The sequence below is a fragment of the Patagioenas fasciata genome, chromosome 4 (genome assembly GCF_037038585.1).
Source record: "Patagioenas fasciata isolate bPatFas1 chromosome 4, bPatFas1.hap1, whole genome shotgun sequence".
NCBI classification, from domain to species: Eukaryota; Metazoa; Chordata; class Aves; order Columbiformes; family Columbidae; genus Patagioenas; species Patagioenas fasciata.
In genome coordinates, this window is record NC_092523.1 from 73525631 (window position 1) to 73669809 (window position 144179).

At 42.8% G+C, this 144179-nt stretch overlaps 1 protein-coding gene across 6 annotated transcripts; it reads left to right on the top strand.

The window, feature by feature from the left end:
- Positions 1–19356: 19356 nt before the first annotated feature.
- On the top strand, positions 19357–113432 carry ELOVL6 (ELOVL fatty acid elongase 6). Of its 6 annotated transcripts, none has more exons than XM_065837222.2 (5): positions 36741–36844; positions 37007–37068; positions 87825–87956; positions 108643–108794; positions 110749–113432. In XM_065837222.2, the coding sequence occupies exons 2-5, from the start codon at positions 37055–37057 to the stop codon at positions 111171–111173; spliced, it is 723 nt and encodes a 240-aa protein (XP_065693294.1). In that variant the 5' UTR covers positions 36741–36844; positions 37007–37054; the 3' UTR covers positions 111174–113432. The 6 variants fall into 6 exon arrangements, with proteins under 6 accessions (XP_071664297.1, XP_065693294.1, XP_071664298.1 ...); XM_071808197.1 differs by adding an exon at positions 53722–53984 and having other exon boundaries at positions 36752–37068; XM_071808196.1 differs by lacking the exons at positions 36741–36844; positions 37007–37068 and adding an exon at positions 19357–19457.
- The last annotated feature ends 30747 nt before the right edge of the window (positions 113433–144179 follow it).

A 144179-nucleotide genomic window follows, 5' to 3' on the forward strand; every position in this document is an offset into this window, starting at 1 on the left:
GGTATCTGTGTTGTTAATTGTCAATAGACAGCATACCAGATCCAGCTTCTCTGCAGTGCTAGGGTTAAGCAACTCCTCCCTGCTGTCAGGGAGGAGAGGACACTTTCTTTTCCCTGTTTGCTTCAGTGATCTTAATCAGTACAGGCACTGCCAAAGAACAGAGCTGTCAGTCAGTGCCAAATCTGGGCTGTGAGAACCGGCCTCTGTCCGCTTGGAGAACACCGCAGCCCGACACCTCCTGGCTGCAGACTCCCCGGGCAAGTGACCAGGGCTGGCAGTGCCTCCTCGCTTTCTTCTGGTGGTGTGTGCTCAGCTCTCCCCTGCCTGAAGGAGCCCTCGCAGCAGCTGGTCCCGGGAGGGTGTTGCTTTTTCTGGGCTGCTGGAGCCTCCTGGGCTGCAGGGGATCTCCCTCCACAGCCACAGCCGCTGGGCAATGAATTAGACCTCCTGACCAAATTTAAAAATGAGTAGTGTCTAAAAAGAGTCTCACTCTCCAAGCTCTGACCCTTTCGACCAAGGGCATGGAACAAACAAAAAAAATCCTATTGATGTGTTTTTTGTTTCTTTCCCTCTGCTGTGCAAGCGCACATCATATTGCTAAAATCTGGGCTGTGCTGAAGCAGGTGGTAAAGTGCCTATTGACTTCAACATAGCCTGGGTTTTACTTCAGAAATAAACCGCAGAGCTATGCAATAAATGAATTCAACATCCCAGATGCAAACTCGTACACTTTACCGGCTGAAACGGCATTATTCTGGGTTTATAGTAGTGCTGTGGGAACGTAAATTATTCCGGTGTTTCCTATATATTATTGAAAATCAGACACCAAACTTAATCTGCCTAAACTCCAGAACTAGTGGCACACAATTCAATTATAAATTGTGTGCAAAATGTGCAAGCTGTCAAAAGTAACTTCAGTCAAATATGTGCCCAGGGGCTCAGTAATGGATATGATGTTATGCTTGCTAGTTTGTTGTTGTCTTTACCTTCCTCCTGCATACATCCTTGACTTATATTTTTACCTAACTGTAGGCTCATTTCTTTCTTCCTAAAATACTTAGAAGGGAATAGAAATGAAAATTTTAAATCATCGTCTAATTTTGTATGAGCAGAAGGTTCTTTGGCAGAGATCTACAGTGAAACAGGCATTATTGACAACTTTGTCAAGTTTCCCATATGGACAGTTTATGCTGATTTCCAGGCAGTTACAAATAATTGAAGATAAAGATCTCTGTAGCTTGTCTGACAAGGCTGAAACAAGAAACATTATATGACTGACTTGGGAGAGCTTATTGGTTGTGGTGCTCTTGTTTTGCATCTCCAAGGAACTGGCAGGTTGCCTTCCAGCACAAACCAGTGGAGGCGAATTTGGGACCACCACAAATAATTGTAAAATGCTTTTCATAAATGGTCACGTTATGCAGACTGAGAAAAGCTGGTAATATCAGAAAGATGGAGCAAACCTCTATGTTCAGTATGTGTTCAGCAGGAGCCTGTTTCACTTGATTTTGCTGTCCTACAATCTCATTTTCAGTATGCAATAAAAAGAGTTATATGGGAAAGGAAGCTTGCCAGCCTGACTAGACATCTTTTATATGCTGAAGATGGCTGTGGCAGTAAAAATCTGTTTATTAAAATCTCTGAATACGTATAATTATAGGGTACGGTGTGATGAATAAAGATGAAGTTGGGCATGAAATAAGTGGTCTTTTAGACACTTTGGGATTGCAGTAACTGTCAAATACCTTGCAAGTTTCCTACCTCACATTGATAATGAACAATATGGACTTCCCTTGATGACAAAAATTTGCCAAATTATACACGATCAAATCTAACAAGCAGGTTTGTGTGACAAGGTTTGCATCATGTGTATTTTATATGTTTGCACTTCTAAGAAAGTCAATAAGGGCAGGACCAAGAATCTACTGATAACTGATCTGTGTTGTAATTGTGTTTGGTCTGGTTTATGTCTAATGATAAGATTCCTGTGTTTACATAATTTAGACACCTGAAAAGAAAAATGGGAATTTGGAGCCTGAAGAACTGAGATTTGTACAAGAAGGGAGTTTCTCTTTCTGCTGATTCATAGAAAATAATAGGGCTGAGGGCTGAGAGGTTATCTAGTCCATCCTCCTAAATCAGTGTAAACCCAGTGCATTTTGTGCAGCTGCTGTGGAACTGGGAGCAGATGAAGAGCATTTCCATACTCAGATTCTGCTATCACACCCATTCTTCAGTGCTCTTTTTTCAGCCTGCTGCAATAGTCTCTTCTATACCAGTGCTCCTAACCTTTTCTTCTTCCTCTATAAGGTTTATTAGGGGAGAAAAAAAAAGTCCAGAGGCACCTACTGTTCTTGAAAAATTAAAAAGAACCCACGGTTGATTTTTTTTTCTGTGAAAATGGGTGCAAAATCTTGGATTTCTGCACCTTCAGTCAATAGGTTTACTGGTGAGTTTATAGAATGTCACAACTGGCTGCCTTTGTTAGAGGCCTTTAAGTTTAGCTCATTTTCTACAAGAAATAGGTATTTTTTATCTTCACTGACATAAAATTACTCAGTGAAGCTCAGGCTCATACCTCACTGGTAAGTTTTAATGGGAGACCATGCTATAAAACTCCACCTCCTAGTGATGCCAGTTCGGTGCATCTGCTGATTTTTGGGAATGTTGTCTGGAAGAAAAGTTCTGGAGTATCAATGTTTGCTGCTTAACTTTAGAAAAATGTAAGATACTATATAGGTGAGGTATAGACAAATATGATGAGAGATTCTCCTGCATTTCTGGCTGGCTGGGGATAATTTGTCTTCGGTTTGTTGTGATAGAAATGTTGAAAATCATAAAACTGAGAAAAATGTTATCTCATTTGCCAGGTTGCTGTTTCCTTTATAGACCCATTACAATCATATTGACTCAATGGAATTGATGTAATTAAGAATCCAAAATTACCTCCAAGCAGTGATACCGCTCAGGTCTTTGCTCCATCTGGCAAATATTCTCATGTTGGAGTTATATGTCTTACAAATATATGACACCTTCAGTAGCAATTGCTTCAACCTGCACTATGTACAATTTATTTTAATGGGAAATTCTAGGAGATTCTACAAAATCTAAGAGTAGCTGTAGTAAATAATGGTAGTATTTCCTTTTATACCCACAGTCAAGGTCTCTTATCACTCCTTACAAACCTTGTCCTGGAGTGTTTCTTCCAGTAAATTTTGATCACAACCCACTGAAACTGGTGAGACTTTTTTCACTGAGACATGGACAATGTGGTACAGTTATCTTTGGACTACTCTGGTTTTATAGCTCCTTGTTGTTGTGCTTGACCTTCTCAGTGTCACCTCCTAAGGCTTAGCTGGAGTTCTCTGCAGGCAATAAAAGTGCTGGCTTCTGCTGGGCCTCCCAGGGATGAATTTGGCCCATAACCTCAGAGTGCTCTCCGAAGCATGTGGATTTTTTCTGAGGTCACTTTGATTGTCATAAAAATCTCTTTAAAATATCTAAAAGTCTACTTGCCAGATTTTTAAAAGGCAAGCAGTGATGTAGATCTCCAGAGTTCATCCACTGGTTGCTGGCAGAGTTCAACACCCAAATATCCTGGTGAGCTGTGCCAAATTGGTGTTTGTACATAGAACTAGTGAACCTTTATAGAAATCACACTGTATCTTTTCCTCATCCTCACAAGTACAAATGTTTTAGAAGTGTAAACTGTGTTTTAAAAGTCTAAAAATACCAATCTTAATTTTAAAAATAATGTTATTTTTAAAAAAGCCCCTTTGCAAATGTGTTGGAGCAAATCCATCAGTTTCATGCTTCTGCACTGCAACATTTCACCTTAGTGTCTTATCATTTTCCACATCAATAGCAACCACCAAGTGTGTAATCCTTAATGGTTATGAGGAATTTCTCCCTTTCTGAGTCCAAACTTTACTTGCAAGGAGCTGGGATGAAATTCTCATCCACTAAGTGTTCTGTCTTTTGAAATAACTAAGTTTTCATTTAATCTAAGATTAACTTCTCAAGTGTATCATCTTCAGGACAGATAAGGCTTTGATGTCAAAGCAATAAGTCATGAATCTCTTGCAAGAGAACTCACTGGGTTTTCCTTAATTTCTGTCAATTAATGTGTGCATTCTACATTCAACATGTGCTCTTTTTTTGTCTTCCCTAAAACTTTGTACATCTTTGTCTGCTGATGGTAATTTCTTTCTTGTCTTTTCTTCACTTTTTTCTTCTTTGAGGAAATCAATTCTCAAGTTTTTAATTAATTCTCCCAGCATTGTCATTATAATTGGCATGACCTTTGAGATTTTGCAGTTTTGGCTGATCTAATTGGCCAAGTGACACCTTCCTCATGTTTACTGAGTTTCTCTCCTGACTGTAAAACCCCATTTGTTCTGTGTGACAGAGTTCTCTTAGCTGCAATCCTTGAAATTGTTTCAGAAGAGCTTTTTGATTCTTATCACTCTCTCCTTTCTTTCAAAATAAATTGTATTAATTAGTTTTTAAAACAGAACTTTAAGGATCTCTGTGTAGTCTCATTCTTATCTTTCAGTTCTTTACATTGAAGCTGTCCTCAGTTAGGTTACGATGGCTATTTATATCACTCCTGAATGTTCATCTCCAATTATAAATCTGTACAAAAGGCCAAGTCTGAATTTACATGAAACATACTTCAGCAGTTCTCATAATATAAATGACTGAAACGTGATTAAAGAAACTGAGAGAGACTTGCGAAGGCAATTTAAGGTTATGTTGAAGTCATTTAAGTTACTGAAGCTCTATTAAAATGACAAAATCAGAATTTGATGCCAGAATGGGGATTTTATATTACATATGGAAAATAAATAAGAACATCTTAACATCATTGCACCTAGTTTAAAAAATTCGTTATATTCATACAAGCAAATATAAATGTTAAGATTTGGCTTGACAATGGATTTTCTTGAGGCACCTAAGCTGGAAAAAAACCCCCACCTGTTCATTTTCTCCCAGCTGAGTATCTGTTAACCTCAGGTGACCTTCATACGGTCAGTGTTTTTTGTCATAAAACATATATTTTTAATTGAAATCTTCTTTTTAAAATAGAATATGAATGAATGGCATGACACATTTAATGTGATAACCCTCTAGGTATAAGGTATATGCAATCAATAGATTGAACACAAGTGAAATCAAGGTAAATAGGCAAATGTGAATGGAGGGCAGTAAATTGATCATTGGATGTCATTCTTGTTTTATATAAAGTGTTTATATAGTACCCATTATTTGGATTCTATAGATAACACATATTTACATGTTGGTGTGACTCCCAAGAATGGCTCTACAAAACAGTATTTTCCGTCATCCATAAGAGATCTGAAGATTGTTCAAACCCTATCACACATCTACATGATTAATCTGCTTTTGTCTTTCTGATTTAATGGTATAGAATATATATGTATTCTTCAGTCAGATTCTATTGTGGAGGCTGATTTCAGGATTTCTATAGTGGTCTAGAAATATCTGCTGCACTGAGGTCTGCAGAGAATTTTAGCCAGAAAACTGCTTATTTCTGGACCCTGATTTCATGTGTGCCCTGACTAGAACTGTGTTGCTCAGCTGTGTCAAGACTGGGGAAACAGTGAAACACCTACAGACAGAATGTGCCTTGTAACTAACTACAAATTCAGGGCTTTCATTTTGGGTGTAGGCATCTAAATGACACTCTTCCCTCATCTTAATCTGATTTTTTTCCCTCTTTGAGACCCAGGTCTGTGTGATTCCTTGATTAGGCTCAGGGTGAGGAAATTGATGTAACTGAAGTTGTAGTAACTGGATGTCCCCAACCAACGGCCGCATTCCCAAGCCTGATGTCACTGGAATTACACCAGATGATTAATTTAATGCAAGTTTAACAAACATAGCCTGGCTATAAAAATGTCTTGTATACACGTGAAAATCCTTTCACTCAGTTCATTAAGAAATATTCCATATTGAAGAGTAGTCCAGTGACACTTTTTTTTTTCCCATTTGTAAACATTCGCTTCTTGCTTTAAAAATTCCTATTTATAATGTTTCTAATTGCAGATCTAATCTATGGTCTAAGGTGAACTGTACAATAACACTGTTTAAACACTGCAGCGTCTTTCAGAACCATTGCTCTGGTTTGTTTCTCTTGTTTAAACTTCTGCAAGGGCTGGGGCTGTTTTCTCTGATATGTTTCATCAGCTCTCCTGCTTTCCTGCTGAACACGACCATGTCCATGTTAGCATTGGTACTGAAGATAATTGTTGTCTGCTAATGAAGCGCCACAAATTCTCACAGAATTCTTCAAACAGCAGAACAATCTGAGAGTTCAGGTTTGTTTATAGCACTCCCAGAAATATTTGACTTTCTGGAGGGTTATAGTTATGATTGATATCTTCTTCATCACTATCTTGAAATGATGGAGTTCATGTGGACAATATTATTCTATGAACGGCAGAAAAAAAACCCAGCAACTGCACTGATAACCCTCTTATTTCTTATACTCCAAGTCACTGTGTCTCAGACAGTGGGTTGTGATCACAGGGATCTAAGAGGAGGAGTCCAGGGTCTTTACAATTGAGTCTAATACCCACCTTGGTGTGACTGATGTCCTGTCAGCAGTTAAAAGGAGCTTTTCTCCTGGCTTGTGTAAACACTTACAGAGGAAGGCATTGCAGAAGAGATGCATTTGCAAAAGGTTTAGGGAATACCGCTTTAGAGTTTGTGTGGAAAATGACACTCAGTTTCCTGAAAACTGATGAAGTGTTCGCAGTCTAAACTTGAAGTCTCAGAATAGACTCATACAGACAAAGAATCTAATGTTAACTGTGAATTTATTGAAGTAGGCTAAAAAATAAATCCTCTGGATTCACCTGAAATATCCTGATTGTAAATGTCTATTTTGAAGGCACTACTCATACTTTCCTGTGTGAAGACCTACACTTGTTTTGATTTAGTACGGCTGACTAGACAAACGCACTCTGGGTTCTCTTGCAAGATTTTCATGAACCTTCATCCTTTTCCTAGTTTACAAATCAATCAGGAGACTTTCATTAATAGTTGCCAGCATTTTTCTTCTGATTTCCACATGAAAACTAATCAATCTCCTTTATCAGTCTGCCATCCACCCTTTTCCTGCAGTCGAGCAGCACAACAGCGCTGAGGGAAAAAAAAATCAGTACAGGCAAATATGTCTTTCTTTCCGTTACCCTTGTTTCTGTCCTTAGCATGAAAAAGGAAAAGGATTGTGAGACTGAGAGGAACTGAGAAGGAAGGTGTCCCTTTTTGCTTGGTTAAGGAAGGAGAAGTGAGTGAGAAGCAACGTGCATCCATCCCGCTGTCAGCAATTCCCATTTTGCAGAACCCTTTAGCTTGGAAGCCACTGTTTTCATTTTGTACTTATACCTACATTAATGCACAACTCCTATAGACTGTTGTCTTGAGAAAATAAATCCTCTTCTATTCCTCTAATGGTGCCTTCAATTTCTCTTCCGTACTTCGGGCTGTTTATTTAAAGCTTTCTGAGCATTGAATCTCTAGTATGTGGATAGCTTCAGGCAGTCCAATCTATCAGGAGGAACACTTCCAGTTATATGTTTTGTTTCTAAAATTACATATATGCAAAAACAGGCTGCGAAAAATATCACTGAATAGTAATGTTATATAATTGTGTTTATCATAAAGAGGGCAACGTGCTATCTACTGTTAATTGCCACTTCCACTATAGCGTCTTGGGGCACAGATCTCTTTCTTTCAGCAATACTACTTGTTTGCTAAAACAGTAACTTCCAGCCAGACAAATGGTGCTGTCACTGTTATTACGACCTCATAGTCATTTTCTATGTGCAGTATTGGGGCAGGAGTTCAAACTACTTCATTTAGCCACATATGTTTCCCTGGTTGGGAATAGCTGCTTCTTAATAGAGTCAAGTTGCGCTATCCCAAAGGCAACAAACTTCAAGCACATCCAGAGCTTCAAGGAGTTCCAGGGAGCAGCTCTTGTGCTTATTCAGTTGACTCCCTTTCCTACAACTTCCTTGAGATTTATTCTTTTGTTGGCACCATGGAGTGGGAAAGCCTGAGATCTTTTATTGTGTTTTTAACATGATAGTAGGTAGAAAAGGATTATTTTAGCATGTGATCATTTTAACCCATTTCTTCAATTTCTAACTTTTAATGTATGTCTTTTTTTTTTTCAAGAAAAAGAAAAAAAATCCATTCCACACAGTCTTGAATCTTAATTTATTCAGCTGGGACTAGATCTCATTAAAGTACCCCAAAGATATTGATTGTGCTTTTGTCCATAAAGAACAGTTCTCTTCCTCTTAAAATATGGTGATATAATGTACATTAGCAAAAGGAACTTAAGCTGCATTCTAACTGTATTCTTCTGGACAAACATAGAGAGATTTAAGACTTCTGCAAATAGAATAAAACTGTGCCTGAAAATATATTTTAGTGCAAGAGCAGAAGCTGAGTTATAAAAATAATATTTTTTACTACTAGTGGGAATTAAACTTTAAATAAAACAGAGAAGGAATTACTAACTGTAATATACAACATTAAATTAGGAATGCATCTGACGAGGATACATAGTATCTGGAGTATCTTTGCAATTTACAACCATCTGAAGTGTCATTTTATTATTGAGAGGGCTCAGCAAGGTAAAGAGGAGTGATGTAGAAGCAGAAAGCTGAAGGAAAAAAGAGTAGAGGTGAAAGGAGAGAGGAGAGGGAAGCGAGTTAGGCAGTAGCAGAGCCGAGACGGAGGAAAGGAGGCCACCACCAACCCAGCTGACTCTACAGTAGCTTGAAAGCAAATGTTCAAGCTGCAAAACGCAGCCGGTTATTGGCATCACCAGTGGCCTTTAATGACACGTGGGAGAAAGCAGAAGAGCTGGCGCGCACATCACCCCTTGCCGCAGGGACTGACACCTGCTGCTGGGGACAGCCCAGCTGGCAGGGGCACAGCAGCAGCTGCCTGACTGGCAGGGAGGTGCTGCCGTGTGTTTGGGGCTGTTTCCGCTCTGGGCTGGAGAAGGAGCTGTGTTGCCACAAGGGCTGTGCAGCCCGGGCTGCGCTGGACCGAGGCGCTTCCCTTTCCTGCAGTGCAAAGTTACTTTCTCCTAAGGTTCACTTGGCTCATGTAGGGTTTGCTGCTTCATTTATATATTTATTTATTTATTCGTTCATTCATTTATTTATTTATTTATTTATTTATTTTACAGCTTAGGATGAAAATAGGTCATTACAGTAAACAGCTATTATGTCAACTCCCGAGATGTTATTTCTGGATACCAAAACTCTCTGAGTTTTCAAAAAGCAGCTGAGAGAAGAGCTGGTGCTGCAGTATGTGATCAGCTTTGTCATCGTCAGAGCTTTCTTCTTATCCGCATCTTTGATAAACTTCTTTACAAAGCAGTAGTAGAAGCTAATGTTCAGCGTATGGTTTGAATTTCAGCACTGTCAAAACGTTACTTTTTTTAGCAGACTTGCAGCTATTTTTTAAGTGTTAGCATGAAAGATTTAAGGCAAGCGCCAGAAAGCAGATAATCAAAACACATATCAGGGTCTTTTGTAGGCTTTGCAAAGGCATGCGAAGCAGTGACAGACACCAGTGGATGTGGAGTTGACCAGAGCAGCCTTCGTTGAGCAGGTCAGGCAGCTCCTCCTCCCATCCACCCCTATCCTGCCCGCTTTGGGGCACTGGCTGTCCCTGGTTGTCCCTCACTGCATACTCCCTGTGTCCCACACCACAGGACTGTTAGAGATGCATCTCTGCTACATCTGGATTTTTGGAGGGAGTCAGGGCAGGTAAGCAAACTTCAGCTACAGCACTTTCATTTAGGTGCATTATCACCTCTTATCTCTAAGCTATATTAAATCTAAGGGCCTCTCTGCCTTATCTGCTGCCAAATAAAAAGGGAGTCCAGATATTCTGGCAAGGTTTATAGGCAGGCTGTAGGATAAAATCTGAAGAAATACAGGCAAAAAAAAAGCTAGAGACAGTCTATTACTAGACACTTTTTTATTAAGTTGCTTTACTGGAGAAAAGGGTTTATTTAGGTCATTCCATCTTTTCTCTGTCTCTTGGATGACAGAACTGCAGGCAGACAGTGGCGGTTGTAAATGCCATCCTCCTCCTTCCACTGAATTAGCAGAAAGGCAGCATGTCTCTCAGGCAGGAACAATAGAAGAAATTGCTAAGACGGTTTTGAAATGTTCAGCAAGATTGCAGAACCTGGAATGGCAACACTTCCACACATCCCTTCCTGCTTCTCTCAAATAAATTTGTGCATTTTAGTCTGCTCCTGCTTATTGTGCCCAGTGATTGTACAGAATGTCTTTGCTACCTGTCTACGTCCATTTTTAGCAGCTGAGTTGGGTTTTTAAGTGGGAAACAATCTTGGGAGAAGCTTCAGCAAGCTGAAATAGCAGTAAGTTGGTTAGTAGTCATGAGATGCTGCTCTATAGAAATGTAATCCCCACAATTTAAATATTCAAAACACAGCCCTGCAGTTTTGATCAGAAAACAATCTTCCAATTTAGATTGTGCTTCCATCCAGAGAGCAGCACAATTTTGGTCGCAAGGGAGGGCCGTGGGTTTGTGGTAGCAGAGATGCAAGCAAGGCAGAAGGAAGCAAAGCCAAATATTTTACCATGCTATTTCCCATTGCCTTTTTATTAGGACTCCACAGATTTGATATAGTACAGGTGCTGGAATCACCCATGCATTTAGCCAGTGCTATAAACCTGTTCAAGGAAACAGAATAGACCAGATGTAACTCTTCATACCTTGTGCACTTAGTTGTCTGATAGTAAATAGAATTTGCCACCTATTGTTATCTGATTATATAAAACAAGCTTGGTAGTACTGCTAGACACTGATTTAAAGCTGAGATATTCAAGGTCACAAATCTACCATTTACTTATGCGTTCTGTCAAGTGTTGAGGCATATTTATGGGAAAGTGTGGGAGTAAGTTTGTGCATTTCCAGTGATTCTCTCAGACTGTTGGTCAAGTAGCTTTGAACACAAAATTAATTTGACTTTATTTTTAACCCCATTCATTTCTACCACTGCAGAAATATTTGTTTCTCAGATAAGTTTTTGAAACAAGCAGCCATACCAAGAAGAAAACATGAGGAGCTTGCATTAGTTTGAGGCCATTGACCTCTCAGGCTCCCCATCATTCACAGCGATGGAAGTGTGCAAGGAATTAACCCTGGTTCAACTTTCCATCATGCTTTGTGGGCTTTTTTTTTTTTTAATGAAACCTGGAAGTTGCTTAGCCACAAATATCTTTATAGAAAAAGTAAATGCACCTTCTTACTGATTATGGATGAAATGTTATGATAAGCATCTCTGGAGTTTTGTGGGTTTTCTCTTTTTTGAGGAATAAGATTGATAGCCAACTTTTAAATGGAAAGAGCTTGCTGAGTCAGACCAGCTTTGATGCCAAGTTCTGTAATGGAAGCAGGAGATCCTATCATTTCTGAAGTATTACTACTTTATTCCTTAATTGACATTACCATGCACATTGGCTAAATCCACCTTTCCCGCTGGGACTATATAATAAGAGTTGGGATGTGGTTTTGCCAGGACAGTAGAGTTAATGGCAGCAAAAGGGCTCCTTGCATACTTAAAGCAAGATGTAAATATCCAGCTACCTAAAGCAGAGAAGATACTTGCTCATTCTGCAGAGAACGTTCACTCCGTAAAAGGAAGTAAATTGAGATTTCATTTCAAATAAAATATCTAACTAACCAATAGTTAATGGTTAATTACATTCCACTTAAAACACTGAAGGAGGCATTGGAGAATAACTGCATTTAGCTGCATGCAGTGATCTAATATACTATCCTTCCGCCATATACAATATCCAGCTGTATGTTGGAATATTTTAAATTTCACAGTGCAATTTGGGAGAAGAAAAGTGGGCAACACTTCCAGTAATATAATTTCCCTTTCATTGCTCAATCTTTTAATACATTTTTTTCTTCAGTTAGCATTCTGTTCTGTCTTAAGCACACAAGCAAGTATTTGGATCAGCTCCAAAATGCCTATCTGTAATTAGCAGCAATGTTGAGCACCAGCCACCATTTATTTGGGATCACTCAGGGATAATCAGTCCTAGCGCTCTCAGGGACAGCTATGGGCAATGTCCTGCAAGAGCAGCTAATTCAGTCCCAGTTCTGACTTTGTTAAATTCAGCTGTCTGCTTTAACTGTGAAATCCCTTCTTTTCGAGTATAATTTGGAGCAGAATATCCGCCCAGTGATACTCACTTTACTTTTTTTTTTTCTGGAAATGAAAGTGGAGCTGGGCCAACAACAGTAAAAATCAGCTTTTTGCTTAAGAAGTTGCTGTAAACAGAGGTGTAAAGTGCTCGGCATATACATTTATAAATAGCTAATGAAGTGTGCCTGTAAGATACTATCTCTAGAGGAGTAAAGAAGAATCTGGGATCTCCCTTGGCTTGCTGCTCTTGGTGAGGAACAGACTCCATGACTCAGCTTCCTTGTTCTGCTGGAAAAACAGGACAAATCCTTGGTAGATCCAAAGCATTATTCTCCCTATGCCTAGATGGCTCCAAAGACCACTTCAGTGTGGTGGGACATGAAAGCTGCTGCCCAGACCATGGTCCTCTCTCTCTACCTGCACACACAGAAGTTGGAGTGCTGTCAGTGTTATGTTGTATAACCAGCACCACACTTTCCCTGTACAGCTACTGCCAAGGCAAAATTGCTACTTATCCATAGACTAAAACTGTAACTCAGGGGTCTTTGTGCCTCTTCAGCTGGTAAAACTGCTTGCCGAAAATGAAATACGTAGTCTGGATGGACACAGGCATTTGTGACTGACTGGTCTTCAGAAACAGTATGCAAGCAGATGGTAGCTGCTTTCAGTTGCCTTTAACCAGGAGATGAAGGGACCAGCTGGAATATTACTAGTGCTCAAAAAGCAAAGGCATCAACATTTCTCTGAGCCACCCTCTTTACAGCAAAATTATTTTTAATGTCTGTTCTTCCGTGCAAAATTCCAGCCAGGAGCTACAGCCCAAGTGTACAGAACAGGAAGATGTTTTTTTGACAGGGACTGATACGGATGTTGTCACTGGCCATGAACAGAGAGCTGATTGCCATGTAGTCATATGGAAGAGAGCAATCTAATTCAGGAATTAATTCTTACTTAGCCATCCCATTGACAACTATAAAGTGCTGATGGGACTTCTTCACTGAAATGTGTGTAGTTCAAAAGTAGCCAGCACATACGTGTCTCATCCAATCCAAATTTCTCTAGTGTAGGGTGGCTTGCTGTTTTTTTCAGACTGAAAACTGAACAGCAGCCTAATGTTTTTTATACATTACTCAGGAGTCTCAAAACTTACCTGATAGCTTAGTGCCATTTGCAAATCGTTATGCTACCTATGAATAGCTAGTTGCAATAGGAGAAAAATTGCTTGGAATTTAAGCACACAGGTTATTTCAATTATATTCTTAAAAAAACCCAAGTTTTTCTTCTTTTAATTTGGACTTAATTTAAAAGCCCTCTCTCTTCATCAAGCAACATATATACCCAGACAGACTAGGAGCAAACCACAGTCCCTTCCCTTTCTGCTTGCAGTCCTTCTAGTGACTGCTGGCAGTATTTTGGCCTCCATTGAAGTACAGATTTTTAAAGTAATAGAATGGATAATTTTAGAAAAAGGCTGGCAGAAGATCCCATGTATGTGTGTGAGGGCACTGAGCAGATATTGCCAATTCGGAAATAGTGCCAATGTCCACTTGAATGGTGTCTGGAGCACAGACCTCTTCTCTGCTCTTTTGGAAGCTGTGAAGCAGGGGCTGGAGGAGCTCTGCTGCAGGACTGTGCTCTTCCGTAAAGCCTCTCTGTAATGTGTGCACATCATCACTTGCATAACCAATGCCCAATTGACCACCAGATGGCCTTTGCAGGAGCCAGAAGATAAGGTCAAGATCTTTATTTCTGATTTGTGAGTAGACACTGTTTCACTGTTTTCGGTCCTGCATAATCAGATTCTGTGTACACCAGCTGATTTCCTGAGGCCTAATGTAATTGATGAGTGGAAAATTGCTTACGTTATTATCCTCAGAGCACTACAAAGGTAAGCAGCAATCCTCAGTATCCTTCTTGTACAGAGGCAGAATAGAGACATGAATGGTTAATCACAGAGGTTCTCCATTCACTCCCAGCAGGCACTGCAGGGTAGGGATGTCTCCAGCTGGCTCAGGAGGGCTCAGTTTGCAGCAGAGTGGATAACATCTGTGTGTTGTACCCACAATATCATGGAGTGCAGAATGTGCTGCAAAACAGGTTGGAGAAGCTGAATGAGCAGCAGAGTGGTTACTTCAACAAGATTGAGTTTAGTGCTGCAGTGGTAAAACTGCTGCAGCAGTAGCTAACCTAAAAAGTTTCTAACTTTTAGGTACATCTGCACTATGCATTTGTTGTGGCGGTGGTGCTTCCCAAATGTCAGGGGCAGGTATATAACTCAGCTCATCTAAGTCACTGGCAGGAAACTAATCACTGAGCAACCTTCAGCAGGGTAATGATAATGATGCTACACTTCAACATTTACTCCTGCTGTATGTGGAAAATAAGAGCACTGGAAGGAATTGTATCTGGTTTTGGGGAATTGGATGTTGAAAAGCATCTCCAGGTGGTTCCAGCCCAGGTTAGAAGTTGCCCTTCCTGTGACAGGCTGGCCCAAGGTTCCCACTTCTCCCAGCGATGCCTTTAGGTCTGGGGAATCCCAAAGCCTTCTCCACTTCCATGTCACCTTTGTCACCACTGCAGCTCAAGGCCATCAGTCTGGACGCGCATGTGTATGTGAGCAGTGCTGCCTCCCACAGCAGTGCCACCTCTGTCAGGTACTCTGGCTGAACAGGTGTGCTATTTCATCTTTCACTTTGCTCAAAGGTAATTTATTTCTTCCTCACCTCAGGTGAGGAAAAAGACACTTGTGACTGTGTTTATGTCTGACCATGCTGCTGGGAGAGAGATGTGGGTATTTCTGGTTATGCTCTTTCAGCAGACATGGTGAAAAGAGGAGGATGCTTGGGAGACCTGGAATTATCTTTGTCTGTCTTTTCCCTCAGTGCCAATGGGTTAGCAGCTACCTTAAAGCCTTCAGAAATTCACAGCAAAGGGTGAACTTGAAAACACATTACTGAACTTGTACCCAATTGTCACTTCAAGTTAGATGACAGGAATAGTCTTCAACATCTCTTCTAGGTTCAAGGAAAAGTTGGATCAAAATACGGATGCATTTTGCCTTTCACCACCAATAGAGACTTGAGAAATGCTCGTGAATATCCTATAACCATGGTCATATCTTTCACTGAAGTAAATCACCACCAGTTTCTTGCCATTGCCAGAAACATGCTGCTTTACACAGAGCATGAATGAGTAGCACTACTTTGAATATATACATATGCATATATTCACATCAATACTTACTGTACTTACATCAATGGTTACTGTATTGCTATACACTTCTGTGCCTTTTCAGTCCTCTATTTTCAGTCTTTATAGACTGTAAAAATGTTGTTTTCCAAATTAAATATTGCTTTACTCAATCCCTTAATACATTTTAGAAAATAAATAACAAAAGCACTAAGTGGTTCATTCAGAATTAGTTGGCAGTTTGATAGCTGTGGAAACTACTCAAGATTCAGAAAAAGTATCAAGCCGTATGGAACAAGCTGAGGCAGAGCTGCTTCTAAGAGCATCCTGTCTGGGGAAGGTTTGCTCTTCCATGTGAGGGAGGAGTTTGTCACAGGACCCCAGAGACTTGTAGACCCAGTGAGCAGTGGAGTTTATGTGCACGCAGAAAGCTACAGGTCAGGCTCTAGCAAGGCCGTCATGGGTTGTTGTCTTATTGAATATACCCCCCAAAGCAAGTGGGGGCAGAGGGCTATGGGAGAGCAGCCAGTGGTCCCCTGCATAACCTGGAAGAGAGTAAGAAATCTGTGCATTCTACTTCCAGAATACCACCATCACAGCAAAAGAGAGGGTTGTGGTGTATCTCATGAGGAGGTGTTTTTACAGTAGACCTTATCACACAGGTTGAGACGTCAAACCCAAATCATGACTATTAAATCAACGAGAGTGGGAGTCCTGAAAAGGAGCTATTGCAATGGCTGGATTCACCAGTCAAATCTGTTAATTCTGTGCCATCACTAATTGTTGCCTTGTAGGGTGCAATCAAACTTTGGGTGAATAAAGTCAAGAACAGGGTCTTTACTTTTATAAAATAACCATGCTTTTTGCTAGGTGACAAATCAAAACCATGGGAGGTGTTTATGGTTTTTCAGCTCAACTCGTAATCCTGTTTTGGCACAAAACCAGGACATACCTCATTCAGATCTTCGGCCAGCCAAGAAATTACACTTTTGGTTTCTGACCTAGCCACAGTTTTCCTCATTTATTTTCCTTGTCCAGGCCAAGTTTCAGAGACTTGGGCCCACATGACAGCATTTAGCTCAGTGTGGAAACCACGGCACATCGCTGGATGACCAGGACTACTAAATCCTTTTGAACTAATGCAGAAAGAAGAAATGGGGAGAAAATGAGGAGTTTGTGTGGCTCGTTTCATACAGATTTACACAAGGCTGTTCTCAGTCGCAATAGTTAACAAGTCTCAGCTGAAAGTGTCTGGTTTATACAGTTAACAAAGGCTGTTTGTGCAACGTCAAATAGTTGAATCATAACATGTTTATGTAATTTTTTCATCATTTTTATTGTATTATACATTTTGTGAAAGCAATCCCTTACAAATCTTCATTATGTAAGGCTGTTTTAAAAGATTCTTAAGACCCATGAAAAAAAATCTCTTTTAATTACATGATGAATTTCTTCCTTTAGTGTGTGCTTTTTTTCTCACGCTACATACTTTTCTTTCTATCCCATTACCTTCATGAGAGGGTAAAAAATAGCACTATTTGCTGTTCTAGGATTACAGTTTCATTAAATATATGTATGTGTATATATATATATATATATATAGTGAGAATTATCACGTCTAAATAGGATTAGCATTATTTTTCTACTTATTTTTTTAGGTGGATTATTTTTATATAATCTAGTCTCATCCAGCCTTTCTGTAGCAACAAAACAACTTTAAGTTCCTCACCCTCTTTTCTCCATCCCCTGCCTGCTGAACGTTTTCTTAACACAGAAGTCTCTGGATAAGGTCAGAGGCCAGGTCATATATGAAATGGGATCTGAATCAGTTTTAGGTTTTTTTATCTGGAATTGTAGACTTAAAAGACTGTAACTCTCTTACATCCTTTGTTTGTGCTTCCCACCAGGAAACATGCAGTAAATGGGGCAGTTCAGGTGGGGAAACGTGCCCTCCCCAAGGCTGAACTCCCAGGAGGGTTTTATGGGCTGTGCTGGAGCACACTGACACTGGGGTCCTGTGCATCCTTGGCCATGTAGAGAGCTGGGCTATAAGGAGTGGAAAGAGGGTTCTTGCTACGTTTTGGCCCCAGCTGTGGGGACAGATGCTTTAGGGATCGTGGCTTGAAGTCATCATCTTATTTTAAATCCAGGCCGGTGGGAAATCACTTAGAATATTTCAAGCAGGAATGTCCCCTGGAGATAGGGACAACAACTAGGTCTTGTCCCACCGAACCAAACTGAAGAGCCCCAAGGAGCGGGTGCCTTTGCCTTTCCCACAGCAGGTCACCTCCCTGCAAAGGGAGTATGGGAGGCTCAGAGCCCCACTGAGCTCTGTGCAAGGCCCCAGAATAAAGGGGTTATTGGGAGATGTCTGACGTGTTTGTTCAGAGGACACCTGTGAGACCTGGTTTTGCAAGCATGAAACACCAGCAAAAGTGCCAGTTTGGTTGTTCAGAGGGAATTCGTCCCCAAAATACTGATGCAATAGGAATACTACTGCTTCCAGGAGTAGGTGGCAGCCAAGCGATCTCTTGAGGGTACCTACCTGGAGCACAGACCCATCATTGACAGCTTTGTTAGATGGTCTCACTCTGTTCCCAGACAAGTCTGAGACATCTTTGACAAAAGCTTTGTTAAAAATCTCTATTAAAATGAGGGAGAGAAATAATTTTGCTTTCTCAACACCCAGGAGCTTTAAATGAGCTGGTTGTGGACCTCAATATTTCTAGGATGCATGTTAAATAACTCTTTATACAAAGAGGAATCTCCAGTGCTATGCCTGTGTTTACAATCAGATGTCATGTGCTTTCAACTGCTATTTCTCATTCTGATATTCTTTCTGGGTAAAATATTTTAAATGCAATACAATAGATATAATGGTTGGGAGAATTAATGGGTTTATAATTACTACTTATTGCTATTTTTAAAAGAGCTTAAATTGATACTTTCATAGTTGAAATGGATTTCTAGATAAAGTCAGGATAAATATCCATAATATTTGGGATATAATGTACTTAAAAATTTTGTAAGAATTTGACTAGATCTTACATAATATTTTGAATAATGAATAAGAATGCCACCAAATTGCCATAGCATGTCTTAAAAGTAAGATGGAAGGCAGGTCTTCAATTGTGGCTGTAAGCGGGTAACCATGAGCAATCAGATGTGCTTCTGGTCAGCTGGTAACTGCTTCTTGGCCATTGGCTAACTGGCAGAAACCAATAAGGTTTACAACAACAGCAATGTTGGGCTTAAATGCCATAGAGAACAATCTGGTTCTCTGGATAAACTGAGAATAAGCTAAACAATGTAGGTCTTCACCTGAAGTTTATCACACGAAAATGTGATCTGGGTGCAATTTAGAATAAAAACGAGGGGAGGAAAGCTTCCTGTGTCCCAGAAAGCAGCAACTCTGTAAAAGACTGGAAAAGTAATTTGAGCTGCTTGGGTAAATAAGCTTCTCCTTGACAGGGTGGTGTTAATGCAGTCCTTGGATGTATAAACAGAGGTGGCTCAAATAGCAATGGAGTGATGATATTTGTGTTTGGCACTGGAGAGAGCACTAATGGAATACTGTGTCCCGTGCTGTCCTCCGCAATTCAAGAAGCGTATTGGCAAACTAAAATAGGTTCAGAAAAGAGCTATGAGAACAATTAAGAAGCTGAAAAATATTTATTATGGGCAGAAAATCCTGGATCTAGGAGCTGACATCTATTTTAGAAGAAGAAAGTGAAAGGGTGACTTATTTGCAGTCCATAAGAGTTACAGGGGAGGAAAGCTTTGGTGACGGCTCAGACTTGAAGCCGGAAAAATCGGACTAGAATTAGGACACGGGATCTAACAGTGAGGCTCTCATTAGAATTTATGGTAGCAATTTGTAAAACTTTTTTGTTTTATTTTGTTTTTCTTACAGCTACACTTAAATGAGAGTTAACATGGGGGAGTGCTGCTCACGGGTCATCCCTGTGGGCCTCAGGAGCTGTGAATCTGAGAAAACTACTGAGACTACCTGGAACAATACGTGAGTTAAAATCGCATGATCATGCACACTACTCAAATACCTGCGTGGGGTTAGGGTCTCACCTAAAATTAATTCTTTACACTGCTTTGGATGTTGAGAAAATTGTTCTAGACTGCTCACATACACATAGAGAACAGGCACCTTGCAGCACACCTGCTGACATGAGAGGTACAAGAAGTTTCCAGTATTTGGGACCAAAATGAAAAAGGAATCCAATGTTGGAAGTGAAAAGGGTTGGTTGGGCAAATAACATGGGAAAGCATGGAGCAAAGAGAGTAGAAGATAAGCCAAATAACTTCCTGCCATGAAAGGAGGTCTGAGAAGAGTGGGGGTTTGCAGAAACACATGAAGGTGAAATGATTCCTAAAAGGAAAATGGATGAGGTAGGGGGTTGTCTTAGGCTCACTTTTAATGCAGGTGTCCTCATTTGTGTGAGAGTAAGGGAAACTGCAGATGATGTGAAAGCATAAGTAACTGCCCTGGAGGAAACAGAAGAGACAAGCTAGAGACAACGCTAACAAGATGGGTATAGAATAACAGTATGAGATTTGCGGTGAAAATATGTAAATTAACTCATTGAGGCATAGGAAAAGATGAAAATAATCCAAAAGAAGGAAAAATCATTCACAGTAGCTATGCTGAAAGATAAATATGCAAAAATGGGAGCACAGAGCCAGTGAAACGAGTCTGCCATGTGACATGGTGGCATAAAAGATGGCATTAGTTCTGGGTTTCAGATGTAAAAACACAAGTTCAGAGTCTAGGCTTTACCTGTAGGCAGATCTGCTGCCATTTCCCAGCCACAGCATCAGGTGAAGTTGTCCTGATAATGTTCTGCTTTCCCGGGAACAAAAATACCCTGCTGAAAGTTGAAATATCAGTAACACAAGGAAATTTTGGAGTTTTTGAAATGAGTTTGAGCAGGGCTTGGGTCAAAATATGTTTGGCATATTTTGGTACTTGACTGGCTTTAGCCTGACTCCCCTTTGCACGTTGAAAAGTGATGCGGATTTGATTGAGGCACATTGCTGGAAGTTATGGGCTGAAACTGGGGGAAAATGAGACTGAAAACGATCTGAAAATCTGAGCCTTCCTTGTTTGTCAGGTAAGGATTTCCCTATAAATATTCTAATGACATTTTTGCCATCTTAGGAACAGCACTAGCAAAATTGTACAATAAAGAACTTTTCAGAGGCAGGGAGATGGATTAGATGACCCACTAGGCTTTTTCCTTCTTTAACTTGTGATGATTTTATGAAAGCACTTTGTCAGCTCTTCACTAACTACTGTGTGCTTAGCTCTGATCAGTCCTGTCAGACTATGGTTTGGGAAGTTAGATTTAGCTATAAATTCCTGAGTCTCTCTGAAATCCAAAAATAGAATAGTTGAGAATGTATGGGTTGAATTATGGATCAAATGTGTCACTGCAGGAACCAAGGACGAAATGTGTGACATTAAACTGATGTCAAAGAAAAATCCTCTACTTGACTATTTCTCTCCTCGTGGAGTTCATTTTTCATGCACAGAGCTCTGTCAAGACATTAGCTAATTAATTCTCATAGGATGTCAGTGGATCATGACTTACACCTCCATTTTTCAGACAGAAAAGAAAGTGTAGAGAATCTTTTTGTGTTGCAACTGGAATCAGGAATATGAATATCTTTCCCATTGCCCCATGCTGAAGTCTCCAGTCCATACTGCCGCCTAATGCCTGTCTAATATATGTGAGAAAATGCAGCAGATGCTCTGAAAAACAAATGAAGTAGATATTTTCAAGCTACCCACAATGTTTAATAGTTAAAAAAAAATGATATGATACATCGACTGATTTCAGGGAGGGAAAAGCCAGAGAACATGTGATATGAGGTTGATGGTAATTGCACGGAGAAGCATTGTTTCCTCTGGTACAAGGCTACAGACAGCCTTCTTTGGCTGGTTTGGTACAAATGTGACCCCTAGCAGCACAGTGCATGGCTCAGGCTCTTCCTCACCTTGTTGACCATCACTGATGTATCTCCCTGAAATCTCCTGGTTGGGGTGAGCAGTGATTGGGAGGAGTTTCCTCATCACTTCAGGGGCTTCAGGATTGAGATTCCCCCCCATTGCTGAGGCAAGCATTGGATTATGAGCTCCACCTTGCTGGTAGATTGGGAAACTAGGCCAGCCTGTGAATTCCAAGTCTTCTCAGAGACCTCAGGAGCCCAGCAGCCCCAAGCCGTCATTTGTGATTACAGCAGCTGCTTTGCCCTACATACTGATAAGGCCACAAGTCTGTCATGGGACCACAATGCTGAATTGCTGCTCCCTCCATAGCAGTAACTTCTACCACATCATCACTCACAATTGCATCAGTTTTCAGATCTGCCACAGACGGTTATGATATCCATTATTCACAGATTCCGCTGTAGCACAGTCATGTTCACAGCTCCACGGGCCACTGTGCTGGTTGGTTTGCAGCTGCTGAAGCAGACGGACGCACCTGCACTGGTGCAGGACCAGCGGCAGCTTACGCAGCTGTTGCCTGCACACCTGCAAGACGCAAGTGTCCTTGGAACCAAAAGATGTGGCAGACCTGTTGCACTGAGTTAACATTCCAGTTCACTCTCACTACGTACCTACCCTCCAGATTAGCTAAGGAAACACGCTTCTAACTACAGCGTGCAATTAGCAGTTGCCCAGCAGCAGGATAAAGTCGTCATACCTCTTTCTTTCTCAAATTCTGTACCAGCTAGAATATTCCATGAGCTTCCATTCATTCAGCAACTTCCCTGTAACTATTGGGTCTTGTTAGTATTAATTTAATAAATCCTGGTATGTTATTGTCCAGGCAGTGCTAACAGCTTTGCAACTAGAAGAAAAGAAAAAAACACAAGAGAAAATAAAATTATTTTGTCATCTTGTTGTCATTGTTATGGAGGTGAAATCTGTTTTGCTATGATTTATTAACCTCTAAATGATAGAAAAATCAGGCCCACACAAGCACTTTATGTTTTTAAATACAGTATGCTGAATGTAAGGGTTTGTTCACAAGCTTTTCATAGTGAAAGCCAAGCTTTTACCACTGGAGAATATTTCTAACTGCCTTTCTGACCACCATTCAGAAATCTCTTATTAATGTAATTAGTGACTTGTCCGAAACTAGAAATCTATGCAGAGAAATGCAATTCTGTGCCTTGGGCATTTGGAGATTTCACAGCGTGGTGGAAAACCAAAACATTTTGAGTCCCCTATATCAGCACTGAAGGCATCCTCCCCCTTGACTAACATTGCCTGCATAGCAGACTCTGTGAGAGCCTTCAATCCTGGAAATCCCCAAAATTTTGCCTGCCAGGGATCTGTGTGCCAGGCAGACCAGCTTCCCTGGCACCTTCTCCCCAGGGAAGAGAGCTGCCAAGTGACTGGGAAGTGGGACAGGCAAGAAACCTGCTGAAGAGATGAAGAGATCTTGCTTGTTTGCTTTCTAAATTTCACTGGCATGGATACTAATTTGCAAAGCATTTCAGGTTCGGTTAATTCAGCAACTTGTAGTGGAAAAAGAGAGTTTTCTCTGCTCTGCCCTCCCCTCAGTGGTTCTAATCTTAACAGAAGATGGCTAAAATTACTGATTATGAACTTTCATTAAAAAATGTCAAAGAGAAAAATTCATAGCCTAATTTTTAAAAGGTAATGACTGCAAACTTTCCCACTGGAATGCTCATACCCCAAGAAATTAGGTTATTTTCCTGTTTCAGTATCTTTCAAAATAGGCCAAATTCAGCTCTGGAGGAAGTAGCTGTATTTGTTGCAGGAGAATTCAGGTGCATGGGAAATCAGTGTTTTTTTTTCTAGGACAGCATCATGTCATTATTATTGTTGTTGTTATTTCTCTTAGTTCTGTATGGCAGTCCCACTATGCTGGGTAATATAAGAGTACCTAAGAAAAAATATCCCCTATCTCAAAGAAGGCAGATCCCAAGCAGACAAGAGCAGAGAAATGGGAGGAAGATAAATTGAAGTTCTTGCACAGGATCATGCGTATGAACCTTATCAGTCCTTACGAGTCCTCTTCCAACTTTCCCTCACTACCACTAGAATTCAAAAAGCAAATGATTTTGATGGCATCCACCACCACAGTGAAGGAGACGGTATGTTAGTGCTCTACCACTGGGTTTCCAAGTGCATTCCCAAGCAGTCAAATAAAGCAGACAAGATAGGTACCAAAGGAAAAAGAATATTCGTCAGCCTCTGCCTCATTATGGAATGCAAGTGCCTGTCTCCTGTCAGAGTCACTGAAAGGTTTTTGCAAATGCATAAGTGCATAAATTGTGTCTGCACGGTTACAGCTCCCATTGCTCCTGGAGAAGCACTGTGCATTTTGCTAGCTTGTTTTTGAAGTGTAATAATTAAAGGCATATGTGAGAATTGTGCAAGATTCAGAGATACTGAAACTAGAGCATGGACTTTTACTATCTCAGCAGTGCTGCCATCCTTCACATTTCTTGGCAAATATCCTCCTTCGCCAATCATTTCCATTCAGTAAACATTTTCATGTTTACTAGGACCTGGGACAGACTGAAATTAGGAAGAAGCAAAATCCTGGTTTTGCCTAAGAGCGCAAACCCAGTTTCTTGGTTGCACAGTCAGGTAGACGAAGTAGTCACTCCAATGTTGAGACTTAGATATGTTAAAAAATACAAAATTCTCCCTTGGAAGAATAATATCCTACACCTATGAGGCAGCAGGTTTCAACTTTGATTATTTATCATGGATCAGTTGTAGTTACCATGCTAGTTAGTACATGTTAGGCTTGATCACCTTATCACTGAAGGTATGTGGATACTGTATTTGTATAATAAGAATACTATGCTTTTTGTTTTGTTGCTGTTGCTAAAACCAGTATGTAATAGTGTGATTTGTACTAAAATAGCAGCTGTGGTGTGTAGACCTCCCATCTCCACATTGAGCAGAAAGTGGAACAGAGGATATTTTGGACTGTGATTTCTACCAAGGCCTTTAATTGCTACCATTTGTGCTTGGAGGTAGGATAGCAAGAAAACAATAAAAGAAACTGAGATGTTTTTCTTCTTCGTGACATTGCTGTAACTAACTATATTACCTGGGAATGCAAAGATAACAGATACAGAAAATGAATTGGAAATGTTCCCAGAATACCATAATTAAATTATAAACAAAACAAGCATTTCAGTAACACACTGATTGTCCCTTACAAAGTCACGCACAGCAGTTAGTGCACAGTGCAATGTGTAGGAAGCAGGAGTACTTAAAACAGTGACCAGCTTCCATTACAGGAATATAAAAATAACAACTGAAGGTATTTACCTCAGCTTTACCATTGATCAGCCTTGATAATGTCAGTGAAGTAACTCATGAAACTTCAGGTTCCTCAGGTCATTTTAGGGGGTGGTAGAAGGGAAGATCTTTCCATTATAGGTTGTTGGTTAAAATATAATTCTGGCGTCTGGTGAGATGAACATCCAGTTCCTGGAGATCACCATGACTGGCTTTACTTGTGCTTTCAAGGAAGGGTTGTAGCTGAAAACTGGTTTGCCTTTCCACTTCTGGAGGCCAGTATTGTCATGCACACTGCTTTTGGGGTGTCTTTTCTGGAAACAAATGATTTGTCTTTGGTCCTGAAGTCTGAGGCTCTCAAGGACACCTTGCTGTCTCACCAAAGGGGAATTGCTGGTGCAAAGGGAGTGAGAGGAAGGAGTCCATTTCACTTGCAAGTGTGCAAGAAGCCTGATATAAAAAATAATAACCACAAACCTTTGCAGAATGAATAAAACCACACTTTTTATGTCAAAATTCAAATGGCAGCGAGCATTTTGTCTTAAAAGATGACATGTAGGAAATACTGACCAATTCCAACAGGGTCCAACTATCACTAAATGAAATGGAAAATGTATTTTCTTCCCTCGGCACTTAAGAGGAATTTATGTGCCCGTTAAAGCTATTGCTTGCTTCAGCTCCTACATTCAGTGGAGAAAAACATGGTTTCCTCCATGACCTCTTAACTCTGCAGCTCCTTATGACCCTCCCAGACTGAGTACCCCATAATAATGCAGTAGGAATGTATCGGTACCTCAGTTCTGCCAGTTCCCAGGTGCTTTCATGTAGCTCTTAAAAGCCCAGCACCTTCAGCAGCAAAACCCTCCTTTGTAAAATCTGGGTTGCTGTTTTTCCAGCAGAGCCGAGGAAGTTAGCAGCGGCCGAGCCGCACAGGAGAGCACCTCATTGTTCTGCTTGTCAGATCCGATGCCGGGATCATTGCCTGCACGCTTCAGCGCACACCTCGCAAATTATAGCTGTACCTGAGCGTGGGTTTAATCAGGTACATTCGCGTACAGGGGAGCTGAAACATTTCAGTGCTGGCTCTGCCAGTACATATTCCCAGCACTCTGACGTGGAAAGAAAGAGTAAAAGGATTCATTTACACAAGAGAGAGCAGAGGAGCCAGAAAGGAAATCTATGATTAAAGCTGGTCAGTGCTTCCCAATATAATATCTACAATGCAGGATGGAGGATCCAGGGTAGTACCAGGGGCCTGGGACATGCACAGGTGATGGGGGAGGTAAGAGAGGGGTGCTGGTGGCACCATCAGGAACCCACGGCCAGAGAGGGGTCAGGAACAGAAGCAATGAACCGGAAGTGGGTCTGCAATGTCATTTGAGGGTTTTTTGTTGTTTTTTTTGGTTTGTGGTGTTTGTTTTTTTTTCAAAATAAAAGAATGGAATGATGAATATTTCTCTGGTTTTCTGGTAGCTGGCATGTTAAATTTTACTCTTGAGCTGAAGGGCAAAAAGGAAAATCTTTTCAGAATGAAAAGATGAACCTCTAGGTTTCAAAGGTGTTGAGATTAAACTTTGGATTGTCCTAAAGTGCATTATTGGAGGCAAAGGGGAGCACACGATCCAACCTAATTCAGCTGAACTCATGTGTGATCACCCGGATTCATGAATGGTCACCTGAGACCAAATTCGCTCTTACACTTAACTGCATTTGCTCAAAAAAAAACAACCCAAAATCCACCTTAGCTTTTTTGTTTGTTTGTTTGTTTAATAATTCAAGTTAATCGTACAACTCTGCTCATGCTGTAGTCTAGGTAGATCTCACTTGTCTATACCAGGCTACTTCTCATAAATTTGCACTCCTTTTTATTTTTTATTTCTTTCTATTTAAATGAAAATTATTTCTGATCTGAAATAGTTTTAGATGTTGAAGAAAAGGTGCTATAAAAATGACATATTGCATGTTTGAAGATCTGATTTTGGTGAAGACAGATGGGTATAAAAAGTGTTAGCATTTACTTTTGTGAAATTAGACAAATCTTAGCAGAAGAGCCATGAAATATTTCTACCTAAGTGGTGAGAGTTGCTTAAAGTTGGTAAAGCAGGGTTTGCTCTTAAGTATCTTCTGCAGTTAAGGTCCTTATGTCACTTCTATTTATGAATTATATGAATAAATGAGATATCAATCAGCAGATGATGGCTTCAGTTCCTTAACATCTGACTGAGGTCACCATTTGTCAGTCAGGTTCTGAAAATGCAAAGAGAGTGAGAAGACAGATGCTGGAGCAAGGCAATGGTTATTATGGTCAGCAGGATGACCGGGGCTACAGATACACCACAAAAGTCTAAAACCTGCATTTTTGTCATCATACTGTACTTTGACTCAGTCTTCTCTACAGCTTGAGCTACTGCACAGCTTTTTGTAGAGAGGGTTTGTTTTGTTAGAAAAAGAGGGTGGTGACTTTCCAGGAGTTATTTTATATTAAAGGTAAATTTTGTTTACCTTTAGTGAGGTGTGTGGTAAAGTAAGGGGCATGGTTGTTTAAAACGCAGGCATAGAAGAGAAAATTATTCTTTCATTAAGTGTTTCTATACCCAAAATTAATGGTAACAAAGTTGAATGTATATAGTCGTTCAACGGTCTCCCAAGAACAATTCCTCTTTTCCTTTGGTTTCCTTTCTCTCCTCTCTTCATGGATCTTTGCCTTCTAGTTCAGAGCACATGGTCCCATGTAGAGAAAACACAGATGAGAAGAGTTTTGCCATTGATTTCAAAAGCAGCTTGATTTGACTCCAGATTGTCTCCCTGGCCATCATAAGAGTAAGGGCCAACAGATACAGTCTAGGAGCTTTTATGGAAATTCAGACCTTTATTCTAAATGCACTTGGGTGCAGCGTTTCACATGAAATTTCCAAGTGCCCAGCCAGGCGATACAAACCGAAAGTACAGCCTCACAGCCAGCCTGACCGCCCTGCCCGAGATTTGAAAATTATAAGGATTTCCTTCAAGCGGTGCTGATCCCAACAAGTGCATTTTAATTTTGTGGACAGCATATGTAGCAGATAAGCAAAACAATAATTATGCTTTTTATGTGAAATAAAATTTTATTCTAAGGCTCTCCAAACTTTTAGCTCTCAATAATGAGTTTAGTCGTGCTGTATCTGCTGTGATGGAAGAGTTGTTAGTTTTGCTCTTCAGAGAAAAACTGAAGCAGAGAAGTGACTTGTCACCAGCATCTTGGAAACTCTGTCAGTGACCTGTTTAGGCTCAATGAATAAAAATCTTTTAAGTTCACAGTGCTATAACCATAAGCTATGTTTGTGTGTATCTGCTTCTGGGGCCTGACTGAAGTCCAACAAATATTCTGTTGATTCCTGTAATTAAAATAAGCAATTTGACCTGTGGAGCCCGAGCCATGAGTTTCTGGTGACACAAGTTATACACATATGAAGCAAGTGATTAAATATCCTGTCTTCCGGATGATGGTTTGAACAGATGAGTTGCTCAGATAAGAAATGCATTGATTCACTGTTCTTGCTATGGAAGATAAATGAAAAGCCCTGGATGGAAATGCAAAGAATCTTCCTTTGGTCAGGTCCTCATGGTGATCAGTGGTCAAATTTGATCTCTGCGTATTCAAACATTCATTCAATAATTATATAAGCATGCAGGAAAACTCACCTCTCTTCTTTGGGTTGTCCTGAAAATAGAGAGGGAAATGACTGAGAAAAGGAGTATAGGATCAGAGACAGTGGTATATTTCTGTATCTTCCTATGGGAAGGCAATTCTTACCTCTTTCCCAACATCTACACAATTTAAAATGCTGAAAAAAAAATCATAGTTCCAGATTTCATAATCTTTTTTTTTCATATTAAATAATACTTAAACAGATATATTCACACCCTGCCATACATCCAAGTGATAACTTATGGCTTAACCTCTAGTACCAGAACTCCGAAATGTCTTATTTCCAAACCAGGATCACGTACAAGGGAGTCCTTTCCCACATTGCGTGCAAGTCAACCAAGCCAAGCAAACTTAAACTTGCCTCTTTCTGGCCAGAATAGCTGTCCCAGGGCTAATCTGCTTCAAGCACTCTGGTCCTGTTAGTGAGAAGTTGTTTCTGCTATGAGCTTGCACTGCTGCAGGCTTATCCTTGGACAACACCTGGTTGTAGCAATATGCATTTCTCAGCTTACAGATTGGTAGATAGATCACCACTGAAGCAGTAAAACAAGTAAGAAAGCCCAAGCAGATAGCTGAAACTGAGAAACAACCTGTCTGTTCAGGAATATATAAAACCCAAAGAGAATTAACACTTCAGATTTTAGCACCCTTGCCATACTTAGCACGTGGTCTTTCTTCCCCTGCCCATCCTGCAGCCCCTGGGCCAAGGACACTGTGGCAAGAGCCGCCCAGTGCAACCCCCTGGCTGGCTTGGCCCCTTTGAGAGAGCACAAGGGGCAGCCCAGTGCCAGCTCCACCAGCAGCCACGTTACTCACCCCCTCCGGCAGCCAGACCTGACCCTTCAGGGAGCTGGTGCAACTCACTATCACCACACAAGCTATTTACTTTGTTTGTTTTTTAGATAACTTACCCACTCACTGTAGTGAGCTGAATTAGCTGATGGAAGGGTCAGGGGAGTGCCAGGGGTGGGTAAGCAGGGGGAGTGCGTGACCAGTAGGAGTGCAGAAACTCCCCTTCCCTTCTGTGGCAACCAGACTGGCTCAGCCCTTCCACCCAGGCAGCCTCTGCCTGCTGGTGTGGCAATCAGTTGGAGCACAGGGAGCAGGATGACCTGTTATTCTGGAACACTCCCTAAATAGCATTCATCCTCCAAAAGACTGGCAGTCTCCAGAGGAGTCATTCCTCTGGCTCCTCTGTTGGAACACAAACAGCTCCTGGCACGCAGGCATGATCGTGTCCCCGACTGCAGGTGTTTGCTTCCATGGGTAGGTGGGCTAGAGTACCCAGCACATCCCTGGGGCCAGCAGGTAGGACATAGGATTTAGGGGAAGAGCTGCTGCAGAAAACTGGAGGACATCTCAAATGGCAGTACCAGGCACCCATCTCTCTGAAAATGGGTTGAAACTGAGGTGACTAAGGTTGATATAAAATCGCCTGGGAGTTTGGCTACTCCTCGGCTTGAGTAGCAGTGGCAGAGCCTACCCACCCACTTCCCCATACCTCTGAGACAGTAACAGCAGATTGGATGTACAGCTGAGCACAAAAGCTTCTCCTTGACCCTACTGTCTTCCTACAAAAATCCTGGAAGTTTTATTATCATCTTAATTGGTTATTTCTTCGTATATTCAGTCTAATGCTAACCCACACTTCTAAGGACAAAAACTACCTGTGTGGTCCGGGAGATGTTCAAAAATGTGTTTAAAAATTAAAGACAGCCCTTGAAAAACAGATTCTCTGTGCAACTGTGCAGCTATTCTGTACGACTTGTCTTCCTTGTACTCTAAAGTGCATGCAACTCTAAACTGCAAAGTAAAGTTCTTTTATAGACTATTTTTGTACAGATTCCAGATGGCACAGAGGAAGTGACTTCGCTATGTAAAGCCAAAGATTTCAGAAGAGGTGACTATAAAAATTTATTCAGCTATTGTACCCCCTTCATCACTGACTGCAGCACTAGTCCAACTGATGAAGGGAAAGAATAAGAGGAAAGCTCAGTAATCTTTTCCCATTTTCAGTTTTGAAGAAGAAGCCTAGGCATCATTTGGGGTTTTTTTCTTGGTAAATCCCTAAAATAGAATACAATCAATATTTTTCTGGTTAAATGACACATTGCTACCTGGAACAGTGAGACCTTCTTTTTCGCTGTTCTAATCAGTGAGCCTTTGTGCACACCTGTATGAACTCGTCAGCACCAGGGAGATTACGCAGCATAACTGATGACTGAGTCCCATCCTTCATTTTAATAGCCTCTGCATGGGATTTGAGTAGCACATTCACTTTTGATTTAATGACAGTTGTAAGTAATCGTAATCTTGACCATAATAGTTAAGCAACAATTAACAGGAATTAATCCTGTTATTGCCTTCCTGCTGAAGGAGCCCAAATGATGGCTGCCATCCTCAAAGAGGTCGTGAGTGGCAGAGAGTGGGCTGAGCACCATTTCTAAATCCCACCGCTGCTTCCTTTGCTTCACACAGCAACTGTGCCACCAAATCTGGTCTCTGCTGAGGTCAGCAGGACTTTCCAGAGCCACTGCAAGATACAGGACAAAACCCTGCAGCAGAATCACGGTCTGTATGTACTGCAAGCTGTGACAGTTGGGGTAGAGGCTGTGAGCCATTTGGCAATAGCACTGTTGCAGTACCAAGTTTATTTTAAAGAAGGAAGTGAACTAATTTGTTCAGGAGAGATAGCAACATCAGTTGTGCTGGCTCTGAAAGCAGCTAAACCTGCACAGAGCAGAAGCAGGAGAAGAGTCCAGGCAGACCTGCTTGATGACACTTTCCTAATCACAGTTGGCAGGCAAGCTCTGTGCTGGAGGCTGAAACTGTGAAGAGTAAAATCCAACCACAAGATTTTCAGGGTGCCCAGTATTTGCTCTGCGGACACTTCAACAAAGCGCCTGTCAGCTTTTCACTTGCTTTCCAACATAATGAAATACGCAGAAACAGGCTTTCAAGAAATTCCAAGCAAAAAAAGTACAGAAACTTAAGCTTGAAATATACACACTTGTTATCTCTGTATCTCTCCACTCATCACCCCAAATATACACGTACCTACACATAGACACCTGTAATAACATCACTAATCACTTGAAGCAAGTGCTTTCTGCTTCTGTGGCTCTTTTGTGCTGCAATGTAAAATTAAATTAGTCTTTAGAACGGGATTGCACAGACCCCATTATTTCAATCACCTTTTTCATTTTTAACTTAATTCAATTAAAAAGTAATATGTAATAATGTCAAGCAAATAAACGCATTGACAACAAGCATCATAGGAGTTGATTCTTATTCCAACCTCTGCCATAGAGCTTTATTTAGCCTGACCTCAGCATGCAAACTTAGACGGTTCAGTGTAGGTCTCGCACTACAAACTGAAGTGCCCATGTTTGAGCACTTTGCCTTTCACTTCTCCATCTCACCTCCTTCCCTTAAAAACCAGATTATTTTGTAAGCCTCTTAGCAACGAAAGTCAATTTATTTTCTCTCAGATTTACTGATATCATCCAACCCAAGGTAGTAGGGAAGGAAGTGTGCTGTTGGTGTCGTGCTCTCCCCGGCTTGTAAGGATGAAGCACTCCACAGGTCTGCAGAGGTACTGGCAGATAATGTAAAAAAACCCACATGTCTTTTGCCTGTGAACGAACACCAGCTGGGATATGCTCAGAACTGCTACTAGTGTATGCGAAGATGGGAAATTCAAATTCTGTGATTTATATGGAAATGGCTATAATGAGAGAGGTCTTGCTGGTGGATTGCCTTTCATGCACAAGACTTCGTGTGCTTCAAAACCACAGAGATTTTCCATTTCTTGCCACAAACCATGGCCTAGATCTTCAGCACGAATTGAAAAATACTTCTGCTGCTTATGGCTGTGAAGAAAATCCTGAGAGGGGCTGAGAAAAGGAACCATGTGAAGACAAAGAAATAATTACAACACTTACAACCACAGGGAGCTTTTATCAAGCCAATCTAAGCCATGGTCCTGACAATGCAGAGGGGCAGATTTACCCCAAGCTCCCCACAAGGGCTGCAGCCGGGACCTGGCCCCTGCTGTGCACTCTGCACCTTGCTCCTGCCCATCATCATTTCCATGGCAACTGGCATGAGCTGCATTAAAAACATGGCAGAAGAGCTTGGATCTAGGTGGTTTCAGAGCACATGGGCGATTTGTAACTGCACGATCAAGCTGGAGTCACTGAGGACTGTAGCACTACAATGGATGTACATTTGAAACATGGTTTATTTTATAGACCTGAAAGATTATACAATATTTCTGCTTTAAATTCCCTTATAATATTTTAATTCCGATTGGTGTTTACCATTGATTTACTATGAGCTGACGCTTCCTGACTACAACAACGTGTTCGTAGTGTTTGCTTAGGCTTCCCATGGTATTCATCCAAGAATCTTCCCAGCTGTCTGTGCTGGACTGCAGGCATCACACAGCGGCACAGGCTAACCTGATTTGCAGGCCTGACTTGCAAGGTAGACTTAGGCTGCCCATAAACATCCCTTGGCCATTTTTGTTTATTCCCTGGCACTTGATGAAACCTTTATTTTTGTTAGGACCAGTCAGGACCAGCTAGTAGTCCTAGGGAGGTCCTTTATTCATTCTTGATACTAACTCCCATTATCTTACCCGAGGGCACCACCTACTTATTTCGAGATTATGGAGTATATAGGAGAACCCAGTTTCTCATTACTTCAATTGTTTGTATCTTGCTTTGCTCTCAGGTATGGCAAAATCACAGACAGAAAGATTAAATCCTTTAATGCACTAATTGATACAGCTGGAAAAAAGCTTTCAAGCACACAGGCCTCCTTCAAGATTTTGTTTGTTTTAGTAATTGATGCTGTGTTTAAATCACAATGTCAACTCTCATTGCCACTTACTATACCTTATGTTGACTTGTCAGCAATATAGCGTCTGATTTCCCAGCAGCTGCTAAGAGTTTAGATGAGACTTAGCTATACATCAGTACGACAAACTATTGAAAATTACTCCTTACAGCAATAGAAGCCTAATAGTTTTTGCAATAAATTCACACTGTGACAGGGAGGAAAAAGTATTTGCTTAGTAACAGGAATGATAATGGTAAGGTGCTCAACCTGATTAGACAGTTCTTTGTAAATCCTGAATGAATACGCTTGCATTATTCAACCAAAGGGTCTTAGTTAAAATGGAAATGGTATTAACATCTATCTGGTGTAAAATGCAGCATTTAGCTGCTATGCCTTCTATACACCTTTAGGAGATGTGCTAAATAAGGGGAACAAAAAGTAATGCTCAATAACTATCCGCTTACTGAAAGCGATGGGTATCCCATAGAAAAAAAATACAAAGGTGCGCACATGAATGTGCACAGAGGGACTAAGGTTGTATTCCCTGTCTCCTGAGACTACATCATTCTCCTACATCCTTCCTCCTGAAAGGTATTTACAACTTTGACTTCAAGTTCCTGCTTTTATGTGAGAATTAATTAAATTACTTTGAAAACGGTTACATAAAAGTTATGTCCCCTTAAAACAGACTGTATATTTTTGTTTACTGTTCTTGACTGCAATTGATATAAGCAAATAGAAGCAGGGTTTACAACCTCCTCAAGGCCAAGAAGATTTTATATGTTCTTCCGTTGTTGACGTGGATTTTCTAAGTGACCCTGAGCTTTGGGATTAACTTGCAGATAGTCACATACTAGGGAGAATTTTCAGGCAGCCCCCATGAGACTGGGACAGGAAGGAAAGAAAAGATTCATTGCAGATTGTTTAACCTATGCAGAAGTCCTGTGAGCTATAGAAAACCTGCAGAAATCCCTGGTGAGCTTTTAGGACTCATGCAAATCCCACTAGGATTTAGTGTTTTGAGGCTGTTACTGTGTTTTCTGAAACAGTTACAGCTGTTTTTCAGGCATTGCTGGGACTTAAATTCTACACGATGCCTTGCACGGCCAGCACTCCTGAACAAGTGCCCAACACCACATGGATGCTTTGTGGGTTGGGAGAGCAGCTGAGCTCTCAAGGTACATATTTCCAGACAGAAACCCTGGCAGAAACTCAACCTCATCTGAAGCCCTGTGGCTGTCTTAACCCCAGATAAACCTTTGCCATAGCATTTTATAACCTTCAGCTTCATCCTGTGCACCCCACCAGCTCTGGCACTGACTTTAGGAAGCTGCCAGTGTAAGGGAGCAGGTCTCAGACCTTCTGGCTAATCTGCCACTTCAGGGTTCCAAAAAAATCAAATTTCTGGTAGGTTCCTCTCTGTAACAACACCACTTTTAAGACAGAAAAAATATTTTGTCATTCTGGGGAGGAAATGTACAAGATACACAAATACTCTCTCAAAATTGGGGCCCCGATTTTTGTTTATTTCCTAGCCATTTTCAGCCAAAGAGATTTGACATACACCAGCATTTGTTGTGTCCCAAATGAATTTCTCCACATCTGTATGTGTTGAAGATATTGTTCAGATGGATGAGCAGCATCACCTGAAGCAAGTGGAGCAATGGACCAAGGATGGACACACACTGTGGTGAGGGCAACACCAGGAGAGATTTCAGCTGGAGGTGGCACATCCCTATATAATCCTACAGGAGGTGTCTGGCAGAGGAGCAGGGGCCACAGGCCGGTATCTACCGTGGGGCAGCATTATTCTCTTGCATGATGGCAAGGAGCAGCCTCCTGGCTCAAAGCCCAAGCATTGCAGCTGCAAGGAGCCCTTCACCCCATGCCACACAATGTCATCTGTGGCTGTGCAAGGGATTTCTCCATCCATCATCCCCCATCTACCTTCAGGTCCCCATCCACTGAAACTGCCTGCCGGTGGAGGTTTGGTAAACTAACATGCACCTTTAGGGGCAGATCTTTGGAGCGGGAGCGCAAATGCCATCAGCTTTGCCCAAACATCACCCCACCGGCCCGCTCAGTGGCCATGGAAAGTTGACGCGAAGCAGTTTTGAAAACCCCTGCAGCTCTGTGTGCTTCTCCATCTGGAAAACAAGGCTACGACTGTTTCTCTTCCCCTTTGTCTTATCTATATAAACAGTAATCTCTTTGAGAAAAGGACTATGGAACCTTGATCTGTTGAGGGCCTCTGGGTATAATAGTAATATAAATAATAATTTAGCACTGCCTTGCAGCTTCAGTGTGAGCAGTGTGATGTTCAGTGTTTTGCTTAAAGCCCTCAGTCAGATGACAGTGTGAGAAATTCAGGCCTCATTACAAAAAAAGAAAAGTTCTCATTGTCAGGAAAAAAAAAAAAAAGATAAAAGCTGAAAAACATTACTCTAAAGAGCATGATACTCAAAATGCAGGCAGGTGCATCAGACTGGTTAGCTCTTGATGTTTCACAACTCTTTTTTTTTTCCCTCAGTGCTTGAGTTTAATGACATTATAAACTTCCATGTCAAAGAGAACTGAAGTCCATGAGAGTCAAGAGCACGCTGACCTGAGCTGCACCTTCTCACTTACGACTTGCCTTCTTGACACGATGGCTGTTCTCCTGTCTTCAGACTGCAAGCTTAGTGGGGGCTGGGACCGCTATTTTAGCCCAGCTTGTACTGTAAAGCACCTCCAGGGTGCTGTCGGAATCACGGGAGCTCAGCTGGAGGCATCAGCATGTGGCAGATGACACGGGAAGACAAAATTAAGGATAGATAAACACTGTCTGCCCCAGCTGTGTGAGGAACTGAGCAGGTGATGGTCACACTCTGGGTCTCTGCCCCATACTCCACCAGCCCCATCCATGTGATAACACACAAGTGTTTTTGTGCACAGTGAGGAGTCTGGGTCTGCCTGTCTGCAGGACAGTGTGTCCCCCGTGGGGACACCGAGCTGCAGCCCTGTGGCCCTGCAGCACGCCGGGCACGGCCGGGCACAGCTGGGCACTGGGGACGCGGGGTCCACACGCCGCGGGGTGCGCGGTGTGAAATGGGAGTGGGGTGTCAGTCACAGCAGGTGCATATCGACTTTAAATGCAAAAAGCACGAGGGGAGGTAGAGATTTGGGGGGGATAAGGTGTACGCGTTTGCTTTTCTGGCCAAACCTCAGCTTTTGCTCCTTCATTTCCCAGGTGGCCACGGAGGGCGCGCAGGGCGCTGCGGTAGCAACTCAGCACAGGGGTGGGGGCTTCCTATTTTTGTAGCTATTTTAGGCAGCCTTGGCGGGGGCGGAGGGGGGTTTCCTCCGTGCCAGGCCGGAGCGCAGCCCCGGTGCGGAGCGGCGGGGGGTGTGCGAGGGGCGGCGGCGGCGGCGAGGGGGCGGGTGTCCCGGGTGGCGGCGCGGCGGCGGCGGGCGGGCACTAAGACCGCGCCGCCCCCGGGCGCTGCGCGGCGGCCGCAGAAGAGGAGGAGACCGGCGGGCCCGGGAGGAGAGGCGCGGAGGGGAGCGGAGCTATGCTAAACCCGGGGTACCGCTGAGGCGGGGCGGGCCAGGCCAGGCCAAAAGCGGGGGCTCTCCGGCGGCGGGCACGCAGGGGCCCGGCTCCCGACGCGGCGGCAGGCAGCATTTCGGCGCGCGGAGCGGCTCCGCAGCCACCGCGCCAATGAACATGTCAGTGTTGACTTTGCAGGAATACGAATTCGAGAAGCAGTTCAACGAGCATGCGGCCATCCAGTGGATGCAGGAGAACTGGTGAGTGCCGTCCCCGGGCCCCGCCGCCCGCATCGGCGGGGAGGCGCAGAGCCCATCCGGGTGCGCGCTGTGTGCGCCCGGCCGGCACGGTGCGGCGCGGCTCTACGCTGCCGTGCGCGGGCACACGGGCGCTGCCGCCGGCGCTACCTGCGCGCCCGGGCGGGGGCCGCCCCGCCGCCCGACGGGTTATGCAAGGCCGGGGCATCCCACCGGCGGCGCGGTGCGGGCCCCGAGCCCCGCTGCCGCCCCCTCCCGCCGTGCCCCGGCCCTCCGGCCGGCCCGGCGGCGCGGAGCCGCACACGTGCCCCGGCTCTCCCCGCAGCCTCCCCTACCTCCATCCCTGCCCGTCCTTCCCGCTCCCCGCGCAGCACGCCCGGCAAAACAAGTTGCGCTTGTGCCCGCGTTCCCCGCGGATTTCCTTTTCCTTCCCCCTTCCCCTCCCCCAGCTCCTAATAAAACTTCATTTGCAGCCATGCGGCTATTAACTTTCCCGGCGTGTGCGTGCGGCCGGGGAGCCGGGGCGAGCCGAGGTGCGGCGGAAGCCGCTGTGCCGAGGGGCTGTGCAGAGACCCGGCGGGGCTTCCCGGGCCGTGGCGAGACGGAGCCTCACGGACACGCACACGGACACACGCACGCACGAAGGAGGGTGCTGTGCCAGGAGCCTGCTCGATGCCCCGCACTTCCCTTGGGGGCATCACCGGTCCTGGGTCCTGGGCACGGTCCATAATGCTTCCCGGGCCTTGGCCAGCAGTGTGGAGGCAGGGGTGGAGGGAACACCCCAGTTGCCCCTGTCCCCTCCTGAGGGGTGTTCCTGGCCACCCTCAGGGTGGGAATCCCCCTCTCCATCACTCCCACCCACACCTTCCTCTCAGGCCTCATCCTCTCCATCACTTCCACCCACACCTTCCTCCCAGCCCTCATCCTGGCTTCATCCACCTGCACTGGTCTTCTGTTCACACCTTGCCTGTCCTCACCCACGCCTTGCTGCTGCACTGTCCCTGGTCACCCTCGCCTGCTGCCCAGTCTTGCCCTTTCTGCTGCACCCATGGTCCCTCTCTCCACCTGCCCTCAACTTTCCCATTGCCCACACCCCCTCCCTTGGTGGTGCTGCCTGCCCTCTCAGGTTCTGTCATCCCGGTATCTCCAAAGTGAGGACTTCTGCATACCACCTTCATGTGACGATGGCAGGATAGGACTGTCTCTGGGTCCAGGCTTTGGTGCCTATGTTTGCAAGGCAGAATGTTCCCAGATCCTAGGTGGCTCTCAGCCAGGGACTTGCTTATGATCCTCCAGTGACCAGTCTGTGGGCTTTTAAGGGCAATATAATTAAAATGACTATTTAAGTGTGTGTATGTCTACCTCTGTTCTTCTGCAGGTGAGCTCCTTAGCTCTTGAGGGGTGCCTAGTGTCACTCATGTTTCAGGAGAAAGACTACATAGATATCCTTGGGCAGAGAGCATTGGATACTTCCCATTTTGTCCATGTTCCAGAAGAAAATTGGCATCAGAATAGGACAAACTGGTAAAAGAGAATGGAGGAGGTGTTACCTGAGTGTATATAATACCCGAATAACCTGGGTGAAATGCAGTTTAGATTAAGGAATGTGACTAGGAACCAGGACTCCTGCATCTTCTTGGCTTTCTTGTGCTTCATGACATGACCTTGGGAACATTACATAACCTTTCCTAGGCCTCAGTTTCCCCAGCAGGGAAAGACCAGGCGAGTGGGGAGGTAATAATGCTGAAATGCCATCATGAGATGCTTTGATGACTTAGCTAATGTTTGCCGGGTGCATTGAGGATGTCAGGTACTATATAAATGCTAAGCAGTTTTATTAAAATCTCGCTGGCAATCTAATGTGCTGCAGAGGTTGCCAGCTGGGACTCCTGTAAGGCCAGGCTCCCACTTCCCGGGTTCAGAGGAGGAGACCGTCAGTTTTACGCTGCTGCCGTACAGCTAAAGAGACATCATGATCTGTGTGCACATGCTTTTTGGTCTGGTTTTACCTTCTCTAAGGAAACTGATGACTTAATACCTTTGATTCACATGAAAGTAAAAGAGGAGAGCGATCTGCCTGTGGCCGGGGAACATTTCTGGAAATGAAACAGAGCTGTGCCTGCCGAGGTCTGTGCCATGTCAGGCTTTTCCTGAAAACGCTGCTGAAGACTCTTCCAAGATTCAGGTTAAATTATGTGGTTTTGTCTTCAGGAAATTCACTTGCTTAATTCACTTGAATTTTGCAGGGGACCTTTGCCGATAAAACACGGCAGCTAAGGGCCATACAAGAAGGCTTTTTGGCTTCATATCAAGATGACACGATAGGTTTGCTTATGCAGACATCAATGGCAGTATATGGCTTCTTGACTTAGCCTTAATGTACACATCATTAACATAAGACCATCCTAAGATGAGGTTGTTAAGTAGTAGTTTGGAGGGATAAACACAGTTGTTCTTTCGGAAGTGGACTTGCTTCAGGAAAGACTGTGACAGGATTTTATACTGTAATCGCTATTTAAATTAGGATGCTATACTATTATGATGCCTAACATGGAGGTAAACAAACTCTACAGATGAGACATTTGTTTTTTACTTCCATCTTAGAAGTATTTCTTGATACCTTACAAGGTGGAAAACGAAAAGCCTGTAGGGTGTTAGGGAGGTGCACTGGCTCTAAGGAGCTGACCCTGTCTTTTGAATTTTGAGAAGCATCCTTGGAGCCTGACTAGGTCGTATATGAAGACAAAATCCAATCTGAGGCAGGACATGAATCCCTTTACATACCTTCTGGGTTCTGAGCTGGTTAAAGCACTGGCAAGCCCTTTTAATTGTAACTGCGTAAGGCTAAAGCTGGAAAAGCTTGAACAGAAAGCCTAGGGTAGCAGTATGGTTGGTCTGGATGGGTCACAGTGCAAAGGAATGAAGCAGCTGGTTCTGTTTGCCAAGGCTCACCCTTCCTTTGCCTCTGTGCTCCAAGGTCCATCACTCCCTGGGGTAAGTGCATGTCTTTTGCACTCACCCATCGCCAACACTTAGACGTTTCTTCAGCAAACCCCATCCTAGGGTTTGTTTCCTCTCTCCTGTCTTCCCCTGGAAAGCATCTCTCTGAGGCTGGCATGAATGGAGCAGATCTGCTGGTGAATTACTCTAATGGCAGTGAACAAGGTCCTCCTTGCTTCAGTCCAGATGTTCCTTCTTCACTGTAGAGAGGCCTTCATCCTGCAGTGTGTATTGTGCTGGGACCTCTTTAGAGCCTGGGCCTAGATTAGCAGTGCTGTAAAGAGGTTACTGCTTTTTCACAAGAAAAATGAATGATCTGGTTCCTGATACTCACAAACTGGTGGGTTTCACGCCTCCCTGAATGCTTGGCTTTATGTGTATGCACACCCTTATGGTATAGCCCCCAGACTGCCTGCTTCTCCTGCAGTGAGGCAGGAACAGCAGAGAGAGTCGCAGGCTGCAAAGGAGACCTGCAGCCTTCTGGTCTCTGAGGGCAAGAGCCAACAATTAGTTGTCTTTCCTAAACAAGTGATGACAGGTTTTGAGGAGGTTAAAGAACTAACAGGTCCGTTTACTCTCATGAAACTCCTTACACTTCATGGTGCGGGAAAGCTGTTGTTGATGTACATTTACATATAGTGCCATCAAGTAGGTAGCTTTTGATATAAGATACAGTATCACTTTGATCTTATCATGCTCAGGCCATGGGAGGTTTGATTTCAGTAAGATCAGGATTAAGTCAAATGTAAAAAAAAAAAAAAATGCTTAAAATAATTTCTCAAATAAAACTCTCCCTGCACCTCCTCCCAAACTTCTTCGTAGAAGGATAAAGTAAATAATCTGCAGAGGATTATTTTTTCCCTTAAACTGCTGCATGAGAGTTAATGCAGCTCTAGTCTTTTATTTCCTGTGAATAAACACATTACTGTCTTTTCAGAAAATTTACGGTTCAGTCAGACACACAGCAGAAAGGGTTGCAGCGCTGAGATCCCAGTTCCCAGCTGCAGCCAGTGAGGCAGCAAAAACCAGCCGGTGCTTAGGAAAGCAAAAGTGCCAGCAAGGCATGGACCGAGCAGTGACCACCGGGGTCCTTCTCCATCGCGCTGCAGAGCGCCAGGTTCGGGCATCAGCACAAAGTGACAGTTGTTCCTGTTATAATTGTCTGGCCAATAATAATTATCTTCAGATGTCTGCTGACGAGGGGCTCGCCAATGGGGAGGCAGGAGGCCTGTGCTGACTGCGCTGAGATTATCTGGGCGAGATGACGTCACGCGAGGGCTTGCCTAAAATCACAGAAACTTTTCCTCTGCTGCAGAGCTGCCGCCATCCCTGCCCCGAGCACTGTGCCCTCTGGCCGGCTGCTGCCCTCGGGCAGCCTCCCCTCTCCTACCTCTCCTGGCTTTTCCCTCTCCCAAAAAGCCCAGGGTTAACCCATGGCAACCAGCAGCGTGCTCGCAGGTAATAGCGGGAACCGAGTCGGAGCACAGAAGGATGAGCAGGAGGAAAGTGGAGCTAGTTATTCCCCAAAGAGGCTGTGGGGCTCTGCTGCAGGAAGTGGCTGTTTTAATTAATGAGCTTTCAGTAAATAGTGAGACACTGCATAAGGGCAGCTGGGCATGTTTTGGCTTTAAAGGACACTGTCAACACAAATTGGACTCTGAAATTAACTTTTTGAACCTTAGATGAGTATAAATATTTCCGTATTTGAGAAAAAAAAAACATCCTGGTGTAGAATGTTTCTTTTTAACCTTTAGTTATCAAAACTTTCATGTGGCAAGAGACAGAAAGTGTAGCCAGTGCTGAGAGAAATTTATCCTTTGGCGTGATTCTCTTTCCTGGAGATAGATGTGGAAGAGCAGAGGGTCAGCTAATTTGGATTTGAAAATGCGCTTCCCTTTTAATAATTCACACAAGCACCGTCATCCTAGACAGGTTTGTTTCTTAAATGCAGAACAAGCTTCCCTCATCCACTTAAGCTACTTTTACATCATGCAGAAATCAGGAATGAGAGGCTGTGCACGTATCTCTCCAGGCATCCGTGCGTGGCAGCCAAAAACTGATGTAAATTACTTGGCTTTTTTTTTTCCCCTGAGCTCTTGCTAAATGCCAATGAAGGATGTGGAGTCACCCTGTCCTTCTCTCTGTGCCGCGGCAAGGACTCCGAGGGAAGATGTACAAGTTGTTCTTTACCGCAGGGAGACTGTTTTACTTGAGCAAAATTCAGGCAGCCCAAGAACTTAGCTTACCTTCACATTTCATCCCCTAGAGGGGCTTTTTGCTGCTCTCTTGTGCAAATTGGCCATAAAGCTGACAGTGGCACCGGTGCCCAGAAGCTTTGGTGCTACAGAGATTAGAGGACACCTGCTCCTTTGCCTTTTCTCCATCCCACAGGCCTTTCTGAGCAAAAGCCAGTGTATTGGAGTATCACAGAGCTTTGGCTCCTTGAAACTCTAAGGCTGGGGTCTATGGGAAATAACAGTTCACAGCCTTTCAGGGTTCAGGTATTTTCTGTCTCTTTGTGTACTTGGAAAAAAAAAAAACCCAAACCCGATGGTGGCACAAATATGTCATCCTGAAGATAAATATATTGGTGTCTTCTGGATTCAGCCTACCACTGAAACATAGGCATTGGCCTTTTGCTCACCCTATCCTGAGAGCATGAACACATCTCTTATCATGTTGCTTCATTAATTTTTAAGCCTCTGAGAGTGAAGACATCTCTCCTGCTTTGTGAAACACCATTTGCTTGTGGGAATAATAAACTTGTAAAAATGTAGCAAGAAGTAAGTTAGGAGCTTGCTGTCATTTTTGAAAGTGAAGATGGGCATTCAAGAGCATTTTGGTTTGGGATGAGATGTTAGACACCAAATCATTTTGGCACTTTTGAAAAAGTAGCTTGTATCCTCAAGTAGGTATACGCTGTGAAAGCAGACGGGTGTTTGTGCAAGCACAGACTGAGTAGCAAGTGGTGGCCTGAACCCTTGGAGTCAGAGTGCTTTTGGTGGGTGCGCAAAGGAGCGATGGGAAGAAGCCAATTTCCCCTGGGGCTGGGGTGCAGAGTGCCCAGCTATCTCCTTCCTTCTCTAAACACCTCGGCCATGTTGAACTGCAGGAAACCTTTCTGCTGGAAGATGGTATATTCACCTCTGTGGCTATTTCTGCTAGCTTGTGGATACAGGCACCTATGCAGGGACAGACAGATCTTTATCCATCACTGGTTAAATTAATGCGGGGTCAGTGAAGGAGGCACCATGCGTGCTGGTCCAACTGTCCCGTCTGCCAAGCCGTAGCTTCCCAAGGACGTCGTGTGTGGGCTGTTGGGGCGGCACGAGCGGATATCCTTTTGATTACGTGGTAGCATCTCTACTTGATCAATCCTGGCAAAAGCACAACCTGTAATCAACTTCCACGGGCTCTTCTGCACCCCAGGCGAAGGCAGCTGGAGCGCAAAGCGCATCTTCGGCCAAGGTCATTGCTGCACATTGAGAAGACAGCGGTTTGTGTGATGGCACTTGAATTGCTGTTGGCTGTTTTGCTGTCAGGTTGCCTGCGCTTCTGGGCTCTTTCTAAGCACTGCAGCGGCATTCCTTTCCTGATTGCCAATTTTTGATCATACCTTGATGATGAGCCACTGTTATTTAGGTTGGTGCATTTTTTCCTTCTGTTTTTTTTGAAGAGGACACTAAGTGTGTGTGTCCCTTGCAGCCTAGAAATCTTAAGAAAAGTCTTCTTTAAAAGTAATTTATGTGGGGACAGCTTCCATATTCTTCTCCTCCCTCAAATGGTTGCAGTTTGGTTGTCTGTGATCTGGTAAGAGAAGCACTGTAGGCAGGCTACAAAAATTTGTTAGATCCCAGTCTTTTAATGAACTCCGTGCTGGTAGCTGTTGCCTTTTAATGGGGCTCAGGGTTAGCAGGAGATCTCTCCATCTATCCCATTGCATGATTAGCAGTCTCGATTACTTCATTTTCTGCAACCCCTAACATAACTGTCCTTCTCCCTGACCCCCATGCTGAAAACACAGTGAACGTTCATGACCAGTACATCTGCTCCTTAAAATGTCAAATGAGATCACATTCTCATTGGTCTCAGCAGAAAAAGGTCTGGCTGAGTATTTAACTCTCAAATTTATGCACTACGTTTGCCATCGGTCTCTTCTGTGCAGCCATCTAGAGTGGTACTGGGAATAAAAGGATGTTTTGTACTTTTTTTTTCCTTTATGTCATTGTGCACTCTTTGCCCCTTGCTCAGGAGTATATCCCAAGCTCTTTTCAGCTGACTTTGATCTGCTGACTCTTAATGATAAATATAGAGATAAAAAGGGGGAAGATTTGTAAGGGAAAGGTTATAGTGTTTCTGTCTTCGTGACTGTGTTAGCACTGGTAGGCTGGTACCCCTGGTGTGTTGAGGGTCTGGAGAGAGGGGACAGACTGATGGGGAATGCAGAGACCCTTCTCTGCAAAGCTATTGTTGGTACAGAGCTGGGGTTTCTGGTTTTTGTTTCGAGTGTAAACTTTTAGAAGTGTTTATGGAGCTTTCTGCAGCTCTAAGCTGAATGATTTTTGTAGTACAGGGTCCACTGAGCCTGCACAAGGCAAGGTAACGTAAAACACATTTTGGAAAGCTTAATCAGTAGATAGTTACATGCTTTTTCTTTTAATGGAAATGGGCAGAGGTTAAGACATATTATTATTTTTAAATGTAAATTAGCATTGGATAGAATATAAAACAAACTTCTCACTAACTCAGACTGTGTCAACATGTGAGCTATTTGCGTAACCACTTTACCCGCATACTACTGCCTAATAACTTTTTTCTTGCCAACCATTTTATCAGCCCACTTGAGCCTTATCCTGGGTTGGAGAAGAAGGGTTTTGTCTTACTCTGTGTCTACACAGCAGCTGGCACAGTGGTGCCCTGTGCTTGACATCCCAGAGCTGCTGCTACTACAAGCTGTGCTGTTCCTGTTTGTGTCACAGCATCGTGTCCCCTGGGGCTGGGCTTGCTGGGGGAGGCTGGTGCAACCCCGTGGGTTCTCTGCAGGGGCACCCATGTTAGTTTTGTGCAGACCAGCAGTAGAACAGGAAACAGAGGAGCTGTGACTGCACCCAGGCAAGGAGAAAATTGTATCACTTCATGTGCAGATTTTGCCAACGTGGTTATTATTGCTCTCAGATCCAAAGTAGCAGTGGTATCTGATATTGCCTTTCACTGTGTACCTTGTACTTTGTGCTCCATTGCAAACCTTCAGTTGCATGTCTTGTTGACTTTTGTGAGGGCATCTTACCCTTTGATTGCCACGAGTCTTGTGTATGGACCAGGACCAAGACAGAGGGACTCCAAAAACAACATGACCTTGCTTTGGCTAGAGAAGAGACCCAGATCCTGCAGATCAGGAGATCAGATGTGCCATGAAATGGTGAAATGATGGGCAGATCTTGTATCTGCTGAGCAGCTCTTGACCTCCTGTGGGAAGAGCATGTATTTCGGGTGAGGAAGCAGAGGGGATGATGCAAGCCAATGGTTTCTTCCATGCCAGGGACTTGGAGCTTTTCAGAGTACATGTAGTGGTTTATGCACTACCTGACATGCAGGTGAATGATGATCAGTACATCTCTGAGGATGTGGTGAGCCTGACTTGAAACTGAATGCAGCCATAGCCACCTCGGGCAAGTCAGGCATCAGTCAGTCAGGTGCGGTTCTTTGGAAAGTGCACAAGTCCCACGATTTCAATGGAAAACAGGGACCTGTGTCATCTCTGAAAATTGCTCTTGTTTCCTCAGTTCCTTAGCTGTAAAATGGGTAACAATTCCTTTCTGGAAATGTTCAAAGTTGTTTTTTTTTACCATGCCACAAAGGTGATCCTGAGGTGGTAGTAAGACTGGTATGAGTAGCTACGTTAAAACAGTACAGAAAACATAATGTCTTACAGTGTTACTGTGCAGCTTTACACTTGTACTAGCACTGAAGAATATTCTTGCCAAGGATGTGGGGCACAGTTTGTCTCCTTGATTGTGGTAACTGAGGAGTAAGAGGAGCTGCTATAATATCAGAGGCAAGGCAGTTTATTGCGGGTATCATGGGATTAAACTGCAAAGGTCCAACCCATTCTTAATTGCAAATTTGTGGAAGGAACTGTCCTTCAAATAGCCCAATAGAACTTCAGAGTATTCAGCATCTTCTGGTGGTAACTTTTAAATAGAATTTTAAAAATTTGTTGATAATTAGTTTCAGCATAGGAAGCCTGCAAACTGAGTGGGAAATGAATTGCGCACAATCTGTGATTGTGAGCTCCTCAAATTGAATGTGTTGGTTTTAAGATCCGATGGCCTTGGTTACCCCTGAACATAAAACTTAAGATCAGTCAGGAGTATTATTAAGGACAAATATCTGCCCTGTATATCTTGAGCCATCAGTTGTATAAATATACCTGGAAACAGCAATCCCAGGGAGTGCCAATTGATGTTTGAAGGGAGAGGAGCAATGGGCCAAGTCCATTTCAGTAAAAACACCAGAATGACATTATTGGAGTCTGATCTTCTGGCTAACAAAATTGTCTGTTTTTCTTTTTTTTTTTTTTTCCCCTTCTTTTAGTTTTTATTTAGAGCCATTAAGTGGTACTTTAGCTGATAGTAAAATGCCCGGACTATAAACAAAAACAGGATGCCAAAATTGTTGTACTGTCCTGTTGAGATAGTGGGTTTATTAATAAAATCTTGTAAAAATCTGGCTTTTTCCTGATGTAATTTTCCTTTTAGTTTCAATTGGGAGTTTTCCCTTTAGATCTCCCGTTGTGCACCTGCTGAATACAGGTGCTCTGTAAACATTAATGAGAATTCTGTGGTTTCCAACGTACGAAATCTCCAGGCAGTTGAAAGTCCCAGGTTTTCTGCCTTTTTGCTCCCCCCAGAGAGGCTGGCTATCCAGCTTCTTTTCCATATCCTTGCAGGTCACAACCAAGACAGGCGTTGGTTATTAGCAGGAAATTCCATGCACATCTTACCATTCAATTCCTTACTTGTTTCTTCATCCTCCTTGACATGACAGCCAAGCCATAAGCTCCAAGCTGTTTTGTACTCCATGATGATGTCTAGATCCTGTTGCCTTGATTGGCTGCCTTCACTATTGAGAAGACTTTTGCTCCATTGACAAAGTAGCTCTGGGGCTGATGGGCTGCCCCAGCCCACGTTAGACCTCAAGGTCTCATCATCAGCGAGACTTGCTGGTTCCTCTCTCCTGGGTGTGGATGGGGACCCAACCTTTGTGCACCAGCATCTCCAAGATCGTGGGCAACTGACCCAAACCCAGCAAAAACTGCTGGTGATTTCACTCTGTTTCCACGGTAAAAGTCGAAGCTGTGAAGATATGCTAAGTAGAACTGCTGATGAGAGTGCACAGCATTGATTGCCTTTTGAAACAGGTTGTTTAGTAGAAGTATTTCTAGATGCACAATGTTGGCTTTATATTATTTTGTAAGGGCTTTTCCCTGTTACATTTTTCCATAAGACATTGCTGTTGGCTGCTGTCTGAAACAAGATTCTGACCCGATCACTTCTGTGTGCTGAAGTACCCTTCGTTGATCATATGCCCGATAAAGAAAATACTGGTTTTTGTACCAGTCCTGCCAGAACTGTCTGGGAGCAACATTCTCTCTTGCAATGGCTCTGTGTGTACACAGTTTATTTTGTGCAAGCATTATTTGTTGTCTGAGAACTCTGTAAATATTGTGGTGTCATATCCATTATTTTGAAATTTTACGTGGATTGGCAGTTCGTACTGAAAATACCCAGCAATCCTACATACTCTGATATTTCTGGGGGTTTGATGGTAGGTGATATTCCTCCTGTGCAAGGCACTGTCCATGGATGCTGTGAAAAACTCTGTCTCGCCCCTAGCAGCTTGTGGGTTTAGGTTAATACTAGGAGTACCCCAGGCAGACAAAACTCATACTTATTTTTGAAAAGATTTAGATAAGTTATTGCTTGGACTGTGCGACCTAGATCTGTGCAGCTATATTGCCACAATCCCTGTGACCCAGTGGGGAATTTTGCTTCTGTCCCGGTGGAGGGAGGATGGCTCCAGACAGCCAAACACCACGGGTAAAAATAATGTTATAGCACTGAAAGGAATCCTCAGTTAATGTGTCCTTGTTCACTGACTTCTAGTATCGCATCTGAAATGTATTTTTTTCATTTTTAACAATTTCACATAACCTTTCCAGCATTTTCCAAGAGCTACATCAGTGCTTACAACATGGACAGATTTCAAAATTTAATTTCAAAGATAGGATCGACACTAGGTGTTCCTATTGCAACACTTAGAGCCAGACCATCAGAATGCTGTTGTACCCAGGATGCTCATGCTTGTTAGGAAATTAAATAAAACTTTTTGCTGAAAGAAACATTTTGAAAACCGGGCCCTAGATGTTCATGAGAAGATGGTCCCTGTGTAATGGTACCTCTGTATAAAGATGGTAGTTACAGTTCATTCCTTTCCCAAGTAACTCCACAGATGTCTTTTGATCCTGCTTGGGAGGTTTGCATGTTCGAGATTCTGGTATTTGCTGATTACAGATGATGTATATTACTGTTCACTCATCGAGAGCTTTGAATACCCTGCAGGCACTGGTGATGGGATTTGTCGGACCACACATAGATGCCTGCTCTGTAAGGTGTCTGAGTCATCTCATCCTGAAACCGGGATCTGAGAGAGAAGTTGCGTCCTAAAACCGCTCCCTTCTCAGCACTGAATATCGAGACACTCCAGGGAGCTAACTGGACCATAGTTTTTTCCAACCATTCTTCTTCCTTTCTCCCACCACCATGCATTTTCTTCTTTTGCCAGATATGTACTTGATTTTTCCTTTTCATCACCCTTTCTCCCTCTTTCATTCTCTGTGTATCGTTTTCCCATTTAGGAACAGAGGAACCAGCATTGGGGGTGGCTGGGAAAGCCGTGTGTGCTTGGGTTAAACAGCCTGCGTGGTGGGAACACACTGGCATGTGTTTCAGTGCTGGGCTGTCCACAGATGAACAGAAACAGTGCTGCATTGGGGTAGTCCCGCTGCCACCTTCCGATGGAACTGCTTGGTCCTCTATTTCTGGAATAGGGCTATAACAACACAAGAGGAGTGCTTGCCTGTAGCTTTCCTCAACCCCATCATGTCCCCATATAAAATGGGCCTCTCTTTAAAAAGCCGCTTTCCAGTCATTAGCTGGAAAAATCCTAAACAAAGTCTACAGTAGAACTTCTGTTGTCTTCAGCGTAAGAAGAGATTTAGTTCCTACACTTGAATGCGTTGGCTAAATGCAATGTAGCATCTGGTATGTAAAACGGTTATGACAATTCACATATTTTGAAATGGTCATTACTGTAAATGGAATAATTGGAAAAGATGCCAGAAGAATATGAAGAGAAAAGAGATGATGTCTACATTTAGGAAAAAATACACACCAGGCTGATAATATGGGCAATCCAGCAGTTAGGGAGAAATAGTAATTATAAGAGCTACCACAGCTTTTTACTGTGTGGGGAATGAGCAGAGCTCCTCTCTGTGCTTTCTGTAGTAGCATGCTCTTGATTGAGGAAAAAACTGGACCAGAATAACAAAAAGGATCTGTTAGCCTCTGTTGTGTATTGGTGTTAAAGCTGGAAAGGCACATTTTGACCTCAGGCTTTGCAAATGCTCTTCTTGCCTTAGCTGTCCCTATGACTTCAGCCATTGTGGTATCATGGAGCATCTTCCCTAATGAAACGCCGGTGGCTTCAAGGTAGGTGTGCAAAGTACATAAGATACTGAGGGTGGTCCTTTGGTTTATCTCTATGAACTCTTGTGAGTATGGTAAGCAATTTTGAATTGCATCAATTAAAATGGCATATACAATTGAGGGAGGCTTTTGACAGACCACAAGTATCTTGCCTACACTTTTTTTTTATGATTATGTACCCACATTTTGTCTTCATAAGGCTGTGTCCTGATGACCTTGGTTACAATCTATATTTATTGCTGGCAAAGAGTAGGCCCCTATCCATTAAACTAGATCACGTTTTATCCGTTTACAGGGGACATGAATTTGGCCTCAGAGATCTTTAACTTGTTTGCCTTGTTTAAATTTTCAAGAATGAGTCTTGAGTTGTTGGAATTTCAAGTAGCTCTTGTGTTGTTAAAATAGCTGTATATCTTGAAAGAGGGCCACTTGTGTTCATTGTATTATGATGGAGAGTTCGGATTTTAGTATCTTTTTGCCTTTTGCTAAGGGCAAATCCCACAGGCACATTCTTGGTGATTTAGCAGCTATAATGACTGAAAGCTCGATCATGTCACATTTCTAACAACAGGAGGGATGTCTTGAAAACGGTCATTCTGCGCAGCTAGTGGGGTTGCTCTGAGAGTTGCTCAAAACCATTGCAACTGGAAGTCTCACCAGGTTAGGATGACCAGTTCTGCTGACTGTCAGCTGGGATTTCTCTTCTTATCTCCCAAGTCCTGTATGACATTAAAAGGAAGCAAAAGATTCTTGGTGCTTTTGAGAGCCTCCCACTGCATGTACAATAAACCAGAGCACATCAGGCATACACTTGGTACTGTCATGCATTTTCCCTGGCACTGGATAAGATTCTGCCCTCTGAATGTTAGCCAGTGTGTGAAGCAACAGGGACAACCTCCTGGTGACCCAGGTTGCACAAGGGAGTGATGTCAGGGTGGGTTGCCTTGGGTTTGCTGGTGCTAAAGTAGCTTCCCGTAGCTGTACTTCTGCCTTGTGCCATGCAGATGCAACCGCCACTACGGTTAGGTGAAACAGCCACTTGTGCCAGGGCCACCTAACGTGACTTCTGGCAGGGCCATGAACTTCCGCAGTGGAGCAAAAAGGACCAACAAGGGCAGTAAATCATCAAACTGCCTTGCCCAGAGACTGCCTGCGTGGCCTTCCGGAGCATAGTCCTGGAGACAGCGTGGCGTGGTGGTGATGTGTCCTTTGGCATTAAGTACCCGTGAGGACACGTGGTGGCTCATGTGCCCAAAATGTTGCACCCATGCAGTCTGAGCAGTTTCCTTCTAGCTGCATGAACAGGGACGAACACTCCAAGTTGTGAATTAAATAAACATCCTTCTCTAGCTGGATCTCGTGGTCTGCTATGATAACACTCTGCAGCCTGGTCCCCAGACTTCTGCTCAACCAGTTTCATTCAATGAGTGGGTAAGGCATCCATCCAGAGAACTACAGGCTTTCAAGGACCTTCACTATTAAAGATGGTATCTGGGGTACGTCCAAGTCAGTGGGAGACATACCTGTGACTTGAGTTGGAAGCAGATGTAAATTTTTGTGCACAGGTACATGAGGCAGCTCTAGCGTTGCTGTAGCTTTGATTCAGACAGAGATGGGAGCGCTGCTGGAGTTGGAATAAGCCGCTGTCCCCCAGGCTTCCTACAGAAATACTGATGAAGAGGATGTAAATGCAGGATGTGGCTATGGAGTAAATGGTAATATGTGGGGGATCACTAGAAAGCGTGAAGGTGAAACTGAAAATGGCTCGTTTCCCAGAGAATGGCTTACATGCAGTCCTCCCTGTGCAGGTGCTCCTCTTCCAAAATAAAACTACCCGTCTCCGGTGTTGAACCAGTTAATGTAGGCAGGGGCTTAGGCTGCCTTCTGCCATGCTCTGGGATGGTGGCCATATGCTGGGAGAAAGCCTTACACAACAGAAAGGGGAAAGAAATCCCAGTTCTAGTCATGGTGTGTTGACTCATAGGAGACATTTTGAAGGTTATGGATATGTTAAGCAGGTGTTAAATAGCACTTGCTTCACAAACATCATTTACAAAAGCAAGTATGCTCTTCAGGGTACCAGAGCATATAAGAATATGAGTTAATTAGAGTGCATTTTTAAAGTAGCAGAAGAGCAGGATTTAGATCAGAAAAGATCTGCAAATAAGTTTGCTGGTGACTTGAAATCCTGTCACTTTTGTGAAGATTCCTGGCCTCATACCTTGCTTTTTCTTCCCACTCACTGCATTTGGCAGCTGTGTCCATTGAACTCGCTGTAGTCATTTGTGATTTGTGTGACCCAAGAGATGAGAGATTCAGACCTGCCCACCGATGGCCGCTTGCAGCAGGACAGGTCCCCCCTCTGATGGGGACGCATTTTGGTGGTCCTCTGAGGCACTTGTTCTGCAGAGACCTGTAGGCTGGCAGGAGGATGAGCCAGACCATGGGCTAATTTGTAACTAGGCTCCGTGGAGCATTTTGTGGTCTGCAGAGTGATCGGGCTAATCCTGGAAACCTGCAGTTTTTGCTGTGACACCCGACACAGCAGCACGGCCGACCGCCTCTGCTTTACCAGCTTTCCAGACTCATGTCTCTGTCTTTCTAAACATGTTACAGATTTTTTTCCTTTCCCAGACTTAAGGTGTGGGGGAGGGCGATGCAAGGAATCTGCAGTAAAGCCTTCCTCAAAACAGCATGAAAATGCAGAGTGCCCCCTGAAAGCGGAGGAGACCCTCACACCGGGGTGGTGTGTCGTCCAGCTGATCGGGGATGTGACTTCGCAGCACAAACAGCCTTGCGGTGCATTCAGAAATGCTCGTCTGACTAACATATTGCTTACATTTGCTGACTCACTCTTGTACTGCCTTTTTCTTTCTTGTTGCCTGCATGTGTTGATTTTTATCTCTGTTACTAGGGCTGTGCCCCAGACACTGTATAATCAGTGTGTTTGCGTTTGGCTCCCATGGCGGTGGGAGGTATCTACATTTGGATTCAAGCATTAATATAATTCACCCACAAGTGAATATTAGTAATAAAACACCGAGGCCTGAATCCCTCTACATGGGAGGGAGGGCTGCGAAACACTGCTCTTGGGGCAGGGCCATCCTCAGCATCACTGCCCCCTGACTTCGCAGCACCAGCTGCATTTGGTCCTACTGTCTCTTCAGGTGCTGCTCCTCAATGCTAGTTTGACTGATAAATTTAAATTCAGCCTCATGCTTTCAGCGGTAGAAGACACCAAGACATGCAGCCTGTGTATGAAAGCACTTTCAGGGTGGGAGCTGCACAATGGGCATGGCTGAAAGGCACGGCTGAGCTGCCATGTCCCTGCTGTCCTGCTTGTCCAAGAGGCTTGTGGGTGATCAAAGGCCCTGCTGGCCACCTGCCCTGGTCGTGGGGTGTTCCTAGAGGGGCTTCATCCAGCTCCTCCTCTCTGGGTGAGCTGCAGCAGCCCTGTGCCCTGCCAGCCCTGCTTGCTTTCCCACTTTGATCTCTCACCTGGAGCCATTAAGTGTCCCTGTCTCTTGCCACTTCAAAGAGTGTCTGTCCTTGATTTGCAATGCTCGTGTACATCTGGAGGTATGGCTCATTTCCTGCATGTCTTCCTAAATACCGGTGATACTCTGGTCTTAAGTGATGCTCTTGAAATCATGGGGATCTGGTTTGGTATGCAAAGACAATTATGTCTTCAGGTTTTTTCCCTTCACAGCCCAGGCTCCTAAATTTTGTCTATAAGTATCCCAAATGATTGCAACTATCTGATCTTCTCAATATCATCTGAACAGGTCATGATTTATTTTTCTTGTCCAGCTTGGTTAGGGCTAGTTTGAAGCCCATCTCATAAAGTTGCCGTCACATAACACTCTTTTCTTTTTTTTTTCTTAATCAGATGGTGTCCAATGTTTTCCCAGCAATCCTAATGCCAGGAATGACTTTGCATGGCCAATTACCAGGAAACTAATTAGCAGACAACTTCTCTCACGGTTCAAAGAGTGTTACGTACACATACCCAGGAGATTGTACCGCACAGTGTCACCTTGCAGCAGCATTGCTGTGAATGAAGCCTGCCTTTTCCCTCTGCGCCTTTTCCTGTTCATCAATTTTGTGTCAGACTGGGAGCAGACAGACGGCGGTCCCCAACGTCACCAAATGGTATCCAGCACCGATGGTGCCTTTAAAACCCTCACTGCATTGAATCTACAACCCTTGTGCGCCAGTTCTGCACATTGGCAGCTGAACAGAGGCACCCTTCTGAGTTCTCAGGCACAGTAGCTTTGCTTTAAGAAACTTCAACCTGGAAAGGGCTGCGGTTTTGCTTCTTTGTAAGCATGATCACTTTTCTCAAGCTGAACAGTATTTATGGCATTTCTTATTGCAGGTTGCAGTATTCCAAGGTCAGTGAGATATTTAGCATTTGCAAACAGAAATTCTAGGTTTGAAAATCGTGGCATTTTTGATTGTGACTTTTGTAAGTGCTGGAGGGCATTAAACATGCAGTTTCCCTGGTGTCTTCTCCTGTTAGCTCTTTCTTCATGGTGGAAATGACTGTCAGCTTCTTGAACCAAGCTCTGAAGGCCCTCCAGGCATTTCAGTGGCAATGCTAAGGATTTGTGACCAGCTTCACTCAATTTCAGATTTACATTCTTGTCCTTGATTCTGAATACATATTGGACCAAATATATATGCAAACAACATCAGGAGGGTGTGTGCTTGTACTCTCTCCCTGCTTACTTTTACGGATTCTCAAAAACAGTTCCTGGCACCTTGGACCCATATAGTGAGGGCTAAATGGTGCGCAGAGCAGTAGTCCATCTTCTCTATCCCAGCTTCCTCTGAATTTGTATGGTATTTAATGGCAAAGAGCATCTGGCATCACCTATTTATAAACCATAAATTTAGATTCATTTTACCCAAGTAAAATAAATTTATTTTACCAGTCCCAGAAAAGACAATAGTATGAGAACTGTAAAAAAGATGACTTATCACAAAGGGGTGGCACGTACCCTGTTGAGATCTGCTCTACTGAAGTATTTGTTCATTTCTGTTGCCTGAGGTGAGCAATAAGCTTTTTCTTCAGCACAGCTCTGTCGCAGGATGGGGTGAGCAGTGGTACTGGACCAGATGAACTCTCCTCCACCTCCAGACTGCAGCACCTGCTCCCGGTGACATTTTTATGTCCCCTTGTGCAGCTGCATAATGAATTTCTGGGATGAATAGCTGCTTCAGTGCGGAGTTTAAAATGAAAACCAGGACTTTGCCACTGAGCTTTCAAATCCCCTCTTTTAGAGAATTGAGGAGCTCCTTTGCAGGCTGGAAACTCTACGTGTGCTCCCACCCTGGCTGGCCCTCAAACTACTGGCCTTGCAGCTTGGTGCCATACCCCCTCTCTGGCCCAAAGCTGGCCACTTGGCTTTTTGTTTACGATAAGGGAAGAGATTTGTACCTCTGGAAGATACTTTGCGCCATGGGCTGAGTCAAGGAAATATCCATATATTAGTTAAATGGATAGTTAGACCAGATTTTCCAGCTGTTTATTTTACAAGCATGTTGAGACATCTCAATGCGGTTAGAGGTTATTAAGGCTAAGTTGCTAAGTTATTTTTAATGACTTCAATAGACCTTTAGCATTCATGTTTAATCCAGTACTACTTATTGACCTACATGGTATGTTGATACTTTTTAAAGCTTCAGACTTGGCAGCTTTCTGAAAGCATACTTGTATTTCCCAGATACTCGGATGAATTTCTGCTGTTGTTAACCAGCGTAGACTTCAGCTCTGCATTTGGACTAAAATTTAAAACCATCTGCGGAAGGGAGCCTGATGCTGTAGCTGTAAGCAGCATCCCTAGCTGGCTTTGGAAAGGGTGCTTGTGTATGTCTGTCAGGCAGAGGTATAGGGTGGAAGGCTGATGGAGAGAGAGAAAGAAACGCATTTGGTTTGGTTCAAATGAGGCGTAAAACATTGTACCAGCCAAGAAGGTCTGAGGAGCTGCCCAGCAGATCGTACGACCTTGTTCACTGAAATGAAGCTTAGTGCTTGATGTTTCCAGCCCTCTGCAGATTTCCTGGAAGAGACATCCTGCTGGTTACAGCACAACAGAATAAATATCAGCCACCACTTTTTTCCCGTGTTGTTTGAATATATTTTCTTTTGGCATAAAAGTGTTTCTCCAGCAATTCAATTTTAAGTTTCAAAGTTTCTCGACTACATTAATGTTTAATCTGCCCTCTACTAGCTGGCAATTTCTATCCTGATTTGCAGTGATTAAAAATTAATCTAGCTAGGATTTGGTGGTTCTCCAGGATTCAGGCATTTTGATCTTGTAAGTCAGGTTTTAAACTAAATGCACATTACATGTACCTCTGCTTTATTTAAAAAAAAGAATCAGTGTTTCATCTTTAAAGTAAAGATTGTTCATGATTTCCTGGTTTATTCAGAATTGCAGGTGTACCACTGCAGCTAAACTATCAGAAAGCATCTTCCAATTGACTGTTCATCTCTTTGAAGGGATATCTTTTGTGATTGGTATCAGAAATATGTACGAAAGGAGCTTTTAAATCTCTACCTGTGGCTCCAATGTTTTTGTGTTTCAGGAAGCAAACCCAGCCCCGCATGTTTTGCTAAGGCACAACTTCCACTAATGCCATAGGACAACTCTTCTTCTTTACCATGAGCAGCCATAAAAGAATGCTAACTTAGAAAGAGAAGAGTTTCACAGTTTATTCTCTTACAGAGATAATCCTTGTGTGATTTCCCTAAATATTTTATCAGGTTTTTCTGTCTCTTGTTTTCTTAAGAGTATGTTGGCACTAAATGCCTGCTGACCTTCCTTGAATCAGTTTCATTGCCTAATAACTTGAGGTAAAGTGTGCAAATCCCGGGATTTACATATTTGGCTGATTTATGAGTAAATACCTCTCAGTCTCTGTTTAAATCTGCTTGAGTTTAAAGAGATGCTGATGTGGGTACCCCACAGGTGTATTGCAGTCGTATTGCAGTTACTCTCACATGGCAGATTTTGTTCATTAACTCCTCCCCAACTATGACAAAATACTTTTGCACTAAGTGGAAGCACTCATTCGGGTATCAGATCTGCACGGTTTTTGCAGAAGTTGTACTAAACCTGTTCTTCTCCAAATTTTAACACAATATTGGGTTTTTTTATAAGTATACCGTAATTAGTATGCCTCTACATTTTTCCTGACAGTTTGTTAGTTCGTGAAGGGCTACAGCATTTGCACTGGTTAAATTGAGTGTTTAAGGCATATATGATGAAACCTGTCTAACCAGAGCTGGAGTCTCTGATTCCTGGTGTTGATGCTCCATTTGTATCACTTCCTTGGCTTGCTCTTGACCTTTTTCCAGTTATGATCTGTTTAGCTTAAAACATCTTTTGATCTTTGGCTTGTAAACCAAAGCAGTAAACACTTCTGTAAGTGTCCGGGGCTTTGTGAAGAGAGGTGTCCAGTTGCACCATTAGGGAACTGTTTTGTGAAATAGCTTATCCCAGTAGACATCAAAATGTATTTAACTGGTAATCCTATTTATAACCCAGGTTAGGTAAATAATGATGTTAGTATTTGGACTGCTCTCCAAAGGTTAGTGTGTTATCCAGTAGGCTGCAGTCACACTAATGACAAACATTGTTTTGTCACCCTTGAGTAGAAAATAGTCCTGTCCTTGAGTAACGCCATGTGGTGCGTCAATTGTATGGCACTGCTCAAAAGCAAATTAACAAGCATCGCTTTGGAGAGGCTTCCTGCACCCACGGTCACTGACCCCAGTTACCACTTCACTCTGGGTTCTGTGTACTCTGTGTTTTACAGCATTGCATGTTTTCAATACCAGCTTGGACTGTGGTCCTGCGTGAGCTGGTACCTTTGGCTGCTTCCACCTCCTCTCAGGGTGAAGATCCAGCAAATCTGCAGGCACGAAGTGAACGAGTCAGACCCAGGTTTCAACTACATTTGAGTTTTTTAATACTGAAAATGATTGATTTTGATTCTTACTCATTTTTGCAGTGAATGTGAACTAGATCTAAAATCCCAACGTGCTGTACATTTTAAAGTTCAGGTAAGTTCATTTCACTGAATTCAGAGAAGGTTTCAAACCTTTCAGGGTTACTTTTTTCAAGTGGGATGTAGAACAACCACTGCTACTGTTCTTTTTATATAATTTTATTCTGTAATTTTTCAGCGGTGCATTAGGACAGTAAATTTTTGGTGTCACTTGGGTAACCATCCTAAGTCTGATAAGAGGTTGATTTGGGAGACCTAAAACCATTATTAAACCTCTGCCATTGTAGCAGTGTGGGCTGGAATATGGTAGCAAAGTTTTCAGCATTTCCCAGTGATGCTTTTCTGCACATAGACTCTGAAATTATAACCAAGTTTTAAGTCAAATAAGTAGGAAGTGAAGCATAAAGTGCAGACAGCTAGAGGCAAAAAAACCCACAAGACCATTTTGGGTTTTAATGAAATGTGAAATGTTTTCACCTGGCAGAAGGAGCTTTCCAAAGAAACATCGCCATTGTCTTTAGGTTATTCTGTGGGTAGAGTCGTACTTTTTCTACTAACAGCTTATCTCTATTACTGTTCATTTATAAAATAATAATTTTACTTGACACACCAAGGCTGGCTTCTCTTATTTAATACTACTTTTTGCTCTCCATGGATGGCACCAGAAGAGCTGTCCTAACCATACAGTACACATAGCAGACCCAATCTAGGTGGAGTAGTCTTTTCCCAAAGCAAAGGTTTTCCTACAGATCAGATAGGGCAAAATCGGATAGCCAACTCTCTGAAAGCATTGAAACTCCAACACATGACGTGGGATTCTGGATGCTCTGTGTGGGACTTCGCATGAGAGTCATGTGTAGAGACAGACTTAGGTCTGTATTTAAATGGTAACCTTTTAGAAGGGGATGATAAAATCATATCTTAGTTTTTATATAAGCTATTCCTTGATAACAACAAGTGATGTAGTAACACAGGTTGGTGTGGCCAGACTGGAATACCCAATAGAGGATTACAATAATGCTGTTCTTTACTACTTATTAGTAGAAGAACGATGGACAACCCCAGCAGCAAACTCATATGGACACTGGGTGCTCTTTCCACTGTCCCCTGCCTGCAGAACTGGACAGAGATCCATCTGTTCTTCTCTGCTCTTCAGTGTTTGTGTTGGGGGAGGAAAATCACAGGTTTGTGATGGTTTTAGGGTCAATCACAGTTTTTACAAAAGGCAAATTTTGAAGTAGTTTTAGAAGATTACAATGAATAAATTGGGTGGCTCTGTACTTTTTAATTGTTTTTAGCATTATTACATATTTCTGTATTAGATTTAGTTCAATTCAGTATAGTTTAGGCAGTTAAAGTAACTGGGAAATAAGCAGGAAGAATGGAGAATTACTCCAGGAAAAAAAAAAATCACCAAAACTTTCTCATCAACATCTCAAAGGCTTAGAGATTGGTTTCTTTGCAAGGGACTTCAGGCTTCAATTTCCTGCAAGACCAGGAGGAATTTGCTGTATTCTGTCTAATCGTTTTGGATCACTCCTCATGTCTCCCAGCTGTAAAGATGACTAAACCAAAATGTGCTTAATGGTCAATAGAAAGGGCCTTGTATATTGAAACCTCTGAGTCCAGATCAGAGAGAATTTGAAAGAGAAGGAGAGTCTTTGAGGCACAGTCTGGACCTCTCTTTGCAGACCTGATTAACTTGGGTAGCACTAAGCAATTATGGTGTTTGCCTTTATAGGGTCCCTTCCATGCTGGGTTTCATGTAAACAGGAAACAATTAGGGAAGAAATGTGGTGCTCTTTCCATTGTATTTCCTGTGCAGAACTGTGGGCTGAGCCACCTGGGAATTTTCCCCTTAATTGCACCCTTGGTTGTGAGAGGTGTGTTGATTGACTTTATGTGATGCCTCCACACACGCCTGCTTGGAACTGATTCAGGCAACATGTCTCGTGTAATGAAAGGTATTTCAGCTCAGTTTGCCATCTAGAAATACTGAGAGCCGGAATCATTCCTTGGTTATGCAAAAGGAGTTGCAGAGAGATTGCGCTCATCTTGCCAGCCTCGGGGGGAGGTGGGACCGTACGGGTTTGGCATCCTCTTCCTTGCAGGCATTCCCAGAGGAGGATCCAGGCATTCCCAGAGAAGGATCGTCTCCCTTGCAGGCATTCCCAGAGAAGGATGGCGTGATTACAGCTCATGCTGGCTGCAGGTAGTCACACTGTGTGGCTGGCAACCTGAGCTGCCCACCCCAGCCCTTTGGTCACACAGGATGTTGTGTGTGTTGCACAAATAACCAGTATCATGTCTAATCCTCTGAGCTCCACAAGATCAGCTGCTCTGCTTGCCTTGAGGCACCCTGTTTGTTGTCATGTTGCAGTAGTAATGATGTAGCTGAAAATCGGAAGAAGAAAAGACCACCTGAGGCAGGCAAATCCTTTGGGACTTCAATAGTACCAGTGAAATGAAACTAGGACATCAAGATATCCCTAAACCCTTGAAAGTTCAAGGAATTTGTGCATAATTAATAGCAGTAACCAAAGCAGAGCAGCAGGTGAACATCAGTCTCGGCTTTCTTTTGGCAACTGCTTGATATGTCTGTTTTCATGACTGAGGAGAAGCAACACCAGAGGGAGGTTTAAATGCTATCAAACTCTACTCAAGATGTCACTGATAAGTTTTATCTCTGGTGAAGATCTCGGAATTGTAGCATACTGTCATTTGGCCTTAGAGATGCGTTAGCTCTGAGGCATCCGGTAGAGGAATTTGACTGCATATACATAAGCCAGAAAACTTCTGGAATTGCCCAAGAGGGCTAAGATCTTTCTAGAACTGTGTAATGCTAATTCAGAGCAAGACACAGGCAATGGTTCTTCTATAAATCTGCAAGTAAAAACTCTATGTTTTTGTAATACTTGTTGAATTATTCATCTGGATTATTAATTGTATGTAGCTGTGATGTGTGGATGGATGCATACATGTAAACTTCTGAAAGGCAATTTTTATGGAGAAACAATTAAATAATGCTAGGGGGGTTACTGCCAAAAATGCTTGGTAAGCCACAGAAAGGGAAAGAACAAATACCATGTTCCAACTCAAAATATTTTATTTCCTTTTTGTTTGGTTGGTGATACATGGACTCTTTGGCAAGGTGATTCTTCTCAGTATTATTGAGTGTCTGAAGATACTGTGGTTGGGCTTAGAAGTTTCTGTGTGAAGTGTTAGTTTGCTTCTACCCCATATATTTTCATTAAAAAGTGATAATCATCCAACATGAAATCTGAGATTGGACTGATAATATATCTACAGGTACAGAAGAAAATTCCTTTTGAATCTATGTGCATGGTGCAGAATTTATCTTTTTACATAGTTGTATTGGAGGAATGGTATTTAAATTACAGCTTACAATAATTACAGGAAAGCAAACAATTACATTAACATGTCTAACATTTTAGAAATTCAAGTTCGTACATATATTTGCTGAATAAATGTCACCTTGCTGGAGCTTGCACAACCAGGTGATGTGTTCGCTTGCACAATTAAGAGCAATTCAAACATGCAAGAGGGCAAAGATAAAATTGGTGTTGTAACGATAAAGCCAAAGACCTGTATTTTTGTGCAATTAAAATTTCCCCTCAGAATTGCGTAGTGAGTTGTTTGCACAGCATTTCCTTTGATTCCTCAGCTGTCTTACCTTGAGACAGACACGTAAAAGGTGTGTTAAGCAGGTGCTGAGCTGCAGTTTGTTTGGAGCCCTTCTGGGCCTTGGTGCTTACTTCTGATGGGGCGGTGGCCAAGGTCTTAGGCTGTGCTTTTAGTTGTAGCCATCTGAAGTTTTTCTTTGCTATTTCTTCCCAAGCGCTGAGTATGACCTCCAGTCAAACCATTGTACGTAGCTCAACCTTTTTCCAGTTTGTCTTGTGCCGCTCAGCCCATGAGCGGTTTGGTATTTGTTTTTTATAGCCAAGAAGGAAGAAATCTCAGCTTTTCTTGATGTTTTTAGTCTTTGGTAAAGTGCCTTGTAGAGAAAACAAGCACACACAGCCGGTGTTTATGGGCTTTAATGGTACGTAGAGGGGTGCTTGGAGGTCGTGTGATTTTTTTGGAGGATGTGCCTGTGCAATGGATGTTACTATCTTAGGCAGGTCAGGTTTTTCCTTCCACAGAACATGCTCGAGTCAATGTGCAAAGAGTCAAACAAGGAAGAAAGGTGAAAGATTGTTTTGGATATTGAAAAAAGCATTGACAGTGTTATTGGAAAAATTGAAGAAGTTGTGAAAGATCTCACAGATGATTCAAGGAACACTGAAGATGCCCTCTGAGGAGAAATTTAAGTGTTTATCTGGTGATTTTATCCAAAATCAGTATGTTAGCACCAGAAAGGAAAACAAATACTGAGCACTATAGAGCTCTTCCATCTTGAAAAGGGAGGCTGAGCGAGGTCCATGCCTGAGAGGTGGAGTCCTATGCACAGCAATTGTGACTGATAATGTCTGATTATGCATTGCAGCAAATTAGTAAAGGAATCAGTGCATTTGTATCGCTGGATTTCTTCAAGAGCAAACGTCACCCTAAAAGATATACCTTAATCAAACCCAGCTTCTCGAGTTCGGTGTCAGAGTTCCTAGATTAAATGTGAGGACTTGAGATACTCAGAAATTCAGATGAGATGATAGTCCCTTCTGGCCTTTGAGCTGTGAATAGATGGCTGGTTTTGAAACTTGCTCACTCTAATATAAACACGCACCAGTCAGTTCAGTAAACACATGGAAAGCTACATAATGAGAGCACTGTAAAATGTTTTGTCACCTTGGAAGGTTTTGCCCTTTTCAGAATTGTTTCCTGTCAGTTCTTCTTGAGACGGTCACATCTTTAGAAAAAGCATATATTCTTTAAAGTCCCTGCCTAGAAGCTTTTGGTGTTGAGTTCTGGAATTTCTTGAGTGAAACAAGGCAAAACCAGTCATATTAATCTAACTACCATATACAGTTTTTCAATCGTAGCGTTTCATGCATTATCAGCATTGATGGTGACATCTCTGGTGGGAGATACGGCTCATTGCCACATAAACAGCTGCTGGAGACAAGCTGCATCTCTTTCTTTGCTCTTGCTCACTGTCATTCATGGTATCAGCTTAAGTGTATGTTTAATCTGTTACCTACGTGGTTGTATTACTATAATGGATGTAGCAATAGATACACTTACAGATACCATTGCCTTGCAGTTCCCACCAGATTTTCATGTTCATTTACTTATACCTTTGCTCAAATTAATCAGCCAGTAGGTGAAGCTCTGAAAATGAGGATTTGAAAAATACTGTGGCTACTGAGCTTTGATTATGGATGGCAGACTGCTTCTTTTTGCTTTTTTCTCTATTTTTGTGAGCAAAAATTGTTGTCAGTGGGTAAAGCCAAAGGATGGCATGTCTTTGATCAAATGCTGCTCCTCAGAGCTGCCATTTGGGTTTCAGAAACCAAATTTTCAGATAAGATAGAACTTAAATCCTTGAAAAGAAAATGATTAAACTCTTGTGAAGTTTGCATCAACATGCAATTTTCTGCCTGATAGCTTGAACTGAATTGAGTGCTCCCTAGTTTCTTTTCCATAAGGTCCCAGTTCTGAAGTTTAATGATAGCAATTTAAAGGCATCTTTGCTGGTTCCTTTGTGGGCAAACAAAAGAAGTAGGCTGGGGGCGTCACGTCTGAATGCTGTCTGCTGTCACAGGAGTGATAAGCTGAGCCTGAGAAAATAGGGTTTTTTCCAATTAAATGCACTCTCCTCCCAGTACTCCCCAATATGAGCATGTATACAGCGTGTGTATACAATCTGTCTATTTTGCACAGTGCAAGAGACATAGATGGTCCAGATAGTAAATTCTGTGAGCTTATCTTTCCTAAATATGTCTGTTAATAAAAACGTCCATTATTTTTTCCTCTTGCGGAGCGAAGGCAGGGCAGCTGACGGCAGGCAGAGGAGACCAACCTGCCTCTCGTCTCACGTCAGAGACGCGTCCCAGTCCACTCGGGGCTGTCCCTGCAGGCGCTCGGTGACCTGGTGCTCTCGGCAGGGACGCGGTGACTCAGGAGCAGACAGATCCAATACGAACACCAATAGCACTGATTGGCGAGCGGTCAGATACGGCAGCCGGCAGGGATCTGGACACAGCGGCTGCTCTTGAGAAAATGAGTCAGAGGCAAAGAGAAAAAAAGCCTAAATTGCTGGAAATTAAAATACAAAGCAAACCCACACAACAACCTTAGCACAACATTGATTTTCTTATTGATATGTCTGTCTCTCTTTCTAGTAATCTCATCCACGGTTATTTGATATGTCTGATTTTTGAAAGGCTAGGATTTTTTTTTTTAATAAGCAACTAACAAGATCACTGTGTTAATTAGTCAATTGTTGTGGAAGCAGGCTGCTTATTTTAGTTTATTGTAGGAGTAAAATATGCAGTTAGGTCAGCAGAGACTAGCTAAGCCTTGTAAAGCTGCTTACATTGTATTAGAGAACCTGTAAAGTAAGGGGAGGCTCATTATTTCTTCTTCAAAGTTATTTCAGGAACGTCTTTCTGAAGCTTTAGAAGAATCCCAAACATTAAACCAAAAGAAAATAGAAGAAATTATCACTGTAAACAGCAAAAGGATCTGTCAATATGAAAACAGTGCCATAGGTTGCTGTTTGAGGAAAAACATAAACACAGAGTAAACTGCCCTATTTCTAGAGAATCAAAGTGCTGTATTCAAGCAGTGCTATTAAAAGTGCACCTTTTTTCTTGTTGAGTCTCTGAATTCAGACACATTCAGTTTTGCTACATGGAGGGGATCTGTTTTGGAAGCTGCCATCCAGTCAGTTTGGATAATTTGAATGCCATCATACTCAATTGTACTTGAGATGGCAACACTGACTGACAGCATGGCTTACTAGAGAAAAGTACTAGCCACATATTTTGGCATCAAGTGCTTTTTTGGACCGGGTACCATGGACCTGGGCTTCACCCAGGAACTGCAGGGGTGACTCTGAATCCCACCTGGAGATGGGCAAGTGAAAACACAGAGCGGCTGGGCTTTTACTGAATGCTGCACCCTTAACATGGGGAAAACCACATTTGTTTGTGTTGGTGTGAAGTTTGGAGGGTTCTTAACTAATTAGTGGTTTGTTTGGGTCTTCTGTGCGATGTTTTATAACTCTGCTGCATGTGTTGTGTTTCCTCTTTGGAGGAAAGAGGCAGCTTGTGAGTGGGCAAATAGCTGGTGTTAAGGCTACAGGATGTGACGTGAAAGTTTGCCTTTGAAACGTGCATGAAGTGAAATGCTTAACCTTGCATGTCTACTGCTGTCTCGAGGTTTCCAAAGTGACTAATGGTTATAATACCTCCCCAGTAGGTTCCTAGTCAGAAACATCTGATGAGAGTCTGGTTTGCAAAAGATACTGAGCAGCTCCACTCTAGACATCGGACTCACTGCAAAGATCTTGGCATCTGAAAAATGCAGGTGTGTACAGTCACTGTCCCCTGTGAAATCTAAGGCAATGCTGCTCGATAAATTCTTCTTGGCTCTTTCATGTATTGTCAATTGCTCATGCAAGCCCTGTCATATTTATATATATGTATCTATGTATGTGTGTATGTATACATAAATATGTGGCAGCTGCCCAGTTAGATGAGTGACTGATTTTTATCTAAGCTGCAACCCTTTAAAATAACCCAAAAAACAAAAACTAGAATTACTATCTCATATGATGCGACTTTCAAAAAAAATGAGCTCAAAACTGAAACCTAAGTCTTGATTGTTATTTTAAAAGTTTAATGGAATACCAACTCTCTACAAGCATTTCATTTATTCTGCATTTGCACACACAGATGTTTGAAGACCGTAGCTCACACCTACATTGTAAGAGTGCTCCCATTGTAGTGTCATATCCACACAAGCCTGGGTGCCACTCAGCAGTTTTAATTTCATTTTCCATGGCGAAGAAGAATGGTGAAGGCCTGGGAGATCTCTTGCAGAAGATATTCTAGTTCAAATAAAATTATATTCTTAGAAGACTAAAGAAGGGGAAAGCTAAGGTAAGCTAGGGAATTGCATTTATTGCATATATTGCCTATATTCATTGCATTTATTGCATATATTGCCTATTGTTTCAAAATCAGTGCTTCAGGAGGGGACTTGTTCAGCATTCATTTACATGGCTATGTTATGACTCAATGTAAAGGCAGGAGTTAGATGACAATGTGAAGGAATATGGTGCTGAAGGTATCATCGTGTTAGTGAGACACGTAACCTCGGTCAAGCCCATGTGCAGTCATAAGAGAAGGGTTGCCGGCTTGAGTGCGGTATTTGAATTTCTGTTTGAGTAATTATGTTGTGCCTACCTTTCCTAAAGTTCCCCATGAAAACTTAATTGGTCACAGTTCTTCTAAGTCCTTGAGCACATGATTTTGTTGCGTGCCCCATTTTACTGTCTGGGAAGAGGTAGCATTAATTTTTAAGGCTTGCACTGGTGGGCTGTCAGGGTGAATTTATTAAGTTTGAGATGTGCTTATTTATGGGCTGAATTATGTCACTACCTTAACAGAAGAGCATAATTTTTTTAAAGAGTGGATGCAGTATGTGTTGGCCACTTTTGAAGGTCATGTGTAACCTTTTGGTTTACTGGAGTGGCGGTAGTGAAAAATATACCAGGAATAATATGGCTGACCTCTGAAATGCTTTTCTCAACCTAATGAGTGACTGGCTAGAACTTAGAAACACCAAGTGCGGCCTTTTATGGGGTCTGGTATTTATTTATTTTTCTGGTTCTCTTTAGGAGTGTGTTAAAAGCAAACAATCTGCAGCAGTGAGTCAGAGAGGCTAATTGTATCTCACACAAAAGATCCACAAGCTTTTTCAACTCTAATTATTTCTCTTCTGCCTTCACTGAATTCGTTGCTGGTGAGAGGTGCTGGGTGAACAGTCCTAACGACTGATATTTTCTGACCGCAGCTATGTAGAAGTAGCACACTGCAGTGACCTTTCTCTGCTTTGCTTTTCTGCTGAGAGCAAATTGTAAGGCTGTTCCTTGCTAAGCATGGGCTTAATGCTACCGACTCGTCTCGCACAGATTATCAAATCTTCTTCAGGTAGTAATGACCTTTGGTCATGGTGCACATGGGCCAGATCTGAGCTAACAAACTGTAAAAGGATCTATATCCCATTACTAAACCACTATCCAGTCTTACTCATTAACATTTTAGTGGCAAAAGTTCAAATGAGTTATTTCATTAATAGTCATGAAACTAATTACATTGAAATGCATCTGTCAGTAGTAAAGGCACCTGACTTCTGTGCTTCTGAATAAATTCACTCTGCATTAGGAAATGTTATTCTGCCTCTCAATGAGAGAAATACATTGCAAATCATGAAGAGGTATTAAAAAGGAGAATGCAGATGTGTCCTAAATGTGATGTGCTTGATGATGCCGTTCCCTAATGCAATCAATTAATTAAATGAATAATCAGAAGTGTGTTTGAGTAGAGGAGGGGTCTTGGGCAATATTTTGTACCTTATTTCCTTCCTCAGTCACTGAAATGTCTGCAGGATAAGAAAGGTAGGGGGGCAGGAGAGTTGTCATTGACTTTCATAAAATCACACTCTACCCAGTGTCAAGATTAGTGTGAATATGTAGAAAATAGACATGACTATACTGAGGAGACCTGACCAGAGCCCACAAGGTATCTGTTCACGTGATTTCTGTAAGGATTTGGAAGCTGATTATGACTAAGGACATGGTCAAGTTTTCTTGCTTGTGATCACAGGAAAGTTTGTGATGCAGCAGCTCTAGTCTCCTGAGCAGTAATCTGGCAGCCCAACACTGCAATGACTCCAGTTTGCTGAGAGTCTGTCAATTTGTCCACCACATCACTCCCGTGCCCAGTACGGGCAGGTTGGGTCAGGTCTGGTCCCCCTGCCGCCGTGAGAACTGTTAATGTTGCTGTCATCCCTCCTTTCCCATGTCTTCCTGAACCTGCATGTGCTCCACAGGACACCGTGGAGGCACACACTTCGAGGTGCCTACTACCTTTAAGAACGGAAAACAAAGTTGTTCTTGTCATATGATCATTTGTGGTCCAAGAGGTGTTTAGTAGGGCTGGTGAAACAGCCTTTTCCTCTGCTTGTGTGCAGGTAGATGGGTGAGCAGCTCCATGTGAGACATAGGAACAGATTTCGGCTGAAGGTGATTTGTAGACAAGTCTCAAGGATTTCCAAATCACTAAGCTGTTCCCCTCCAGCCACAGGTTGAGAGTTGGCTGGACTGACCCCGAAGAGAGAGTTCTTAGTTCAAAGAATCATCCATGAGCACCGTATTTATAAACCCAGACCCAATGAGAAATTGCTTTATAGTCTAAGACATATTTATCTGTGAGTGAGTGGAGGAAGAGAGAGAAAGGTGAAAAGCCATCCATCAGCTTCTGCTAATTCTTGCCATTGGGCAGCATTCCCCCACAGAAGGGACTCAAAAGCAAAGATGGGAATGCGGCCAGCTCTATTTTTGTACCACAGTCTCCTGTCTGTAAAACGGGGCGGTTCTTTTCTGGAGAGAAGTGGAAACATTAAAGAGTACGAGCAGTAACAAAGTTACACAGGTATTTAAGGTAGATGAACCCGTTTGTATAGTAATTATGGGCTGAAGTCAGCTGCATTTACAAACAGGAAAAGTACTGTATATAAGCATATAGTAAAAGCAACTGCTAGTTATGACTGTGAATCTATCCATATTATGATGTCCTTATGTGTCTCATGATGCTGTGGCATTCCACACCGCTATGAGAAGTTAGGGAAAAAGATAGTTTTCGCTCTTGGATTTGCAATCATTTCTGTGTTGTTAACAGGCTATAGCAAAGACAGTTGTGTTACAGACACATTTCAGGAAATGATGTTTCTAAAGTTTAAGAAGACAAAGCAGATATTGAAAAAAACATGGTATGTTTGTTTTACATCTGGGCAGGAAAAGTGAGATGCTTCAAGTGACCTACAATGAAGTTAATGAGGTGGTATTTACATGTGTAACATGTGTGCTGTATCCAACAAGTCATTGTAAAACAAAGATCAAGCTTGGTTACTTTTGCTCCTAGTGAGTCCTGGTTTCACTTATGTTCTTCAGACATACTCTAGAGTCTTGTTGCAATAGAAACCTGCACTGCAGTAACTCTAATGAAGGAGTTGCACAATGCAGATTCACAAGGCAGACAACCTGGCACCAGTGCAATTATGGTCTTGTAATAGTCAACAATGCCAGTGAAAAGAACTATAATGGGCAATGGGCTCAGATGTGTTGGACAGGCCAAAAATTAATAGAAAAAGACAATTTTATTTTTTTTTTCATAGAGACTGCCTTGCTTTTACCTCCTGTGGAATGTTCCCCAGCAGGCTGGGCTCTCCTCAGCGTGTCTCAAGGGGAACCCAAGTCATAGTGGGACCAGGGGTGACACCACCCACGTTCAGTGAGTGGGAATCACACAAGCATGATCTGCAGGAAGGGAAGCCTGCAGTGATCTCTGTCCTGTTCCCTGCTAATGACTCTCGTAAGCATGCAGAGGTTGTAACTGGCTTGACTTTACTCCTGCAGTTGACCCGAGCAGGAACTTGGTTAGGTGTGTAGTTCCTCTCTTCAGATACCTTTGTTTAACTCACTCTTGGAAACTGGGTCATGTGAATTTTTTAGACGAGGAATAACTTTTTCAAATGTTTCTTTTTCACTTAGTAAGCAATATATAGTCAACATAGCCACATGAGGAGTAGCAGTCTTACCAACCAAGTGAGCAAAGAACAGTGCTGAGCACTCTAGAGATACCACAAGGAGCTCCAGGGGTGCAGAACAGACTTGTTCAACCCTCCTCTGTCCATCACGAGGTCGCACAGGAGGAGAAATCACTGAAAGCTGATCTGTCCTGTAAGAAAGGTTTCTTAATCAGGAAAAAATATTGGCAGAGGGACTTGAGAGAGTAAGAAATAAAATAAGGTTGTTAAAGCTGTCAAGTTTTGCTAAGTTAGGGATGGCAAATGACAAAAACAGTATCTACCAACTAACGTGCAACTTTTCCAAAGTGCTCTGAAATTGCAGGGGATTTTCCATTAATGCCCCTGAGCTCCAGACCAGACCTTAGCGCTTCTCTGGCAGCAAGAGAGAGGTGCAGTCCCTCCCGGCTTCTGTGCAGTTTCACCACGTACTTGGCAGTGTTTGGCTGCCTCGCTCTGTTATTTCCCACTGGGCCTGTGCAGATAAAGAGGACAGGATACAAATATGTTTGTTATTTGACAGGCAGTAGAGCAGCTTTGCCTGCAGCATTTATGTTTGGCTTGCAGTTGCTGAGCTGTATTTCCCAGCTGTAGAAATAGATGCTTTCTGCCCAGCTTATGCCCTAAGCAAGGGTTGTTCTCTGCCCTCCCTGCCCAATAAGTTGCAGTAACCTATACTACTGCTATTTTTTCTTGATACATGCACAGTCACAGGTAGACAATTACGTGGAAAAGCAGAGAGTGTGCTTCTTCCACCTGATCGGTGCAGGTCTCTCTCTGCACCACCTCAGCCATGACCTGGGCTGACCTGACCTGGAGTGAGAGGGTGACTCAGTTAATTCCTCTTCAGCCCTTTTGGCAGCCGCTGCAGCGATGGCTGAGGTTGCCAAGTATCATCAGTGCAGTGCTGTCCTTTAGTAGGTCCCTTGGGACAGGGGTTGAGATTACCGAAGACTTGTCAGCATCAGCTGGTGAAAACTTCTAGTTGCCAAGACCTCCAGCTCGGATAAATACTGTTATCTCTAAGAACCAGGCTCCCTTTCTCTCTCTTTTCTGTACACACGGTGTAGGACCAAACTCTGAAATGTTTACTTTCTACTGTGGTGATGCGTAACGAATGCCACTGATCCAAGCCAAACCAAACAAAAATGTGCTCTTATTACAAGTGACATGTTTACCAGAAAAGAGCTAGCAAATAGTTTACTGTTTAATATCCAGAAATACACTGTTGTCAGCCAAATCAATGCACTGAAGCAGCAAATCATTTCAGCAAAATAAATGAAAAGAAAGAGGAATCTGCACGCAGGCACAGCTTGGTGAGGTTTTCCAAGTGATGGGTTTCAACATTTTGCTCTAAATTGCCTTCTGAAACAAAGCCCTTTAAACCATTTGTGTAGCTTCAGGGATGCAGTGTGCTGAGCAAAGCCAGGCTCGGCTTTGGGTGATGTAGTGGCCTGGTCTTGGGTAAAATGCAATGCTTGTTCCTTCTGCTGGTGGATTGAGGAGCACGTGGGGGACGGGAAGTGTAGTCCAGCAAACTGATTACACTTCTGCTATGAGTCAGCCCCAAAGGAATGTTAATTTTAGTTTATTTGTTTCGGGTTGAGCTACCAGCATTTATTGGCACAGCCAAATCCCCTGGGGCTGCAGAGCACTGTGCCAGAGGCAGGTTCAGTATCTTGCCAGGGACTGCTTTGGGATCCCTGCTGCCCCTGCTGCAGCCTGTCTCAGGGTGCAGAGCAATGCTGCATGTCCCAGACCTGCCCCTCCCAGCTCCTCAGCACCGTGTCAGGCTGGTTTAGACAGCTCTGGGCTTCAGGAGTCCTGGGGGCAGAGACCAGCCTTGCTGCTGGGGCTACGGGGCTGCAGAAGAGGATATAGCAGCTGGACTGGGTGGACAGTCACTATATGTCTGTTATATATATATATATATATGTATATATGTATATATGTGTATGCTTGCAAACTTACTTTTCCTGTCCCCTTTCCTTCTCTGAATTTCTCTTCCTTGCTGATAACTCTGCAGGTCTCCTCAGGACGCGGTGTGCAGGAAGGTGCCTGTGCAGAGGATGGCTCTGTATTGTTGTTTCTATGCTGTCATGCTGCACAGGAGCCTCAGTCAGAGTTTCACTGTATACGTCTTGCTCAATAAGTCCCAGCCTTGCAGCCTGGGGGGGTTTGTGTTGGCAGGGCAAGTGCCAGAAAGCAAGGGAGAAGCTTTTGCAAATTAAAGGAGCCAGGTTTGCGCACTTGCTCTGCTCTGTGGTAGGGTAGAGGTGAGACTTCTCTGCCATCTCTGTGCATCACACCCAGCCATACCAAACACCATCGAGCCTTTCTTCTCCAGTGTCTGTGCTCCTAGTGACCACTTTCAGTGTCATCCTGGAAGGGATGGGGTGCAGGCAGGAGTGCCCAAGCCCAATTTTATTTTGTAAAGGACCTGCAGAGTCGTACAGCCCCTCCCCTGGTCTTTAATTTTTTTCCCCAAACTTTCCAAGACCCATGTTTGAAGCAGGCAAACCTTTTTGCGCTTGGAAAGCAAAGTGTCTCAGAGTTCGGATGTCCTCATGGCTCAGAGTCATCTTCCTGCCAACGTGTAGTCGTGGCTGGTCTCTGTGGGTTTGTTCTGGTGCCAAGAAAAGTGGAGAGGTTATCTACCTTCCTCACCTTCCCTCTTGCATGACAGCAAACACAGCCAGCCTTCCAGGTTTTTTTTAATAGGCATGTAGCAGGGAAGAGTTGTGTGAACCTATATAAGGCATGTAGAGATTTTTTTTGGTTGGTTGTGGTTTTTTATTTGTTTTTTTAATTTAAAACATGTGGTTAACACACACTGAGGATCAAGATAGTCTTTCAGACCTTGCGATATCAGCCACCTGCTGTGTTTGTTGTGATAGATTTGCCCCAGCCTGCTTACTAGAGACTATTTCTCACTGTTATTTTGTTATTGTTAATCATTTAATATGAATGCAGAAATCCTTGGTCATTTAAGACACTTGCTTATTCCCCTTCTTCTCAAATTAAACAAGGCTGAAAAGTAAGACTGTATTTAAGCAGAGGCAGAAAACCTTTTCCCGGTCTTAAAAATGGAAATGACTTGTGTAAGGCACCTGTGGTATTTTTTTTATTTTTTAATGCACAGAAGTGTGTTTCCATTTAATTTGTTAATTATAAAAGAAGATTCACCAAGGAGAGTCTCATTAAACAAGTCAAGAAAGGAAGGAGAGAGAGGAAAGAAAGAAAGAAAGAAAGGGAGGGAGGAAGGGAGGAAGGGAGGAAGGGAGGAAGGGAGGAAGGGAGGAAGGGAGGAAGGGAGGAAGGAAGGAAGGAAGGAAGGAAGGAAGGAAGGAGAAGAAAAGAACCTACCTTCAGTCTGTAGCTGCTTCACCTGACTCACAGCCATGAATTTAGTTTCCTTCAAATTTTTGTTTCGATGATTTTCCTCCATTTTTCAATCCAGTCCTGACATCTCTAGCAGAACCCTGTATTTTGCCCTTGGGCACTCTGTGAAAACAATTTAGAAACTTAAGCATCAGGTTCATGGTTATTTCACATGACACACACTTGCAGCCCAGGGAGCCCCGGTAGCAGCGATGGGTGCCCAGTGGGTCTCCTCACTGGCAGACAGCTGAGGGGACTTTCCTGTCCCAACCTTCTAGCTGCCTGTCTGCCATCCTCTTCCTCAGACATGTCAGAACCAAATATTTCCCCAGCCCAGTTTACCTCTTTGGAAACTATTTAATTTGGGGGGAGCCGAGATTTTTTTGTTTTCCAGACACACTAAGAGTCAGTGGGGGCTGGAGCATTTGAGCAGTGCTGGATGAGCTGCCCTTGCAGGAGGCTGACCTCATGAAGCCACTGAAACATCTCATGCGGAGCTTTGACTATAGCTCTTGGTCCAAAATTGTGCCCCAGAGAGGCCATTTGGAGAGCTCCTGAGTTTTGTTGGGGAAACCAAGAGGGAAGGAGCTTTCCTTGTGTGAAGGAACCTTGGTCCTGTTGGGTTCTAGGAGCCCTGGATGTGGAGGGTTTTCCAGGACTGTTCACTCTGTCCAAAATGGACTAGCATACAAGAATAAGCCATGCCAGCTTCTCCCAGGACATCAAACCTGTATTCTGTCACTTTTCAGTTATATTAGCTGGAAGATTATGAAGTTTCATACCAGGACTTTCACATTTTCATTTTGGCTGCAGGGTATACTCCAGAAGGCTGCTTAATATGCCACTCTTATGGTTTAAACCACTCCATGGTTTAAAATGCTTCAGGATACCACAATGAGAAAGAGAAGCAGCTGTATGAGAACATTTCTCCACTGCTGTGCTGGATAACTTCAGCCACTGAACTCAGATAGACCCATCTTTAGCAACTTTTTCTTGATCCCAAGGAACTCTCAAACTCTTGCTTATGAACAGCTCCTGTCACCTGTAGGTTTTAGGAGGTCTGATAGAACCAATTCATTTTCTTGAGCCTTCTCAGGAAGGTGGCAGCCTGGCAAAGGCTGTGAGCACCCAGTTTAGCCAAATCATTTGAATATAGTTTTACTCGAAGTTTACAGTCTTTCTGTGAATGCAAATGTAGCAGTGCTGTTGGGGCTTACATGGGGCCTCATTCTTCTGTACGCACCTGTTTTGTGAGTGAACCCATTTTCTTTAATTATTATTTAATGGGATCATTTAGCATGTTACCAGCAGTAGCATTATCAGTGTTTGTTTTTTTTTTTTCAGTAGTATTTGTATTATTTAACAGGAGTGAGTGGGAATTAGAAGTGAGATTTATTCTTCTCACCATGCAAAGAAACAAGAGCATTTCTGATACATGAATGTGTTACAGTGCTATAGGGAGTTTGGTGTGTATCAGTACAATATTTAAATACACAGACAGAAGAAGAAAGAAGCACAAGCTGACTTAAGTCATAAGGACTGGTACTGTTGTGACTGAAGTCTAGTTACGTCCGTCATCTGGTTTGTAGCCATGTAACACCCTTGTTTTATTTAGGACAAAAGCTGCCAGGGTGGGGTGGGGCGGGATGGGTGGAGTGGTGGCTATAGCATGGATTCAGCATTTTTCAGAAATGTGGATGAGAAGCTCAAAGCTGTATTATAAGGATTCAATCCCCAAAATATCAAACTTCTACAACAGGTTTGATGCTCCTTTGAACAAGTCAGTGTCTTGTGAGATTACTAAAGGCAGGGAGCTGCTGATTCTTTTTGCTGATAGGCCAGGTAGCTAGAGGGACTAAAACATAAACCGTGGGCTGAAAACAAATTATTGGCAATGTGTTGCAAAACTGAATGTGTTTTTGCTTGGCCCAACCTGCCGTGCTTGCTGGCCTCTGCTGGGCGAGGACACAGGAGCTGTGCCGGTGTTGCACAGAGGACTTGAATATTTTTCATCAGCGACCTTTCTCTGCCAATCCTCCCTCTGCCCATGCAGTCACCTTGGCGATTTGGGCCAGCAAGAAGGAGCAGAAGGAAGGGCTGCATTGGACATTTGCACGTGAGCTGGTCATTCCTGCCCTGTGCTGATGGTGTGGAGAACAGCAAAGCAGAGGTCTTGCCCAAAGCCATTGCCGCTGCTTTCAGCACAGGTATGGGCTGACCCCAGTGCAGCAGGTGAACGCAGGGGCACTTGTCTGTTTGTCTCTAAAATATTTTTGTTTTCAGTGGGCCGGAGTCCCAGTGAGCCAGAGAAATTAAAAAAACCTTGTAATGGCATGGGAGGGGAATCACTGGCATAGGTCCCTAAAATGCGAGTAGACTCTTTCCCCTTGGCATTTTGAATTCTGAGACTGGCTGCCTTTTGGAAAACATGCTGGAATGAAATCTCAGTCCAGTTGCAGAATAATTGTGAAACTCTCTGATGTGCATTTATAGTGTACTTGCACTCCTGAATCTCAGAGCTACAGCTAAAGGGAAAAACAAACAAACAAACAAAACAAAACAAAAAAATCAAACCAAAACAACAACAAAAACACCAAAACAAACAAACAAAACCAACCAACCAAACCAAAAAAAAACCCACAAAAAGCAAAACCAACAAAACTCTGAAAGCAGGAAACATCAGCAAACTACCATTTGCTCTAGGGTGTCTTGAAAGTGGAAGAACTTATTCAATACAGTGCTACAGCTTTTTCTCTGGGCACTTAGTTTAGTTGGATGGCAAATATGCAGTTGCATTGGTTATTACCAGCCTCAAAGAGACAGCACTTGCCTTTCCCAAGGAGAGAGGCCTGCAAAAGTAAGTTATTGTTAATGTGTACATAATGCACAGAAACTGGAGTTTGGGCTGTGGTGGGAGTGCTGCAAAGCGCTGCAGCACCTCAGAGCACTCTCTGTGAAAGCAGTATCTTTGGGAAGATCACTTTCTTCTACCTCTCTGTTGCCCGCTAGATCCTACACACAGGTGCCAAGCGACTTTTCTATTCCCTTTGCAAATGAAAGAAGAAACAGAGCAACATGGCATCCTTGAATGAGGTACTGATGTAAATGGGTTTGTGTGTAGTTGCGACATCTGGTCATAACACGATACAGACAGCAGGTAGATGCAAGAGGCAGATTTATTGGTGCTAATACAACAGCCACATGAGAGAAAAGTGGTATTCTGTTTATTAGAATGGATTTTTTTTTTTCACCTCTTTATAGGCCAGCCATAGGTCAGCAATCCTGCCACGGAGAGAAGTTTGAGCAAAATCGCCAAGTTACAAAAGTATCAATGGTAGACAATCTAATTAAGAGAAAGAATAGCAAAAGGAATACGTTTGGAGATGGAAAACAAACTTTGGTTATGTGACCTTTGGGGAAAGACCAAAGGTCACATCATTTATTTAATTTCTTTGCTTTCATGGGAGGCTACTTTCTGTTTAAAAAAATCTGAAAAACGGTATCACGGACATGCTAACGGGTTTTCCTATTCATTTGCAGTAATCTGGTTCTCCCTTTCGCACCTTAATGACCATGGCCATTAAATTCTGACTGTTGTTGTATTTGTATTGTTTAAAAACATATTTATTTCCTTCTATTGCTTCTTTTGCCTGTCCTGAAGAGCTGAATGGCAATTACTGCTTGCTCATGGTAGTGCTCCTTTTACTTCTTGTGGTGTCACGTGTGCAACCACTTCCACCCTACTCTGGAGTCATCACCTCATTTGTCTGTGGCTTCTTTCCTTTTGGTGTTTCCTATCTGGTAACAGTCCCCTGTGACCAAGGTTTAGCAGAGACTAGGACAGGCAACTCCCTGTGTATGTATAACGCCTTAATGTTGTACTTGCTAATCCTTTAGTAACCTGGGCTCTTTATACTGCAGTGGAAAGTGAAATACTGCTAAGCAGTTTAGTATCCCATCTAATTAGGTGAGGGGGTGGCTAAGGGCAGGATGCAGTCAGCCGAGCCCATGCAGCTGGAAGCAAAAAGAAAGACCCAGATTCTTTAATTTGGGAAACCTGGTGAGTCCTGCCTCCTCTCAAGAGAGGTGAAGGTGCCTGTGCTAAGCGTGGAGCTGTTGGCAGAGGTGGAAAGCCAGAGCAAGCTGTCACAAACATATTGCTGGTGGGACAGAGATAAGCTACGTTACTGCCGTGTAGTTTGCACTGCCTTGTGCTACACCTGCTGCTTTATTCCTATTGTTTCAGGCTTGTTCAGGATTGCAAGTGGGATGTCTGTAGGAATGCCCAAAAAGCAGCCAGGCTGTGATATTTAGTTGAGGAACGGATGCTGGTGATTGTTTGCTGCATTCTTCTGAACCATCTTCATTTCCTCTACAGGTTTAGGAGTGTCGTCCTGCCTCTTAAATTTTATCTGCATTGGATCCTGAAAACTCTGACAGTAATTAGAAAATTACTTGTACTGTTTTATCGCTCACAGTATTTCTCACAGTGTTTTATGTTCTCTCCTCAAATAATTTTAGCTGGATTCAAGCCAGTTTGCCTCTTCATTTATCTTTGAAAGGTTCTGCTTTAAAGTTACTGCCTTGACTGATTTCGAGTAGAGTGATTCTGAATTTAACAAAGAAGCTATAGGTCACAGTCAGTGACATGGGAATCATGAGGAATTGAAAGTACTGGGAAATTCGTTACCAGATTAGTCTGGGGACTGAAGCCTCCACTGGGACTAAAAAGCATAAAATTCTCATGTAAGTAGTGGCGAGGTTTGCTTCATGAAAATGCCATTTGATAATGATAACATAGCCAGCTGTCACACCTTCCCTGCTGGTGGCTGCAGTGGGCAAGCTGCAGAGCACCGTGTGGTATGCACACCTGTCCCCAGCTGCTCCCTGGTGCAAGTTTCAAGCTCTGCTGAAACACTTTTGCATTTGTCCTGACCTGCTTCTCAGTTGATTAAGAAGGAAAGTGGCTGTTTGGCAGGGCTCTTTGTTTTAGAGAGTTGGTTGAAAAGATTATGGCGAGATTGCCCCATATTGTTTTTTTTTTCTGGATTTCGCTACTTTCCTATCAGTCAAGAGTTAGGTGCAGGTTCGCCGCAGTGTTTTTATCAGCATCCTTTCTCACTTGATATCTCAGCACTAGACAAAGGTCAGATGTCCTTGAAGATTTTATTAGATACATCAAGCAGTCCTTGACATCATGTATCGAAAAGTACTGTGGGACCAGTCAGAGCAGGCAGCTGTTCTCCAGATGACCTGATTTTTCTTCACTAAGGGATGCCGGAAAATATTCTTTCCTTTACTTCTCTACCAAAATGTCCTTTTTTTGAGCTCCATTCTCTCCCTTCTGTTCCACAGGGCATGTGATCCTTTACGGGGTTTGAAAGCAAGACATTTTATTCCACAGTTCCATTACCGCAGTGTCACTGGTACCAGTATCCCCTTTTAATCAGTCGTAGGCCACAGAATGGCTTTGCTGGCTTGCTCTGATCTGTCTGTATGGTTTTAGGCCTTTAGATAGGGAGGAGAAGGGTGGTAAGTATGTATTATAATTTATTGTGCTTTTCAGGCATCCTCTCAGTTTGTTTTAATGATTTTCCGGCACTGAAAGGGTTATGAAGTTATGATCCTTTCCACAGGGTGGTCACCAAGCCCTGGCTGTAAGCGCTCACTTGTACATGACTTTTGGCTGCCTTGTTTCTAAGGTTGCGCTCTGCTCCACGGGAGAATCTGGCATGTCTTTTTTGGCTGGGAACGCTCTCAGAAAATCAGAACGGTTTTTATTTGTTTGTGTTTTGCAATCCGCTGGCAGTTGTAGCAACATCATTTTCTGAGGTTGTATTGCAGAAGGCTGGAAGGGAGCAACGTCTGCTGGAATGTCTTCTGGGGTGGATAGATAGAAAACAACACACTGCTTGCAATCCCTTGCATTTTCTGTGTTTCATTTCGAATGACTGCTTCTTTGCTAGTTAAACATTTTTTGAGATCAAACAGACATTATTTCCAAGTCTGTTTACGAGTTGTACGAGTTGCATTTGCAATGGTACAGAGACCTGACCATGCCACTGTGGTGCACAGGCTTTCCTGTGGACGCAGGGGCGAAGGTAGCTTAGGTAAAATGTTCTTATTGATGTGTTACTTGTAGTGTTGTGTTGTGTCTTGTTAAATAAATATCTATCCCCAAAGCAGTGAAAAAAAAGCAGCACTTGTCTATATAAATAACATTTGTGAGTTGCTTCAGGGATCTTGCTGGATCTGAAGGCTTTACATTGATGTACTCCTTTAAGTGTAAGCTTATTAAATGCCATATCTGTTGATTGGTTTGATGAGATAAAGCAGATCAAATGAGTAAGGCAGTATGGAAATCTGGTTGTTTTCATGTTATGTCTATATGTCATACCTCCACTTCATCAACCTTTTCCAGGTGAGATGCGGGTACAAACAAAATAACTTCAACTGAGTAAAACACAGATTAGTAGTCCCCAAGTTCAGTTGCTGTTTTGTTTACTTGCTCCAGGTTTTTACTGTGGAGGTCAGAGGTTTAAATTTACATTGATGAAATGAAAAGTGAAAGTACTGTAGCTTTTCATCAGAACTACAGTGCCTGTGACCTACATTAGTTTCTGTACTATCTGCCATCTCTCCACTGACTGCCTGGAAACCCCAGCAAAGCCTGGAGAAACCCACGGTGGACACCCCACTTTGTCACCTGTTACAACCCCAAATCTTTGTATTAAGAACTAGGTACGTTGTCAGAGTGATACAGATGGAATTAGCAGAGGCTTCCCGCAGAGAAGGAGTTTCTCCTACTATGCTGATCTGCTATGAAGACTATTAACAGGGGCAGGGATATTCATCATTTTGCCAGTAGGCTTCTATGACTCTTCTGGGGCTAGATTCAGTTCTTGTGGTTCTGTTGACATAGATCTGGGGGGCTTTGTGCAAAAATAGTTGTTATGATCAGTGTCAGGAACAGTGAAAACAGTTGCTGGCTCATCCCCGGGGTGGAGTGGAAGCACTGGAGATGGGGTGACAAAGGCTTCTGCACAGGCTGGGCAGTGTCATCCAGGTGCCAGCTGGGTAGGAGGGTGCAATGGGGCTCACCCTGGCCATCCTGCCCACTGGCTGCAATTTCCAGTGCTGCCTGTGCGAGGTGGAGACTCCAGGATGACTGTTGTCATTGCAAGCTCAGTCCCACCTGCCATCTCCACTAAATGGGTTCCCATTCAAAGCATGATTTAAAAGCAGAGGAATCCTGATTTGCCTTCACTGATAACAAAATTTGGCAAGCTGGTTTCAAAACCCAAAGTTTTGGAGCTTTTATTGGTTAGTTGGTTGTTGGGTTTTTTTGTTTGTTTGTTATTTTCTGAAGCACTTCCTATTTGAGGGGTAATTTTATCTTGTTACGTTACTTATGTTTGACATGGTAGCTTATGGGTTTTTAAGGGTTTATGATTTGTTCCACTAAGCCTATATGAGGTTTATAAAGAAGAAGGGACTTCATATACTTCAGAGCTGAGTTTGCTTCTTCTATCTGAAAAAAAAAAAAGAGTCCCTGAATTTTAACTTCATTTTCTCACCCTTACACTTCTCTTACCTTTTCCCACTAGAAAAGGAAAGCAAGAAAAATTTGCTGCTGCTGGTTTTGTCCCTGGCTGCACACACTTTATGGCTAATACCTTGTAACATGTTTACTCTAAAAGCATGAGTCTGACAAAGTGCTGGCAAACACATTTTAACAAAACTAATGCAACCATCAGGGAGATGCAGGACACGAGCCACCTTCCCTGGTGCCTCCTCATTGCTGTGCCATCATCTCTTTGTGTAATGTTAGGGCTGTTGCCTGCCCTGCCAATGGCACGACCTGCTGGGAGCCCTTTCCTGCTCCTGGATCAGATTGAATGCAATGTGAGGGAAGGCTCGAGTGGCCACAGCCTCTTGCTCCCCTTGCAAGGGGAGATGCCCAGGCATGTTGGCTGGTGGGCAACTGTGCCCATGTCCAGCCAGACCTCCAGCTGGACCATAGCGGGCTGTGACCTTGTGATTCACCACAAAAAAATAGTTGCTCTACTCTTCAGAGGTAGCTGGCTTGGCAGCTTTGACCCTTCCTGCTCCAATCTGGGCAATGGGGGAACGCCTGGGCTTCAGGCTGTGCTGTGCCTTGGCTTGGTTGTTAGCACTCGTGGAGCAAAGAGTGCGCACACAAGTCCTTCTCTGTCGTTTTTGGCCAAGTTGAGCTTGGGACAGTTCCCGCAGCAGTCCCTCTGGCAGCCTCCCAGCGCTGCGTTTTCTTCCGTTCCAGGGATTAAGGAGCTGGGCTGATGATACAATAGGGACATGAATTGGGTGATTGGAACAGGACCCCAGAGAAAAGGCGGATGTAGGGTATAGCAGTGCCGGGCTGGGCGTTGTTCCCGGGGCACTGGCTCCTCTCACCTTCCCGCAGCAGGGAGAGGGGTGCGTGGGGAGCCACCCTGGCCCTGAGGAGGAGCACACACCTGAGTGTCCCAAAGGACCTGTCATGAGGAGGCTGAAATGGTCTTTTGAGAGGCAGGCTTTAGAAATCAAGGGATCGGATGATCTGTATGAGATACATCCCTGTTTACTCTCTGATAGCTTGTTACGTGAAAGACCATCATCAGTGAGTCACCCACCCATGTGTGTGTGACTGTCGTCATTGCTGCTCTAAATATAAATGTCAAAGCATATTGAGCTGTAGGAATAAATCAGACTGTGTTGGCCAGTCTGTATTGGACAGCTCTTCCCCTTCTACATGTCCTCTCACTGTTATTAAAGCTGGTATGGTGAACGGGAAACAGCTTCAGAAATCCAAATCAAAGCCAGGAGTACAGGTTATATTTTCATATGCAGATCTGGCATATCCACACTTTGGATCTTTTCTTGCTGTTTCTGTCAAATTTGTATCTGGAAAGACAGAGAAAAAGGTTTGCTTTGACAGTATTTCTGATGTAGAAACACTGAGAGACTGAGCAGAGTTTTCACACCCTTTTTTATACATGCAGAATGTGTGATTTTTAAATAAGCACCAGAAAGAAAGTAACTTTGCCAAGGCTACCAGCCACTGCTTGTGAACCGTGGACATGAGTAAGCTGTGTGATTTACAATGCATCAGCTTAAAGCACTTTAATTAAACTCTCAAGTTAGGAGTTAAAATTATGAACACAACTGGTTGTTGTTTTCTCTTGAAAGCTGGGAGAAACTGGTAAGAAAAGTGCCCTATCTTTCATCCTGGTTTTGTTTTATATTTTTCTTCAGTAAAATCTTTTATAGTCAATAAAATGGTGATGAAGAAGGCCGAAAGAAAAACACTGGAAGCCTGAAATTGCCTGTTTACTTGCCAGAAGCATTCTGCTCTGGCAACTGCAGTGTTTTGGTGTGGTTGTTTTATGGGTTTTTTTTTAACCTGTTGTACTCCCTTGACAGCATATGCAAAACTGTTAATGAATTTAAGACTCTGACTGTGCAAAGTAGATAGATCTTGATAAAAGAAGTTTCTAAAACTCTATAGAATGTACATAGAAGGTGATAACATTGCTTCACTTTACTGTTCCCCTAGTGAGTGCTGTTACGGGGATAATCCTCTGTTACCTTTAACACAATAGTTAAAAGATCTATGGCAAGGTTGTCCTTTGTGCATTCCCATAAGGATTTTCTTTAAAGAAAATGCTATGGAAATACTAGATTTTACAGCCTATATCTGTGTCTGTTTCAGTTTACTCATTAACATCAGAGAGTGCTACAATAATGACTCAGGCTGCTATTTTCAGGGGAAAAAATGACAACAGTGCATCTGGGCTGAACCCACTTCCTTGAGCAGCTCTGCAATGTTGAGGGCTATTTCACTTTGCATCACAGAGACTGGGATGTCTCACGCTGCTGTGCGTGAGGCTTACCCTCAGGCTTTGGCCCCTTATTTAGATTGCTGTGGTAATTTCTATAGTTACAATATTTTATAAATAATGTACTTCTGGGGGAGTCAGGATTTATTACTCCTTAACTGTCTGTTTACCATTGCTTTGCTCTTCATTTTGTTTGCTGCCCCTTTCCCTGCTGTGTTTCTCCATGTGGGGCTGGATGGCTGATCTCTCCCTGCTGCCCCAGTGGGCTTTCCTGGGTGGGACTCCCTGGTTGTGAACCAGGAGAAGCTTTGCTTCCGGTGGGATGCAATTCTTCTGCCTGCCTTCGTCAGCCCCAGTTTCTGCCTCCCTCTTCTCAGTTATACTCCTTTTCCTTTTCTTCTTTCCTACCACCATTCCTCTGCCCTATGGCAGACCTAATAAAGGATTTCAGCTTCTAAAAAGCACATCAGTGCACAAACCCTCATCCATCCTCGATAAAACCCATCACCTCTCTTCGGTTTACCCAGTAAAGATGGACAAGAAGAACACATGGGCAATGGTACAGGGGATGATAATACTGACAGTCCTACTGTAGGATTTTTACAGGAGAGTGACCAAAGCTCTGTGCCCATGGGTGCAAGAAGCATCCCTCCAGAAGGTTAAGCAGGGAAAGGATTTCAAGCCTCTTTCCCTTCCACGCTGTCCTAGCTTCACGTCCATCTCTTGACAACCAGCTCCCCTAATTTGCTGCCACACTCACCTTTCATCCTTTCACTTCTGTTTCTCCCATCGTGTCAGCTGCTTCCACCTGTCCCCTTGGCTCGTGATGCGGCCACCTCTGTGCTCACATCCTGGAAGATCTGTCTCACATCTCCAGCCTGTAGCCCCAAACTCTTGCTGTAGTCTCTTGTAGTAACCCCCAGCCTGAGCAGAGCATTTTATACCTTCTCCAGAAAATTCCTCTCCCTCCCTTTTGAGGGAAAGAGCTGGCAACTTCCAACAGGGAAACATGGAGTTGTATTCAGTAGAAACAGTACTTAGTCCCTGGATTCTGAAAATGTAGGAAGGTGGGAGACAACTGTGAGAAACAGAAATGCCAGAAAAATGTGGAGGATTTGGCAGCCCTGTCTTTATGTCTACTGTGTTACTCTGCAGAACAGAATTGAAGACAAACATATGAATGTGCTAACGTTGAAGTTATTGGATACAAGTCTGCTACTGAATTACTTTGGGGGATTTTTTTAGTTTCAAGGTTGATTTTTTTTGTCATCGTTCTACTCTATTTAGTTTCTTTTCAGATAAGAGTAATGAAAAGTTACAGCACTCCAGAACAACTCCAAAACTATGTCTTTAAAAGTATTCATTTCATATTTGCCTCCTTTGGCTAAAACCATTATCAGATATAATTGAATGCTATCGGATTGCCATTGCTTTGTGTTACCAGCCCAGGAACCAGATTGTAGTCATGAACCTTTCAGGAAAATCCATCATAAAAACACTGGTAGGAAGCTGGTTAATACCAGTCTAATGCAGTTAAACAGGTTATCTTAAGAGTACATACTTCTGCAACCCTTTTATAACTATATCACCTAGACTACCCAGTTCTTTTAGCCATTATTACACTTCAAGGAGGGGAAAATTCGAAGTCCTTTGGATGCAAAAAGTAAAAGTTATCAAAAGTTGACAGAAGGTGTCAAAACAGAGAGATTATTTCAAAATCAGCCTAATAGTTATTCAGTATTGTGCTTACCTCTGATGGGAGATAATACGACTGCATTCCTCCTTGTCTGAAACTGCTTGCAGCTGCTTGCTGCAGTTCACATCATGCATACAGTCAAATCTTCTCATGTCTGCCAATACAAAGCTGTGTACTGTGGGAATACTCAGTTACCATTATTGCAAATAGTGCTGACTTTGTTACAAAGCTGTTAAAAGTGACCTAAAATGTATCTACTCTAATTAATACAACGTAACTATTGGCCTAATTAGACTGACTGAACTCACAAAAGATAGTTACTGTAATAAGAAGCAAGATGAAATGTTCCGTTGTATAAATATGTAGAGTATCTTGCCCAGGGAGTCCAACAGAGCAGAGACCTGAGCTGCTAGTTCATTCCGACTGGTCTTGTTTTCTTGATTGGGACCTGGAGTCGAACCATTACTTTGAAGTCTTGGCTGTAGATGATCCAGATCTGAACTGCTGTCTGCCTGCCTGCCCTCACACACAGTATCTCTACCTATTGCTCTCAAATCTTGACCTCCTCCCGTGCCAGCCTGCGTAGCCCACATCCTGTTGGCAGCTGCATGGCAACACTGTGTTGCTGTCTCTTCCCCTGCTCTGAGATGTCTTGTCCTGCTCTGCTTGAAATGTCATCCTGTGCTGCCCTCCATTGCTTTGGAGCTCCACAGATGGACCAGTGCAAGACAGATCTTTCCTGCCTGTGGTGTGAGGGACTCCCACTGCGGGGCTGTTCACGGGAGCTTGGGGGTTTGCGCCCCCACAGAGGTTGGGGGTTGGCATGGGGTTACCTCTTCTGGGGCCCTCTGCACATCACCTGACTTGAGCAGCCACACGTGTGCTGATCTCCACACCTTGTTGTGTGCGTATCTCCATGCCCTGTTGTGTGCATTGCTGTCTGTCTGCACTGAGTGTAGCCCAGATGTTTGGGATTGAAGGGGCAGAAGCACCCAGAGCAGATATCTCTCCCCATGCTCTGGGGCAGGTGGAAGTGCACCACTGACTGCAGTACAGCCCATCACACTCCCGCTGCCTTCCCTCGCCCAGGTTGGCTGTGGGCTGCTCTGCACATTGCTGCTGAAGAGGGAAGGAAATGGGAACACACTCCAACCTCACACTGAGAGTTTGCTTCAGTCTCATAACCCATAAATCTTGGCTTAAATGTTAGGCAGTTCAGTATGAGCAAGCGTGGGGTGGTTCATCACTACCCAAACTGGTTAACAAATATTTACTGGCCCCCAGCCAAGCAATCATGATATCCCCTTCCCTGACTGTAAAATTTAAGACCACAGAAATGAAAATGAATGCTTTTTTCTTTATTATGAGATGAATAAGGGCTGACGCTTTGTGGTTTTCAAAACCGAGTTGTGATAAACATTACCATGGCAATTAGACCATCTTGATGCACAAGGTGAGAGGGCAATAGTTCTGTGGTCATCCTCATCTTCCTGAGGCTGGGTGCCAGTGCTGATGCTAAAGCTCACCCAGGGGACCACAGGCACCAGGTCCACCCTTCTCAGCGCAGAGCACCAGTCAGAATTTCATGCAGTTACCTGTGTTTTGCAACACAGCTATAAACATGTCAATAGAAACAGAGGAGTTACTAAGTGGGCAGAAAATGGCATGCTGCTTCACGCACACTGGTACGCCTCTGTCTCTCTGGACTTCCCTTTTATTTACTTAGCTTTCAAATGCATATAAAACTCATCACCAGTGAAGGCTGTGTGTGCCTTCTTTGTGCTTCAAATCAGATGTGCTGCTACAGCTTTTTTTAGTTTTTGTGGACCTCATGAGAAGACCCTTGTCCATTGAGGAGTTCGTGATCCATGTACTGGTTGCCTTGAGCAGGCACAGACACACTGTGCTGTGCTGCACATATTCCTTGCCATGGGGTACCCTAGGCCATCTAATTGCAATGGAAGAGCCTGGAGTTGGCACCTACTTGGCATCAATAGTGACACCATAAGCACATCCTTGTCTTTATATTGAGGTGAAGCAACATACTTTCATATAAACATACAATTGAAAATCCTATAAATGCTCTGAAGATCACAATGCGGGTGAACCTCACCCAATGGGAAGCCCAGGCAAGGCGCCAGGTCCTGGTCACAGGTCTGTCTGACGCTGCATCATCTGGGGATTCCAGCGTCAGAAGGAATGTAAGATCCTGTAACTTGCTGCTGCCTTTTCTGGGATGTTAATGAAACAGTTACCTTTCTTGAGAGTGTTTGTTATTCTTCCTGGTCATCCAAAAAGAACCAGCATCTCTTGCTACAAAGTCATAGTCCCACTGATGTTTGTGAATGTAATTATAGATTTTTTTAGAGAAAAAACAGTTTCTAATTATACAGCCATTCAGTTATGCCATCATTAATGCTGTACATCATTAAGTTTTAGTCAGTGTAATACTGTGCTGTTTGGGAAGGAATTCCAGGCTGAAACTATTTTTGACCTCTGATGGCTGATTTACAATTAGTTATAATTGCAGAGTTCAAATGTTTGCCGATTATTGCTGAGTTGGACTACTATCCAGCAGCTTTAAAAAGAAAACTTGCAGTCGTAAGGGTATCATTGAAGCTCCTTAACAAGGCCCTATTGACCTTTCAGCAAATTCCCTGGTTTTCCTGAACCGGCTCTTGCAGGTAGGGTTTGTGCAACAGGGCAATGCCACCCAGGCATGGTCACTGCTTAATGGGGCTATTGACCTCTCCTTGCTGGTTCTCCGCTTTTCATGAGACTCTTCATGATGTGTTGCGGTGTTCAAGATCTTTAAGTGTCTTCTTCGACAAAACAATGGGAAACTAAATTGCCAGGTAGCAAGGAGCCTGCAGGAAACAAAAATTGATGTGAAAAAGATAAACGAGCCACAAAATGTGATCAGCTTGTTTACGAATCAACTGTTGCACTTGAAGAAGTGCGTGTGGGCTCTGCAATATCTATTCGGTTCCTCTAAGTTCAGTCTTTGGACATTGGGGAAGAAAGGGAGCCAAATTTGGCTGTCCTTTTCCAGAAATTCCCCAGGTAAGTTTTGCCTGCACATGGCCCTGTATGCCTGCATGTACATTCGTACACTATCAGTAATCTCAGCTGGGCTGCAGAAGTGTTTTCAGAAGAGTTTCCCTTCAAGGAAACACACAAGCCCTTGGCAGTTATGTGACTCTGCTGTGTATCTAATACTAATTAAATCCTTGACAGGTGTTTTCTGGTTTTGTTTTGCAGGAAGAAATCATTCCTATTTTCAGCTCTGTATGCTGCCTTTATATTCGGTGGTCGGCACCTAATGAACAAACGAGCAAAATTTGAACTGAGGAAACCACTAGTGCTCTGGTCCCTGAGCCTCGCCGTCTTCAGGTAGGCGTTTCTCCACACCAGCTGCCTTTGACGGTAGTCTATGAAGAGGGTTTGGGGTTCTTCACATACAACAGCACTGCTAATGCAACAACAAGCTCACCCGGAAGTGGCATTTCTTTAGCTCTTCTATTTGGGGTTATGTCCTGATCACTTCTCACCGTCAAAATTATCCCCTTTGACTTGACAGATCATGCGTTGTTTGAACAGGAGGGAAATAAATAACCTTCTTGAAGAGCAAAGGTGAAAATTAAGTGAGGGGACGAGAAAAAGTGCTTATCTTTTCAATAAATTTATCATGCAAGCTACAAATGGAAATAAACACATTAAGATGTTAGTCTTGTTCTCTCTTACTAGTTAGTACTACATTTATATAGGTGCCTATACGGAATATTTAGTCAAGACACTGATTTCCATTACAGTGAGGTAAACCTAAACTCACTGCTTTAATGACGGGTAAATTAGGCCACTGTAATTTAAATCAGAATCTCACTTCTGGTTATTCCATCACAAAGAGCTTGTAAATCTAGCAAAAGGGAAGGTTGTTTTTTAGTGATGCACATCTCTCTAGCTGTGTGTTGACACTGTATCATCAAATATGGGGAAAGCCGGAGTCAGATTCTTGATAGTTGCTGAAGTCAGTAGAACTGAGCAACCTGAATTCCACTTTATCTGCTTGATATGCTAATTTTCAATGGGGCTGAAGATAAATGAAACACTGCTTATAAAAATAGCCCTTACAAATGAACTTATGGTACAATTTACTAATAACAGTACACAGAACACCTGAAGATTATCCTTCATTTTAGTACCTATTGGGAGTGTAAGTTATAGTTCATAGCATAGAAACCATTTGCAAACCGTTATCAAACACTGATACCTGAAACTTTTTCTGATATCAATATAATAATTACTGATTATATTAGTTCACAAGTAAATAGAACAGGTTTGCTTACTGAGCAACTGTGAAGGGTACATGATTTTTCACAGGATGGGAATAGTTTGAGCTGAGAGTTTCTACAGAGTAAAATAAAGCAGGAATGGAGAAGTTTGCTTGTTTTTGTGGCTTTTGCTTTTTTCCTCCAAAATCATTGTATCATATTGACACTTTCTAAAACTCTAGCAGGGAAAAATCAATTGTATTTCTATATTGTCTCATCCAGCTAGGACATGCTAACAGAAGAACTTTATGTTGACTTGATTTTAATAGTCCATCAGTGCTTTAAAATAGGTATCCTAGTGCAGACAAAACTCTGAGCAGTCTGGATAACTATGAGAGCCAGTTGTAACACTGTGAAAATGTATTATTTCCATCTGGTTGCATGTGGTGCTATACTTATGGCTGCGTGTCTAATAAAGTTTTGCTGTTAGGGCCCTGTAAGCAATTGCCTTCATTTGTTCCAGAAACAGCTGAATTTCAGCAGCTGTTGAATTGGTTCCTAAATGGCATGTCATTTGTGGATCAGTTTGTAAAGTGATTTGTAGCCAGCAGGGTCCCAAAATGCATATTCCAATTACACTTTCTTATTGAATGTAGCCACTAGCAACTAGCTGACGTACGCAAAGCATTTGTAGTTTAATTCCCAATTTGTGGGGGAGAAGCATAATTTCAGAACCGTCCTTTGCAGAAGGTGTCTAGGTTGTATTTAAAAATCGTATTCTTTTGAGATGGGTCCGTGGCCGACATTCACAGTGTGGGGTTTTTAAGCAATTTCACTAATTAATTTCCTCCCAAAATCATAAGCGATACACTGATCGACAAATAGCAAGAATATACACTGCACTGTGAAAGTGCTGTCTATATGGACTTTAAAATCAGCGCCTTCATTACTTGCTGGTTGGAGTTTCCCATCATAATCATATGAAATAGCTAATGCATGGCTAGCATGAGCTGCTGAGTGATGCTGGGTGAAATTTAAAACATGGACTTGGTGTTTTCGAAGGTGCACATTGCCAGGATGAACCTGCCACAGCCGCTGCCTCTCGCTGTGACCCACTTGGGTGAGCTCTAGTTGTGCAGATGGGAAGTAGTGGCCAGAAGGGTGCGGGTTGAGAGGGATTCACCACGGTGGGGTTTGCTTCCTCCATCGGTTCAGAAAGCAGCGTGCAGGGACAAGTGTTCCCCCGGCACTGCAGAACTCACACTTTGCGCATCAGGAAATGAGACAGCAGGGTGGAGGAGGGGGGATGAACAGGAGCGTGAGGTGTTTGGACTGCACAGAGGCTCTGAGAATTTATGCTGCTGGATTTGCCAATGGAGACCAGTTGCTTATGCAAATTATGTGGCTGTGCTTAGAAAGCTTTGCTGTTCTGAGAGACTGAGTTGTATGCAGAAGGGTCAAGTAGAGAAGGGGAAAAACAACCCAAAATGTTTGTGGTAAGACAGCGTGAAACTTCTGCACTTCCATAGTAACATGCAATCCCATACAAAACCAACTCAAACACAAAACCCCTTGATTTCTTGCCTGAAAAACAGAGGAAATGCAGAATATTAATTAAAACCTGAGATGAATACTTCTTATAAAAAGTGGTAATTGGAACATCCCTTCTGTGATGTTTCACCACCACTGTCCTTCCTAGAGGTGTTGGTCACTCCCAGCCTTATTGACTCTATTAGCAAGCTGCACTAGACCTTGAATGCTATAAACTTTCCAAGTAACTTGGATATTTCTGCTTCCTCTGAATGTCAATTCAAGTAGACTTAGATGCCAGTGTTCTACCTGTAGACTTACTATGGATTTACGAAAAATGTTCCTTAACTTTAAACAGACTTCCTCTTTGGCTTTCTGGGATGCTAAAATGCTATGACTTTTAAGATAACCTCATAGAAATTTGAAGTAATGTATTTGTCTGCTGTGAGTGTTGTAGTGAGGAAGAAAAACCTGCTTAGAGAGCCCTCAGTGTTCTGCCTCAAGGCCAGTGTCAGGCTTTTTTTGGAGTCCTTGTTTTTCTCCCTTCTAGCACTCCTACTATTTTATCTGCTTCAGATATCCTCAGGAATAGCAACATTTAGCAGAGGCTGGAAAGATGTGGTTTGGGCCTAAAAAAATAGAAAAGGAAGTTGCCTATCAGGCACTGACATGGTCCTTCTTCAGAAAGTATCCCGTATGCCTCGCTTTTGCCAAGATAATTTAAATGTGGTAGCGACTACAGTAGGAAACTTGCCACGCTTATAAATAAACAAAACAACTACACCACCCTACTGGGCTTGCTGAGCATTTAGTAGCTTGGTCAAGAGTGAGTTTTGTGTCAACACTGGCAGCCAGCAGGATTTCTGAGGCAGAAAAGCAGCTTTATTTTCCTTTCAAAGCATCGACTGGTTTCGAACATTTTGTCTATGGAATAAGGTAACCACTTCTCAGTGAAAACTTCTGTAGGAGCAGTGATAGTAAATCTTGCTTTTTGTTTGGAAACCACTGTGAAAACATGATCTTCTGAAATCTTCTGCTGAGAAATTAGTTTGGGATATTTTTCTTAGGTTGTTGGGTTGGGTTTTTTTTCATTGTTACTGGGGTTTTTTTTGCTTTGTTTTGTTTTTTCTCCCTAGGAGGTTTGTTGACTTGTTTCAAGCACTGAAGAATTATTGTTGTCTGAAGTTTTTTTCAGTCTTTCGTTGTGTTGTGTTTTCTATATTTCAATTAAGTGTTCTCACCCAGCCTGGTTATGTACTGCAGTCCTGGGGGAGCAGCTCTGTGCTGCTCCTCGTCAATGGGAACCTGCTCTTAGTTCATTTTTCAGTCTCATAAGACCCCAAGGAAAGTGTTGCTGGTTCACCTATACATGCAAGTGACAGTCAGCCCTGTATTTCTGAATATTTCCTGGGGTTAAAAATCCGCAAAACCACGTCAAACTTGTGTTGCCAGTTTTATATTCATGCCCCTTAGAACACGAAGTTAGTCATCCTTTGAAATTTTTACTTGGAGTATATTAAAAAGTGTCGTGCTGGCATCTCTAGGAATCAGCAAAGCTGAGACCAGGACTCTTACAGAAGGATTTGAAGTCATTAATTCATTTTTTCATTACATCTCAGCTGGATTTTTTGGTTCCTTTTGTGGGCTGTGGAGTCTGTGTATGGGTAGCATCGCCACCGAGGAGCTTAAACATGTATTTGATCGCCTCATCCTCACACAAGACAGCAGCGTGGCACCATTTCCACTTTCTCTCCATCCTAAGGGGGCTACCAACAGAAGTCTCAGGGTCAAGGCACTAACTAATAATAGTAAAAGGTTGTCTTCCCTAGGAAATACTGTCACGTCAATACAGCAGATGAAGAAGCTAAAACATCCGATGTGATGCGGTCATTTGTGGGCAGAGGCTGAGCCTGACCACGACTGGTGCAGTGTGAGGGGGAACTGCTCTTTGTCCAACCAAACCACACAACCATAACGCAATTATCATCACCTGAGATCACTTGGATTCTAATCCAAATCAGCTGTGCTTTGTAGCAGTGGTGGAAATCAGTTGATGTCAATACAGGGTTTCTAAATGTTTTTCTTCCTGCGAAATGCTTTCTCTCGAGGTAGTGGCAATAGTATCAAAGGTAGCTGAAAGGTCACTAGCTGCTCGCCACAGAGCTAACCAGAGCCTCAAAAGTAAAGTATCCCAACAGCAACAGATCTTATATTTGAAAGACAAAACAAAAAGGCTCACTGGAAGAAGTTGACTCACTTTGCTTTTATGAAACTGGTGTAATGGGTTTGTTCCTGCAAGCACAGCAGCATTTTGTAGGAGGGTTTGGACTTGTTCTGCAGAGAGCTCCTGACAAGGCAGTCCGAAACACAGCTTTAGGTGAGGAACTCAGTCCTGAGCTGAACTGAGCAGAAAAGACTAAACGTAAGTTTAAAAAAAGGATTTCAATTGCTCAGATTTGTGACTGTGAAATACATTCTAGTTACCATGCTTATAAGTAGGAAAATTGAGGAAAAATGATTCAAATTTACGTCCTGCCTCAGGAGCTGCCATTCACAGATACTTGCCAGGGAGATTAAAACACAACTTAATTTCATATGTTGCTGAGCAACCCATGAAGATCTTAAAATACTCAAAAAAATAATGAAGATCCTGACAGGACATTTAAAGAGAAAATGAATTACTGAAAAGAGCAATATTTGCCAATTAACATTAAAATTCATAATCAGAAGTTAAGGTGAACTAATAATCTTTTGTATTATAAACTTAAAAGCAAATGAATTCCATGTGAAACATTCCTTATATTTGTAAAGCATTAGTGCATACTCTCAGTAGGACATTTCTCAGAACCCTAATTAGTAAAATGCTTAATATGTACATACTCAGCAATTTATGTCTGTAGGACCATGTTCGTCTTTATGTACTTACCTGATTGTAACGGATATCAGAACATGTTTTTTGTTACCATTTTCGAGCAAAAGCTGAAAGTTGAGTGAACAGTGGGAATTCAAACTGATTAGAGAGTAGACAAAAAATCCCTTGGATGAGATTCAACAGTTTAAGAAGAAAAAATTCTTTTCTGTAAGCTGAACTGTAATCCCAATAGGGAAATACAAACAGTGCTATGTAAGGTGAATTTATACATTGCCAAACAAATGCTATCTGCCATTAAAAGAACAGTGTAGAGGTGGTAAAACATATAGGCTAAGAGGAATAAAATACCATCAAGAAGAGGTATGTCAAATATATACCTTATTTATTCCAAGTAAGAACATCCCATGAAAAATATCTTTATTCCAAGAATTGTAATTGATGCCACATGACAAAATGCTTGGCCCAACTTCTGAAATCTCACCTCACGTTGCTGTTACTGCTGTGGATTCTGTTGTGTCCATCAACATAATTTTGAACGTAAACTGGTTCTACTGTTTTTACCTAATAAGGTCTAATCAAAAGTAAACAAGGATTCACTGTGTGATCTGGCTGATGCTACTTTGCAGAAGAAATGGATAGGACTGGCTAAAAATTCCTGTGAAAATCTCGTTTCAGTGCTAAACTGGGCCTCCATTCTTTAGAAACTTTTTTTTGCCCCCCTCTGGCTTTTTTTTTGCTTGATTGTCTTTATTGCTGGAAAACTGAACATCTTAGCAAAGTGAATTCAGTAAATTTTTTTAGGAAGCAGCTGTTGTGCTCATTTTGCCCCTATTCCCTCTCCACTCTGGCAGTCATTGAGTGTGAACAGTCAGTTTGTCACCTGGAATTACATCTTTCTCCTGAGATCACCCTGCCCCAGCCCACGGGAGCCCTCGCAGGCTCAAAGCAGAGCCCCCCAGGAGTGAGACTTTTCCTCTCCATTTTAAACGGGAAACAGAGTGAAAAGTGTATTTTAGGAATAAACAACATCTGTCTGCTGGCTTAAGAAGGGAACTGTACTAGAGAGAAAGTAGATAATGCATTCGGAAGAAATCAAGCCTCCCATCTGTCCCCTGTGGTGGCACTTCTGCAATTTACTCATCCTCAGTACTTGGTTTGTGTGCCTGGCAAAAGATCCTTCCCTGTGCAGAAATCCCTGGGGAACAGGAATCTCTGTGTATTTTCTTCTGAGTAAGTCCCCAACAGCTTGTGCTTGTTGGAGACAGCGGGAAATAGAACACTGAGAGGTGTTAACTTGCAGGACCTGTCAAATCCAAATTGCATCCGCAGACGAGCGTGTTAATGAACACTGCGGAACCGAGCGCTGTGTACACGCGGGGTCACACATGGGTGTCGAGCCGGGGTTTAGCAAAGTACGTGAGGAGTTTAACAACTTCCAAACGAATGAGCATCCTCGTGCCTGTACCATTCAGCAACTTACCTAGGTTGCTGAAAAATAAAATATACTTATTATTTACCAACTGTTGGCGAATCCCTGAGGTCTGAACTTCTCCAGACACTTGCAGGAGTGCTTCCCCGGTAGGACAGAGTGAAAAAGGAAGGTCAGTGTTCTGGGCCTGTAATTGCCATTAAATTTATGGATCTGAGCAGCTCATTACAGCTGTATTATAACTTTTAGCTTCTTTAAGCCTTCTTTGCTCTGTCAAATGCTAGTCTTTCCCTGTAACTTAGATTTTGCTGGCTTTGTTATCTGCCTGTTTTACAGCTTTAGTGGTGGCTAGCTCCATTGGCTATCTGGATTCTCTGCTAAATCTTTTACTTTATTACTTTTTAGCTTTATTTGCCGAGGACAATTTCAAATTCCTGATACATACACACATTTCAATGCTATACATTACAGTTACTCCATGAACGTGATACGTTTGATCCTTTAAGTATCTTTAACTTATCCTGCAGAAATAGATAAGCCACTTTTTTTGGATTATCTTTTAAATCACTACAATATTACAGTTATTCTAAAATTTTCTTGAGATAATGTTGGATGCTGAGAATAATTTCAGTAATGACACAGGAATAAGTGGAAATGCCCCTGGAGCATTCGTTGAGGATTGCTTAAGAGTTACACTGTGCTTATGAATCCTTATGGGCTACTTTAGAAATCCTTAGATGGATTCTTTAATTCTTACGAGATTTTGCACCAAACACAGGGCTTAAATTGAAAATTGTGTTTGGTTGGTTTTTTTTTTCTCTTTTTAGTAATTCAGCCACAGTCCAAACTTGCTGAGATAAATATCTAAGAACTACGAAATGTTTCCTGACAGAAAAATATCTCAAGTATACAGCCTCCACAGAGTGCCAGGGATCTTTAACTGCAACGAAAGTCCAGTTATTATTTAGTGATGGAAGAGTGAGTTACTGCTCAAGAAATAATAGCTTTCATCAAGAAATATTGTTCCTGCAAGTTCCTGCCCTCCTTGTGCTGGATAATCAGGGAGCAGCATCAGGTAACAGCACATTGAGGACAGCAGCAAGACCAGATGATAGGTAATTACTATTGATTAGCTTGTAACTGACTCTTGGGAAGTCGGATGAAACTCAGGGATACAGCTGAAAAATTATTTTTCATTCGTCAAAAGAAAACAGTTCTGTTTTTCAGCACCGTGTGGTTACACGGGTGTCCCTGTAAGCAACCTCTGCTATTCTCTTGTGTTCTGGAGTAATGATTGAGTGCAACTGCCCTTCAGCCTGACCATTCCTCCTTGTTTATCTCCACCAAAACCCAGTGGGCCTTGTATAGCCACTGAGTGCTCTGTGCACGACTCTCCATGCGAGTATAATCCTTTTTACCACCACCAATTACCATCTCCTCTGCTGCAAAGACTACTGGCAGCAATCTAGCCCTGGCATTTGTTTTTCTGCTATGCTTTGTAAGTGGTGCAGGTTCTTCCACCAGCTCACAAAACATTGTTTTATTGATTATTTTTGTACTCTGCTCCTCAGGATTGTCTGAATATAGCTAATCCCCATCATAAAGAAGGCAGGTCTGGGGAATCAAATTGCATTTCCTGGAGAGGGAATTCAGCTCTGTGAGGAGAGACTGGAAGGCGGTAGCTGTGGCAGATTGATTTTTGTCCACACTTATAAATAAGCCTTCCAAGTAGTTGATGCAGCAATTGGCAGAAATGTTGAGCCTGCCACTTTAGCACGGGAGAATCAGATGGACTTTGCTCTGCTGTGGTGTTAATGTGATTAAAATCTCCAGATGACAGTGTCCATTGATCCGGAGCCCTGCAGAGATGTCGCTGTTTGGGTATGCTTAATGAGGTCCCTGGAGAGGGAAGGAAATAGTTAAGCCTGGTTTTCTTCTCAGTTTTGTCAATAAAAGGAACAAAGAAATAGTTTCGGGAGCCAGGTGAGTTGTGACCAGGAAATCTGCTGACGAGAGGGAAGGACTGAAGGGAGTGGCCCCATGTCGAGCGATTTATTGCCAAGGAGGACAAAAAAGACTGGTGCAAGGAGCACAGGATCTGCCCTCACTTGAAAACCACAGAGTGAGCTGTCACTTTAATATACCTCATTTCCCTCCCCAAAATTTATCACATGGGAAAGTAATAACCACCCAGACATGTATTCATATGCTTATGGGTATATAAACCTGCACAAATGATACATTATTTCTTAGGGCCATGTAAAATATTTGCACAATTTTTAAATTGCTCAGAGCTGGCCTGGCTTCAGGTTCTGGTCCCAACTGAAAACTCAAATGATTTGCATTGAAAAGCTTGCTAAAGAGACATCTGGATCAGATACCATAGAAAGGTCTGAAAAGCAGGGCTTATGTGCTTGGTTCAGTGATGGGAGGGTTCTTTTAGAGATGGAAGGGGAATTATCTCAAATTTTGCTTTGGAATTTTGATAGGACTGAACCCAAACCTCAAAGTATGCATAAATCTATGCAAAGAGAAGCCTTTTGCCAAAAAGAATGATGAAAACTGCAAAGATCAGCACAAGTTTTGCTCACACACGATATTGAGACATAGAGTGCCCCATTATAAAACACTTCACTACTGCTGACCGCCAGGTTTTGGGTGAGCACCACACTGAGAAAAGCATATGTTGTTCCTCATCTCCCCCTTTTCTTTCCTTTCTCTTAACAATACTGTGGCTTGGACTCCACCCTGAATGGGGCTCCATCACCTTCAAGGAGGGCAAGGGAGGACTGAGCTGCCAGACCCAGCTGTTCTGCTTCCCAGTCAGGAGATGGGCAGGGGGAGAAGTTGAGGAGCATTTGGGCAGCAAGATGGTAGAAGGAAGATTTTGCTATTGGGGCTTGTTAAATTCTTGGTGTTCTTGTGCTCTTGCAGAGATGGTAACAGGGTAAGTATGTGTTGGAGGCCTCCAATTCTGTTATTCAGGGCAGTGGATTATATATAGAGAATGTGTAACAAGCACATAGAATGAGAATGGTACTTAATGCAGCATTGGTACTGTTTCTGCTCCATTCTCAACCATACCCTAAGTGTATTTCCAAGCTTTGAGTCAGTCCTGGGATTTTCTGTCACCCTCTAAAGAAACCCTATTTGAAACAAAATCCAGCAGAGTGATGCAAACCAGCATCTCTAATGCCTTTTGAATGGTTTTGCAGAGCAGAGTGCTGCTCAGAGCACAGTGCCACATTCTGAACTGTGTAGTGCCAAGCCTGGCTGGAAAGACTCCTGCATTCCCTGGTCTTCAATTTCCCCACAGGGACCGAGAGCAATTAACTTGTCTTACGTGGAGGGACGGCTATTTTAGCTGCATTCACCAGTCTGGTTAAACAGCACAGCCTGCCTGTGGAGCCAGGGCTGGAGCAACCAAAGGAGCTGCAAAACTGCTGGGGAATACACGGGTAAAGGAGCTCAAAGCAGAGGAGCCACAGGAGATGCCCATCACTGGTTGTTGCATGTGCCTCCTCCAAGAAAATGAGCATTTCTTCAAATAACGCGTTCCCTCAGCTGGAGAGGTTAAATTGCAAGTGGGAACAAAAACGTTAGTCATTTCAAGCTTTCAGGGAGTCTGGGAAGCTAAAAACATTTCTTAGTCTAAAACATTTTTGAAAATCGTGCTCTTAATTGCAATAGTTTAGTCATTGTGAAGAATATAGTTACCTTATGTCCTTTCAGACGATGGGGCTAAAAAGGATGAGTTGTGTGTTCTTTTTAAAGAATGAGATTAACATAAGTGCTCTTAAAAGACTGTTCTTTTAATTTTTGAAAATGTGCTTTTAAATGTGTTCAGTTGCCATAGGGAGAAGGTACTTCATGGGACCAAGGTGCTTTTTCCATAGTTTTTTTTGTTCCTACCCATTTTAAGAGAATAAATAATGGTCCCAAATAATTTTATCAATAGCCTAGGCCTCGGAGGACACAGGTGCACAAGGAGTTACTGTGCTTTCAGTTGTCTGCTAGCAACTGAATTGTGGTAACTGAGCACGTTGTTATCTAAACACAGTTACAAATGGGTAAAATATGGTAGTGCTAACCTCCTTCTCTAACATTACAATTTTACACTAAAATATAGTTTTACGCTAAAATTGCCATAAACAGAATAAGCACGTAAATAGTTGCCATAGCTCATCAGCACCAGAGAAGATTTGGTAACGTTTTCATATCTGTGCCCAAAGTTAGTTTTGTTAAAGGAAAGTACAGGAAAATGATAGCTGATGTGTGAATGATTTATTTTTTCCCCCAGTGAAACGTAAACCATATAGAGCAGAAAGGAGTTCGACTTAGATGCACAGTAACATCATGATAGTCCTAAATCCCAAACATAAAAAAACTGAGCATTACAGTCCTCTGCAAGGCTGACTTTGAAATAATGAGATTTGTTTTTCCTTTTTACAGTGAGAGTTTAGGTTTCTGGCTTTGTCTATGGCTGCCTCACTGGTTATATCTTCAGGCTTTTTCTTCATAGAGTTGGGTAGATAGAAGCAGCCTTGTAAAATTAACTTCCCACAGAATCAGTTGCTGTTGAATGGGATTAAATACCTGCATTTTGTAGTTTTATCAACCAAGGGCATTAGTAAAGGTAAACAGGAGGTTTTTTTAAAGAATATTGCCATTGAATTTTCCACTTCACTAGTGTGTTTTTTGTACTTGCCCATGTCACAAGCCGCCCCCCACTCTGGATTCCGATCCATACCTGATTTTCATCTGGAGTTCACTGATGCAAATAAGGGGATCAGCAGGGAGCATTAATACAAACCAGCCACAATTGTTAGAACAACTGCAAAAATTCCATGAGGGAGAAGAATCCACATATTCTCTCTAATGGCAGGGTCAGCTGCTGGGGTCTGGTCCTATGCAAATTCAGGAGTGGGGCAGCGATGGGGAGGTAGAGGCAGGGATGCTCTTAAAAGTCACTTTGTAGGTTCACATTCTCTGTGGCTTGTGTTCATCTCTGTCAGGCCAAATCCATGCTGGTATTTGCCTAATAAATCCAGAGAAAACAGAGGGGAAGCAAGAGTCTGACCGAGTCTGTAGAAGGCATGTGTTGCTCTTATCTGATCTTTCAGCTAATTGAGGAAGTTTTCAGCTCTTCGTGCTTCTAGGACAGCACAACTTTGTATCTCTGCACATCACTCTGTAGTTTTAGGTCTTGAAAGCATGCTGCCAAAATATCAGACGTGCAGACAATGAAAATGTGATATTAAGAGGTGTAACGGCAGCTTTTATGTCTTTAAACTATTTATCTTTGAAGATATAGGTGTACCTCGGGTAATTAAGATGGAGGGTTTGGGACTTGAAGGTTTAGAGAGTAACTTTAAAAAGTGAAAAGAAAATCTATAGTAGGTCAAAGGACTCTATGAATAAAATTCCTCTTACTGGAGCGTGTTTACTCTTAATTCAATAATACTGTTTTCACTGATGCAGAGTGAGGTCAATCCTCTTCCTGCTTACATCAAACAGGCCTCTTGGGCAGGGCACTGAACCACAACTCGTGATGTTGCACATAATTTCTTATCCTGTCTCAGACACAGATTTTTGACGGGACACTTAAATTTCAGTTTGCCTCACCTCTCTGTCTTTGAAATGGATCTTAACACTTAGACACCTTACAAGGCTGTCACAAGAGTAAAGGCCATTAAGAACTGTGAAATAGTCACAAATAAGGGCCTTAGAGGTGCCAACACAGACAGAAGTCTGAAGGAAATGAGGTCTGAATGTGAAGAAACCCCAACTTACAAGCAGCTTTGTACTTGGCAGTTCTTCACACAGGGATGCCTGAGCTAAAGCGTTTGCTGTCCTGAATATGGTTGAGCCATTGGTAATTCTGGATGAGCCCAAGCTGGAGCTGGTAGGTCACTTGGCTGTTGAAAAGCAGACAAGACCAAAATTTTTGTATGGCAACAAGGTCTCCTCTGTGGAAAGAATGGAGATGTCCTTTCCATCACAGATGAGGAGACGGAGTCTTCCAGGGAGGTACCTGAATCAGTTCTAGGAGGTAAAACAGGGAAATGCTTTACAAGTGTTTTATAAAAACATTCTTTCTGCGGGATCAGGTCTCCCTTTCTTCATCATTAACCTTGGCATTGCTTGAAAGCACTTCAGAAATGTTTAAGGGTGAGGAAACAACAACCTAATTACATTGATTTTCTTTGCTATCTATTTTAAAATTAATAGTTGTGCTGAATTCATCAGCTGTAATTTGAACAAGTGTCTCTCTAGGATTTCAAAGTAATTCACTATTAAGAAATATTCTCTTTTAAATGCTTATAAAATGACTCATAAATGTTACATTTAGAGTTAAGAGAGACCAAATCCATAGTCAGTACTACTCTTTTTCAAACTTTATCATTTAGAAGAATACCGTATCACTGTGTATCCTTCAGTGACCAAGAGACTGATTTATTTAATTTGGAAAATATAGCGCTTCATTCCACAAGCCTGGCAAAATATTTTTAATAACCAGGTACAGACTTACAAAGCTGTTTTTTTCTAGTCAGTTATATGTATAAATATTTCATATAGGCTGTCCTTGTGTCACATTGACCATTTAGGACATTGGGTACCAGATCCTTTTCTAGGCTGCTTTTCTGTGAGATTAGAGGACATGTCATATTGCACTGACTTAGCCACAGCTCTCATTAACTCCTTGAGATCAAAATAAGAGCCATTAATTCCATGTAGGTCACTGAACAACAGCCAAATGGTATCTTTTAGTCTTTGCCCACATTTCATTTGTACTTTACTTAATGGCTGGTTTCCAAGTGTATGGTTTCTCAACGTACAGTATCATGATTTTGCAATCAAAGATAAGCCTAAAGCAACCTTGTGGTTTCTACATGTGTTTAAATACAAGAAGATCCAGGATTTTATGGAACATCATTTGAATACAACCAAGGCAAACTAATACGGGAGTCACACCTGAGATAACATTTAGGTAGTCCGACAACCCTTTAGTGAAACTATATATTAAAATTGTCAGAGGGTTTATTAATTCCTCCGCTCTTTTTTTATTCCATCTGTAAAATCCAACCTTTTTTGTTTGTTTGTTTGAATATTTCACCATCATGTGTTGCACAATGCCCAGGGAAGGTAGTACTGCTCCTCCCTTTACTCTGCAAAACTGGTCAGATATGGATGAATGTGCACATCATTTGGACCAAAAAAAAAGTGAAGAGGTGATCAGTTTAAAATAGAAGAAAGGGAGGAACAGCTGCAGTGAAACCTAACCAGTCCACAAACACCCGAGAGCAGCTTGGGTGTCAGAAAGCAGAGCAAAGAAATTGTGAATTCTGGTGGGTTGTGCTGCCCCTTTGCTACGTTCCTGCACACATCCACTCCCTAGGAAGGGGGACCTGCAGGACCCACACATTTACTCTCTGTGATACCGTGTGAACACATGCCTGTGGACACATAATTGAGTTTGAGGAAACTTAATTAGCCAGGAAGCGTATTTTTCACTCACTCTTTGCGTCCGTATGCTGGGAGGTCAGTGTGTGGCAGCCGATCTCACCGGTCCCCTCCCTACAGTGGGGTGAATGCCGGCTCTGTGGTGCAGGCTCTTTGGGAGGCCACTCTCATGGTTTTAATTCCTTTCCCAGCCTCAAAACTGTCTGGCACGTCTACCCACAAAATGTTTTAGGAACAATTGCCTTTAAATAAGCACCCAGGCACCAGTAAAAGTCACTAGGCTTTTGGTCTCTAACTCTAGTCAGCCCAAGCCAGACCTTAATATCCTTTCCACATTTGAAACCACCCAGATAACCACTTTAACCTGGACATTCCCTTTCTTTTTGGCTCAACTGTAAAAAGAAACTACCCTCACTACAGCAATATCCTGGGAGAACCGGGAAAAAATGTTTGATGGTCTTTTCTTTTTGACACAAAGGTTAGCAATTTCCCAGAGCAGTCTGCTCCTGCGGGACCTGAAGCCACCACAAAACGTAAGCACAGATTTTAGGTTGGGAGCAGTCCAACGGTTCATTAAATCTTCCGTCTTTCCCTCTGGTTTGATAGTATAATCACCACAGCAACAGCAAAACAGCAAGCACCCTGTGATCTGACTACCTCACCTGTCTGCACAGCTAATAGTTTAGGTGTATCTTCTTGCAATACAGCTGTATATACAGTGTGTGTGGTCACTCTACAAATGGATGTTCCCAAAACTCGTGCCCTGATTGCTAGGTAGGAGTTATCCTCATGTGCTTCCTCCCTGGAAAAGGCCATTTCCCAGCACTGATCTACCAACTTTATCTGAAGCTACCTAGTAAAAATTCTGTTGGCAAGCTTAGAAAAACCCCTTCCCTTGGCTGGTTTGCAAGGCAAGAAGCCCCTTCAATGCTTGCATCCTCCAGAGATGTCTCTCTGTCTTTTTAGTCAGCAAAAACTACTGTTCCATCTCATATGGCCAAAGCAGAGTTTTGAGGCAGGCAGATAGAAATCTCCTGCAAACAGTTTTGTTTCTAGCTCCAAAATCCATCAGTTTTGTAAGAAAGCTGTCACCCAGCCCTGTCCCTGCTGCCCCAGCTGCTTGGTGCCCGTCAGTGAAGGGCTGGTACTCTTGGACCACATTTCATGAGACTGCAGAAGGCAAGCGTGATTGAAAAGAAACTCGTCCTTACCAGGTGGAGAAGAAAAGCTCCATAAATACTTTCAAAGAACTACAAAGCAAACCTGCCAGTCATGTTGCAACATTGCTTTATTACAAGCTTATTTTAGGAATTAAACAAAGCGCACAGCAAGCAAATGGCTGAAAGATATGAGGCGTTCCTTCACATCAAGATGCACCACCTGCTTGATAATCAGGAGTTTCAGAGTTTCTTTACTGATTTGGGGTTAACTGCCCTGTTGGGGACCTCAGAGCTATCTGATGAAGGTGGCTTCAGCTGCATTTCTTTTCAAGAAACCTGGTTCAGAGAGCTGTTTCTCTTACAGATCCTTCCCCATGCATTTTCCCAGTATCAGTTCATATTTTACATTTTCTGTTGCTTGGCTAAACACAGAAATATTGGGTTGCTCTTTCACAGTACCTGCTTTCTCCAGGTGTGCTCTGGGACTGCCCTGCTGCTGTGCCCTGGCAGACCGAGGGCTCGCTGTGCATCCCGCGCTGCTGTGCCCCATCATTAGCACCACAACTCCTTCTTCTTCTCTGAGGACCTCAGGTTTTAAATCAGAAGGGCACAGATAGGCCATTTCACTGTATTAAGAGACCAAGTCTCCAGCAGGAGAAGGGAAACTTTATATGACCGCTGAAATACTCCTGCTGAAGAGAACAGAAAGGTGAACATGGTTTGATCTGTCATGAAGGAAGGTGTAGGAAGCTCCGCATTCTTCACCTTCTGACCTTTAAACATTTATTTTGAACCCAGAGTGCTTCTGCAAGTATTTTGCAAGCTAAAATGAAAAAAAAAGAAAAGAAAACAACCTGCTTCCCTGTTTTCCCACCACTATGGTACAAGCAGGCTGCAGTCTGAGGGCTGTGACTCCACACATAAGGTGATCTCGGCTCATCTCCCGGGAGCACTCTCTGTTCCATGTGGTTTCACTGAGGAGGACCACATGCTCTGCACCTCCCTGTGCTCCCGGCACACAAACATCTTGCTGGGAGTCTTGTGAGTCTCCATGTAAGCAGGTCAGGGCAGAATTTAAAATTCCTTCTCTCCTCTAGCCGGGCCCCAGGCTGGAGACTGGAGCCGGACCCGTGAAAGCCCAGCCGGCTCGCTGCTGGACATGCCCAGCACACCCGCAGCAGCGGGCAGTCCCACACCTCGGGGGCTGGTTAAACCAGCTGGGCGCCGGTGGTTTAGGGCTGTGTTGAACTGCCTGTGTGCCTGGGTAAGGAAGGCTCTACCACACCTTAATTTTGTGCCGCACAGCTGGATCTTGCCATCTGCAGGCTCCCTGCTGCTCTCTGCTGGTGCTGTGAATGCAGGATGGCACGCTTTTAAAAATAAAGATACTCTACTTCTGACATGTAGCTTAGCTAATGTATTTTACATTCACCTTAGCCATAGTCAAGACTGCTGTCCCCCTCAATGCTATCTTTACCTTGTTCTGCAGATACAGTTTGCATGGTATGTTTGGTTAGTTTACAGGTTTTTTTTAAGACGCAAACCAGAGCAGAGAATTTCTGCTCTGTGAATATCACAGCACTAAAATCGTTTAGGAAATGTTGCTATATTCTGTGCTGAACTTTAAACTTTTTTTATGTGCAACTTATAACTTTTCTTTATGTATAAGCCCTCTCAGGCTTTTGAGAAACAAGTACTTCACTCCTTCCTGGTAAGCAGGGTGGAGGGAATAAAAAGCAGTTGTAGGCTTTGGCCACTAACACCTGCTTTGTCTTCCCATCATCTACCTCCCCAGCCCTCAGTTTCCCTGCTTCTTAATACTGTGCCCAACCAATGCATGGGATGTGTTTTGAGGCCCTTGTTTGAAAACAAGTTTGTGAGGAAAAAGTATCAGTTTTTTATTTTACTCATGGATATATTTTGATCATATTATGGACAGTAAAATATGAATTGGGCATTTGTTAATCTACCGGAGAAGTCATTGCCCGAAGGGAGGAGAATGTAGGACTTTTTGAGTCTGAATAGATGAGAAGGCTGCATTAGGTGGTGCAGTTTGTTTCTGATCAGTCTCTCTAGTTGCAAAAGGCTGTAATCGTACAGTAATTCACTGGTACCTTATTTCTAAAATCCCTGCTGATGATTCCCACCAGACAGACTGCTTTGGTAAGCAGTTCATTTCACTACCTCACAAAAGCTACAGCAGAGAGCAGGGTGAGGACGAACTGAAGCAGAAGTGATTTACTGAGCAAGCAACGTCATCACTCTGCGGCACATCATGTCTTTGCAGGATAGATAGAAATTTGTGGGTTGGTCTTATCTTACAGAACAAACAAGATTAAGTGGCAGAGACACAAAAAGCAGTCCCTACTCTCTGGGTCCAAGGCACATTTGCAGATGTGCATTAGATCTCTCCCTGTCTCCCATGGCGTGTGCTTGTTGGCAAGAGAGTATTTTGGCACGCGGCACATCTTCTAAACAGCTACCTACTCATGGCGCATGTTTAGATAATTGAATCAGTTACTTCCAGTTTGCTGTCCTTCTTATTTATAAAGCCTTCCCTTGTGAATTATATGAAAAATGTAACGGTTTTTACTCAAAAAAAATAAAAGAAATCAGGTTAGTCTGACTCACACCATGAGCAATAGCTGGAGTAACAGAACTAGAGGAAGCCACCATGCTGTGAAATTATAGAAAAGTGTGTGAGCATGTGCACACGCTGCACTCCAAGGAGAGCTCTGGAGCAGCTGGAAAACAGGAAAAATTACATTGTTATAATGTCAAGGACAGCAAAGTGACACTGTCATCCCCACAGGACAACTACTCTGTGGCTGTTACTAGTCCAGATTAAATCCCTAGGTGTCTGTACTCATCGCTTACAGTTAAGTCAACATTTACCTGTTGCTTGAACGAGTGCTCTTCTCATCTGAGCTTGTTTTCATGACACAGAATTCTCTTTGGTTTTAAAACTTTAATAATAAATGATATTTTAGAAAAGCAATACAGCTTCTGTACAAGGAAAGGCATATTGCTTGCAGCTATTTGATTTCTTAATTTAAAATTTCTTTTTTTTCCCCATTTTAATGTCAGCATTGAGGTATTTGCTAATGGGAGAAACAGTGTGTCATTAGATATTCTACCTGATCTTCCTCCACCCAGTTTTGCCACCACTCAAAACAGGAGCAAGCAGCAGCCTGCCCTGGATGGCTTGTGGAGTTCAGTGCCTTGGGAAGTGATCAGATGGCATCTCTGTAAGGATCTCTGTCTTCTTGGGAATGAGAAATGCAACTCATGAGAAAAAAAAAAAACAAAAAGAGATGCGATAAATGCCAGAGAGAATACGCAGAACGAGTTGCACCTCATTTCAAAACTCCTCCTGCAGGTTTTGCCACTCTTCTGAGTTAAAAAGGCTGATCCCCAAAAGCCATGAGAAAAGACACTGGGAGGGAACAGCCCTCCACAGAGGGATGCACTATGGGCTGTGTAGATGCTGAGGATATTGCACCGTCTCTTTGCAGGCAGGGGTGGATGAACATGAGAAACTGCAGCAGCTCTGCCTTGAGCCTGGGAATATGTGCACTGCTTTGGGCAGTGCTAATGAGAAACCCAGGCTCAGCTAAACTCCTTCAGCAAACCTGTACCACAGAAGGATGGCTTTCTATTTGCACATAGCACAAGAGGATTCATCTGGCAGTAGGGCCCATGAGCAAATACCACCATACAACTAGCAGATTATAACAGTAGCTTCTTAAGTGCCCACTGTCGTCTGAATTTCCTGATGGAAGAGTCAAATCTCTTGCATCAAAATGTAAGGGCACAGGAGCCAGGATGTAACGCTTCTCCCCGGACATGAGCTGTAGAGCCCCATCTCTGATGCCGCTGGCAGAGCCCTGAGAGCAGCAGGCAGTGTGGTGCTCCCCTCAGCCGCAGGGTGCACACAATGCGCAGCAAGTGCATTGCTCCTTGGCAGCAGCCAGGTTTGACTGGGTAATCTGGCAATCTAAGTACTGTGTGCAAAAAACTAAGAACTTTGATCAACAGTTTTTATGCTTCACAGGCTTACTTGAAACGTATAGTCTGACCGAGTGCAGTAAGAACTCAGCTTTTCAGTCTGCCTTGTTGATTTTAAAACACTTTTTCTAAAGAATACTGGCTTCACAAGACAAGGATAAGTAACTGAGAATCTACAACTTCAGATTAACTTTACCTAAAAGGTGCTTGCATTGCCCACATGTGTCTACACATCAGTTTTAGGCGGCTTGGTTTGCTTGCTGCCATGCAATATTCACGAAAGACACCAAGGCAGAGCAGGAACCAGATGATTCATGAGTAAGAAAAGCACAGGGGAGCTGGGGGGAGATAATATGGAGCTGGGTAGAGGCACAGGGACATAAGATATAGGCATAAAGTAAGATACACTCAGATCCAGAGGAGACCAGGTTTTTCTTTGGTCTGTTTTTCTGAAAGCTGCTTGTTTCACCCAGTATTTATCAAAGCCAACAAGCTGAAAACAGACAATGGGCAAGCGTTTTCTTGTCGTAGAACAGTGAGGCAATTCCTTCTGCAGAGCACCTCACTGCCAAGAGAGAAGCCTTTACTCCTTACATCAGCTGCCTGTCTTTCGTTATCTGAACATATCTCCTCTGTAACTACACTACGTAATACCATTGCAAATCTCTCTCTTGATGTTTCTTATTTACAGAACACTGTTACCTTGCACCTCACCTTGATGAGGCAAGGCTGAATTTGCTGTTTACGACTCAATTCAACTAGTTGATTCCTCTGTTAGCAGTGACCTGTTAAGAGATGAAGTCAGTATGAGCACCAAAACGCCAGCCCTGACTGAGACCCCCCCACCAAAATCTGTGTGCCCTACCTGGGTTTCTCTCTGCTCAGAGCTCCCGTGGGTGTAACAAGCACAGGGAGAGACAAGAGAAAACTCTGAGGAAATCAGAAGAGGGAATTGGTCCTGATTATGTTGATGACAGCTCTTTATCAGCTAATTTCTTGTAGTCTTCTAGCCATCAGCATCAAAAGTCTGCATGTTGTTTACAGCTGAAGTAGATGTCTCCCACTGCTCCTGAAAACTGAAGGATCATTCCTGTAGTAATGAAATAAAAAGCACTTATGTTACTATTCCAGGCTTTTACCAGAGGATATGGCTGCAGTCCACATTACAAATCTGAGTTCAGAATGACTTCCTAGAAGCCAGCAGAGTTGTTCCAGCTTTAAGGCTCTCTCAAAGTTATTATTTTGGCACATTTATGGCTTTTTTTTCTCACAATGATTTGAAGTGATGACTTATAGATTTAAAGTGTCCACTCAACTTTCTTCATTTTCTCATTTTGTTTTCAAGTATATTCGGTGCTGTTCGAACTGGTGCTTATATGCTGTACATTTTGATGACCAAAGGCCTGAAGCAGTCAGTGTGTGACCAGAGTTTTTACATTGGACCTGTCAGCAAATTCTGGGCATATGCATTTGTGCTAAGCAAAGCACCTGAACTAGGTGAGTACCCTCTGTCCCTTTCTCTCCCTATGCATATTTAGAGCAAAAATGTCTGTGCAGGAAGCACAAGAAGGGTCTCAGTGCAGCTGAAACCTCATTTTAGCCTTAGAAAAAGTGGGAAAACAGAACCAGCCACAAACTCTCCATGTTTTAGTCTCTAGAGATTAAGTCCAACTTGGCTGAAGTTAGAGCCATGTGCAGTTGAGTAAGACCATTCCCAGCCCAGGAATAAACTGTAGTGATTATACACAGCAGGGCAGTCAAGAGGTAAGCGCAGTCTGGTCCACACCTCTTCCTTAGCTACTCCTAGGCAAATACTAGTAGTGTAATTGATAGTCGCTCACCCCGCGGGTACAGAAGTGAAGGATGGGCTACAGCAGCTGTGTCAGCAAGAAGGTTTGAGGCAGGTTCTGCCTGCATTCTGCAGCATTCCTCCTTAAATACACGTGTAGGCGTACAATTACGAACAGTAACGTGCTGCCTCCCTAAACATTGAAAGCTGTGGCTGTCTGCTTCCTCTAAATAGAAACCAATTTCCCATAATATGCCTAGCTTTTCCAGTCCTGATTCTTAAAAATGCCTGTCTCTCCAGCAATTTTTTTGGTAAGTGTACTTAGGATATACATTCCAAAGCCAACTTAATAGCCAGTCTGCATGTGTTCTCATCCTGTGGTTTATTAGTGTAAGAAAGGTTGTTTTAATGGAAATGAGAGGGCAGTGATTTAACAACCCTCCAGCTTTCATTTTGGAGAATGCCCTTACTACAACCTCAAAGGGCTGCAGCACTCACTGTGTTTGGGTGTAGAGCAAAAATAAGTCTTTACCTTTCAGCAAAGAATTTGATTCAGCAAATTACAGGACAGCAATTCATCACCATAAAAACCAGAAAGAGACAGACACCAGTTGCCTTGCTTTGTCAGGATCCCTTGGTTTCCTGCTGCTAAAATTACTGCAAAACCACAGAAATATAGTTGTTGAATCTGGAAAACATCAGCTAGAACTGCACAGCAGCAATAAATTGAACATATGATTACTTATGAAAATGTGAGTCAACATCTTGCAGCTAATGAAGTAAATGTTAGCGTTATGGCTTACTACAGACCTTGGGCAGACAGTGCAATTTTAGTTCTCCTCATCACTAATATTCATGATTTGGATATCCTGGGGTACATGTACATGGAAATAAGTCCCCAGATTCAAATATCGACGTTCTTTTTGGAAACAGACTGTGTCTATAACAGTAGAAAACAAGTAGCATACATACATACATATATCTAATTTAGATGCTGAGTACAATCGTGAGAAGCAGAAGAAAGGAAAAAATAAGAAAGATGAATTAAATTTACTTCTCTACAATAGCAACATGAATTTGCAGGAGTGGATGTGCATTTCAACGTAAACAAAATTTCTTTCTAGAAGCCTTTTTTTCTGGCAATTACAAACCTTTCAGTATTGCAGGCTGCATATGCAAAAGCTTTATGCATAGTATGCATAAAAGGCTCTGCTGAGTTTAACTAGGTTCAGTTTCCAGGTAGGCATTTGAATTGGATGACACGGTGCTGCTTCCTCTTTGGGTTTTCTGCTCTCTGTTGAGCTGTGTTTCTCTTTTAGTCCCAGAATATAGTGGACACTCTCACAGTCAGAAATGATACATGTACATCCACCTACCTCACCTCAGGCTTTAATGGATTATGTTTACAGCAAAGGGCTACCAAGTAAACCCATTGAATTTTCAGGTTATCCACACATCCAAAGATTGCATAGAGATTAGAAGCCAAGCTGACTCTCAGATCAGACAGGCTCTCAAATGTAGAGTGGTTTTTCATGTTCCAAACCAGTGTATACTGCAGCAGCAACAAAGGGAAGAGAGCACTGCAATAATTATGGAATTGTTCAATATGTTTCTCATTCCCCCCCCTCCATTTTTTTTCCTTTTTGTTTTGTTTTGTTACAGGTGATACAATATTCATTATTCTTAGGAAACAGAAGCTCATCTTCTTACACTGGTACCACCACATTACTGTGTTACTTTATTCGTGGTATTCCTACAAGGACATGGTGGCTGGCGGTGGCTGGTTCATGACCATGAACTACGGAGTACACGCCGTTATGTACTCTTACTATGCCTTGCGGGCTGCTGGCTTCAGAGTTTCACGCAAGTTTGCCATGTTCATCACCTTGTCGCAGATCACTCAGATGTTGATCGGTTGCGTGATCAATTACCTGGTCTTCTCCTGGATGCAGCAGGGCCAGTGCCATTCCCACGTGCAGAACATCATCTGGTCCTCTCTCATGTACCTCAGCTACTTTGTGCTCTTCTGCCATTTTTTCTTTGAGGCCTATATCGGCAAAACCAGAAAAGAAAGGAAGGTTGACTAGTGGTAGAAACGAGACAGAAGCCATAGCTCAGGGTCATCAAGAAAAACAAAATTATAAGAAAAGAAAATGGCACAAGGAAAAACTTATATGTATGGTGCAGCTAAAACTTGGCAGCTTAGGGAAAGTTAGCTTGGTTTAACCCGGTAAGTTTATGATCCTATCATGGTGAGGACTCACTGAATTCTACTCTATCTCAAAGGACTGCTGATGAAAGACAACTTCCTTCTTGTACCTGTCTGCTCTAGAAAAGAAAGGAGAAAAGAAAGAAGAGGAAAAAGAAAAGAAAGAAAAAGAGAAGAGAAGACAAAAGGAATAATGTTGAGGGGGATAAAAAGTACATTAAATAAGCAGTGTGTTTCCCCAGGGTGGAGGAAAAACTTCTATTTAAACAACAACAACAACAACAAAGTTTCTAAATATTTTCTAATAGTTTTCAGTGTTAAACTTGAACAAAACAAAGCAGAGAGGTGACAAAACAATCTATGATAACCATAGGATTGCAAAATTAAATTGTTTTCCATAAAAGGCTCATACCTTTAGCCAAAATGAAGCCCAAAAGGATGTTTCCTGCACGGAAAGTAGCTGAACTCCACACTGTGGTCATGAATGGAAAGGAGAAGAGCTGATTCCTCTGCTGTGTGCTCTGCCGGGGGAGCAGATCTGGGACGCAGTCACCTCCCTCAGAAGGCAGGAAGGAGCAAGACTTTTACAAGAGCTTAATGTGAAAAGATGCACTGTTGCAATACATATCTCAGAGAGTGCATTTTCCAAGTGCATTTTTCAGTTAAAGGCAAGGAATTTCTGCAGCAGGATAAGTCATCAATCAATATTTGCTAAATTACCAGGGCTAATAGCAGAGGGATGTTCATGAAGGAGAGGGATACAACTCCCCTCACGTGATTTTTAGGAAATTACCTGTTAATTTTACCCACAGCGAGACTGAATTAAATAGGGGAAATCAGAAGAAATCCTAGTTGGTGAGAAGAGGGTGATGTATCTGCCCACTGTTTTCAGAACAGAGCCCTGTGGTACAACACGTATTCTGTATTTTTGTGCACCCAGGGATACCCGCCTGGGTGGGAAGAGGTGGCAGGACTGCACCACATTGGGTAACACTGTGCTTCTGCATCTGCCCCCGGGCAGTGCAAAGATGTTCAAAGTGCCCTCCTCTGGTCATGTGGAGATACTACTACAAAACATACTTGGAATAGGTTTTTCTTGGGATTTGCGTAGAAAAGAAAAAGTAGTCTAAAAGGAGTAATTTTGCTGCAACAGCTTAACTCTAAAGTCCAGAGAGATTTATCCTTCATTAAATACCTATCTTTCTCTCTCTCTGCAGAATCTGTACTGTAACATCAGACTGACCACTTAGGAAGACACTCTTTCTTCTCTGAAGTCAGCTACAGATATAAGGAGAAATGTATTTCACTCTGAACCTTAGAGAGTTAGTTGAGAACAGCCATATTCTTTCAAAGACAAGTAGATCGCATTATCTGTGCTATTCCAGTCCTTACGAAGCCAAATAAAATGTGTAAGAGTTCCTAGTATTTCAAAGACGCAAGTATGTAAACTTGATGTTAAATGTGTTAATGTAGTATTCTAAATTGTATCAGTTAGGTAGTTTAACTAATCAATTAGAAGAACTAGATCAACAAAATAGGGACTGCTGTTCTGCATAGGATATACACACACCTATAACTACACCCATATACACATTCTGTGAATTGTCAACAAGAAAAAAAAAAAGCCCAGCGGCAGAGAATCACGTTTCCTGGCTAATGCAAAAGATTGTCATTAACTTTCTTGCTTTAATTTGAATTTGTACAGTACAAAGGGTTTTTTTTAATGATTATTTTTAGCTTTAATTGTGCTGTCATTCATGAAACAGCTGCTTTAGTATCCTGTTAAGAGATGACAAGGGCTTTTGGTGTCTCATTATATACAAAAGAAAAGCAAATAAAGTTACATTCCATGTTATGTGAATGGTCTTACAAATCAAAAAGCCTTTGCAGGCTAAAATCATAATTATAACAAGCAGAAAATGAGTTTACATTTGTGTTATTTAAGTTATTGATGTGCTGACATTTTATGGTACACAACAAATAGCAAAATGTGATATGCAGTAATGAAGCTATGATACTCATTAATAGGACTACTGTATACGTGGAAATATTAGACAAAACCAATTAAATGTGTAAACCATTTTGTTATACAGCTTGGGAGCAGATAATTATAATGCTGAATAAGCCTTTTTCCTCATGCATAATTTTTCCCTGGCTAAGAAGCAGGTTCAGAAGACCAGTTAAGAATGGAAAAGGCAAAATTAGAGTTGACTGTGATTAGATGAAAGCTTTTGTAGAAGCCACCATTGTGCCATTTAGACCCCGAGTCCTGTTCAAATAAAGCAAGAGGGGGTGGACATGGTCTGGTGTCTGGAGCTGGAGCAGAAATCTTGGACCCTGTGAAGTCAGTGGAGGCTTTTCTATGCGTAGGACAGACTCAGTGTGCCAGTCTTTTGTCTGAGCAGAGGGGCAGGAGCCGCACACATCTCCTGCTAATGTGGGGCTTATAGCTAAAAAAGCTCCATAAAATTTATCATTAAGAAGTGACGCCACAGCAGGACAAAGACTTGCAGCCTAGGTTAGAACACAGGCAGAAAACAGGGTGGGTTGCAAACACACTTCTGTGTTCCATACATTGTTTTGCTCGGTTACAGAAGAGAAAAAAACCCACAGCTGTGCATGCTGGATGGCAACGCTGGCAATGCCGACACTGACTTCAGCAGAGCAAGAATTTCACCCACTCTGACCCAGTCCTCCCAAAGCCCTCACAGGTGCCCCTTCCCTATTCCCAGTGCCCAGTCCCCACCGTGCCCGCTGCCCCATCAGGGAGGGACACCGTCCTGACCTCCCGGAGGTGGCTTCACCGCAGGAACCCTCCTGAGCAGTGCAGGGATACCTTGGGCGTGCAGGGGGAACCAGCATCCAATTCATCGGGCATCCTGGCGGGTGACTAGGCTGCAGGCAAGCGTAGGTGTGGGGAAGGGGCAGCAAGATCAGACATATAAGGGACGGTGGTAAATTAGGGTACATCAGCCGTCACCCTGGGAATTGGCTGTCACGCTGCCATTTGCTTCAGGAGATGACACATCACACATGCATTTACATAGGTCCTATAGCCCTCTCCTACTGTACCACTGGACTTTTCCTCTGAGGTTTTCCACAGCAGTCAAATGTGGTAACTGGCATTAAAGAAATAGAGGATAAGACCAAAACCAACATATGCACTGTTCTTTTTTTTTTCCATTAACAAGCTCATGCACGATAGACATAACATTTAACCCACTCATGTATTTAAACACTGAACCAGTCAATCCTAACAAAATGACTCGTCAACAGTATTCCAGGTGTTCCAACCTATGAGCCACAAGATACAAACACAGCTAATTGGATCCTATGTATTTCCCCTGGTTTCAGCCTAAGGGTCACACTTTCAAATTTTTCTGTCCACTACCAACGTCCTTTTTTTCCCCAATTATTTTAAATAAAGCTGTAATTTTGTTGCATTCTCACACATCATGGGGAACTCAAACTTCATGTAATTTACCAAGCACTATAGGACCTGTAACAACCACCACAGATGCTGGAAATGCTGTTATGGGATTCGCTATTAAAGTCAGGAAAGTTACACTGGTAATAAGGTCAGTCTGCTAGGGTCAAAGTCTGTGTTTTGTGTTTTGATACATTAATCCAATGTAGTGAAATAAAACCAGAAAGGTTGGTGTAGATTTATGCTTAGGCAGCTGTGAGCAGAATTTGGTTCTTCCTGTACACTACTGTTGTGTAGTGAATGCTCTGAGGAAAATATTTTCAACTAGTTAGTGCAAGAAAAAAAATGTGGGTAATTCTGCAGCCTCTTTAAATTGTGCCTGTGATGAGAAGGAAACCCCTCATGCTTCCAGACCTTGTGTAACTCAGAGTCACAAGTGATTTATGTCTGGGCTCACTGATAACACCCAACTAAGAGCAGTTGGCTCCAAAAGAGACCTCTCACCGGAATCTCACTGCAGACGGATACAAACTTTTACTTACCAGATAAGGGCCAAAGCATGCCAAAGGAATCACTCGAAAGAGCCAAGCTGGGGAGGAGGAACAAAGTAGTAAGCGTAAGTTCCAGGAGAGACGAGGAGGGAGAAGGAAAACCTATTTCCAGGCTGAACGCTCCCTCTTTGCCAAGGTGAGGCAAGGCAAAGCAGAAGTCGGGGGGCTGGCTAGTGCTGGGTGCCCAGGATGGGGTGGCCAGTGCAACAAGGCTCCTTGAGTGCAAACGTGGGTCTGGGGATTTGTTCAGGGGAACATCCGCGGTGTAACAACTTGTAAACTCCAAGGCCTGGATGTATTTCGTTTTTCTCTCCTGAAAAGAAAAACCTGATTTAGTTGAGAGCAATGGTACCTCAGGGATCAGTATTCAGGTGGTTTTCAGGCAACAAAGAACAGAAGGCAGCAATTACTGTGCCCGTGAAACTGCAGCCTTTGTAGGCAGTGCCAGATATAACATCTTAGCCCAGTAATATCTCTCGTAGTTGCAGTCTGTCCTGTACTGCAGAACCAGTAACACATATATAACATGTCTATATACAAATCATAAATACTAACATACTTTAGGTAATAAAAATGGCTTTGATCAAGGAAGAAATCACAGCAACTTGCAGGCAATAGTGGGTGAGTTCAGGACTTGGACCAATGTCTTCTAAAGTGAGATTGTTGGTGAGATGTCCTGTGGCTTGGGTGAGCTTTGCTCCAGCACGCTGCAGCCCCATTGCAGAGGGCGATGTGGGCTCTAAATCCCCTTGTGTTTACTTAGAGGTGACATGAACCACTTGGGGCATCACTCAGGCTCTGACATGGACCTTTAGTCATATTTTCCAGCCTAGTGTCATTGAGTCCTCTGAAAGGGAAGAATTACAACTCAGAATTGTCTGTGGGTTTCTACTGTTTTATTTCAGTACATTTTCCATTCCATTTGTTTTATTAAAAGCAAACTAAAGGACAAGTCCCTGATCCTGCTGTCATAAACGCCTCGTTGCTGTCAGTGCAGCTGTACATGGGCACAGAAGCCTTTTGCTTACAGGGGTAAAGGCAGGATCAGTGCCTTGTTACAAACTTATTTTCTAGCAGAGCAAACACCACAGGGTAGGATTTGATTTCTTAAATTAAACCAACTGCACCAACACAAATAAGATCAGATCTGCACAAGAACTTGACAGTTAAGGAGAACCGGGGCCCTCCCTGGTACATCGTAAAGCTCAATAAAATTCTGCATGAAGTGGGGTTAGAATGTATTTCCCAATGGGTGTAAAATAATACTCCCCTGAAACAGTGACCTTCCTGAGAAGTCTCATTTCTGTCCAGTCCTGCACAGCTTCAAGCAGGCCTGTCTGCTGAAAAAACATAGCTCTGATTGACTTATCTGTTTTCTCAAAAGAGCCACTACATGCTTTAGGCTTTTTGGAGCCTTAAAGTTCAAGCTAGATTTATATTCAGAAAAAAAAAAAACAACCTTAAATATGTGTACAATAACTAGGAGAGAATAGTATGAGAAATATCTTTATTTTACCATTTTCAAATGGCTATTTCACTACATAAAAGGAAGTTTTTATTTTTTATTTTTTTGGAGTATATTGATATTCCAAATAAAATTTTAACTTTTGGTTCAAAATAAAATCTGTGTCTTGTGTTTTGTTAATCTGTAACGTCCATTTAATTCTCTATAATGTCACCAAGTCCAGCCATTGAAAAAGAGAAGCGGTTCTCCAGCTATGAGGCCACAACATGGCTACTCTGTCCTTCACTTCGCAACAAATCTCTACCAAGTTCATGTTTTCGTGTACTACACAGAAGCATTATATGAGTTTTGCTTGTATGTGTGCACATGCGTCTGTATGATACGAGTATATATCATACAGATAAACAGTGCTTGAATGTCCTGATTCTACGTGCTTATACTATGGAAATCTTAATCTCTGCATCTCTGGTTAGAACCAAAATCCCTGTCCATTGTGATACCTTCTGAACAGGGGAACATGCAAGCACAGCAGCACTCACCAGCGAGCCCGGCCAGCAATGTCCTGCTGCTCCTGTTGGCGCTGCCAGCGTAATTCAGGTCTTGTTTTGCTCTTAACATTTTGTAGTTAAACCGAAGAAGTCTATAAAGGAAAAGAGAAGACGGAGACATAACCCAAAGTGTAAATGTTTGGGCTGCAGCATATCCCTGCTGAAACCCCACCGCTCCCCCTTGAAGGGTTTCCAGCCCCACAACTGGTTTCTGAACAAAGACGGCATGAGCTGGAAGTGGAGGGAGAAGGGTAAAGCAGAGCGTGAAGCCCACGATGGGCATGCAGGAGGCTGTGAGAGACCTTGGTGACCTGAGGATTAGTTTGGAGACCAGCCCAAGGAGCAGCCTGGAAGCGGTGCAGCAGAAGGAAGGAATTGGATACACAGACTGGGAAGTGATGCCTACCATCATCAGGATTATCACAGGCAGTGCAAAAGAGGAAATGTAGCAAAGCGGAGTGGGATTTCTAAGGTGGGTGTAGCTCTGCTGTTGGGGACAACTCTAACAATAACTGGGAAGAAAAAAACAGGCTGTGAGCAGTACAGGATTTTTTCAGGTTTACAGGAGAAACTACATTTCCTTAGCTCCACTACCCACCTCTCTGTGCTTCTGACAGCTACCTGTGACCCAGACTGGATTACAGCTGTGTTTGAGGTAGGATTGCAGGTGAACCATGTAAATCTTGCTTTTGTTAAGATTCTGTGAAAAGCAAAGGGGTACAGCTTTTGTGGACATACTACACGTACTAGTACCTTTGGCAAGGCGGTGGGTAGGGAGCATCACCTGTTATACCCCAATCAGAAGTGAGCTCTTCTTTCTAGTTTCCTCTGTCAAGGGGCCATGACCTGCAATGACCTTGTGCAGAAAGTCCCCAGCAGAATCAGTCCTTCTGATATCCCACCAAATCTGGGCTGCCACTTACCCAGAAAGATGGTATCAGAGCAAGAGAAATTGTGTCACGCTTGTCCTTCAGCACAGTGTGGCCAGGCAGGTATCCATCATCACGTGGCTCTACGAGTGCTCTGTTGTCACCCCAGCAAGAAGAAACGTTTCCTGGTCCGGTGAAGATGCCAGGCAGGAATCCACAAAGCCAACCCCATGCAGGAGCCACACCACAGAGGAGGGGAAGCAGGGGCCATGGTGGCTGCTCTGCTGCCTCAAGTTCCTTCTCTCCAGAGGTGGTATTTTGGGGAGCAAGGGGGTATATAACTTCCTTCTGCCAGCTGGACCTGGAAACTGTAAAAGCAGTATTAAAACTTTCGGGAATCTGCCATTTCAGGAAAAAATATATCTATATCTCACAGCTTTCATCACAAGTTTGCATCCTAAGCTACTAGGTTTTCAACTTTCTCGGCCTGAACTTCAAGGGAAGCTTAGTTTTGTTCTTGTGCTAACTCCTCTTCCTATTTCTTTGGCACCAGTATTTAAAGGAAACTTTGAAAAAATTATCTTTATTTAAGACTGAAAGGAAAACAACCTCTGTTCCTGCTTGGGACAAGCTTGATTCCCATAGGGGTAATCATCTAATAGATGCCAGGATTTCCTTGCCAAAAGAGAGCACGTCTGGGTGAGATGCGAGCAAGTGGGCTGACAGACTTGTTGACAAGGGCATGTACTTCAGACACAGAGCGTATGCAAGAAATAGGCCTCCAAGACTCTATTTTTTCTGAGACACTTTCCAACTGAGAAATCACAGAATCACAGAATGTCAGGGATTGGAAAGGACCTCGAAAGCTCATCCAGTGCAATCCCCCTGCTGGAGCAGGAACACCCAGCTGAGGTTACACAGGAAGGTGTCCAGGCAGGTTTGAATATCTCCAGAGTAGGAGACTCCACAACCCCCTCCGGGCAGCCTGTTCCAGTCTCTGTCACCCTCACTGAGAAGAAGTTTCTTCTCAAATTTAGGTGGAACTTTTTGTGTTCCAGTTTGAACCCATTACCCCTTGTCCTATCATTGGTTGTCACCGAGAAGAGCCTGACTCCATCCTCGTGACACTCACCCTTTATATATCACATCCTTATCAGCATCAGCTTCCTTTCCACCACGTGGCATGAAGGTGAAGCCTCAGCGCCAGCCTCCCGTCCTGTGCCAGTAGCACAGGTCACCACAAATCCCTGCCCTGGCATCAGAAAAGCCTCACTTCTCACCAAGTCAACGCGTGCTGGGGGACCATCCACCTCCCATAAGCAGAGCCTGTCTCACTGAGTCCCTCAGCACAGAGGAGCCACAGCAGGAGCCGGGGCAGGGAGGAGCACCGCGGGCTGGAAAAGCAGCCCCCAGTTTTGGCAGCAGGACTTTATTCCTAGAAATACATTTCATTCCTAAATGCTTGGCTAAAAGCGGAGGGCACTGAGCCTAAAATCACAGAGTGCCTAAGGCTTTGCTATCGCAGCTCAGGAGGAGAGGAAGTAAATACTGCAGCCAAGCTCCCAAGGTAGTTATTTTGGAGGAGCCAGGAGGCCCAGGCTTTCTACAACAGGGGAAAATTAATGACTTGGACAGGCTGCCTGCAAGAGGAGACTGAGCAAGGCAGTGCACAAGCCTCTGAAGTCAGTATCAGAAGGGCTTTAATTTGACTGCCCTGATGTCACTTTATACTCTGTCTCATGGTACTCAGTTGCAGCATGGAGGAAGCAACACTTCCTCAGGCTCTGGAAAGGGATTGTCCTATGTTCGCATTTGTATGAGCTTTCAAGTATGTGAAGGGATATTCATGCAGTGAGTTAGCACTGATGGGAGGAAACACACAGATACTCAGTGGGGACATGGCAGGAAGGAAGGAGTGTTTTCTCTTATATATTCCTTTTCTTCCTTCATACATAAGCCTATTTGAGTAATTCTGGACAGAATTTGAGGAGAAAAAAAATCAAGTTCCCATTAGGAGCACTGTTATAATGAGCTTGTACAGAGGAAGGTGTGGAGGAGATGTAATTCTGAACAAGCTTCCACCACACAGCATGGCACACTGTGATCCGTGAGCAAAGCCTACAGTTAGGCAATGTGCAAAAGCCGGGAGAGAAAACGACTGGGAAAGTACCTGACTTCCAAAAGCTGCATAGCTTCTAGAGATGAAAATACCTGTTTGACAACCCTCTCAGGCAGTCTAATAAGGGGAACAGTCTCCCATTCCCCAAAATTCCTGCTTAATAGACAAGAGAGCTGAAATCAGGTGGGAGCTAGAAAATGAGTGAATAAAAAAATATATGTGCCAACAGTAATTTGGATGCTCCGTGGGACACAGACCTGCGTGCAGAGATGCTGCTAAAAGCAGTGTGGGTCTGGAAAGTGAAAGCTGCCCTGTTTTTCTTTTGCATGAGTGAAAGCAAAACTCCTGAATTTGCTAATCAGTCTACTTCACCAGATAGTAAAATGTCAGTCTCTTGGATGAAAATTTACAGCCTTCAAATTAAAAAAAGAGCCATGTTTCCCTCCTGCCTCCAGACATTTCTCAATGGAGTTCTCAGAAATTCTGGAAAAAAGGTTAACTAAACTGATTTTCCTCTCTAAATCCTCATGCAGCAGGACAAGATGATAGGTACTAAACATAGAGAAAGAGAACTAAGTTCTGACTCAGTGCCGCTTGCCCCACAGCTTCCCTGAGCACTTTGCAGTTCCATTCTTTCACAGGCATTAAATAGCTGCCTCGTGCTGGAAAGTTAAAATTTGGAAGAGCAGAGAGATTTTGCAATGGATCAGTTCAACTGATGGCCTGGTGGATCTGTTTTTCTTGTGTAAATGACCATAGTGGACATTCCTGCTCCCATATATATATTTGGTGTATAAAAGGGAAGTACTGTGCATGCAGAAGTTATTAAGAATTCCTGCTCTGCTCACTCTCTCTTCAATTAGTAGCCTGAGGGTTTGTCTGATCGATGAGTAACACCTTTTCTCACGAAGTCTGATATGAATCAATTGGAGTAGGGTCTGATGGCAGTGTCTCCCATGCCTCCGAGAAAGCCCTGCCCCACAGCTGTACTCCTGCTCTCCTCCTGCTTGCTCACACCTTGCAGCCCAGTATTGCCTTTAGCAGGCAGAGACAGGCTGGCGTACCAGAAATCTCTTCCAGCCAGTGCCTCTGGGAGGCTGGGTCACCCAGCAGGGCTTTGGTGGTGGGAAGTATCCCTAATGCACCCTGCCAGCACCCTTCCCCACTGAGGAGAGGGGCCATAGGACATGGACACAAGTATTGGCTGATTGTATGTAAGGGGATGGATAAAACCAGATGATCACGTCTCTACAATTTCTTTGGCAGCGTTCAGAGCACCAGAAGCAAAGCTGCAAGCCAGGGAAGCTTGTATCAGCTTGGAGCTGACAGCAAGGTGGAAACATCCTCAGCTGATACGCTGGAGTGTCAGGCTCAGGTCCTGCTATGACTCCTACTAAGACTGTGCATTTCAGGTGCACATCCTTGTTCCTACCTCTTGTCCCTTTCATCCTTGCTCCCCTCTCACTCCCCCTGCCCATTGCCCCAGGCAAGCAGACCAGATTGCACATACATGTTAGATGGGTCAGCCCAGCGATTCTCTTCTCTCATCTGATGCACGAAACGACACTTAGGTCCCAGATGTCACTTCTGCTTTTGGGTTAGTCCTCAACACCTACAAAGTACAAGCAAGTATGGGTAGCCCCAAGGGTTTCTTTACATTAAATATGGTGTTTATATGATTTGGAGGAGTGCGTGACAAAGTAGGACGCGCTTACATAAGCTTGTAGTTTAGCAAGTCAGTGCTAATAGCTAATAGCACCAAAGCAATAGACTTGATCCCTATAGCCAGGTCCAGCTGCTAAGCCAAAAGAGAGAAAGGCTGACAATTTTTTTCCTTATGCTGCATAAATAACATAGACCAGCCAAGAAGTCAGTAGGGAACTACTCAATGTAAATTGGCAAAGATGACAGCATCCCCTTAAGATTCAGGAAATTACATTGAGGCAAAAACGTTCCTAGACCATTTTCTTCCCATTCACTGGGGACCAGGCTTTTTTCAAGCAAAACTTCTTCATATTGTGTAGATTAATACTACAAACTGCTGTTACTAATATCTTGTGAAACTTTGTCCTTGAAGGAGCTACCCAGAAAGCCAGCAGCCCAACGGGACAGACCAGCCCTTAGAAGATGATAAGGCCAGAAGTGGGTCTCATCCTCCAAGATTGTAACCCCATTCACACAGGGTCAAGACAGGTGCACGAGACTGGAATAAATGTGGAGAAGAGCGGCATGAACAAACAGAGGCTCTACCTAAAACTGGGCATTCAAGTGAGCATGAGTTCATTTTACAGCATGGGACCAACTACCACAAATTGCTACACAGCGCTTCACATCCCTTCTACAACTCACCTTTCCTGTCTGCTTCCCTTGTTGCTTCTGAAGCAGTGGGAAATTGCTAGCAGGGCTTCCCGGGGAGGAGGCATGGTTATTCCTTTTCTTTTTCTTTCTTTCTTCTTTTTTAGAAACAGTGAAAAAAGAAAAAAAAAACCATGAATGTGTTTGAGAATGATGAGAAGGAGAAGTTCTTTGGAGAAATCAGTCCGCAGAGGTGATATGGGAACTTGACTCAAATGGTGTGAAACTGTGCTATTTGCCAATCCTTTTGTTCAGCACTTGTGTATTCTAGGCTGATGGGTTTGTAAGTTTTTTCATTCTGCCTAAGAGAGAAGGTGGCTGTAATACTTGCATTGTCAGTGGATGGTATCTTTTTATTTTAATCTGAGTTACAGCGTAGGAAGACAAACTCTGATATGATTGTAAAGTGATTAATGAAAAATTGAAGGAAGGAAGAGTGGAAGGAAGGGTAGAAGGAAGGGTGGAAGGAAGGAAAAGAGGTATTCATTTTCCTCAGTTTAGGAAGAGCCCATACACAATGTTATTGGCAGAGAAGAGTAGTTATGCAATGACGTAAGGAATTTCAGCAGGGACAAGTAATTTTTTTCTGAATTAAGGAAGTGATCTTTGATCCTTCCCTCTCCAGAAAGAATGGGTACACACCAGGTAAGGTGTCTGCAGAGTAGCACGAATGGCATGTGTTCCTATTAGGACAGCTCAATGCACATGGTGATACATCAGCTAGAGACCAACCTTCTGAGAGGTTAAACACTTAGTTTTTGCAGCTCTATGATTTGCCACTGGAAGAACTGCCATAATCAAATTTCTTTGCTTCAACTCACAGTGCCAAGAGACCTTTCAGAATTTTCCTTCCTTCTCATTTTCCCTTTTCTCCTTTCTGAGGAGTCTTTGTATTGCACAGCTTGCGAAGTTGTTAAGGTTAGAACAAAGTAAAGCAAATCAATCATCTCTCCATCTTTAATGAAGTGATCAAAGGAAGAGTGAACACACACTCAAAGTGAAGTGGATGCTCAGAGGTTTCAACAAGACAGACTCTTGTTTGGGAATAGAAACCACTATTTTTCTTTCTTATGCTGCAGTTATGTATTTTCTGGAAATCTGACATAAAGTATACTGAAGCAAATATGTCTTTCCTAATAGCTTGACTACCACATGGAATTTCAGTAGCTATATTAAAAAAAATCTAAAAAGGCACTATATTATTGAACCAAAAAATACCTTACAATGGCAATGCTAAAAAATGAGGAAAGAAACCTTATTCTAAGATATCACTCAATAACTGTTAAGACTGTAAACATCTTGCAAGATCAAAAAGCATCAGCAGAGTTAAGTTTGCAGCATTCACTACAGTATCTGTGTTTACAGCAAATTAGATGTGGTTTGTTTGCCCATGCTCCAAAACCTTCTGCAGGAATAAACCAGCATTGCTCATCTTTTTTTTAATCCAGAAAACAGAATGAGGAAGAGGAGGAGATCTGGCTCCTAGGCCTATCTACTAGCCTGCTAATACCCCTAGCATATTGCAGCACACTGGTGTAGGGGCTTAGTGAGTAATCTAGGACAGTGATAACACGGGCTCATCCTGGGTTTTAATCCAGCCAGGCAGAACAGCCACAGCGATGATACACAGCAGGGCTGTACCAGCTCAGCCAGGCTCTGAGCAAGTGTTTGGCAGCTGCGGTTCATCCTCCTCCAGTTTCTGTGCTCTCGGTACCAGGTTGGTGGAGCTGTGGTCAGTAGGGTCCTTCTGGCCCTGGTCACGCTGTGCCCAGAAGCCCATGAGGTGCTGAAGATGCTCCTTGCACAGCCAACCTCTGTGCTGAATCAGCATTTGCAAGCCTCACCTGAGCTGCAGGGCCACTTGGGCTTTGCTGTGAGACAGCCAAGTCCTAAGTTAGTTCCCCACTGTAGGCTATCAGTTTTTATGTCAAATTTTGCTGTTAGGCTATTCTGATAGTCATATAGCAGGTATGCCTTGAGCATATTTCCCCCCTGTCTGTGTACCAAGCCATAACACAGGCTGACCTCTTCTGTTAATTCACAGCAATATAATTTTTTTCCCTTAGAGTATCAAACCACAAAACCAGCTTATAGAAAATCTTGGCAAAAGTTACAGCCGTTTAGCCAAACACAGCAACTATTCAGTGTGACAAAGAACAAACAGGGATCAGTGGTTTGCTGCTATTCCTAAGTTACAGATAGCAAGCAAATCATCAGCTATTTATGAATCAACTGGGATTTGATTTTTTTTTTTCTTAGTGGTCTCCTTCTTCTACCTTAATTCTTTACAAAAACATCCTGGAGATAGGTGGAATTTTTGCAGAGGCAGTGATAGCTTTTAAAATATTACACTGGCTTTCAGTCGTAATGATTGAACACGGTGGAACATCTTGTTCTGTGCTCTTGAATCATTTCAAAGCTTTGAGAAACATCACTCGTGGAGCTTCTTCAGAACCTGCAAACCACAGAGCAGTTCCCTCTCTGGAGATGAATAGGAAACTAATCCTGTTTTCAAACATACACATGCACATATATGCAAGTGGTGATGCTATTTTTCATTTCAGAGGATGTACAAAGGCTTTTCTTTTGGGGACTTTTTTCGCTACTCACAGTCATGTTGTCATTTGCTAAAACTAAATCATGTTTCTTGATCATAGTCACAGTTTTTCTTGAAACAGAAAGCCCTGACACTTTCTGTGGTGCTGGTTTTGCAAAACTGCTGTTTTGAGGATGGTCATTTACAAAGTTTTGTTCTGAAACAGAGAAATGGTTTGACCTTTTCAGGCTCATCTATTATATTTCAAAGCATCCATGGAATGAGTGAAGGATTTATAGTGGAGTCTTTCAAGGTTAGACACAGGGTAGCAGTAAGAGGTAAGAGAAATTCTGCAGTGGATTGTAAGGCAAGGTTGTGTGCTGTTTCTATCACTGGAAGTACTGAAGAACATATTAGGAAGATATAATATGATAACAGAGTACAATATTATTATAAAGGTAATTTGCCTTACACTGGAACAGAAAGAACCAGGCAATCTATTGGATTTCCTTTCAGCCCTGTACTGCTTCTGTGATTTTTATTGCAGCCCTCAATGTGTTTTCCTGGCATTTTTTTTTCCAAGTTAGAGCTATACAAAGCATTTGCTAAGAAACATAAAACTCACGATTACCAAGTTATATGCTTGGTAATAAAGCTGCAAAACTTCACTTTCTAAAAATGAACAGATGAGTTTTATTCCATAGGATTGGATATAACCAAGAAAGTGTACTTAACTTGCAGAAAACAATCAAAAGAAACCCTCGAGCAGCTACTAGGCAAAAAAGTATTAAAAGCACAAACTGTGTGTCATATATGAAATCAATAACAAATTATAGTAGAAAAACAGTGACTCTCTAAAAAGTAACAGGTATTTCTCCAGCAGTCACCCTGGGCCAGTGATGGTGGCAGAGTTTATATGGATTTTCAATAGCAAGTCAAAATATATTCTATGCTAGGTGTAAGATTAGGTGTAATTTGTATTTTCTGTTTTTGCATAATGGACTATCTAGCTTGTGTCTTCCTACTGAGGTTCAGCCTGGAGACAAAGTGTTAAACCACTTAGCACAGGACTACACCTAAAGAATAGGTTCCAATTATAAATTACAATGCAAGGTCTTTGTGCATCACTGAAAACTTGCTATATCAAAATAACATGTTTAATAAGTAAAGCTTGTTCACTTACTTGCACGAGAAGTTTTGGAGTTTTGCTACTTGTTGGATGTGCCTGAATAGAAAGAAAAAAAAATTGAGTCAGAAAAAAGAAGCTGAATCACTGTCAAATTTGGATTACTTGGAAAAACTATGCTGTACTAGCTTCTTATTCTTTTGTGGCTGTGCGTTTTTCTTCACACTTGTCTGTTAAATCATACTTTCTATTGTTGCATGTTGACAACACCCCGTTAGAGGAGGCAATGCCAAGAAATATGCAAGTTGCAAACCAGTACAAACAAAAAATTTAAAAAAAAAAAGGAAAAACAGAAAAACAGAATATTAACATAGTTAAGATGCTAAGGTGAGTCTGCCCAGAATGTTTAGTGCTGTGTAGGTGAATGGCTTGCAAGCAGCAGAACATTAAAGTATACATGCACAGGACATACAAAGCCAGTGTGAATCATGTCTGGATTTCAATATCAGGGTTGCTCCACAGCAGAAGCCACCTCAGCTCATCTGTCATTTCATACTTCATGTCTAAAAAGATCTATACCAGACCTTCGATCGTGCTGGGAATACCTGAAAATATATTAATGTTTTGGTCGTAACTGAGACCTGTCACTGCATGAAATAAAATAGCCAACTTTTTTTTGAATTATTATTATTTATCAATGAGTGAATTTCTAAAGGCCAGTCATGCCTCAGGAAGAGCTTAGCCATGGCTCTGCACAGAGACTGCCTGACTAAAGGAGGAGCCAGGAGCTGCTGTAGAGCATTTGTATTTGTGTGTGTTTGCAGGTCTGACACACAATTTTGGGGGGTATACACGAAATCCGAAGAAGGCAATGTACCCCCAGTAAGGATGGTTGCAAGGAACGGGGTTTAAGGGTCAAAATCATAAACTTCTCTTATCCACCAAGGTCCTCCTTGCACAAATGACCAATTTGCATTTAATGAGTTTTAATTTTCTAGGTGCAGGTAACTAACTTAAAAATGAAACAAAACATTTCAGAGCAGTAAATAAAGCTTATTCTATGTTATAGAGGGTCAATTCTAGGTGCTGCATAAATGTAATTCTAAAACCTTCTATGGTTTTACATTTTCACTTCCTCCAAGATCATATCACTGCTGCTACATTTCAGTATGAGCGTATTTTAATAGCTGTTATCGAAACAACCTGTGACTGGGAAGGTGGAGTGACAACAGGGAAATATTTTATTACCAGACATAACAATACCATATCAGTCATCTCAAAATGACTGGTCCAGGCACAAAAAAGAAATGCTAAGTGTCTCCTGCATCACAAGTTTAATCTAATAAGCCCATCACTGTGTTTCCACACTAAGTGCTGTGCGTGAATTCTGGTCGCACAGCTGTTTACTGCTGCAGAAACGCTTGTACCTGGCGTGTCAGTAACTGCACACAGAGCCTGTCTCTCCTCTGTGTAAAAGCCCCCTCTGCTGGACCAGCCTGGTGTGTGATAAATGTAAAGTTACTGGATCAGCCCCCTTCTCCCAGAAAATGGACGAGTCAGTGAAGCAATTCTCCATCAGCTACCCCATCTACAGGGAGCCCTTTTCCTGATTGGTGCAATAGGAGTCACAGAAGTGGCCAAGTTTTCAAAAGCTCAGCATGATTTGATAAGTACACACCTCGTCTATCCCATGCGTGAGGTGAGCAGAAGGCCTTTTCTCCAACTTTTGGAAGACTCACAAGGTTCAGGCTGTTTTCTGATGTCCCACTGCATGCCAAGGAGGTTCTGTTCAGGCTGAGGGACATGCCACTCCCCAAAAAGCATCTTTAATTATCAATCCTTTCATCTTTGTGGAGATGATCTACAAGTACTGAGGAACGTTTAAACTGAATGAGATGTCAGGAAGATGGCGAATAAAACCCCTGTGTCCCAGTGAATTGAGTATGCTGCTCTGCCACCATGAAATCATTCAGCATCAGAGAAGACCTAGAGTAAAAATAAAGCTGATTATTTTCCTAAACATGAGGTTAAAGAATTGTTTACTCTGTTCAGAGAGAGATACTGAGAAATAAATACGTAGCACTACAGCTTTCTTGCTGTGGTTTAGCTCAGTGGTGGGTGTGTGGGTGTGTGTGTCCATCCGTCCCCTTCACCCAAGAGCCTCTAAACCCAAAACACTTCCCCAGTTACATTCGATAGGTCCCCATGGCTATCTGATTCTTTAGACAAGCTCCATCATTATGTGTTGCATTCTTTAAGTTGGATCTTGACTTCAAGGAAAGCTTTCCAATTGCCCCTTCTCCTTGCTTAGCTACTGGGTGGGAGCCCCAGCTGTACCCAGGGTTGAGTCCTGTGCAGGTGCTCAATAATGCGTTAGGACATCAGTTAATACAGCTCTTTTCAATGCACTGCTCCCTGCAACAGGGGCAGCTTTAATGTGCAAGAAGTGGAAGACTTGTGGGTACTTGCTGGACAAACCTGGATGCTGTTACCAGCTGACTTTGTAATAAACCAAGTTATGCTACATTGTCAGTGTTAATTTTCCTGTCAGGTGCTCTTGCTTAAGCAGTTAACAACAGTACAGATCTATGAGTTTAGTATCTGACTGTAATAAAATCATTTATATAACTTATGTGAGGTTCTTCCTGACAGCTGGGAAGAGGAGTTGTGTGTCTCAGAACTAACAAAATGGCTTATCTCCAGTATGCAATGTTTTATAACACATGCTGAAAATGACATTTAACACAAGCCTGTAAGTGAGAGCCAGTGATGCAGCCACTCTCCCTGATGTGATAGAGACTAAACATGACAGCAACTCAAATAAACACGGGCACTATCATTAGTTTGCAATAAATTTCTCCTACACATGGCTTGCTGCAGCTGTGACAGCATCTCACAAAGACAAAAGCGGAAGCATCCCCAGTGAGCAAAGGGAAAAATTGGAGAGGAAGGGTCTACAAACCATTGAAAGATGAGAGTAAGAAGCAGCTGAAACATATGATTGAGGAGAAAGGAGCCCCATTATCTTATAAGGGCTTAAGTGAAAAGAATGTTAAGTAAGGTACTCAATGCAAGGCTTATAACTACAGTTTTGCATATGGAGTCATTAGTAGAGGAAAAAATTTGACCAGCATTTTCAATGCAGGTAAAAATGGCAGAGGGGCATCAAGATGTAGGAGAAGAGAGAGACTGATCAGTGTTGAAGAGCTGGAACAGTTTCAGGAAAGAGCATCACCAGGTTGAAGGAGGAGCAGGCCATAAAGCTGTCCAAACTATTCACTGTGAACCATCACACCTGGAAAGTAATGAAAATAAATAACGTCCCTTTCCTTTGCAAACACATTGTAAATAAGTGTATTAATATAAGCCCTCGAATTACTTATTTTCTGGAACACGTGGGCAAACCATGACATAATGAGACTCAACTTTCTGCCTCAAGTATGCTTCTGTGACAGTGGATGAAAGTTACTTACTCTCTGAAGCATCTGAAACAGTGCAGCTAACTTTACCCTTTTGTCTTCACCTTCTCCCTATGCACTCTACAAATTGAGCTCTTTCATTCCTACCAAGCAATTGCTTCCTTGGACCCAAGCTGTGTCAATGGAATCTCATCCCAAGTGGTTATCTCAATTTAACCATGCGGAAATAGCACTTCACAGAATCACAGAATCACAGAATTGGCTAGGTTGGAAAAGACCTCAGAGATCATCAAGTCCAACCCTTGGTCCAACTTCAGCCCATTTACTAGATCATGGCACTAAGAGCCATGTCCAATCTCAGTTTAAAAACCTCCAGGGACGGTGAGTCCACCACCTCCCTAGGCAGGCCATTCCAATGCCTGATCACTCTTTCCGTAAAGAACTTCTTCCTAATATCCAGCCTAAACTTCCCCTGGCAGAGTTTAAGCCCATGTCCCCTTGTCCTATTGCTAACTGCCTGGGAGAAGAGAAGAGACCAGTTCCCACCTGACTATAACTTCCCTTCAGGTAGTTATAGAGAGCAATGAGGTCACCTCTAAGCCTCCTCTTCTCCAGGCTGAACAACCCCAGCTCCCTCAGCCTCTCACCATAGGTCATGTGCTCAAGTCCCTTCACCAGTCTTGTTGCTCTTCTCTGGACCCGCTCCAGCACCTCAATATCTTTCCTGAACTGAGGGGCCCAGAACTGAACACAATACTCCAGGTGTGGCCTCACCAATGCAGAGTACAGGGGAAGGATCACTTCCCTTGTCCTGCTGACCACACTATTTTTGATACAGGCCAGGATACCATTGGCCTTCTTGGCCTCCTGGGCACACTGTTGGCTCATGTTGAGCTTGCTGTCAATCAGTACCCCCAGGTCCCTTTCTGTCTGGCTGCTCTCCAGCCACTCTGTGCCCAGCCTGTAGCGCTGAAGGGGGTTGTTGTGGCCAAAGTGCAGGACCCGGCACTTGGCCTTGTTGAACTTCATCCCATTGGAATCAGCCCATTTTTCCAGTCTATCCAGATCTCTTTGCAGAGCCCTCCTGCCTTCCAGCAGGTCAACACTGCCCCCCAACTTGGTGTCATCAGCAAATTTGCTGATGGTGGTCTCAATCCCCTCATCTAAATCATCAATAAAGATGTTAAACAGGACTGGACCCAACACTGACCCCTGGGGGACACCACTAGTGACTGGCCGCCAGCTAGATGCAGCCCCATTTACCAGCACTCTCTGGGCCCGGCCCTCCAGCCAGTTCTTAACCCAGCAGAGAGTGCACTTGTCCAAGCCATGGGCTATCAGCTTTTGAAGGAGTATATTATGGGAGACAGTGTCAAAGGCTTTGCTGAAGTCTAGATAGATCACATCTACAGCTTTCCCCTCATCCACTAGGTGGGTCACCTGATCATAAAAGGAAATCAGGTTGGTCAGACAGGACCTGCCCCTCCTAAACCCATGCTGGCTGGGTCTGATCCCTGGTCCATCCTGGAGGTGCTGTGTGATTGCATTCAGGATGATCTGCTCCATCACCCTGCCAGGCACCGAGGTCAGGCTGACAGGCCTGTAGTTGCCAGGGTCAGCTTTGCAGCCCTTTTTGTGGATTGGGGTAACATTTGCCAGTTTCCAATCATTTGGGACCTCCCCAGTGAGCCAAGACTGTTGGAAGATGATGGAGAGCGGCTTGGCGAGCTCTTCTGCTAGCTCCCTCATCACCCTAGGATGGATCCCGTCTGGTCCCATAGACTTATGAGGATCCAGATGGCTCAGTAAGCCACCAACTATTTCCTCTTGGAATACAAGGGGACTATTTGGCTTCCTATTCCTGTCAACCATCTCCAGAGGCCAGTTATCCTGAGGGCCATCTGTTTGACTGGTAAATATTGAGGCAAAGTAGGTATTAAGTACCTCAGCTTTCTCCTCATCTTTGTTAACTATATTTCCCTCAAAGTCCAGTAGAGAATGGAGGTTTTCCTTGCCCCTCCTTTTGTTATTAACATATTTAAAGAAGGACTTTTTATTATCCCTAACAGAATTGGCCAAATTAACTTCAAACTGCACTTTTGTTTCCCTGATTTTTTTCCTGCACGATCTAGCTATTTTCCTAAATTCTTCATAGGTAGCCAGCCCTTTTTTCCACAGTCTGTAAACTCTCTTTTTATTTCTGATTTCCTTCAAAATCTCCCTGTTTAGCCAAGCCGGTTGTCTTCCCTGTCGGCTAGCCTTTCGGCGCACTGGTATAGCCTGATCCTGTGCCCTCAAAACCTCCTTTTTCACTTCTGAGGTTTTATTTGCTTGAATTTTAAACCTCATAGTTATGGCTTTGTGTAATTTTTGATTCATCTAAATTCTGTCTTCCATCCACAACCGGAACTGGAACAACTCATTCTCAACAAATAATGCATCCTGCGTCATGGGAGTTTCTTTCCATCTGCAGAATATTTGAGACCAATTGTAATTTCTTCAAATGTATTTCTTGTTCTACCACTACCAAAAGAATTATTTTGTTCTGTAAAGTTTTAGTTGTAAACATCATCCTGCAAACATCTATGCAGCTGTTTAATTTACCAATTATTTCAATCAGCACATGTATAGTTATCTACCAAATCAGCTTGTAAACAAATACTTAATGTTCCAGACTGAGGCTTGCTCAGCTATTATGGATCACGCCTGGGACTGGTTCCAGCCCTTGGCTGAGAGAGCAAAAATGATTATGTAGTTTATATACATTTCTGTTTCACTGGATACTTTTGCACCAGAGTTTGAATTTAACTCTTCTCAGATATTTTCCTGATAAAGTTGTTCACCAGAGAACAGGTAAAACCGGACATAAAACTAGCTGAAAACATTCACTCAAATGTTCATTCATGGCAAACGTATTTTTGCAATATCCACTTTCAAGCATACAGCTATGTACCCTCAGCCAGTAACAAGGCCTCTCATTGATAATGCCAGGGTCAAAATCTTTATGATTAAATTACAATGTTTATACCAGCCTCCCTCATGGAGAAAAGGAAGGTTTGTTAACAGATTCATAAATCCAGGTGAAAAGATTAACCCAGTCATCCATACACATAGGCTATTACTGAACACAGATGCTTTTAGAACATGGTAAATAACCAGATATGTGTTTACTGTTATGTGCTGAATGCAGATTGTAGTCAGTTTCCCTACATATTTGGGGACATATAATAAATCCTGAATACCTATCAGCAATATATTTCAATATAGCTTTTGTTCTATGTGGTCGGGTTAAGCAACTCCTGGATTTCTGATTATATCAAGTAGTGAGCAGAAATAACATGTAAAGAAGCCAGGTCTCCATGTTAGTAAGCTACAGAGCTTGCCCTCACACTCATCTGAAGTGACAACCCCTCTGGGTATACGCTCATTGCACACTCCTTGCTCTCCTTTATTCAAATGCTACAGCTTCTTTCATTTAAATGTACTTACTTTCAAATGGAAGACTAAACAACATTTGTTATATCCCAATTTAATCTGTGTAAAACCTCACATCTAACGGTTTAGGTCAATAAAATGAAATACGTTAACACTGAAGAAAAATGCCCCAAACCAAACGCCACCACACTGCTCCCTTACAGATGAGCACTACATGACATGTCTCCAACAGAGGCTCAAGTTCCTGGCCTCTCTGCAAGAGATGCAAGCCAAAAGCTTGAGAAACACTGACCCCCCTGGCAAACTAAGCTTCTACTTTTATCAGAGATACAGTTAACTCCTGGTTCTCCATGGACAGATTATCCAGGTTGCAGCTCAGTGGGGTCCCCCTTTCCCAAAGAAGCCTTTGGCCACCGCTCAGAGCCCAGCATTTTGCAGCAGTCATCATGCTGCCTATTGCAGTTTATAGAGGCTCTTAATATCTGAGGAAATCTCTTCATAAAGTTTTAAAACCTTATATATAAACCTTTTATAATGTTTTTAAGCCTTATAAAGGTTTACCCACTTTATTTGCCAGTTTAGACACAAATTCCAGTATCATGAGTGACTTTTTTTCCTGCCATGTGTGTCTATTTGTGGAAGCTCCAGCCCAACCAGAAACCCCTGAAAGCAATGAAATCTGCAGAAGCAGCAAGATCTTTGAACAAGTTTACAGTTTTTACTGTTGGTGTGAGAGCATGGAGGACAAGGAGAAGACAGAGGAGGGTTAATGCCAATACAATCCGTGAGGATGCTGTCGAGCCCACAGGCACATTTTAAAAGCCTCCCAGCTCTAGTCAGTGCAGGCACAAAGATGAGCACATCGTGTGGGCTGGATGTTAGCACCTTTTTGCCTATGCCATAGGAAAATTAAACCTTGCGAGAGTCAGGGGAGATAAGAACTATGCTAGTCCCTGGGTCTAGATGCAGGACACAACTCCCTTCCCATAACCCTCACCGGCTGTGACCCCCCAAGAGACACCTACCACATCAGGCTCCCAGGAGAGGGGCATTAGAACCAGGTGAGGCTGTTCCTGTTCAGGCAAATGCAACAGGCTTAATGCATTAATTCACACAAATAACTCACTCTCCATGCCTCGGGTGCCTTGTTCATAAATACAAATAACATTTCTCTCCAGTCAGGATTCATTAACATCAGTAAAGCACTTAAGAGTTTGTATGGAACTGTTTCCTCTATAAATACAGGCCAATAATATTGCACACTGAGCTACCACTCCTTCAAGAAATGTAACTGAAATACTTTTAGTGAAGAAGAAAGGTTTCTGAGGGATCTATATGCTTCTGGAAATTTCAAAAGGGCTCAGAGAGAAAAGGCTATGAGCTGGCTCTGCTCCATTAATGTTAAGCCCTGGTCCATTAATTTTGTTCTCACTTTAATCGGGCAAGTTATCAGATATAATTTTTCCAAGAGAGCACTGGACACATAACCCAAAATTTTCCTTTCTGAATGTTAACAATCATAGTCCCTTTTGCCGGAATCCCTTTACAAATACACACTAAAGAAAACAGCACCAGTAAATTTAAAAGGGCTGTTAGACACCTCGTAATATTAATTGGCATTTTATAGTATATGTTCAAACCAATGTGCAGGAATTACTCAATAAATCCCAGATGCTCGGGATTCTCCTGCTCCGTTGCACCAGCCAGCTCCTGCCTGCCCACGCAGCCCAGGACCTCGTGCCAGGAGGAAGATGGATGGTACGACCTTGTGTATGCTGGCCAGCTGCCTCCAGTCCACCCAGCCACTGGCCAGAGGAAGAGCCTGTGGTATTCAGTGAGGCCAAAGACCACCTTTTCTAGCAAGCTTTTCACAGCCACTTACCAAACGCTGTCCCTTCCCAGGCTGTAAAGAAGCACAGTGGCTTTGTATGCTGGGCAAAGCCAGGCAGCAGCTTGCAGGACCTGCTAAATTCACTCACGGGGTCCACCAGCCCCTGGAGCAGCATTGCAAGCCCACAAGACATGGCCCTATAGGAAAGACAAGCCCTTGCCCAAGCCTCAGTTTCAGCAAGTAGAGCAGGATGGGGTGGTGACCCCACCGGTATGCTATACCCAGTTTGTGAGCGAGGATGCCCCTGAGACCCAAAGAGGGAGGTGCACCTACATGCTCCAAGCACAGTGGTGGAGGAGCCCCTGCTTCCCTTCAAGTCACTCAGGGCACCGCTGCAGAATAGGAGACCCCTGGATCTACAGCAAAGCACAATGCAAAATTCAGACCCTCCAAGACCACACACAGTCTTCCCAAAGCTTTGCCACTCTTACCTGCCCCTAAATATAAAGTTTCTTTTCCTAATGCAAAATACAATTATAAACACGCTAAGCCAAGCAAAGCTCAAGTGTCCCCTCCTCTTCTCTGGGGAAAGGGTTAGAGTGAGGGGTTTCTCCCTTCTCTCAACACACAGATGTGTTTGGGCAGCTAAATGGGTTAATGCACATGACTGAACCACGGGGACCATCCGCATTGGAAAATTAAAGCAAAAGCTTTTAACCTAAACCTCAGCAAAGGAGATTCGCCCTGTCAATGAAAATTTTGATGAATGCGTCCTCCCACTGTCTTTCCTCAGTCCCCCATTTCACTGTCAGCAGGGTCTCATTTTGAAGCATTACATAAAATCCTGGTACAAGTTAGTGAACTCTGGTTGGCTCTCCACATTGAATACACACATAGAGCCACAGATAATTCTGTTTTAAAAAACAGAAATTATATAAATAACTGAAATGATAGCCCATCAAGATCAAGGGACAATTTGCTTTTGATTTTGACAGGATCAGACTTTTACAACATATGTATTAATCCATATTAAACTCACATTTTAATGATGGAGACCTAAACTAGGAATGGCATATGTCAGATCTCTAAAGTTTCTTTAAATATGAATCCCCAGATCCTATTTTGTGGATTTGCACATAAGATCACTGTGGTACTTTACCTACATTTGTTTTAATGTTATGACAGTCAGTGCAGAACCTCAGGGTTTCAGTTTTGGGGGTTGTTAAAGTTTAGGCTTTTAAATCAAATATAAATAAGTTTTAACTGTAGTGCAAACTGTCTAGCAAAGGCATTTAAATATCTTAATTCATGAACTACTCAAGCTGCACCGAATTCAAATTCAAATTAAACCCTGAAAGTTTCCTGGAGCAGTTTCAGTTGTGACTCCAGCTCCATGACCTACGGTGCAGAGCAGATTCCAGATTCAAAGATACATCTTCTGTGTACCAGTGTACAGCACTTGGTAACAGCATCCCAAGTACCCTTCACACAGGATTTCAGAGGTGAGCTCGAAGTCTCCTCCCAGTCTAGTGTCATGCTGCCCAAATTACGGAAGGATCGAATTATGTACCTTGCTCCATCTCCAGAAGTAATGACATTGGGTGAACTGTGCAAACCCTCTTGAACAAGTAGACTGAAGAGGATGAATGTTCATACAATTGAAGTATTTTAGCTTCTATTTACATTTTTATGTTTTTAAAAAAATAAATAAATTAGTGCTTATGCAACCAGCTTAGAAAATTTTAAAACTAAATCTGCTTTTCTCTTACTTATGGCAGAGCTACATTGTTACACTCTTGTTCTGATTCGCTCTTTGTATTTTCATTTCCTGACAGTGACTTTCTCTGAATGTACAAACATGTAGGCTGGCTGTTTAGAAAAGCAAAATTAAATACTCAATTTTCATCTTTCTTTCCCCCATTCTGTCTTCTCAATAAACCAACCAAAATCCTTCAGGTCAAGGCTCTGATCCTGCCTGCAGTACCACCCAAGAAACCACTGGCAGTGCAGAGCTGAACACCCACATCAGCCTCTCCAAGGCTGGGACTGAGCCACCTCTGGCTCATTATCGTCTATGGCTCAGCACTAACTGCAGGAGATGGGGTGGGTGACAAATGGGTACTGGCAGGAGCACTACCCGGTCACTGGTTCCAGCAGGGAACTCAGTTGCTCCCACGTGGAGGGCCCCAGGAGTGAGACCCATTTCTGCCAGTGAGGAGTCTCCCACCCAAACCACACTCAGCTCTCAGCAGGGCCTCACGTGTAACACTAGAAAGTGCCTGCCAGCCCTCGCCTCACTCAAAGCGTTTTGTGCCTCTCGCTTTCCTTCAGGAGGTTTCTTCCTCCTCATCGCTGGTGGGAGGTGCAGCTCCATCAGGTCAAGAGGCTGTTTACCACACACCATGGGCCATTCTAGAGGAAAGTCAGGAAAAATCAATTTTTGTAGCTCAAAAGCCAGTCCGTCCTCTGTCCACCTAAAGCCTGACAGTAAATTTGCCTACTAAGGAGTGCAAGAGCTCTTAATTGCAAATGTATGTGCAATGTGACACCATGCTCACCTGTGATTTTCCTCCAGTACCTTCTTTTTCATCACAACAGGTCTTTGCAAAGCAGAAATGAGGCAGGGGTCAGAGCTGCAGGTACCATTCTGGTGTAACAGGTCCAAATCCAGTCAACAGGACTTACCATTTACAGCAGATTTAAACCAACACAAGGAAACTGAGCCTGCCTCTGGCTGCACTTGATCTATAGAGACACATTATATGTGGTCAGTCCCTGGATCATGCTTCCAAGAGTTTCATATTCATTATTCAGTGAAATATAAAATATTTTTTATCTATTAAATCTTCACTATCTGCAATTATTCCCCTGGGCACAATAGATAGTGAGTCAGCAGGCACAGATTTAATTATCAGTTTTTACTGTAAGATGATGATGTTTGTTGATATCACTATCAGACAGACACTGAAATGAAGCAGATGTTAATCTGAGGTTAAGCTCCAGGAGGCGCCTAGCAGTCTGACCAAAGGGACTGATGTTCATCAGATAATAAAAGAGGAGACCTCCCTCCTTTCCTCCCTCCACAGGCCTGCACAGAACTCACAAAAATACAGCCTTGTTTTGCAAATTCCTCCTCACACCATTTCCAACCCATTTGACAAGTGACTTTCCCCTTAATGCAGAGCTTTCAGTCATCTCTAGCAGACTGTTTAAGCTAACATCCTACTTTGCTTACATAGGAACTTTATGGTTGGATTTGGTTTATTTTTCTCCAGCATGTCCTGAAGGATGATGCCAGAGAAGTCGAAAACTGAAATGAAGTGGTCACAAAGTTGCTGTGGTGTCACCGTTGTGAGCAGAAAGTCTGTCACTGATTCCCATCACGCCAATGTCTGCCTTAAGTAAATCCACAGCAAGGCAAAACACCGCTCTCCAGCTCAAATGATGCAATGTAAAGGAAAGAAACCTTCAGTGGGGAAGGAGAGGATAATGAAATAACAGTAGCTTTCTATGTTTCTCAGTCTGCCATCACTTTCTGGTCTTGAGAGCAATGATGTGACAGCTATATGCTAACAAAAATGTGCTGGCAGCTGACACTCATTGAAATACATTAATGTTTAACATTAGAACTTGCAACAAGACTAGTGAGTTGGTGCAAATGATCACTTCGATGGGTAGCTTTCATAGCTATTCCAGTGATATATTTTTTCCTAGTTTCAGTGGAAGATGAGTTTTTTAAAAAGCGTTATTTTCTGGAAAATCACTATTGCTGCATCCTACAGCAGCACCATGTATTTTATTTCTATTGTTACAACTTGTGGATCAGCTAGGGCATTCTGAAGGCATACCGTGTTGCAGCACCATCACCCCAGTTCTCCAGGTCTGCTCCCAACCCAGCAGAGCCATGGACTGGTCCCGTGCCCAGTCTGCTGCACCAACACAGGGACCTTGCTCTGGCCCTGGCTCAGGCAGACCTGGGCAAGTCTCTGGGCACAGACCTGCAGGGCACAGCATAGGTAGGCTTTGCTCAGGAGCATAGCCCACAAACCCAAAGAACTGGCTGTCTCAAGAGGTACAGAAAAAGTGGAGAAAAGAGATAAAGCATCGCGTTACCCAACATCAAAGAGCAGTTTAGTGGCAAACTTGGGACAAGATCAGAAAGTTGCTGGATTACACTGGTTCATGCAGTCTTTCAGGCCATATTTTGTCTGCTAAGGTTAAAGTCAGAAAGAGTTTGACAAAACGTGAAGATCCCCTCCTCAACATGCTGCTTTTACCACCACTCCCAACTTGACAGCTGGATGCAGGATCTTCAACAAATTGACATTGGTATACATTTAAAATTATATAAAAGGGTTGTTTTAAGCTACTAGTAAGAGAACTTTAATACCACTGGAGACTGGCAGAGTTAATGAGGTGGGGGAGCAATGATCCTTTTTTCCAATTAAAAACAGAAAAAGAAGGAGAGAGACCAACCTTTGGAATTTCAACATGGGAGAGCAGATTGTTTGCAAGAGAGTCATGCTCAATCTCCGTGCCTAGCTGAAGGGAATTTGTGGTTTCATTTTGGGCCCTTTTGGGCTGTTTTTCATGTCAAAATTACATACTTGCTATAATTTGTCTCTCTTCCAAGATATACTGAAACAAAGGAAACATTTGAATGAGATTTGAGACAACTTCGTTCTCACCCGTCAGTAAGGTAATCCCCAACCTTCAGATAAATGCAGGCATGTGGTTTCCAGTATTCTCACTCCATATGTCTTCACAAACACCAAATAGATCTAACATAAGAGGGCGGGTTTTTTCCCCATAGATCAAAAGGTTACAGTGATGGACCTTGCCCAGGATGATCCAGATTTTCATCCATATAATGCCTTCATTTGCACTCCCTATAGACTCCCTAGCACAGAAATCAGAGACAGGTTGAAGGCATCAATCCATTCCAGCACTTACCATCTCAGCCATATCAGCTGTAAAGCGGAACAAAAGCATAATACCTAGTTTACAAACTGAGTTTTACAAGTAAAAAACTGCAACATTTTGAATGCTGTAACTCTGTAATGAGGAAGACACTTCATGGTGGTGTTTTGTCCGGACTCTCATTCCTGAAGAAAAATGGTGTTTGATGTTTTCTGTCAGCTCTTTTCCTCCAATATTTCAAAGTAAACACTATGGCTCTTAAATCTGCTGCTTACATGTTACCCTGTTCGTGGGTTTGAAATCTGCCTTCATATGCCCATACGGGGTTTGGGGAAATATCAACGAAAGCAGAGGGAGTGGCTCCTGTAAAAGAGCAAAAAGGAAAGGTGACAGAAAAAAACAAGTTTGCACTGCCATCCCCACTTAAAGGAAACTTTAATTTGTGTGTATGCATTTACATGAGGAACTTTTGCCAGTAGAGCTGTTTCAGCCAGAAACCACACCTCATGGCACTCTGACCCCTCTTTGTCCAGCCCTTGCCTTACCACAGAGGCAAGAGTTCCCTCTGCTATAAAATGCAATATAGGGTGAAAACTTGAGCCACCAAGCTCAAGCAGCCTTGATGCAACCAAAGCCTCCTTGTTTCCTATGTGAGCCACTGGGTCTGGCACTGGCATGAACAGGTCAGGCAGAGGAATGGCGATTGGACTGACAGCTGCCAGGACAGCTCCGCCATTTATTGGCTGGGAGTGCGTCTCTCAATGTTCTTGCTATGTGGCTCAATACCTTCCCAGAGCAGGAAGATGGGGAAAAAATAGGAAAAAAAGTGCTTTATATGGTATTTTCCTATTGGAGAACATTGTGGATGTGCAATTAATTCTTTCCAAGAAAGCAAATGTTGAGCTAGGCAAGATTTTCTTCAAAATCCCACACCAATGCAACATTTAACATGTAGCATAGAAACGTCTGTATGACACACTGTGGTGTTTCTTTCTGCCATAAATGGACAAAATTATACATAATGCAAAGCAATAAATGCTGACAGAATTCTGCAAGAATTTTTACATTTATTTTTCATAGTCCCAAGAAACTGATCTGTAAATACATCCCATAAGAGGCTGCATTTGGCCCTGAAATATTGTCTTGAGAGACTGTGTTTCTCTCTTCCACCTGACACATTTTACAGAGGGTATCAGCATATGGATTTGCACCTCAGCTGTGGCATGAGCAAAGAATTGCTATTGTTTTAATATGCTACACTGGGACATTCAAACATTGATATTGTCAGGTACTACTTTACAATTCCCACTAGATTCGTTGTAAAGCACACATTTGTGAAATAAAATATTGCTGTGTTCACCCATAAAACTCTATGTTATAACAGTACCGATCATCTGGTTTTAATCAGAAGTCAGGAAATTCACAGCTCAAGCTGGAACTCTCTCCTTTCCTAAACTCATTGTGTTTAACTTCTGCAGCTCAGATGTGAACAGGTTCTACAAAAGCCTCATTGCCCTACCGAAAGCTAAGCCAAACGGGCAGACAGGGTTGGAGTCAGGTGAAGCATCAGGGGCAACTCCATTTTTTTGAGGCTTCCTGATAGAGTAACTTGAGCAGTGGTAGTGAAACAGGACAAACAGACAACACAGAACACTGCTGCTAATAGTTTACACAATGGTGTTAGTGGTGCGAAGGAAGCACCTTTGAACTCAGCTTTCAAATCTAAGCTCTATCTGCAAATGGGTTAATACTTTCTAAGATGCTGTTTAAATGAATTGAATGCTTCCTTTCTCCAAATCCACAATAGGGATTTTGCTGGTAAAATACAATCAAGATTGAACACCAAAATTACTTTTTAGTGTAAATCTATTCTAAATAGTTTTGTTCATAAGTGAAGTAAAAATCCATAGGAGCAAAGAAAATAAATCAATGTAATGCACATTAAAAAAAGGTAGTTGAATTAATGTTGGTCAGACAGTTTTAAATGCAGCATTTAATAATTTTCAATTGATCAGCTTTGCTAACTAATAAATAGATTTTTATTTGTTGGGGTTTTGTGAGTGTTCTACTATATATCTAACATTTATTCATTTGTTTTGCTTCTTTTGAGGCTTTTCTCTGCTCCCACATCCAGGGCAGGCCCTCAGCTAGAAGTCTGATTAAAAATTAGACTCCAAAACGTTCCTCAAGAAAAAAAGTAGAGTTTCAAAGTATTGGAAGAAATTTCAATGAAGACAAACACTTAAAATCTAAAAAAAATTTGAGAGTTCTAGAAAACCAAGGGCTCCTGTGGCATTCACAAGATACTTAAAGGGAACCTTGACAGCTATTAATATGATCCTATACATTCACATGATTCTTTTCTGAAGCTCAGCAGAACCCTTGCAATCTGCAAAATTCCGCAAGAAGAAATATTTTCAGAAAGCCCTGAAGAAAAAAAAAAAAAGAAAAGAAAAAAAAAAGAAAAGCTGAAAGTCTCATACCCTGCAGGATTGGAGCTGTGACTGAAGATCTTGCATACATTTAACTCTCAGGTTTCGCAACTGTGATTATATATTTTCAGCAAGAGGGAGATACTACCACAAACTTACTGTCACTTCTCTATCCAGCAGCCAAGAAAACAAATAATACACTCGCAATTATATTTACCTTATAGCATTTTAAAGAAAAACGTATCTTACAGCTCAGAGTAGCAGTAGATGGATGCCACTAACATCTGAAATACAGAAGCAATTTACTGCTGTGTCTTTTTCAGCTGATAGGACAGAAAACGTTAAAATTCTGGGAATATCTGGAGTTCTTATTTGAGAAAGTGTCAATTGATATTGCTTCTTAGCCATGGTGGTGATGAAGACAAATGGTCTTCCTACATAAATCTGTGTGTTTCAATGGGGCTAGGTGGTCACTCAGAAAGGTAGCATATGGTAAGTAGATACAGTTCAGATAGGTAACCTACAGAAGGGTATGGATATTTGGTTGACCGTGAGTCAACAATGTGCCCTTGTGGCCAAGAAGGCCAACAGTATCCTGGAGTGCATTAAGAAGAGTGTGACCAGCATGTCAATAGAGGTTATCCTCCCCCTCTACTCTGCCCTGGTGAGGCCACATCTGGAGTACTGCATCCAGTTCTGGGCTCCCCACTCTAAGAAGGACAAGGAAGTACTGGAGAGAGTCCAGCAGTGGCCTACAAAGATGATTAGGGGTCTGAAGCATCTTTCTTATGAGGAGAGACTGAGAGAACTGTGTCTGTTCAGCCTGGAGAAGAGAATCTGAGAGGGAATCACATCAATGTTTATAAATACCTCAAGGGTAGATGTCAAGAGGATGGGACCAGACTCCTTTCAGTGGTGTTCAGCCACAGGATGAGAGGCAACAGGCACAGACTGAAGCACAGGAGGTTCCATCTGAATACAAGGAAAAACTTATTTACTTTGAGGTGCCAAAGCACTGCAACAGGCTGCCCAGAGAGGTTGTAGAGTCTCCTTTTCCGGAGACATTCAAAACCCACCTGGATGCATTCTTGTGTGCTCTGCTCTAGGTGAACCTACTTTAGCAGGTGGGTTGGACTAGGTGATCTCCAGAGGTCACTTCCAACCCTAATCATTCTGTGATTCTCTGATGTTTGATCTACAGTCTCTATTAGCTTGAGTGTGACAGTAGGCCTATGCATAAAGGACAATCCAATATGAAAAAGGTTGCAGAATGGCTCAATCACCACCCTGTCAAGAGCTACTGAACCCACAGAGGTAGCACAGACAGCATTCATTCACAAGCTGGGGCAATAATAAGACTCTGTACCCTCGAAAAGAGCTTGGTTCCTCTGAACAAGACATTCAACTTTGTGATATTTCTAAGATATATCCATTGTCCATTAGTACAATAACGTAATCTGTTCTATTAAATGCTTAAACTAATTCACTATGTGCTAACGTGAAGACAGAAACACAGATGCATACAAGGAATCACGAAACATTGTAGCAGAAATGCAGTTTCACACATGGAAATAATTAAAGTAGATGTCTATAAAGATGAGCTTATGTGAATTTATGTCTATGAGAGATAATCCAGAATCGTCTTCAGAAAGATCTATTCTGATGAACCATTGCCTTTAACTACTGTCTCTCAATTCCCCCTGCCTCTTCTAGACCATTTGCAGAACAATTAAACTCCATATTTCATTCTTATTTTTATGATAAGGAGATTTGATGCCTGCCAGATACTGTCATTTAAGATGTTTCCCATCCTTCTGGGCATTTGTTTAGCTTTAATGTTTTTGAAGAAGC

Excerpts from the sequence above, each read along its gene's own strand:
- ELOVL6 (XM_071808196.1), top strand. The coding sequence starts at position 19,360 with ATGAGAGTTAACATGGGGGAGTGCTGCTCACGGGTCATCCCTGTGGGC. Across the intron at positions 19,458-87,824 it reads GAGACTACCTGGAACAATAC|GAAGAAATCATTCCTATTTT; the intron begins GTGAGTTAAAAT and ends TTTGTTTTGCAG. Across the intron at positions 87,957-108,642 it reads CTGAGCCTCGCCGTCTTCAG|TATATTCGGTGCTGTTCGAA; the intron begins GTAGGCGTTTCT and ends TTTGTTTTCAAG.